Here is a 144,179-nt window from a genome sequence, read left to right on the forward strand (position 1 = left end):
TCTTCACATAAAAAGGAGACAGAAGCATTCTCCCAACATTCTTTGTGATATATGCATTCATCTCACAAAGCTGAACCTTACTTTTGATTGAGCAGTTTGGAGACCCCCTTTTTCTACTATCTGCAAGTGGACATTTGGAGTGCTTTGAGGCCTATGATGTAAAAGGAAATACCTTCCCTTAAGAAGTAGACAGAAGGATTCTGACAAATTTCTTTGTGATGTGTGCATTCATCTCACAGAGTTGAACCTTACTCTCGTTGAACAGTTTTGAAACACTGTTTTCGTAGAATCTGCAAGTGGACATTTTGAGCGCTTGGAGGGCTATGGTGGTAAAGGAAATATCTTCCCATAAGAACTAGACACAAGCATTCTGACAAGCTCCTTTGTGATGTGGGCATTCGCCTCACAGAGTTGAAACTATCTTTTGATTGAGCAGCTTTGAAACACTCTTTCTGTAGAATCTGCAGGTAGGCATTTGGAAGGTTTGGGGCCTATGGTGGAAAAGGAAATATCTTCACACAAAAATTAGAAGCATTCCGACAACCTTCTTTGTGATATGTGCATTTATCACACAGAGTGAAACCTTACTTTTTATTGGGCAGTTTTGAAACCCCCTTTTTGAATGGTCTGCTTGTGGACATTTGGAGTGCTTTGAGATCTATTGTGGCCAAGGAAATATCTTCACCTAAGAACTAGACAGAAGCATTCTGAGAAATTTCTTGTGATATGTGTATTCATCTCACAGAGTTGAACCTTACTTTGGATTGACTAGTTTCGAAACACTCTTTCTGGAGAATCTGAAAGTGGACGTTTGGAGTGCTTTGAGGCCTATGGTGGAAAAGGAAATATCTTCACATTAAAACTAGACAGAAGGATTTGGACAAACTACTTCGTGATGTGTACATTCATCTCACAGAGTTGAACCTTACTTTCCATTGAGCAGTTTTGAAACCTTCCTTTGGGGAATCTGCAAGTGGATTTTTGGAGCACTTTGGGGGCTTGGCTGGAAAGGAAATACATTCACAAAAAACCTAGACAGAAGCATTCTCACAAACTACTTTCTGATGCCTGCATTCATCTCACGGGGCTGAACCTTGATTTTCATTGAGCAGTTTTGAAACACTCTTTTGTAGCATCTGCAAGTGGACATTTAGAGTGCTCGGAGGCCTACGGTGGATAACGAAATATCTTCATATCATAGCTAGACAGAAGCTATCTGAGAAGCTTTCTATGTGTGATGTGTGCATTCATCTCACAGAGTTGAACCTTTCTTTTGATTGAGCAGCTTTGAAACCCTCTTTTTGTAGAATTTGCATGTGAACATTTGAAGCGCTTAGAGGCCTGTGGAGGAAAAGGAACTATCTTCACATAAAACCTAGACAGAAGCATTCTGACAAACTTCTTTGTGATGTGTGCATTCATCTCACAGAGTGGATCCTTACTTTTCATTGAGCAGTTTTGAAACACTCTTTTTGTAGAATCTGCAGGTGGATATTTGGAGGGCTTTGAGGCCTCTGGTGGATAACGAAATATCTCCACATAATAACTAGACAGAAGAATTCTCACAAACTTCTTTGTAATGTGAGCATTCATCTCACAGATTTGAACTGTTCTTTTGACTGAGCAGCTTTGAAACACTCTTTTTATGAAATCTGCAAGTGGACATTTGGATCGCTTTGAGGCCTCTGGTGGAAAAGGAAATATCTTCACAATAAAACTGGAGAGAAGCATTCTGACAAACTGCTTTGTGATGTGTACATTCATCTCACAGAGTTGAACCTTGCTTTACATTGAGCAGTTTGGAACACACTTTTTGTAGAATTTGAAAGTGGACCTTTTGGATTGCTTTGAGGCCTATGGTGGAAAAGGAAATATCTTCATATAAAGAGTAGACAGAAGCATTGTGACAAACTCCTTTGTGATGTGTGCATTCAACTCACAGAGTTGAACTTTTCTTTTGACTGAGCAACTTTGAAACACTCTATCTGTAGAATTTCCCAGTGGATATTTGCAGTGGTTTGAGGCCTCTGACGGAAAGGGAAGTATCTTCACATAACAACTAGACAGAAGCACTCTGACTAAATTTTTGTGATGTGTCATTCTTCTCACAGAGTTGAACCTTACTTTTCATTGAGGAATTTTTAAATACTTTTTTGTAGAATCTGCAAGGTGACATTTGCAGCGCTTCAAGGCCTATCGTGGATCACGAAACGTCTTCATGTAACAACTAGGCAGAAGCACTATGAGAAACTCCAATGAGTTGTGTGCTTTCGTATCACACAGAGTTGAACTTTTCTTTTGATTGAGCAGCTTTGAAACATTCTTTTTGTAGAATCTGAAAGTGGACATTTGGAGCTGTTTGAGGCCTATGGTGGATAAGGAAATATCTTCATATAGTAATAACTAGAGAGAAGCATACTGAGAAGCTTCTTTGTGACGTGAGAATTCATCTCACAGATTTGAACCTTCGTTTGATTGAGTAGCTTTGAAGCACTCTTTTTGTAGAATCTGCAAATGGACATTTGGAGGGGTTTGAGGCCTACAGTGGAAAAGGAAACGTCTTCACATAAAAAGGAGACAGAAGCATTCTCCCAACATTCTTTGTGATATATGCATTCATCTCACAAAGCTGAACCTTACTTTTGATTGAGCAGTTTGGAGACCCCCTTTTTCTACTATCTGCAAGTGGACATTTGGAGTGCTTTGAGGCCTATGATGTAAAAGGAAATACCTTCCCTTAAGAAGTAGACAGAAGGATTCTGACAAATTTCTTTGTGATGTGTGCATTCATCTCACAGAGTTGAACCTTACTCTCGTTGAACAGTTTTGAAACACTGTTTTCGTAGAATCTGCAAGTGGACATTTTGAGCGCTTGGAGGGCTATGGTGGTAAAGGAAATATCTTCCCATAAGAACTAGACACAAGCATTCTGACAAGCTCCTTTGTGATGTGGGCATTCGCCTCACAGAGTTGAAACTATCTTTTGATTGAGCAGCTTTGAAACACTCTTTCTGTAGAATCTGCAGGTAGGCATTTGGAAGGTTTGGGGCCTATGGTGGAAAAGGAAATATCTTCACACAAAAATTAGAAGCATTCCGACAACCTTCTTTGTGATATGTGCATTTATCACACAGAGTGAAACCTTACTTTTTATTGGGCAGTTTTGAAACACCCTTTTTGAATGGTCTGCTTGTGGACATTTGGAGTGCTTTGAGATCTATTGTGGCCAAGGAAATATCTTCACCTAAGAACTAGACAGAAGCCTTCTGAGAAATTTCTTGTGATATGTGTATTCATCTCACAGAGTTGAACCTTACTTTGGATTGACTAGTTTCGAAACACTCTTTCTGGAGAATCTGAAAGTGGACGTTTGGAGTGCTTTGAGGCCTATGGTGGAAAAGGAAATATCTTCACATTAAAACTAGACAGAAGGATTTGGACAAACTACTTCGTGATGTGTACATTCATCTCACAGAGTTGAACCTTACTTTCCATTGAGCAGTTTTGAAACCTTCCTTTGGGGAATCTGCAAGTGGATTTTTGGAGCACTTTGGGGGCTTGGCTGGAAAGGAAATACATTCACAAAAAACCTAGACAGAAGCATTCTCACAAACTACTTTCTGATGCCTGCATTCATCTCACGGGGCTGAACCTTGATTTTCATTGAGCAGTTTTGAAACACTCTTTTGTAGCATCTGCAAGTGGACATTTAGAGTGCTCGGAGGCCTACGGTGGATAACGAAATATCTTCATATCATAGCTAGACAGAAGCTATCTGAGAAGCTTTCTATGTGAGATGTGTGCATTCATCTCACAGAGTTGAACCTTTCTTTTGATTGAGCAGCTTTGAAACCCTCTTTTTGTAGAATTTGCATGTGAACATTTGAAGCGCTTAGAGGCCTGTGGAGGAATAGGAACTATCTTCACATAAAACCTAGACAGAAGCATTCTGACAAACTTCTTTGTGATGTGTGCATTCATCTCACAGAGTGGATCCTTACTTTTCATTGAGCAGTTTTGAAACACTCTTTTTGTAGAATCTGCAGGTGGATATTTGGAGGGCTTTGAGGCCTCTGGTGGATAACGAAATATCTCCACATAATAACTAGACAGAAGAATTCTCACAAACTTCTTTGTAATGTGAGCATTCATCTCACAGATTTGAACTGTTCTTTTGACTGAGCAGCTTTGAAACACTCTTTTTATGAAATCTGCAAGTGGACATTTGGATCGCTTTGAGGCCTCTGGTGGAAAAGGAAATATCTTCACAATAAAACTGGAGAGAAGCATTCTGACAAACTGCTTTGTGATGTGTACATTCATCTCACAGAGTTGAACCTTGCTTTACATTGAGCAGTTTGGAACACACTTTTTGTAGAATTTGAAAGTGGACCTTTTGGATTGCTTTGAGGCCTATGGTGGAAAAGGAAATATCTTCATATAAAGACTAGACAGAAGCATTGTGACAAACTCCTTTGTGATGTGTGCATTCAACTCACAGAGTTGAACTTTTCTTTTGACTGAGCAACTTTGAAACACTCTATCTGTAGAATTTCCCAGTGGATATTTGCAGTGGTTTGAGGCCTCTGACGGAAAGGGAAGTATCTTCACATAACAACTAGACAGAAGCACTCTGACTAAATTTTTGTGATGTGTCATTCTTCTCACAGAGTTGAACCTTACTTTTCATTCAGGAATTTTTAAATACTTTTTTGTAGAATCTGCAAGGTGACATTTGCAGCGCTTCAAGGCCTATCGTGGATCACGAAACGTCTTCATGTAACAACTAGGCAGAAGCACTATGAGAAACTCCAATGTGGTGTGTGCTTTCGTATCACACAGAGTTGAACTTTTCTTTTGATTGAGCAGCTTTGAAACATTCTTTTTGTAGAATCTGAAAGTGGACATTTGGAGCTGTTTGAGGCCTATGGTGGATAACGAAATATCTTCATATAATAATAACTAGAGAGAAGCATACTGAGAAGCTTCTTTGTGACGTGAGAATTCATCTCACAGATTTGAACCTTCGTTTGATTGAGTAGCTTTGAAGCACTCTTTTTGTAGAATCTGCAAATGGACATTTGGAAGGGTTTGAGGCCTACAGTGGAAAAGGAAACGTCTTCACATAAAAAGGAGACAGAAGCATTCTCCCAACATTCTTTGTGATATATGCATTCATCTCACAAAGTTGAACCTTACTTTTGATTGAGCAGTTTGGAGACCCCCTTTTTCTACTATCTGCAAGTGGACATTTGGAGTGCTTTGAGGCCTATGATGGAAAAGGAAATATCTTCCCTTAAGAAGTAGACAGAAGGATTCTGACAAATTTCTTTGTGATGTGTGCATTCATCTCACAGAGTTGAACCTTACTCTCGTTGAACAGTTTTGAAACACTGTTTTCGTAGAATCTGCAAGTGCACATTTTGAGCACTTGTAGGGCTATGGTGGTAAAGGAAATTTCTTCCCATAAGAACTAGACACAAGCATTCTGACAAGCTCCTTTGTGATGTGGGCATTCGCCTCACAGAGTTGAAACTATCTTTTGATTGAGCAGCTTTGAAACACTCTTTCTGTAGAATCTGCAGGTAGGCATTTGGAAGGTTTGGGGCCTATGGTGGAAAAGGAAATATCTTCACACAAAAATTAGACAGAAGCATTCTGACAACCTTCTTTGTGATATGTGCATTTATCACACAGAGTGAAACCTTACTTTTTATTGGGCAGCTTTGAAACACCCTTTTTGAATGATCTGCATGTGGACATTTGGAGTGCTTTGAGGTCTATTGTGGCCAAGGAAATATCTTCACCTAAGAACTAGACAGAACCGTTCTGAGAAATTTCTTGTGAGATGTGTATTCATCTCACAGAGTTGAATCTTACATTGGATTGACTTGTTTCGAAACACTCTTTCTGTAGAATCTGAAAGTGGACGTTTGGAGTGCTTTGAGGCCTATGGTCGAAAAGGAAATATCTTCACATTAAAACTAGACAGAAGGATTTGGACAAACTACTTTGTGATGTGCACATTCATCTCACAGAGTTGAACCTTTCTTTTGATTGAGCAGCTTTGAAACCCTCTTTTTGTAGAATTTGCATGTGAACATTTGAAGCGCTTAGAGGCCTGTGGAGGAAAAGGAACTATCTTCACATAAAACCTAGACAGAAGCATTCTGACAAACTTCTTTGTGATGTGTGCATTCATCTCACAGAGTGGATCCTTACTTTTCATTGAGCAGTTTTGAAACACTCTTTTTGTAGAATCTGCAGGTGGATATTTGGAGGGCTTTGAGGCCTCTGGTGGATAACGAAATATCTCCACATAATAAGTAGACAGAGGAATTCTCACAAACTTCGTTGTAATGTGAGCATTCATCTCACAGATTTGAACTGTTCTTTTGACTGAGCAGCTTTGAAACACTCTTTTTATGAAATCTGCAAGTGGACATTTGGATCGCTTTGAGGCCTCTGGTGGAAAAGGAAATATCTTCGCAATAAAACTGGAGAGAAGCATTCTGACAAACTGCTTTGTGATGTGTACATTCATCTCACAGAGTTGAACCTTGCTTTACATTGAGCAGTTTGGAACACACTTTTTGTAGAATTTGAAAGTGGACCTTTTGGATTGCTTTGAGGCCTATGGTGGAAAAGGAAATATCTTCATATAAAGAGTAGACAGAAGCATTGTGACAAACTCCTTTGTGATGTGTGCATTCAACTCACAGAGTTGAACTTTTCTTTTGACTGAGCAACTTTGAAACACTCTATCTGTAGAATTTCCCAGTGGATATTTGCAGTGGTTTGAGGCCTCTGACGGAAAGGGAAGTATCTTCACATAACAACTAGACAGAAGCACTCTGACTAAATTTTTGTGATGTGTCATTCTTCTCACAGAGTTGAACCTTACTTTTCATTGAGGAATTTTTAAATACTTTTTTGTAGAATCTGCAAGGTGACATTTGCAGCGCTTCAAGGCCTATCGTGGATCACGAAACGTCTTCATGTAACAACTAGGCAGAAGCACTATGAGAAACTCCAATGTGGTGTGTGCTTTCGTATCACACAGAGTTGAACTTTTCTTTTGATTGAGCAGCTTTGAAACATTCTTTTTGTAGAATCTGAAAGTGGACATTTGGAGCTGTTTGAGGCCTATGGTGGATAACGAAATATCTTCATATAGTAATAACTAGAGAGAAGCATACTGAGAAGCTTCTTTGTGACGTGAGAATTCATCTCACAGATTTGAACCTTCGTTTGATTGAGTAGCTTTGAAGCACTCTTTTTGTAGAATCTGCAAATGGACATTTGGAAGGGTTTGAGGCCTACAGTGGAAAAGGAAACGTCTTCACATAAAAAGGAGACAGAAGCATTCTCCCAACATTCTTTGTGATATATGCATTCATCTCACAAAGCTGAAACTTACTTTTGATTGAGCAGTTTGGAGACCCCCTTTTTCTACTATCTGCAAGTGGACATTTGGAGTGCTTTGAGGCCTATGATGGAAAAGGAAATATCTTCCCTTAAGAAGTAGACAGAAGTATTCTGACAAATTTCTTTGTGATGTGTGCATTCATCTCACAGAGTTGAACCTTACTCTCGTTGAACAGTTTTGAAACACTGTTTTCGTAGAATCTGCAAGTGGACATTTTGAGCGCTTGGAGGGCTATGGTGGTAAAGGAAATATCTTCCCATAAGAACTCGACACAAGCATTCTGACAAGCTCCTTTGTGATGTGGGCATTCGCCTCACAGAGTTGAAACTATCTTTTGATTGAGCAGCTTTGAAACACTCTTTCTGTAGAATCTGCAGGTAGGCATTTGGAAGGTTTGGGGCCTATGGTGGAAAAGGAAATATCTTCACACAAAAATTAGAAGCGTTCTGACAACCTTCTTTGTGATATGTGCATTTATCACACAGAGTGAAACCTTACTTTTTATTGGGCAGTTTTGAAACACCCTTTTTGAATGGTCTGCTTGTGGACATTTGGAGTGCTTTGAGGTCTATTGTGGCCAAGGAAATATCTTCACCTAAGAACTAGACAGAAGCATTCTGAGAAATTTCTTGTGATATGTGTATTCATCTCACAGAGTTGAACCTTACTTTGGATTGACTAGTTTTGAAACACTCTTTCTGGAGTATCTGAAAGTGGACGTTTGGAGTGCTTTGAGGCCTATGTTGGAAAAGGAAATATCTTCACATTAAAACTAGACAGAAGGATTTGGACAAACTGCTTTGTGATGTGTACATTCATCTCACAGAGTTGAACCTTACTTTCCATTGAGCAGTTTTGAAACCTTCCTTTGGGGAATCTGCAAGTGGATTTTTGGAGCACTTTTGGGCCTTGGCTGGAAAGGAAATACATTCACAAAAAACCTAGACAGAAGCATTCTCACAAACTACTTTGTGATGCCTGCATTCATCTCACGGGGCTGAACCTTGATTTTCATTGAGCAGTTTTGAAACACTCTTTTGTAGCATCTGCAAGTGGACATTTAGAGTGCTCGGAGGCCTACGGTGGATAACGAAATATCTTCATATCATAGCTAGACAGAAGCTACCTGAGAAGCTTTCTATGTGTGATGTGTGCATTCATCTCACAGAGTTGAGCCTTACTTTTGATTGAGCAGCTTTGAAACCCTCTTTTTGTAGAATTTGCATGTGAACATTTGAAGCGCTTAGAGGCCTGTGGAGGAAAAGGAACTATCTTCACATAAAACCTAGACAGAAGCATTCTGACAAACTTCTTTGTGATGTGTGCATTCATCTCACAGAGTGGATCCTTACTTTTCATTGAGCAGTTTTGAAACACTCTTTTTGTAGAATCTGCAGGTGGATATTTGGAGGGCTTTGAGGCCTCTGGTGGATAACGAAATATCTCCACATAATAACTAGACAGAAGAATTCTCACAAACTTCTTTGTAATGTGAGCATTCATCTCACAGATTTGAACTGTTCTTTTGACTGAGCAGCTTTGAAACACTCTTTTTATGAAATCTGCAAGTGGACATTTGGATCGCTTTGAGGCCTCTGGTGGAAAAGGAAATATCTTCACAATAAAACTGGAGAGAAGCATTCTGACAAACTGCTTTGTGATGTGTACATTCATCTCACAGAGTTGAACCTTGCTTTACATTGAGCAGTTTGGAACACACTTTTTGTAGAATTTGAAAGTGGACCTTTTGGATTGCTTTGAGGCCTATGGTGGAAAAGGAAATATCTTCATATAAAGAGTAGACAGAAGCATTGTGACAAACTCCATTGTGATGTGTGCATTCAACTCACAGAGTTGAACTTTTCTTTTGACTGAGCAACTTTGAGACACTCTATCTGTAGAATTTCCCAGTGGATATTTGCAGTGGTTTGAGGCCTCTGAAGGAGAGGGAAGTATCTTCACATAACAACTAGACAGAAGCACTCTGACTAAATTTTTGTGATGTGTCATTCTTCTCACAGAGTTGAACCTTACTTTTCATTGAGGAATTTTTAAATACTTTTTTGTAGAATCTGCAAGGTGACATTTGCAGCGATTCAAGGCCTATCGTGGATCACGAAACGTCTTCATGTAACAACTAGGCAGAAGCACTATGAGAAACTCCAATGAGGTGTGTGCTTTCGTATCACACAGAGTTGAACTTTTCTTTTGATTGAGCAGCTTTGAAACATTCTTTTTGTAGAATCTGAAAGTGGACATTTGGAGCTGTTTGAGGCCTATGGTGGATAACGAAATATCTTCATATAATAATAACTAGAGAGAAGCATACTGAGAAGCTTCTTTGTGACGTGAGAATTCATCTCACAGATTTGAACCTTCGTTTGATTGAGTAGCTTTGAAGCACTCTTTTTGTAGAATCTGCAAATGGAGATTTGGAGGGGTTCGAGGCCTACAGTGGAAAAGGAAACGTCTTCACATAAAAAGGAGACAGAAGTATTCTCCAAATATTCTTTGTGATATTTGCATTCATCTCACAAAGCTGAACCTTACTTTTGATTGAGCAGTTTGGAGACCCCCTTTTTCTACTATCTGCAAGTGGACATTTGGAGTGCTTTGAGGCCTATGATGGAAAAGGAAATACCTTCCCTTAAGAAGTAGACAGAAGGATTCTGACAAATTTCTTTGTGATGTGTGCATTCATCTCACAGAGTTGAACCTTACTCTCATTGAACAGTTTTGAAACACTGTTTTCGTAGAATCTGCAAGTGGACATTTTGAGCGCTTGGAGGGCTATGGTGGTAAAGGAAATATCTTCCCATAAGAACTAGACACAAGCATTCTGACAAGCTCCTTTGTGATGTGGGCATTCGCCTCACAGAGTTGAAACTATCTTTTGATTGAGCAGCTTTGAAACACTCTTTCTGTAGAATCTGCAGGTAGGCATTTGGAAGGTTTGGGGCCTATGGTGGAAAAGGAAATATGTTCACACAAAAATTAGAAGCATTCCGACAACCTTCTTTGTGATATGTGCATTTATCACACAGAGTGAAACCTTACTTTTTATTGGGCAGTTTTGAAGCACCCTTTTTGAATGGTCTGCTTGTGGACATTTGGAGTGCTTTGAGGTCTATTGTGGCCAAGGATATATCTTCACCTTAGAACTAGACAGAAGCATTCTGAGAAATTTCTTGTGATATGTGTATTCATCTCACAGAGTTGAACCTTACTTTGGATTGACTAGTTTCGAAACACTCTTTCTGGAGAATCTGAAAGTGGACGTTTGGAGTGCTTTGAGGCCTATGGTGGAAAAGGAAATATCTTCACATTAAAACTAGACAGAAGGATTTGGACAAACTACTTCGTGATGTGTACATTCATCTCAGAGAGTTGAACCTTACTTTCCATTGAGCAGTTTTGAAACCTTCCTTTGGGGAATCTGCAAGTGGATTTTTGGAGCACTTTGGGGGCTTGGCTGGAAAGGAAATACATTCACAAAAAACCTAGACAGAAGCATTCTCACAAACTACTTTGTGATGCCTGCATTCATCTCACGGGGCTGAACCTTGATTTTCATTGAGCAGTTTTGAAACACTCTTTTGTAGCATCTGCAAGTGGACATTTAGAGTGCTCGGAGCCCTACGGTGGATAACGAAATATCTTCATATCATAGCTAGACAGAAGCTATCTGAGAAGCTTTCTATGTGTGATGTGTGCATTCATCTCACAGAGTTGAACCTTACTTTTGATTGAGCAGCTTTGAAACCCTCTTTTTGTAGAATTTGCATGTGAACATTTGAAGCGCTTAGAGGCCTGTGGAGGAATAGGAACTATCTTCACATAAAACCTAGACAGAAGCATTCTGACAAACTTCTTTGTGATGTGTGCATTCATCTCACAGAGTGGATCCTTACTTTTCATTGAGCAGTTTTGAAACACTCTTTTTGTAGAATCTGCAGGTGGATATTTGGAGGGCTTTGAGGCTTCTGGTGGATAACGAAATATCTCCACATAATAACTAGACAGAAGAATTCTCACAAACTTCTTTGTAATGTGAGCATTCATCTCACAGATTTGAACTGTTCTTTTGACTGAGCAGCTTTGAAACACTCTTTTTATGAAATCTGCAAGTGGACATTTGGATCGCTTTGAGGCCTCTGGTGGAAAAGGAAATATCTTCACAATAAAACTGGAGAGAAGCATTCTGACAAACTGCTTTGTGATGTGTACATTCATCTCACAGAGTTGAACCTTGCTTTACATTGAGCAGTTTGGAACACACTTTTTGTAGAATTTGAAAGTGGACCTTTTGGATTGCTTTGAGGCCTATGGTGGAAAAGGAAATATCTTCATATAAAGACTAGACAGAAGCATTGTGACAAACTCCTTTGTGATGTGTGCATTCAACTCACAGAGTTGAACTTTTCTTTTGACTGAGCAACTTTGAAACACTCTATCTGTAGAATTTCCCAGTGGATATTTGCAGTGGTTTGAGGCCTCTGACGGAAAGGGAAGTATCTTCACAAAACAACTAGACAGAAGCACTCTGACTAAATTTTTGTGATGTGTCATTCTTCTCACAGAGTTGAACCTTACTTTTCATTGAGGAATTTTTAAATACTTTTTTGTAGAATCTGCAAGGTGACATTTGCAGCGCTTCAAGGCCTATCGTGGATCACGAAACGTCTTCATGTAACAACTAGGCAGAAGCACTATGAGAAACTCCAATGTGGTGTGTGCTTTCGTATCACACAGAGTTGAACTTTTCTTTTGATTGAGCAGCTTTGAAACATTCTTTTGGTAGAATCTGAAAGTGGACATTTGGAGCTGTTTGAGGCCTATGGTGGATAACGAAATATCTTCATATAATAATAACTAGAGAGAAGCATACTGAGAAGCTTCTTTGTGACGTGAGAATTCATCTCACAGATTTGAACCTTCGTTTGATTGAGTAGCTTTGAAGCACTCTTTTTGTAGAATCTGCAAATGGACATTTGGAGGGGTTTGAGGCCTACAGTGGAAAAGGAAACGTCTTCACATAAAAAGGAGACAGAAGCATTCTCCCAACATTCTTTGTGATATATGCATTCATCTCACAAAGCTGAACCTTACTTTTGATTGAGCAGTTTGGAGACCCCCTTTTTCTACTATCTGCAAGTGGACATTTGGAGTGCTTTGAGGCCTATGGTGGAAAAGGAAATATCTTCCCTTAAGAAGTAGACAGAAGGATTCTGACAAATTTCTTTGTGATGTCTGCATTCATCTCACAGAGTTGAACATTACTCTCGTTGAAGAGTTTTGAAACACTGTTTTCGTAGAATCTGCAAGTGCACATTTTGAGCACTTGTAGGGCTATGGTGGTAAAGGAAATATCTTCCCATAAGAACTAGACACAAGCATTCTGACAAGCTCCTTTGTGATGTGGGCATTCGCCTCACAGAGTTGAAACTATCTTTTGATTGAGCAGCTTTGAAACACTCTTTCTGTAGAATCTGCAGGTAGGCATTTGGAAGGTTTGGGGCTTATGGTGGAAAAGGAAATATCTTCACACAAAAATTAGACAGAAGCATTCTGACAACCTTCCTTGTGATATGTGCATTTATCACACAGAGTGAAACCTTACTTTTTATTGGGCAGCTTTGAAACACCCTTTTTGAATGATCTGCATGTGGACATTTGGAGTGCTTTGAGGTCTATTGTGGCCAAGGAAATATCTTCACCTAAGAACTAGACAGAAGCGTTCTGAGAAATTTCTTGTGATATGTGTATTCATCTCACAGAGTTGAATCTTACTTTGGATTGACTTGTTTCGAAACACTCTTTCTGTAGAATCTGAAAGTGGACGTTTGGAGTGCTTTGAGGCCTATGGTGGAAAAGGAAATATCTTCACATTAAAACTAGACAGAAGGATTTGGACAAACTACTTTGTGATGTGCACATTCATCTCACAGAGTTGAACCTTTCTTTTGATTGAGCAGCTTTGAAACCCTCTTTTTGTAGAATTTGCATGTGAACATTTGAAGCGCTTAGAGGCCTGTGGAGGAAAAGGAACTATCTTCACATAAAACCTAGACAGAAGCATTCTGACAAACTTCTTTGTGATGTGTGCATTCATCTCACAGAGTGGATCCTTACTTTTCATTGAGCAGTTTTGAAACACTCTTTTTGTAGAATCTGCAGGTGGATATTTGGAGGGCTTTGAGGCCTCTGGTGGATAACGAAATATCTCCACATAATAACTAGACAGAGGAATTCTCACAAACTTCTTTGTAATGTGAGCATTCATCTCACAGATTTGAACTGTTCTTTTGACTGAGCAGCTTTGAAACACTCTTTTTATGAAATCTGCAAGTGGACATTTGGATCGCTTTGAGGCCTCTGGTGGAAAAGGAAATATCTTCACAATAAAACTGGAGAGAAGCATTCTGACAAACTGCTTTGTGATGTGTACATTCATCTCACAGAGTTGAACCTTGCTTTACATTGAGCAGTTTGGAACACACTTTTTGTAGAATTTGAAAGTGGACCTTTTGGATTGCTTTGAGGCCTATGGTGGAAAAGGAAATATCTTCATATAAAGACTAGACAGAAGCATTGTGACAAACTCCTTTGTGATGTGTGCATTCAACTCACAGAGTTGAACTTTTCTTTTGACTGAGCAACTTTGAAACACTCTATCTGTAGAATTTCCCAGTGGATATTTGCAGTGGTTTGAGGCCTCTGACGGAAAGGGAAGTATCTTCACATAACAACTAGACAGAAGTACTCTGACTAAATTTTTGTGATGTGTCATTCTTCTCACAGAGTTGAACCTTACTTTTCATTGAGGAATTTTTAAATACTTTTTTGTAGAATCTGCAAGGTGACATTTGCAGCGCTTCAAGGCCTATCGTGGATCACGAAACGTCTTCATGTAACAACTAGGCAGAAGCACTATGAGAAACTCCAATGTGGTGTGTGCTTTCGTATCACACAGAGTTGAACTTTTCTTTTGATTGAGCAGCTTTGAAACATTCTTTTTGTAGAATCTGAAAGTGGACATTTGGAGCTGTTTGAGGCCTATGGTGGATAACGAAATATCTTCATATAATAATAACTAGAGAGAAGCATACTGAGAAGCTTCTTTGTGACGTGAGAATTCATCTCACAGATTTGAACCTTCGTTTGATTGAGTAGCTTTGAAGCACTCTTTTTGTAGAATCTGCAAATGGACATTTGGAGGGGTTCGAGGCCTACAGTGGAAAAGGAAACGTCTTCACATAAAAAGGAGACAGAAGCATTCTCCCAATATTCTTTATGATATTTGCATTCATCTCACAAAGCTGAACCTTACTTTTGATTGAGCAGTTTGGAGACCCCCTTTTTCTACTATCTGCAAGTGGACATTTGGAGTGCTTTGAGGCCTATGATGGAAAAGGAAATACCTTCCCTTAAGAAGTAGACAGAAGGATTCTTACAAATTTCTTTGTGATGTGTGCATTCATCTCACAGAGTTGAACCTTACTCTCGTTGAACAGTTTTGAAACACTGTTTTCGTAGAATCTGCAAGTGGACATTTTGAGTGCTTGGAGGGCTATGGTGGTAAAGGAAATATCTTCCCATAAGAACTAGACACAAGCTTTCTGACAAGCTCCTTTGTGATGTGGGCATTCGCCTCACAGAGTTGAAACTATCTTTTGATTGAGCAGCTTTGAAACACTCTTTCTGTAGAATCTGCAGGTAGGCATTTGGAAGGTTTGGGGCCTATGGTGGAAAAGGAAATATCTTCACACAAAAATTAGAAGCATTCCGACAACCTTATTTGTGATATGTGCATTTATCACACAGAGTGAAACCTTACTTTTTATTGGGCAGTTTTGAAACACCCTTTTTGAATGGTCTGCTTGTGGACATTTGGAGTGCTTTGAGGTGTATTGTGGCCAAGGAAATATCTTCACCTAAGAACTAGACAGAAGCATTCTGAGAAATTTCTTGTGATATGTGTATTCATCTCACAGAGTTGAACCTTACTTTGGATTGACTAGTTTTGAAACACTCTTTCTGGAGTATCTGAAAGTGGACGTTTGGAGTGCTTTGAGGCCTATGGTGGAAAAGGAAATATCTTCACATTAAAACTAGACAGAAGGATTTGGACAAACGGCTTTGTGATGTGTACATTCATCTCACAGAGTTGAACCTTACTTTCCATTGAGCAGTTTTGAAACCTTCCTTTGGGGAATCTGCAAGTGGATTTTTGGAGCACTTTGGGGCCTTGGCTGGAAAGGAAATACATTCACAAAAACCTAGACAGAAGCATTCTCACAAACTACTTTGTGATGACTGCATTCATCTCACGGGGCTGAACCTTGATTGTCATTGAGCAGTTTTGAAACACTCTTTTGTAGCATCTGCAAGTGGACATTTAGAGTGCTCGGAGGTATACGGTGGATAACGAAATATCTTCATATCATAGCTAGACAGAAGCTACATGAGAAGCTTTCTATGTGTGATGTGTGCATTCATCTCACAGAGTTGAACCTTACTTTTGATTGAGCAGCTTTGAAACACTCTTTTTGTAGAATTTGCATGTGAACATTTGAAGCGCTTAGAGGCCTGTGGAGGAAAAGGAACTATCTTCACATAAAACCTAGACAGAAGCATTCTGACAAACTTCTTTGTGATGTGTGCATTCATCTCACAGAGTGGATCCTTACTTTTCATTGAGCAGTTTTGAAACACTCTTTTTGTAGAATCTGCAGGTGGATATTTGGAGGGCTTTGAGGCCTCTGGTGGATAACGAAATATCTCCACATAATAACTAGACAGAGGAATTCTCACAAACTTCGTTGTAATGTGAGCATTCATCTCACAGATTTGAACTGTTCTTTTGACTGAGCAGCTTTGAAACACTCTTTTTATGAAATCTGCAAGTGGACATTTGGATCGCTTTGAGGCCTCTGGTGGAAAAGGAAATATCTTCACAATAAAACTGGAGAGAAGCATTCTGACAAACTGCTTTGTGATGTGTACATTCATCTCACAGAGTTGAACCTTGCTTTACATTGAGCAGTTTGGAACACACTTTTTGTAGAATTTGAAAGTGGACCTTTTGGATTGCTTTGAGGCCTATGGTGGAAAAGGAAATATCTTCATATAAAGACTAGACAGAAGCATTGTGACAAACTCCTTTGTGATGTGTGCATTCAACTCACAGAGTTGAACTTTTCTTTTGACTGAGCAACTTTGAAACACTCTATCTGTAGAATTTCCCAGTGGATATTTGCAGTGGTTTGAGGCCTCTGACGGAAAGGGAAGTATCTTCACATAACAACTAGACAGAAGCACTCTGACTAAATTTTTGTGATGTGTCATTCTTCTCACAGAGTTGAACCTTACTTTTCATTCAGGAATTTTTAAATACTTTTTTGTAGAATCTGCAAGGTGACATTTGCAGCGCTTCAAGGCCTATCGTGGATCACGAAACGTCTTCATGTAACAACTAGGCAGAAGCACTATGAGAAACTCCAATGTGGTGTGTGCTTTCGTATCACACAGAGTTGAACTTTTCTTTTGATTGAGCAGCTTTGAAACATTCTTTTTGTAGAATCTGAAAGTGGACATTTGGAGCTCTTTGAGGCCTATGGTGGATAACGAAATATCTTCATATAATAATAACTAGAGAGAAGCATACTGAGAAGCTTCTTTGTGACGTGAGAATTCATCTCACAGATTTGAACCTTCGTTTGATTGAGTAGCTTTGAAGCACTCTTTTTGTAGAATCTGCAAATGGACATTTGGAGGGGTTTGAGGCCTACAGTGGAAAAGGAAACGTCTTCACATAAAAAGGAGACAGAAGCATTCTCACAACATTCTTTGTGATATATGCATTCATCTCACAAAGCTGAACCTTACTTTTGATTGAGCAGTTTGGAGACCCCCTTTTTCTACTATCTGCAAGTGGACATTTGGAGTGCTTTGAGGCCTATGATGGAAAAGGAAATACCTTCCCTTAAGATGTAGACAGAAGGATTCTGACAAATTTCTTTGTGATGTGTGCATTCATCTCACAGAGTTGAACCTTACTCTCGTTGAACAGTTTTGAAACACTGTTTTCGTAGAATCTGCAAGTGGACATTTTGAGCGCTTGGAGGGCTATGGTGGTAAAGGAAATATCTTCCCATAAGAACTAGACACAAGCATTCTGACAAGCTCCTTTGTGATGTGGGCATTCGCCTCACAGAGTTGAAACTATCTTTTGATTGAGCAGCTTTGAAACACTCTTTCTGTAGAATCTGCAGGTAGGCATTTGGAAGGTTTGGGGCCTATGGTGGAAAAGGAAATATCTTCACACAAAAATTAGACAGAAGCATTCTGACAACCTTCTTTGTGATATGTGCATTTATCACACAGAGTGAAACCTTACTTTTTATTGGGCAGTTTTGAAACACCCTTTTTGAATGGTCTGCTTGTGGACATTTGGAGTGCTTTGAGGTCTATTGTGGCCAAGGAAATATCTTCACCTAAGAACTAGACAGAAGCATTCTGAGAAATTTCTTGTGATATGTGTATTCATCTCACAGAGTTGAACCTTACTTTGGATTGACTAGTTTTGAAACACTGTTTCTGGAGTATCTGAAAGTGAACGTTTGGAGTGCTTTGAGGCCTATGGTGGAAAAGGAAATATCTTCACATTAAAACTAGACAGAAGGATTTGGACAAACGGCTTTGTGATGTGTACATTCATCTCACAGAGTTGAACCTTACTTTCCATTGAGCAGTTTTGAAACCTTCCTTTGGGGAATCTGCAAGTGGATTTTTGGAGCACTTTTGGGCCTTGGCTGGAAAGGAAATACATTCACAAAAAACCTAGACAGAAGCATTCTCACAAACTACTTTGTGATGCCTGCATTCATCTCACGGGGCTGAACCTTGATTTTCATTGAGCAGTTTTGAAACACTCTTTTGTAGCATCTGCAAGTGGACATTTAGAGTGCTCGGAGGCCTACGGTGGATAACGAAATATCTTCATATCATAGCTAGACAGAAGCTACCTGAGAAGCTTTCTATGTGTGATGTGTGCATTCATCTCACAGAGTTGAACCTTACTTTTGATTGAGCAGCTTTGAAACCCTCTTTTTGTAGAATTTGCATGTGAACATTTGAAGCGCTTAGAGGCCTGTGGAGGAAAAGGAACTATCTTCACATAAAACCTAGACAGAAGCATTCTGACAAACTTCTTTGTGATGTGTGCATTCATCTCACAGAGTGGATCCTTACTTTTCATTGAGCAGTTTTGAAACACTCTTTTTGTAGAATCTGCAGGTGGATATTTGGAGGGCTTTGAGGCCTCTGGTGGATAACGAAATATCTCCACATAATAACTAGACAGAAGAATTCTCACAAACTTCTTTGTAATGTGAGCATTCATCTCACAGATTTGAACTGTTCTTTTGACTGAGCAGCTTTGAAACACTCTTTTTATGAAATCTGCAAGTGGACATTTGGATCGCTTTGAGGCCTCTGGTGGAAAAGGAAATATCTTCACAATAAAACTGGAGAGAAGCATTCTGACAAACTGCTTTGTGATGTGTACATTCATCTCACAGAGTTGAACCTTGCTTTACATTGAGCAGTTTGGAACACACTTTTTGTAGAATTTGAAAGTGGACCTTTTGGATTGCTTTGAGGCCTATGGTGGAAAAGGAAATATCTTCATATAAAGACTAGACAGAAGCATTGTGACAAACTCCTTTGTGATGTGTGCATTCAACTCACAGAGTTGAACTTTTCTTTTGACTGAGCAACTTTGAAACACTCTATCTGTAGAATTTCCCAGTGGATATTTGCAGTGGTTTGAGGCCTCTGACGGAAAGGGAAGTATCTTCACATAACAACTAGACAGAAGCACTCTGACTAAATTTTTGTGATGTGTCATTCTTCTCACAGAGTTGAACCTTACTTTTCATTGAGGAATTTTTAAATACTTTTTTGTAGAATCTGCAAGGTGACATTTGCAGCGCTTCAAGGCCTATCGTGGTTCACGAAACGTCTTCATGTATCAACTAGGCAGAAGCACTATGAGAAACTCCAATGTGGTGTGTGCTTTCGTATCACACAGAGTTGAACTTTTCTTTTGATTGAGCAGCTTTGAAACATTCTTTTTGTAGAATCTGAAAGTGGACATTTGGAGCTGTTTGAGGCCTATGGTGGATAACGAAATATCTTCATATAATAATAACTAGAGAGAAGCATACTGAGAAGCTTCTTTGTGACGTGAGAATTCATCTCACAGATTTGAACCTTCGTTTGATTGAGTAGCTTTGAAGCACTCTTTTTGTAGAATCTGCAAATGGACATTTGGAGGGGTTTGAGGCCTACAGTGGAAAAGGAAACGTCTTCACATAAAAAGGAGACAGAAGCATTCTCACAACATTCTTTGTGATATATGCATTCATCTCACAAAGCTGAACCTTACTTTTGATTGAGCAGTTTGGAGACCCCCTTTTTCTACTATCTGCAAGTGGACATTTGGAGTGCTTTGAGGCCTATGATGGAAAAGGAAATACCTTCCCCTAAGATGTAGACAGAAGGATTCTGACAAATTTCTTTGTGATGTGTGCATTCATCTCACAGAGTTGAACCTTACTCTCGTTGAACAGTTTTGAAACACTGTTTTCGTAGAATCTGCAAGTGGACATTTTGAGCGCTTGGAGGGCTATGGTGGTAAAGGAAATATCTTCCCATAAGAACTAGACACAAGCATTCTGACAAGCTCCTTTGTGATGTGGGCATTCGCCTCACAGAGTTGAAACTATCTTTTGATTGAGCAGCTTTGAAACACTCTTTCTGTAGAATCTGCAGGTAGGCATTTGGAAGGTTTGGGGCCTATGGTGGAAAAGGAAATTTCTTCACACAAAAATTAGAAGCGTTGTGACAACCTTCTTTGTGATATGTGCATTTATCACACAGAGTGAAACCTTACTTTTTATTGGGCAGTTTTGAAACACCCTTTTTGAATGGTCTGCTTGTGGACATTTGGAGTGATTTGAGGTCTATTGTGGCCAAGGAAATATCTTCACCTAAGAACTAGACAGAAGCATTCTGAGAAATTTCTTGTGATATGTGTATTCATCTCACAGAGTTGAACCTTACTTTGGATTGACTAGTTTTGAAACACTCTTTCTGGAGTATCTGAAAGTGGACGTTTGGAGTGCTTTGAGGCCTATGGTGGAAAAGGAAATATCTTCACATTAAAACTAGACAGAAGGATTTGGACAAACGGCTTTGTGATGTGTACATTCATCTCACAGAGTTGAACCTTACTTTCCATTGAGCAGTTTTGAAACCTTCCTTTGGGGAATCTGCAAGTGGATTTTTGGAGCACTTTTGGGCCTTGGCTGGAAAGGAAATACATTCACAAAAAACCTAGACAGAAGCATTCTCACAAACTACTTTGTGATGCCTGCATTCATCTCACGGGGCTGAACCTTGATTTTCATTGAGCAGTTTTGAAACACTCTTTTGTAGCATCTGCAAGTGGACATTTAGAGTGCTCGGAGGCCTACGGTGGATAACGAAATATCTTCATATCATAGCTAGACAGAAGCTACCTGAGAAGCTTTCTATGTGTGATGTGTGCATTCATCTCACAGAGTTGAACCTTACTTTTGATTGAGCAGCTTTGAAACCCTCTTTTTGTAGAATTTGCATGTGAACATTTGAAGCGCTTAGAGGCCTGTGGAGGAAAAGGAACTATCTTCACATAAAACCTAGACAGAAGCATTCTGACAAACTTCTTTGTGATGTGTGCATTCATCTCACAGAGTGGATCCTTACTTTTCATTGAGCAGTTTTGAAACACTCTTTTTGTAGAATCTGCAGGTGGATATTTGGAGGGCTTTGAGGCCTCTGGTGGATAACGAAATATCTCCACATAATAACTAGACAGAAGAATTCTCACAAACTTCTTTGTAATGTGAGCATTCATCTCACAGATTTGAACTGTTCTTTTGACTGAGCAGCTTTGAAACACTCTTTTTATGAAATCTGCAAGTGGACATTTGGATCGCTTTGAGGCCTCTGGTGGAAAAGGAAATATCTTCACAATAAAACTGGAGAGAAGCATTCTGACAAACTGCTTTGTGATGTGTACATTCATCTCACAGAGTTGAACCTTGCTTTACATTGAGCAGTTTGGAACACACTTTTTGTAGAATTTGAAAGTGGACCTTTTGGATTGCTTTGAGGCCTATGGTGGAAAAGGAAATATCTTCATATAAAGACTAGACAGAAGCATTGTGACAAACTCCTTTGTGATGTGTGCATTCAACTCACAGAGTTGAACTTTTCTTTTGACTGAGCAACTTTGAAACACTCTATCTGTAGAATTTCCCAGTGGATATTTGCAGTGGTTTGAGGCCTCTGACGGAAAGGGAAGTATCTTCACATAACAACTAGACAGAAGCACTCTGACTAAATTTTTGTGATGTGTCATTCTTCTCACAGAGTTGAACCTTACTTTTCATTGAGGAATTTTTAAATACTTTTTTGTAGAATCTGCAAGGTGACATTTGCAGCGCTTCAAGGCCTATCGTGGTTCACGAAACGTCTTCATGTAACAACTAGGCAGAAGCACTATGAGAAACTCCAATGTGGTGTGTGCTTTCGTATCACACAGAGTTGAACTTTTCTTTTGATTGAGCAGCTTTGAAACATTCTTTTTGTAGAATCTGAAAGTGGACATTTGGAGCTGTTTGAGGCCTATGGTGGATAACGAAATATCTTCATATAATAATAACTAGAGAGAAGCATACTGAGAAGCTTCTTTGTGACGTGAGAATTCATCTCACAGATTTGAACCTTCGTTTGATTGAGTAGCTTTGAAGCACTCTTTTTGTAGAATCTGCAAATGGACATTTGGAGGGGTTCGAGGCCTACAGTGGAAAAGGAAACGTCTTCACATAAAAGGAGACAGAAGCATTCTCCCAATATTCTTTGTGATATTTGCATTCATCTCACAAAGCTGAACCTTACTTTTGATTGAGCAGTTTGGAGACCCCCTTTTTCTACTATCTGCAAGTGGACATTTGGAGTGCTTTGAGGCCTATGATGGAAAAGGAAATACCTTCCCTTAAGCAGTAGACAGAAGGATTCTGACAAATTTCTTTGTGATGTGTGCATTCATCTCACAGAGTTGAACCTTACTCTCGTTGAACAGTTTTGAAACACTGTTTTCGTAGAATCTGCAAGTGGACATTTTGAGCGCTTGGAGGGCTATGGTGGTAAAGGAAATATCTTCCCATAAGAACTAGACACAAGCATTCTGACAAGCTCCTTTGTGATGTGGGCATTCGCCTCACAGAGTTGAAACTATCTTTTGATTGAGCAGCTTTGAAACACTCTTTCTGTAGAATCTGCAGGTAGGCATTTGGAAGGTTTGGGGCCTATGGTGGAAAAGGAAATATCTTCACACAAAAATTAGACAGAAGCATTCTGACAACCTTCTTTGTGATATGTGCATTTATCACACAGAGTGAAACCTTACTTTTTATTGGGCAGCTTTGAAACACCCTTTTTGAATGATCTGCATGTGGACATTTGGAGTGCTTTGAGGTCTATTGTGGCCAAGGAAATATCTTCACCTAAGAACTAGACAGAAGCGTTCTGAGAAATTTCTTGTGATATGTGTATTCATCTCACAGAGTTGAATCTTACTTTGGATTGACTAGTTTCGAAACACTCTTTCTGTAGAATCTGAAAGTGGACGTTTGGAGTGCTTTGAGGCCTATGGTGGAAAAGGAAATATCTTCACATTAAAACTAGACAGAAGGATTTGGACAAACTGCTTTGTGATGTGCACATTCATCTCACAGAGTTGAACCTTTCTTTTGATTGAGCAGCTTTGAAACCCTCTTTTTGTAGAATTTGCATGTGAACATTTGAAGCGCTTAGAGGCCTGTGGAGGAAAAGGAACTATCTTCACATAAAACCTAGACAGAAGCGTTCTGACAAACTTCTTTGTGATGTGTGCATTCATCTCACAGAGTGGATCCTTACTTTTCATTGAGCAGTTTTGAAACACTCTTTTTGTAGAATCTGCAGGTGGATATTTGGAGGGCTTTGAGGCCTCTGGTGGATAACGAAATATCTCCACATAATAACTAGACAGAGGAATTCTCACAAACTTCGTTGTAATGTGAGCATTCATCTCACAGATTTGAACTGTTCTTTTGACTGAGCAGCTTTGAAACACTCTTTTTATGAAATCTGCAAGTGGACATTTGGATCGCTTTGAGGCCTCTGGTGGAAAAGGAAATATCTTCACAATAAAACTGGAGAGAAGCATTCTGACAAACTGCTTTGTGATGTGTACATTCATCTCACAGAGTTGAACCTTGCTTTACATTGAGCAGTTTGGAACACACTTTTTGTAGAATTTGAAAGTGGACCTTTTGGATTGCTTTGAGGCCTATGGTGGAAAAGGAAATATCTTCATATAAAGACTAGACAGAAGCATTGTGACAAACTCCTTTGTGATGTGTGCATTCAACTCACAGAGTTGAACTTTTCTTTTGACTGAGCAACTTTGAAACACTCTATCTGTAGAATTTCCCAGTGGATATTTGCAGTGGTTTGAGGCCTCTGACGGAAAGGGAAGTATCTTCACATAACAACTAGACAGAAGCACTCTGACTAAATTTTTGTGATGTGTCATTCTTCTCACAGAGTTGAACCTTACTTTTCATTGAGGAATTTTTAAATACTTTTTTGTAGAATCTGCAAGGTGACATTTGCAGCGCTTCAAGGCCTATCGTGGATCACGAAACGTCTTCATGTAACAACTAGGCAGAAGCACTATGAGAAACTCCAATGTGGTGTGTGCTTTCGTATCACACAGAGTTGAACTTTTCTTTTGATTGAGCAGCTTTGAAACATTCTTTTTGTAGAATCTGAAAGTGGACATTTGGAGCTGTTTGAGGCCTATGGTGGATAACGAAATATCTTCATATAATAATAACTAGAGAGAAGCATACTGAGAAGCTTCTTTGTGACGTGAGAATTCATCTCACAGATTTGAACCTTCGTTTGATTGAGTAGCTTTGAAGCACTCTTTTTGTAGAATCTGCAAATGGACATTTGGAGGGGTTTGAGGCCTACAGTGGAAAAGGAAACGTCTTCACATAAAAAGGAGACAGAAGCATTCTCCCAACATTCTTTGTGATATATGCATTCATCTCACAAAGCTGAACCTTACTTTTGATTGAGCAGTTTGGAGACCCCCTTTTTCTACTATCTGCAAGTGGACATTTGGAGTGCTTTGAGGCCTATGATGGAAAAGGAAATATCTTCCCTTAAGAAGTAGACAGAAGGATTCTGACAAATTCCTTTGTGATGTGTGCATTCATCTCACAGAGTTGAACCTTACTCTCATTGAACAGTTTTGAAACACTGTTTTCGTAGAATCTGCAAGTGGACATTTTGAGCGCTTGGAGGGCTATGGTGGTAAAGGAAATATCTTCCCATAAGAACTAGACACAAGCATTCTGACAAGCTCCTTTGTGATGTGGGCATTCGCCTCACAGAGTTGAAACTATCTTTTGATTGAGCAGCTTTGAAACACTCTTTCTGTAGAATCTGCAGGTAGGCATTTGGAAGGTTTGGGGCCTATGGTGGAAAAGGAAATATCTTCACACAAAAATTAGACAGAAGCATTCTGACAACCTTCTTTGTGATATGTGCATTTATCACACAGAGTGAAACCTTACTTTTTATTGGGCAGTTTTGAAACACCCTTTTTGAATGGTCTGCATGTGGACATTTGGAGTGCTTTGAGGTCTATTGTGGCCTAGGAAATATCTTCACCTAAGAACTAGACAGAAGCATTCTGAGAAATTTCTTGTGATATGTGTATTCATCTCACAGAGTTGAACCTTACTTTGGATTGACTAGTTTTGAAACACTCTTTCTGGAGAATCTGAAAGTGGACGTTTGGAGTGCTTTGAGGCCTATGGTGGAAAAGGAAATATCTTCACATTAAAACTAGACAGAAGGATTTGGACAAACTGCTTTGTGATGTGTACATTCATCTCACAGAGTTGAACCTTACTTTCCATTGAGCAGTTTTGAAACCTTCCTTTGGGGAATCTGCAAGTGGATTTTTGAGCACTTTGGGGGCTTGTCTGGAAAGGAAATACATTCACAAAAAACCTAGACAGAAGCATTCTCACAAACTACTTTGTGATGCCTGCATTCATCTCACGGGGCTGAAACTTGATTTTCATTGAGCAGTTTTGAAACACTCTTTTGTAGCATCTGCAAGTGGACAATTAGAGTGCTCGGAGGCCTACGGTGGATAACGAAATATCTTCATATCATAGCTAGACAGAAGCTATCTGAGAAGCTTTCTATGTGTGATGTGTGCATTCATCTCACAGAGTTGAACCTTACTTTTGATTGAGCAGCTTTGAAACCCTCTTTTTGTAGAATTTGCATGTGTACATTTGAAGCGCTTAGAGGCCTGTGGAGTAAAAGGAACTATCTTCACATAAAACCTAGACAGAAGCATTCTGACAAACTTCTTTGTGATATGTGCATTCATCTCTCAGAGTGGATCCTTACTTTTCATTGAGCAGTTTTGAAACACTCTTTTTGTAGAATCTGCAGGTGGATATTTGGAGGGCTTTGAGGCCTCTGGTGGATAACGAAATATCTCCACATAATAACTAGACAGAAGAATTCTCACAAACTTCTTTGTAATGTGAGCATTCATCTCACAGATTTGAACTGTTCTTTTGACTGAGCAGCTTTGAAACACTCTTTTTATGAAATCTGCAAGTGGACATTTGGATCCCTTTGAGGCCTCTGGTGGAAAAGGAAATATCTTCACAATAAAACTGGAGAGAAGCATTCTGACAAACTGCTTTGTGATGTGTACATTCATCTCACAGAGTTGAACCTTGCTTTACATTCAGCAGCTTGGAACACACTTTTTGTAGAATTTGAAAGTGGACCTTTTGGATTGCTTTGAGGCCTATGGTGGAAAAGGAAATATCTTCATATAAAGACTAGACAGAAGCATTGTGACAAACTCCTTTGTGATGTGTGCATTCAACTCACAGAGTTGAACTTTTCTTTTGACTGAGCAACTTTGAAACACTCTATCTGTAGAATTTCCCAGTGGATATTTGCAGTGGTTTGAGGCCTCTGACGGAAAGGGAAGTATCTTCACATAAAAACTAGACAGAAGCACTCTGACTAAATTTTTGTGATGTGTCATTCTTCTCACAGAGTTGAACCTTACTTTTCATTGAGGAATTTTTAAATAGTTTTTTGTAGAATCTGCAAGGTGACATTTGCAGCGCTTCAAGGCCTATCGTGGATCACGAAACGTCTTCATGTAACAACTAGGCAGAAGCACTATGAGAAACTCCAATGTGGTGTGTGCTTTCGTATCACACAGAGTTGAACTTTTCTTTTGATTGAGCAGCTTTGAAACATTCTTTTTGTAGAATATGAAAGTGGACATTTGGAGCTCTTTGAGGCCTATGGTGGATAACGAAATATCTTCATATAATAATAACTAGAGAGAAGCATACTGAGAAGCTTCTTTGTGACGTGAGAATTCATCTCACAGATTTGAACCTTCGTTTGATTGAGTAGCTTTGAAGCACTCTTTTTGTAGAATCTGCAAATGGACATTTGGAGGGGTTTGAGGCCTACAGTGGAAAAGGAAACGTCTTCACATAAAAAGGAGACAGAAGCATTCTCCCAACATTCTTTGTGATATATGCATTCATCTCACAAAGCTGAACCTTACTTTTGATTGAGCAGTTTGGAGACCCCCTTTTTCTACTATCTGCAAGTGGACATTTGGAGTGCTTTGAGGCCTATGATGGAAAAGGAAATATCTTCCCTTAAGAAGTAGACAGAAGGATTCTGACAAATTTCTTTGTGATGTGTGCATTCATCTCACAGAGTTGAACCTTACTCTCGTTGAACAGTTTTGAAACACTGTTTTCGTAGAATCTGCAAGTGGACATTTTGAGCGCTTGGAGGGCTATGGTGGTAAAGGAAATATCTTCCCATAAGAACTAGACACAAGCATTCTGACAAGCTCCTTTGTGATGTGGGCATTCGCCTCACAGAGTTGAAACTATCTTTTGATTGAGCAGCTTTGAAACACTCTTTCTGTAGAATCTGCAGGTAGGCATTTGGAAGGTTGGGGCCTATGGTGGAAAAGGAAATATCTTCACACAAAAATTAGACAGAAGCATTCTGACAACCTTCTTTGTGATATGTGCATTTATCACACAGAGTGAAACCTTACTTTTTATTGGGCAGCTTTGAAACACCCTTTTTGAATGATCTGCATGTGGACATTTGGAGTGCTTTGAGGTCTATTGTGGCCAAGGAAATATCTTCACCTAAGAACTAGACAGAAGCGTTCTGAGAAATTTCTTGTGATATGTGTATTCATCTCACAGAGTTGAATCTTACTTTGGATTGACTAGTTTCGAAACACTCTTTCTGTAGAATCTGAAAGTGGACGTTTGGAGTGCTTTGAGGCCTATGGTGGAAAAGGAAATATCTTCACATTAAAACTAGACAGAAGGATTTGGACAAACTGCTTTGTGATGTGCACCTTTATCTCACAGAGTTGAACCTTTCTTTTGATTGAGCAGCTTTGAAACCCTCTTTTTGTAGAATTTGCATGTGAACATTTGAAGCGCTTAGAGGCCTGTGGAGGAAAAGGAACTATCTTCACATAAAACCTAGACAGAAGCATTCTGACAAACTTCTTTGTGATGTGTGCATTCATCTCACAGAGTGGATCCTTACTTTTCATTGAGCAGTTTTGAAACACTCTTTTTGTAGAATCTGCAGGTGGATATTTGGAGGGCTTTGAGGCCTCTGGTGGATAACGAAATATCTCCACATAATAACTAGACAGAGGAATTCTCACAAACTTCGTTGTAATGTGAGCATTCATCTCACAGATTTGAACTGTTCTTTTGACTGAGCAGCTTTGAAACACTCTTTTTATGAAATCTGCAAGTGGACATTTGGATCGCTTTGAGGCCTCTGGTGGAAAAGGAAATATCTTCACAATAAAACTGGAGAGAAGCATTCTGACAAACTGCTTTGTGATGTGTACATTCATCTCACAGAGTTGAACCTTGCTTTACATTGAGCAGTTTGGAACACACTTTTTGTAGAATTTGAAAGTGGACCTTTTGGATTGCTTTGAGGCCTATGGTGGAAAAGGAAATATCTTCATATAAAGACTAGACAGAAGCATTGTGACAAACTCCTTTGTGATGTGTGCATTCAACTCACAGAGTTGAACTTTTCTTTTGACTGAGCAACTTTGAAACACTCTATCTGTAGAATTTCCCAGTGGATATTTGCAGTGGTTTGAGGCCTCTGACGGAAAGGGAAGTATCTTCACATAACAACTAGACAGAAGCACTCTGACTAAATTTTTGTGATGTGTCATTCTTCTCACAGAGTTGAACCTTACTTTTCATTGAGGAATTTTTAAATACTTTTTTGTAGAATCTGCAAGGTGACATTTGCAGCGCTTCAAGGCCTATCGTGGATCACGAAACGTCTTCATGTAACAACTAGGCAGAAGCACTATGAGAAACTCCAATGTGGTGTGTGCTTTCGTATCACACAGAGTTGAACTTTTCTTTTGATTGAGCAGCTTTGAAACATTCTTTTTGTATAATCTGAAAGTGGACATTTGGAGCTGTTTGAGGCCTATGGTGGATAACGAAATATCTTCATATAATAATAACTAGAGAGAAGCATACTGAGAAGCTTCTTTGTGACGTGAGAATTCATCTCACAGATTTGAACCTTCGTTTGATTGAGTAGCTTTGAAGCACTCTTTTTGTAGAATCTGCAAATGGACATTTGGAGGGGTTTGAGGCCTACAGTGGAAAAGGAAACGTCTTCACATAAAAAGGAGACAGAAGCATTCTCCCAACATTCTTTGTGATATATGCATTCATCTCACAAAGCTGAACCTTACTTTTGATTGAGCAGTTTGGAGACCCCCTTTTTCTACTATCTGCAAGTGGACATTTGGAGTGCTTTGAGGCCTATGATGGAAAAGGAAATATCTTCCCTTAAGAAGTAGACAGAAGGATTCTGACAAATTCCTTTGTGATGTGTGCATTCATCTCACAGAGTTGAACCTTACTCTCATTGAACAGTTTTGAAACACTGTTTTCGTAGAATCTGCAAGTGGACATTTTGAGCGCTTGGAGGGCTATGGTGGTAAAGGAAATATCTTCCCATAAGAACTAGACACAAGCATTCTGACAAGCTCCTTTGTGATGTGGGCATTCGCCTCACAGAGTTGAAACTATCTTTTGATTGAGCAGCTTTGAAACACTCTTTCTGTAGAATCTGCAGGTAGGCATTTGGAAGGTTTGGGGCCTATGGTGGAAAAGGAAATATCTTCACACAAAAATTAGACAGAAGCATTCTGACAACCTTCTTTGTGATATGTGCATTTATCACACAGAGTGAAACCTTACTTTTTATTGGGCAGTTTTGAAACACCCTTTTTGAATGGTCTGCATGTGGACATTTGGAGTGCTTTGAGGTCTATTGTGGCCTAGGAAATATCTTCACCTAAGAACTAGACAGAAGCATTCTGAGAAATTTCTTGTGATATGTGTATTCATCTCACAGAGTTGAACCTTACTTTGGATTGACTAGTTTTGAAACACTCTTTCTGGAGAATCTGAAAGTGGACGTTTGGAGTGCTTTGAGGCCTATGGTGGAAAAGGAAATATCTTCACATTAAAACTAGACAGAAGGATTTGGACAAACTGCTTTGTGATGTGTACATTCATCTCACAGAGTTGAAACTTACTTTCCATTGAGCAGTTTTGAAACCTTCCTTTGGGGAATCTGCAAGTGGATTTTTGAGCACTTTGGGGGCTTGTCTGGAAAGGAAATACATTCACAAAAAACCTAGACAGAAGCATTCTCACAAACTACTTTGTGATGCCTGCATTCATCTCACGGGGCTGAAACTTGATTTTCATTGAGCAGTTTTGAAACACTCTTTTGTAGCATCTGCAAGTGGACAATTAGAGTGCTCGGAGGCCTACGGTGGATAACGAAATATCTTCATATCATAGCTAGACAGAAGCTATCTGAGAAGCTTTCTATGTGTGATGTGTGCATTCATCTCACAGAGTTGAACCTTACTTTTGATTGAGCAGCTTTGAAACCCTCTTTTTGTAGAATTTGCATGTGTACATTTGAAGCGCTTAGAGGCCTGTGGAGTAAAAGGAACTATCTTCACATAAAACCTAGACAGAAGCATTCTGACAAACTTCTTTGTGATATGTGCATTCATCTCACAGAGTGGATCCTTACTTTTCATTGAGCAGTTTTGAAACACTCTTTTTGTAGAATCTGCAGGTGGATATTTGGAGGGCTTTGAGGCCTCTGGTGGATAACGAAATATCTCCACATAATAACTAGACAGAAGAATTCTCACAAACTTCTTTGTAATGTGAGCATTCATCTCACAGATTTGAACTGTTCTTTTGACTGAGCAGCTTTGAAACACTCTTTTTATGAAATCTGCAAGTGGACATTTGGATCCCTTTGAGGCCTCTGGTGGAAAAGGAAATATCTTCACAATAAAACTGGAGAGAAGCATTCTGACAAACTGCTTTGTGATGTGTACATTCATCTCACAGAGTTGAACCTTGCTTTACATTCAGCAGCTTGGAACACACTTTTTGTAGAATTTGAAAGTGGACCTTTTGGATTGCTTTGAGGCCTATGGTGGAAAAGGAAATATCTTCATATAAAGACTAGACAGAAGCATTGTGACAAACTCCTTTGTGATGTGTGCATTCAACTCACAGAGTTGAACTTTTCTTTTGACTGAGCAACTTTGAAACACTCTATCTGTAGAATTTCCCAGTGGATATTTGCAGTGGTTTGAGGCCTCTGACGGAAAGGGAAGTATCTTCACATAAAAACTAGACAGAAGCACTCTGACTAAATTTTTGTGATGTGTCATTCTTCTCACAGAGTTGAACCTTACTTTTCATTGAGGAATTTTTAAATAGTTTTTTGTAGAATCTGCAAGGTGACATTTGCAGCGCTTCAAGGCCTATCGTGGATCACGAAACGTCTTCATGTAACAACTAGGCAGAAGCACTATGAGAAACTCCAATGTGGTGTGTGCTTTCGTATCACACAGAGTTGAACTTTTCTTTTGATTGAGCAGCTTTGAAACATTCTTTTTGTAGAATCTGAAAGTGGACATTTGGAGCTCTTTGAGGCCTATGGTGGATAACGAAATATCTTCATATAATAATAACTAGAGAGAAGCATACTGAGAAGCTTCTTTGTGACGTGAGAATTCATCTCACAGATTTGAACCTTCGTTTGATTGAGTAGCTTTGAAGCACTCTTTTTGTAGAATCTGCAAATGGACATTTGGAGGGGTTTGAGGCCTACAGTGGAAAAGGAAACGTCTTCACATAAAAAGGAGACAGAAGCATTCTCCCAACATTCTTTGTGATATATGCATTCATCTCACAAAGCTGAACCTTACTTTTGATTGAGCAGTTTGGAGACCCCCTTTTTCTACTATCTGCAAGTGGACATTTGGAGTGCTTTGAGGCCTATGATGGAAAAGGAAATATCTTCCCTTAAGAAGTAGACAGAAGGATTCTGACAAATTTCTTTGTGATGTGTGCATTCATCTCACAGAGTTGAACCTTACTCTCGTTGAACAGTTTTGAAACACTGTTTTCGTAGAATCTGCAAGTGGACATTTTGAGCGCTTGGAGGGCTATGGTGGTAAAGGAAATATCTTCCCATAAGAACTAGACACAAGCATTCTGACAAGCTCCTTTGTGATGTGGGCATTCGCCTCACAGAGTTGAAACTATCTTTTGATTGAGCAGCTTTGAAACACTCTTTCTGTAGAATCTGCAGGTAGGCATTTGGAAGGTTGGGGCCTATGGTGGAAAAGGAAATATCTTCACACAAAAATTAGACAGAAGCATTCTGACAACCTTCTTTGTGATATGTGCATTTATCACACAGAGTGAAACCTTACTTTTTATTGGGCAGCTTTGAAACACCCTTTTTGAATGATCTGCATGTGGACATTTGGAGTGCTTTGAGGTCTATTGTGGCCAAGGAAATATCTTCACCTAAGAACTAGACAGAAGCGTTCTGAGAAATTTCTTGTGATATGTGTATTCATCTCACAGAGTTGAATCTTACTTTGGATTGACTAGTTTCGAAACACTCTTTCTGTAGAATCTGAAAGTGGACGTTTGGAGTGCTTTGAGGCCTATGGTGGAAAAGGAAATATCTTCACATTAAAACTAGACAGAAGGATTTGGACAAACTGCTTTGTGATGTGCACATTCATCTCACAGAGTTGAACCTTTCTTTTGATTGAGCAGCTTTGAAACCCTCTTTTTGTAGAATTTGCATGTGAACATTTGAAGCGCTTAGAGGCCTGTGGAGGAAAAGGAACTATCTTCACATAAAACCTAGACAGAAGCATTCTGACAAACTTCTTTGTGATGTGTGCATTCATCTCACAGAGTGGATCCTTACTTTTCATTGAGCAGTTTTGAAACACTCTTTTTGTAGAATCTGCAGGTGGATATTTGGAGGGCTTTGAGGCCTCTGGTGGATAACGAAATATCTCCACATAATAACTAGACAGAGGAATTCTCACAAACTTCGTTGTAATGTGAGCATTCATCTCACAGATTTGAACTGTTCTTTTGACTGAGCAGCTTTGAAACACTCTTTTTATGAAATCTGCAAGTGGACATTTGGATCGCTTTGAGGCCTCTGGTGGAAAAGGAAATATCTTCACAATAAAACTGGAGAGAAGCATTCTGACAAACTGCTTTGTGATGTGTACATTCATCTCACAGAGTTGAACCTTGCTTTACATTGAGCAGTTTGGAACACACTTTTTGTAGAATTTGAAAGTGGACCTTTTGGATTGCTTTGAGGCCTATGGTGGAAAAGGAAATATCTTCATATAAAGACTAGACAGAAGCATTGTGACAAACTCCTTTGTGATGTGTGCATTCAACTCACAGAGTTGAACTTTTCTTTTGACTGAGCAACTTTGAAACACTCTATCTGTAGAATTTCCCAGTGGATATTTGCAGTGGTTTGAGGCCTCTGACGGAAAGGGAAGTATCTTCACATAACAACTAGACAGAAGCACTCTGACTAAATTTTTGTGATGTGTCATTCTTCTCACAGAGTTGAACCTTACTTTTCATTCAGGAATATTTAAATACTTTTTTGTAGAATCTGCAAGGTGACATTTGCAGCGCTTCAAGGCCTATCGTGGATCACGAAACGTCTTCATGTAACAACTAGGCAGAAGCACTATGAGAAACTCCAATGTGGTGTGTGCTTTCGTATCACACAGAGTTGAACTTTTCTTTTGATTGAGCAGCTTTGAAACATTCTTTTTGTAGAATCTGAAAGTGGACATTTGGAGCTGTTTGAGGCCTATGGTGGATAACGAAATATCTTCATATAATAATAACTAGAGAGAAGCATACTGAGAAGCTTCTTTGTGACGTGAGAATTCATCTCACAGATTTGAACCTTCGTTTGATTGAGTAGCTTTGAAGCACTCTTTTTGTAGAATCTGCAAATGGACATTTGGAGGGGTTTGAGGCCTACAGTGGAAAAGGAAACGTCTTCACATAAAAAGGAGACAGAAGCATTCTCCCAACATTCTTTGTGATATATGCATTCATCTCACAAAGCTGAACCTTACTTTTGATTGAGCAGTTTGGAGACCCCCTTTTTCTACTATCTGCAAGTGGACATTTGGAGTGCTTTGAGGCCTATGATGGAAAAGGAAATATCTTCCCTTAAGAAGTAGACAGAAGGATTCTGACAAATTCCTTTGTGATGAGTGCATTCATCTCACAGAGTTGAACCTTACTCTCGTTGAACAGTTTTGAAACACTGTTTTCGTAGAATCTGCAAGTGGACATTTTGAGCGCTTGGAGGGCTATGGTGGTAAAGGAAATATCTTCCCATAAGAACTAGACACAAGCATTCTGACAAGCTCCTTTGTGATGTGGGCATTCGCCTCACAGAGTTGAAACTATCTTTTGATTGAGCAGCTTTGAAACACTCTTTCTGTAGAATCTGCAGGTAGGCATTTGGAAGGTTTGGGGCCTATGGTGGAAAAGGAAATATCTTCACACAAAAATTAGACAGAAGCATTCTGACAACCTTCTTTGTGATATGTGCATTTATCACACAGAGTGAAACCTTACTTTTTATTGGGCAGTTTTGAAACACCCTTTTTGAATGGTCTGCTTGTGGACATTTGGAGTGCTTTGAGGTCTATTGTGGCCTAGGAAATATCTTCACCTAAGAACTAGACAGAAGCATTCTGAGAAATTTCTTGTGATATGTGTATTCATCTCACAGAGTTGAACCTTACTTTGGATTGACTAGTTTTGAAACACTCTTTCTGGAGAATCTGAAAGTGGACGTTTGGAGTGCTTTGAGGCCTATGGTGGAAAAGGAAATATCTTCACATTAAAACTAGACAGAAGGATTTGGACAAACTGCTTTGTGATGTGTACATTCATCTCACAGAGTTGAACCTTACTTTCCATTGAGCAGTTTTGAAACCTTCCTTTGGGGAATCTGCAAGTGGATTTTTGAGCACTTTGGGGGCTTGGCTGGAAAGGAAATACATTCACAAAAAACCTAGACAGAAGCATTCTCACAAACTACTTTGTGATGCCTGCATTCATCTCACGGGGCTGAACCTTGATTTTCATTGAGCAGTTTTGAAACACTCTTTTGTAGCATCTGCAAGTGGACAATTAGAGTGCTCGGAGGCCTACGGTGGATAACGAAATATCTTCATATCATAGCTAGACAGAAGCTATCTGAGAAGCTTTCTATGTGTGATGTGTGCATTCATCTCACAGAGTTGAACCTTACTTTTGATTGAGCAGCTTTGAAACCCTCTTTTTGTAGAATTTGCATGTGTACATTTGAAGCGCTTAGAGGCCTGTGGAGGAAAAGGAACTATCTTCACATAAAACCTAGACAGAAGCATTCTGACAAACTTCTTTGTGATGTGTGCATTCATCTCACAGAGTGGATCCTTACTTTTCATTGAGCAGTTTTGAAACACTCTTTTTGTAGAATCTGCAGGTGGATATTTGGAGGGCTTTGAGGCCTCTGGTGGATAACGAAATATCTCCACATAATAACTAGACAGAAGAATTCTCACAAACTTCTTTGTAATGTGAGCATTCATCTCACAGATTTGAACTGTTCTTTTGACTGAGCAGCTTTGAAACACTCTTTTTATGAAATCTGCAAGTGGACATTTGGATCCCTTTGAGGCCTCTGGTGGAAAAGGAAATATCTTCACAATAAAACTGGAGAGAAGCATTCTGACAAACTGCTTTGTGATGTGTACATTCATCTCACAGAGTTGAACCTTGCTTTACATTCAGCAGTTTGGAACACACTTTTTGTAGAATTTGAAAGTGGACCTTTTGGATTGCTTTGAGGCCTATGGTGGAAAAGGAAATATCTTCATATAAAGACTAGACAGAAGCATTGTGACAAACTCCTTTGTGATGTGAGCATTCAACTCACACAGTTGAACTTTTCTTTTGACTGAGCAACTTTGAAACACTCTATCTGTAGAATTTCCCAGTGGATATTTGCAGTGGTTTGAGGCCTCTGACGGAAAGGGAAGTATCTTCACATAACAACTAGACAGAAGCACTCTGACTAAATTTTTGTGATGCGTCATTCTTCTCACAGAGTTGAACCTTACTTTTCATTGAGGAATTTTTAAATACTTTTTTGTAGAATCTGCAAGGTGACATTTGCAGCGCTTCAAGGCCTATCGTGGATCACGAAACGTCTTCATGTAACAACTAGGCAGAAGCACTATGAGAAACTCCAATGTGGTGTGTGCTTTCGTATCACACAGAGTTGAACTTTTCTTTTGATTGAGCAGCTTTGAAACATTCTTTTTGTAGAATCTGAAAGTGGACATTTGGAGCTCTTTGAGGCCTATGGTGGATAACGAAATATCTTCATATAATAATAACTAGAGAGAAGCATACTGAGAAGCTTCTTTGTGACGTGAGAATTCATCTCACAGATTTGAACCTTCGTTTGATTGAGTAGCTTTGAAGCACTCTTTTTGTAGAATCTGCAAATGGACATTTGGAGGGGTTTGAGGCCTACAGTGGAAAAGGAAACGTCTTCACATAAAAAGGAGACAGAAGCATTCTCCCAACATTCTTTGTGATATATGCATTCATCTCACAAAGCTGAACCTTACTTTTGATTGAGCAGTTTGGAGACCCCCTTTTTCTACTATCTGCAAGTGGACATTTGGAGTGCTTTGAGGCCTATGATGGAAAAGGAAATATCTTCCCTTAAGAAGTAGACAGAAGGATTCTGACAAATTTCTTTGTGATGTGTGCATTCATCTCACAGAGTTGAACCTTACTCTCGTTGAACAGTTTTGAAACACTGTTTTCGTAGAATCTGCAAGTGGACATTTTGAGCGCTTGGAGGGCTATGGTGGTAAAGGAAATATCTTCCCATAAGAACTAGACACAAGCATTCTGACAAGCTCCTTTGTGATGTGGGCATTCGCCTCACAGAGTTGAAACTATCTTTTGACTGAGCAGCTTTGAAACACTCTTTCTGTAGAATCTGCAGGTAGGCATTTGGAAGGTGTGGGGCCTATGGTGGAAAAGGAAATATCTTCACACAAAAATTAGACAGAAGCATTCTGACAACCTTCTTTGTGATATGTGCATTTATCACACAGATTGAAACCTTACTTTTTATTGGGCAGCTTTGAAACACCCTTTTTGAATGATCTGCATGTGGACATTTGGAGTGCTTTGAGGTCTATTGTGGCCAAGGAAATATCTTCACCTAAGAACTAGACAGAAGCGTTCTGAGAAATTTCTTGTGATATGTGTATTCATCTCACAGAGTTGAATCTTACTTTGGATTGACTAGTTTCGAAACACTCTTTCTGTAGAATCTGAAAGTGGACGTTTTGAGTGCTTTGAGGCCTATGGTGGAAAAGGAAATATCTTCACATTAAAACTAGACAGAAGGATTTGGACAAACTACTTTGTGATGTGCACATTCATCTCACAGAGTTGAACCTTTCTTTTGATTGAGCAGCTTTGAAACCCTCTTTTTGTAGAATTTGCATGTGAACATTTGAAGCGCTTAGAGGCCTGTGGAGGAAAAGGAACTATCTTCACATAAAACCTAGACAGAAGCATTCTGACAAACTTCTTTGTGATGTGTGCATTCATCTCACAGAGTGGATCCTTACTTTTCATTGAGCAGTTTTGAAACACTCTTTTTGTAGAATCTGCAGGTGGATATTTGGAGGGCTTTGAGGCCTCTGGTGGATAAAGAAATATCTCCACATAATAACTAGACAGAGGAATTCTCACAAACTTCTTTGTAATGTGAGCATTCATCTCACAGATTTGAACTGTTCTTTTGACTGAGCAGCTTTGAAACACTCTTTTTATGAAATCTGCAAGTGGACATTTGGATCGCTTTGAGGCCTCTGGTGGAAAAGGAAATATCTTCACAATAAAACTGGAGAGAAGCATTCTGACAAACTGCTTTGTGATGTGTACATTCATCTCACAGAGTTGAACCTTGCTTTACATTGAGCAGTTTGGAACACACTTTTTGTAGAATTTGAAAGTGGACCTTTTGGATTGCTTTGAGGCCTATGGTGGAAAAGGAAATATCTTCATATAAAGACTAGACAGAAGCATTGTGACAAACTCCTTTGTGATGTGTGCATTCAACTCACAGAGTTGAACTTTTCTTTTGACTGAGCAACTTTGAAACACTCTATCTGTAGAATTTCCCAGTGGATATTTGCAGTGGTTTGAGGCCTCTGACGGAAAGGGAAGTATCTTCACATAACAACTAGACAGAAGCACTCTGACTAAATTTTTGTGATGTGTCATTCTTCTCACAGAGTTGAACCTTACTTTTCATTCAGGAATTTTTAAATACTTTTTTGTAGAATCTGCAAGGTGACATTTGCAGCGCTTCAAGGCCTATCGTGGATCACGAAACGTCTTCATGTAACAACTAGGCAGAAGCACTATGAGAAACTCCAATGTGGTGTGTGCTTTCGTATCACACAGAGTTGAACTTTTCTTTTGATTGAGCAGCTTTGAAACATTCTTTTTGTAGAATCTGAAAGTGGACATTTGGAGCTCTTTGAGGCCTATGGTGGATAACGAAATATCTTCATATAATAATAACTAGAGAGAAGCATACTGAGAAGCTTCTTTGTGACGTGAGAATTCATCTCACAGATTTGAACCTTCGTTTGATTGAGTAGCTTTGAAGCACTCTTTTTGTAGAATCTGCAAATGGACATTTGGAGGGGTTTGAGGCCTACAGTGGAAAAGGAAACGTCTTCACATAAAAAGGAGACAGAAGCATTCTCACAACATTCTTTGTGATATATGCATTCATCTCACAAAGCTGAACCTTACTTTTGATTGAGCAGTTTGGAGACCCCCTTTTTCTACTATCTGCAAGTGGACATTTGGAGTGCTTTGAGGCCTATGATGGAAAAGGAAATATCTTCCCTTAAGAAGTAGACAGAAGGATTCTGACAAATTTCTTTGTGATGTGTGCATTCATCTCACAGAGTTGAACCTTACTCTCGTTGAACAGTTTTGAAACACTGTTTTCGTAGAATCTGCAAGTGGACATTTTGAGCGCTTGGAGGGCTATGGTGGTAAAGGAAATATCTTCCCATAAGAACTAGACACAAGCATTCTGACAAGCTCCTTTGTGATGTGGGCATTCGCCTCACAGAGTTGAAACTATCTTTTGACTGAGCAGCTTTGAAACACTCTTTCTGTAGAATCTGCAGGTAGGCATTTGGAAGGTGTGGGGCCTATGGTGGAAAAGGAAATATCTTCACACAAAAATTAGACAGAAGCATTCTGACAACCTTCTTTGTGATATGTGCATTTATCACACAGATTGAAACCTTACTTTTTATTGGGCAGCTTTGAAACACCCTTTTTGAATGATCTGCATGTGGACATTTGGAGTGCTTTGAGGTCTATTGTGGCCAAGGAAATATCTTCACCTAAGAACTAGACAGAAGCGTTCTGAGAAATTTCTTGTGATATGTGTATTCATCTCACAGAGTTGAATCTTACTTTGGATTGACTAGTTTCGAAACACTCTTTCTGTAGAATCTGAAAGTGGACGTTTGGAGTGCTTTGAGGCCTATGGTGGAAAAGGAAATATCTTCACATTAAAACTAGACAGAAGGATTTGGACAAACTACTTTGTGATGTGCACATTCATCTCACAGAGTTGAACCTTTCTTTTGATTGAGCAGCTTTGAAACCCTCTTTTTGTAGAATTTGCATGTGAACATTTGAAGCGCTTAGAGGCCTGTGGAGGAAAAGGAACTATCTTCACATAAAACCTAGACAGAAGCATTCTGACAAACTTCTTTGTGATGTGTGCATTCATCTCACAGAGTGGATCCTTACTTTTCATTGAGCAGTTTTGAAACACTCTTTTTGTAGAATCTGCAGGTGGATATTTGGAGGGCTTTGAGGCCTCTGGTGGATAAAGAAATATCTCCACATAATAACTAGACAGAGGAATTCTCACAAACTTCTTTGTAATGTGAGCATTCATCTCACAGATTTGAACTGTTCTTTTGACTGAGCAGCTTTGAAACACTCTTTTTATGAAATCTGCAAGTGGACATTTGGATCGCTTTGAGGCCTCTGGTGGAAAAGGAAATATCTTCACAATAAAACTGGAGAGAAGCATTCTGACAAACTGCTTTGTGATGTGTACATTCATCTCACAGAGTTGAACCTTGCTTTACATTGAGCAGTTTGGAACACACTTTTTGTAGAATTTGAAAGTGGACCTTTTGGATTGCTTTGAGGCCTATGGTGGAACAGGAAATATCTTCATATAAAGACTAGACAGAAGCATTGTGACAAACTCCTTTGTGATGTGTGCATTCAACTCACAGAGTTGAACTTTTCTTTTGACTGAGCAACTTTGAAACACTCTATCTGTAGAATTTCCCAGTGGATATTTGCAGTGGTTTGAGGCCTCTGACGGAAAGGGAAGTATCTTCACATAACAACTAGACAGAAGCACTCTGACTAAATTTTTGTGATGTGTCATTCTTCTCACAGAGTTGAACCTTACTTTTCATTGAGGAATTTTTAAATACTTTTTTGTAGAATCTGCAAGGTGACATTTGCAGCGCTTCAAGGCCTATCGTGGATCACGAAACGTCTTCATGTAACAACTAGGCAGAAGCACTATGAGAAACTCCAATGTGGTGTGTGCTTTCGTATCACACAGAGTTGAACTTTTCTTTTGATTGAGCAGCTTTGAAACATTCTTTTTGTAGAATCTGAAAGTGGACATTTGGAGCTCTTTGAGGCCTATGGTGGATAACGAAATATCTTCATATAATAATAACTAGAGAGAAGCATACTGAGAAGCTTCTTTGTGACGTGAGAATTCATCTCACAGATTTGAACCTTCGTTTGATTGAGTAGCTTTGAAGCACTCTTTTTGTAGAATCTGCAAATGGACATTTGGAGGGGTTTGAGGCCTACAGTGGAAAAGGAAACGTCTTCACATAAAAAGGAGACAGAAGCATTCTCACAACATTCTTTGTGATATATGCATTCATCTCACAAAGCTGAACCTTACTTTTGATTGAGCAGTTTGGAGACCCCCTTTTTCTACTATCTGCAAGTGGACATTTGGAGTGCTTTGAGGCCTATGATGGAAAAGGAAATATCTTCCCTTAAGAAGTAGACAGAAGGATTCTGACAAATATCTTTGTGATGTGTGCATTCATCTCACAGAGTTGAACCTTACTCTCGTTGAACAGTTTTGAAACACTGTTTTCGTAGAATCTGCAAGTGGACATTTTGAGCGCTTGGAGGGCTATGGTGGTAAAGGAAATATCTTCCCATAAGAACTAGACACAAGCATTCTGACAAGCTCCTTTGTGATGTGGGCATTCGCCTCACAGAGTTGAAACTATCTTTTGACTGAGCAGCTTTGAAACACTGTTTCTGTAGAATCTGCAGGTAGGCATTTGGAAGGTGTGGGGCCTATGGTGGAAAAGGAAATATCTTCACACAAAAATTAGACAGAAGCATTCTGACAACCTTCTTTGTGATATGTGCATTTATCACACAGATTGAAACCTTACTTTTTATTGGGCAGCTTTGAAACACCCTTTTTGAATGATCTGCATGTGGACATTTGGAGTGCTTTGAGGTCTATTGTGGCCAAGGAAATATCTTCACCTAAGAACTAGACAGAAGCGTTCTGAGAAATTTCTTGTGATATGTGTATTCATCTCACAGAGTTGAATCTTACTTTGGATTGACTAGTTTCGAAACACTCTTTCTGTAGAATCTGAAAGTGGACGTTTTGAGTGCTTTGAGGCCTATGGTGGAAAAGGAAATATCTTCACATTAAAACTAGACAGAAGGATTTGGACAAACTACTTTGTGATGTGCACATTCATCTCACAGAGTTGAACCTTTCTTTTGATTGAGCAGCTTTGAAACCCTCTTTTTGTAGAATTTGCATGTGAACATTTGAAGCGCTTAGAGGCCTGTGGAGGAAAAGGAACTATCTTCACATAAAACCTAGACAGAAGCATTCTGACAAACTTCTTTGTGATGTGTGCATTCATCTCACAGAGTGGATCCTTACTTTTCATTGAGCAGTTTTGAAACACTCTTTTTGTAGAATCTGCAGGTGGATATTTGGAGGGCTTTGAGGCCTCTGGTGGATAAAGAAATATCTCCACATAATAAATAGACAGAGGAATTCTCACAAACTTCTTTGTAATGTGAGCATTCATCTCACAGATTTGAACTGTTCTTTTGACTGAGCAGCTTTGAAACACTCTTTTTATGAAATCTGCAAGTGGACATTTGGATCGCTTTGAGGCCTCTGGTGGAAAAGGAAATATCTTCACAATAAAACTGGAGAGAAGCATTCTGACAAACTGCTTTGTGATGTGTACATTCATCTCACAGAGTTGAACCTTGCTTTACATTGAGCAGTTTGGAACACACTTTTTGTAGAATTTGAAAGTGGACCTTTTGGATTGCTTTGAGGCCTATGGTGGAACAGGAAATATCTTCATATAAAGACTAGACAGAAGCATTGTGACAAACTCCTTTGTGATGTGTGCATTCAACTCACAGAGTTGAACTTTTCTTTTGACTGAGCAACTTTGAAACACTCTATCTGTAGAATTTCCCAGTGGATATTTGCAGTGGTTTGAGGCCTCTGACGGAAAGGGAAGTATCTTCACATAACAACTAGACAGAAGCACTCTGACTAAATTTTTGTGATGTGTCATTCTTCTCACAGAGTTGAACCTTACTTTTCATTGAGGAATTTTTAAATACTTTTTTGTAGAATCTGCAAGGTGACATTTGCAGCGCTTCAAGGCCTATCGTGGATCACGAAACGTCTTCATGTAACAACTAGGCAGAAGCACTATGAGAAACTCCAATGTGGTGTGTGCTTTCGTATCACACAGAGTTGAACTTTTCTTTTGATTGAGCAGCTTTGAAACATTCTTTTTGTAGAATCTGAAAGTGGACATTTGGAGCTCTTTGAGGCCTATGGTGGATAACGAAATATCTTCATATAATAATAACTAGAGAGAAGCATACTGAGAAGCTTCTTTGTGACGTGAGAATTCATCTCACAGATTTGAACCTTCGTTTGATTGAGTAGCTTTGAAGCACTCTTTTTGTAGAATCTGCAAATGGACATTTGGAGGGGTTTGAGGCCTACAGTGGAAAAGGAAACGTCTTCACATAAAAAGGAGACAGAAGCATTCTCACAACATTCTTTGTGATATATGCATTCATCTCACAAAGCTGAACCTTACTTTTGATTGAGCAGTTTGGAGACCCCCTTTTTCTACTATCTGCAAGTGGACATTTGGAGTGCTTTGAGGCCTATGATGGAAAAGGAAATATCTTCCCTTAAGAAGTAGACAGAAGGATTCTGACAAATTTCTTTGTGATGTGTGCATTCATCTCACAGAGTTGAACCTTACTCTCGTTGAACAGTTTTGAAACACTGTTTTCGTAGAATCTGCAAGTGGACATTTTGAGCGCTTGGAGGGCTATGGTGGTAAAGGAAATATCTTCCCATAAGAACTAGACACAAGCATTCTGACAAGCTCCTTTGTGATGTGGGCATTCGCCTCACAGAGTTGAAACTATCTTTTGATTGAGCAGCTTTGAAACACTCTTTCTGTAGAATCTGCAGGTAGGCATTTGGAAGGTTTGGGGCCTATGGTGGAAAAGGAAATATCTTCACACAAAAATTAGACAGAAGCATTCTGACAACCTTCTTTGTGATATGTGCATTTATCACACAGAGTGAAACCTTACTTTTTATTGGGCAGCTTTGAAACACCCTTTTTGAATGATCTGCATGTGGACATTTGGAGTGCTTTGAGGTCTATTGTGGTCAAGGAAATATCTTCACCTAAGAACTAGACAGAAGCGTTCTGAGAAATTTCTTGTGATATGTGTATTCATCTCACAGAGTTGAATCTTACTTTGGAATGACTAGTTTCGAAACACTCTTTCTGTAGAATCTGAAAGTGGACGTTTGGAGTGCTTTGAGGCCTATGGTGGAAAAGGAAATATATTCACATTAAAACTAGACAGAAGGATTTGGGCAAACTACTTTGTGATGTGCACATTCATCTCACAGAGTTGAACCTTTCTTTTGATTGAGCAGCTTTGAAACCCTCTTTTTGTAGAATTTGCATGTGAACATTTGAAGCGCTTAGAGGCCTGTGGAGGAAAAGGAACTATCTTCACATAAAACCTAGACAGAAGCATTCTGACAAACTTCTTTGTGATGTGTGCATTCATCTCACAGAGTGGATCCTTACTTTTCATTGAGCAGTTTTGAAACACTCGTTTTGTAGAATCTGCAGGTGGATATTTGGAGGGCTTTGAGGCCTCTGGTGGATAACGAAATATCTCCACATAATAACTAGACAGAAGAATTCTCACAAACTTCTTTGTAATGTGAGCATTCATCTCACAGATTTGAACTGTTCTTTTGACTGAGCAGCTTTGAAACACTCTTTTTATGAAATCTGCAAGTGGACATTTGGATCGCTTTGAGGCCTCTGGTGGAAAAGGAAATATCTTCACAATAAAACTGGAGAGAAGCATTCTGACAAACTGCTTTGTGATGTGTACATTCATCTCACAGAGTTGAACCTTGCTTTACATTGAGCAGTTTGGAACACACTTTTTGTAGAATTTGAAAGTGGACCTTTTGGATTGCTTTGAGGCCTATGGTGGAAAAGGAAATATCTTCATATAAAGACTAGACAGAAGCATTGTGACGAACTCCTTTGTGATGTGTGCATTCAACTCACAGAGTTGAACTTTTCCTTTGACTGAGCAACTTTGAAACACTCTATCTGTAGAATTTCCCAGTGGATATTTGCAGTGGTTTGAGGCCTCTGACGGAAAGGGAAGTATCTTCACATAACAACTAGACAGAAGCACTCTGACTAAATTTTTGTGATGTGTCATTCTTCTCACAGAGTTGAACCTTACTTTTCATTGAGGAATTTTTAAATACTTTTTTGTAGAATCTGCAAGGTGACATTTGCAGCGCTTCAAGGCCTATCGTGGATCACGAAACGTCTTCATGTAACAACTAGGCAGAAGCACTATGAGAAACTCCAATGTGGTGTGTGCTTTCGTATCACACAGAGTTGAACTTTTCTTTTGATTGAGCAGCTTTGAAACATTCTTTTTGTAGAATCTGAAAGTGGACATTTGGAGCTCTTTGAGGCCTATGGTGGATAACGAAATATCTTCATATAATAATAACTAGAGAGAAGCATACTGAGAAGCTTCTTTGTGACGTGAGAATTCATCTCACAGATTTGAACCTTCGTTTGATTGAGTAGCTTTGAAGCACTCTTTTTGTAGAATCTGCAAATGGACATTTGGAGGGGTTTGAGGCCTACAGTGGAAAAGGAAACGTCTTCACATAAAAAGGAGACAGAAGCATTCTCACAACATTCTTTGTGATATATGCATTCATCTCACAAAGCTGAACCTTACTTTTGATTGAGCAGTTTGGAGACCCCCTTTTTCTACTATCTGCAAGTGGACATTTGGAGTGCTTTGAGGCCTATGATGGAAAAGGAAATATCTTCCCTTAAGAAGTAGACAGAAGGATTCTGACAAATTTCTTTGTGATGTGTGCATTCATCTCACAGAGTTGAACCTTACTCTCGTTGAACAGTTTTGAAACACTGTTTTCGTAGAATCTGCAAGTGGACATTTTGAGCACTTGGAGGGCTATGGTGGTAAAGGAAATATCTTCCCATAAGAACTAGACACAAGCATTCTGACAAGCTCCTTTGTGATGTGGGCATTTGCCTCACAGAGTTGAAACTATCTTTTGATTGAGCAGCTTTGAAACACTCTTTCTGTAGAATCTGCAGGTAGGCATTTGGAAGGTTTGGGGCCTATGGTGGAAAAGGAAATATCTTCACACAAAAATTAGACAGAAGCATTCTGACAACCTTCTTTGTGATATGTGCATTTATCACACAGAGTGAAACCTTACTTTTTATTGGGCAGTTTTGAAACACCCTTTTTGAATGATCTGCATGTGGACATTTGGAGTGCTTTGAGGTCTATTGTGGCCAAGGAAATATCTTCACCTAAGAACTAGACAGAAGCATTCTGAGAAATTTCTTGTGATATGTGTATTCATCTCACAGAGTTGAACCTTACTTTGGATTGACTAGTTTCGAAACACTCTTTCTGGAGAATCTGAAAGTGGACGTTTGGAGTGCTTTGAGGCCTATGGTGGAAAAGGAAATATCTTCACATTAAAACTAGACAGAAGGATTTGGACAAACTACTTTGTGATGTGTACATTCATCTCACAGAGTTGAACCTTACTTTCCATTGAGCAGTTTTGAAACCTTCCTTTGGGGAATGTGCAAGTGGATTTTTGGAGCAGTTTGGGGCCTTGGCTGGAAAGGAAATACATTCACAAAAAACCTAGACAGAAGCATTCTCACAAACTACTTTGTGATGCCTGCATTGATCTCACGGGGCTGAACCTTGATTTTCATTGAGCAGATTTGAGACACTCTTTTGTAGCATCTGCAAGTGGACATTTAGTGTGCTCGGGGGCCTACGGTGGATAACGAAATATCTTCATATCATAGCTAGACAGAAGCTATCTGAGAAGCTTTCTATGTGTGATGTGTGCATTCATCTCACAGAGTTGAACCTTACTTTTGATTGAGCAGCTTTGAAACCCTCTTTTTGTAGAACTTGCATGTGAACACTTGAAGCGCTTAGAGGCCTGTGGAGGAAAAGGAACTATCTTCACATAAAACCTAGACAGAAGCATTCTGACAAACTTCTTTGTGATGTGTGCATTCATCTCACAGAGTGGATGCTTACTTTTCATTGAGCAGTTTTGAAACACTCTTTTTGTAGAATCTGCAGGTGGATATTTGGAGGGCTTTGAGGCCTCCGGTGGATAACGAAATATCTCCACATAATAACTAGACAGAGGAATTCTCACAAACTTCTTTGTAATGTGAGCATTCATCTCACAGATTTGAACTGTTCTTTTGACTGAGCAGCTTTGAAACACTCTTTTTATGAAATCTGCAAGTGGACATTTGGATCGCTTTGAGGCCTCTGGTGGAAAAGGAAATATCTTCACAATAAAACTGGAGAGAAGCATTCTGACAAACTGCTTTGTGATGTGTACATTCATCTCACAGAGTTGAACCTTGCTTTACATTGAGCAGTTTGGAACACACTTTTTGTAGAATTTGAAAGTGGACCTTTTGGATTGCTTTGAGGCCTATGGTGGAAAAGGAAATATCTTCATATAAAGACTAGACAGAAGCATTGTGACAAACCCCTTTGTGATGTGTACATTCAACTCACAGAGTTGAACTTTTCTTTTGTCTGAGCAACTTTGAAACACTCTATCTGTAGAATTTCCCAGTGGATATTTGCAGTGGTTTGAGGCCTCTGACGGAAAGGGAAGTATCTTCACATAACAACTAGACAGAAGCACTCTGACTAAATTTTTGTGATGCGTCATTCTTCTCACAGAGTTGAACGTTACTTTTCATTGAGGAATTTTTAAATACTTTTTTGTAGAATCTGCAAGGTGACATTTGCAGCGCTTCAAGGCCTATCGTGGATCACGAAACGTCTTCATGTAACAACTAGGCAGAAGCACTATGAGAAACTCCAATGTGGTGTGTGCTTTCGTATCACACAGAGTTGAACTTTTCTTTTGATTGAGCAGCTTTGAAACATTCTTTTTGTAGAATCTGAAAGTGGACATTTGGAGCTGTTTGAGGCCTATGGTGGATAAGGAAATATCTTCATATAGTAATAACTAGAGAGAAGCATACTGAGAAGCTTCTTTGTGACGTGAGAATTCATCTCACAGATTTGAACCTTCGTTTGATTGAGTAGCTTTGAAGCACTCTTTTTGTAGAATCTGCAAATGGACATTTGGAGGGGTTTGAGGCCTACAGTGGAAAAGGAAACGTCTTCACATAAAAAGGAGACAGAAGCATTCTCCCAACATTCTTTGTGATATATGCATTCATCTCACAAAGCTGAACCTTACTTTTGATTGAGCAGTTTGGAGACCCCCTTTTTCTACTATCTGCAAGTGGACATTTGGAGTGCTTTGAGGCCTATGGTGGAAAAGGAAATATCTTCCCTTAAGAAGTAGACAGAAGGATTCTGACAAATTTCTTTGTGATGTGTGCATTCATCTCACAGAGTTGAACCTTACTCTCGTTGAGCAGTTTTGAAACACTGTTTTCGTAGAATCTGCAAGTGGACATTTTGAGCGCTTGGAGGGCTATGGTGGTAAAGGAAATATCTTCCCATAAGAACTAGACACAAGCATTCTGACAAGCTCCTTTGTGATGTGGGCATTCGTCTCACGGAGTTGAAACTATCTTTTGATTGAGCAGCTTTGAAACACTGTTTCTGTAGAATCTGCAGGTAGGCATTTGGAAGGTTTGGGCCTATGGTGGAAAAGGAAATATCTTCACACAAAAATTAGACAGAAGCATTCTGACAACCTGCTTTGTGATATGTGCATTTATCACACAGAGTGAAACCTTACTTTTTATTGGGCAGCTTTGAAACACCCTTTTTGAATGATCTGCATGAGGACATTTGGAGTGCTTTGAGGTCTATTGTGGTCAAGGAAATATCTTCACCTAAGAACTAGACAGAAGCGTTCTGAGAAATTTCTTGTGATATGTGTATTCATCTCAGAGAGTTGAATCTTACTTTGGATTGACTAGTTTCGAAACACTCTTTCTGTAGAATCTGAAAGTGGACGTTTGGAGTGCTTTGAGGCCTATGGTGGAAAAGGAAATATCTTCACATTAAAACTAGACAGAAGGATTTGGACAAACTACTTTGTGATGTGCACATTCATCTCACAGAGTTGAACCTTTCTTTTGATTGAGCAGCTTTGAAACCCTCTTTTTGTAGAATTTGCATGTGAACATTTGAAGCGCTTAGAGGCCTGTGGAGGAAAAGGAACTATCTTCACATAAAACCTAGACAGAAGCATTCTGACAAACTTCTTTGTGATGTGTGCATTCATCTCACAGAGTGGATCCTTACTTTTCATTGAGCAGTTTTGAAACACTCTTTTTGTAGAATCTGCAGGTGGATATTTGGAGGGCTTTGAGGCCTCTGGTGGATAACGAAATATCTCCACATAATAACTAGACAGAGGAATTCTCACAAACTTCTTTGTAATGTGAGCATTCATCTCACAGATTTGAACTGTTCTTTTGACTGAGCAGCTTTGAAACACTCTTTTTATGAAATCTGCAAGTGGACATTTGGATCGCTTTGAGGCCTCTGGTGGAAAAGGAAATATCTTCACAATAAAACTGGAGAGAAGCATTCTGACAAACTGCTTTGTGATGTGTACATTCATCTCACAGAGTTGAACCTTGCTTTACATTGAGCAGTTTGGAACACACTTTTTGTAGAATTTGAAAGTGGACCTTTTGGATTGCTTTGAGGCCTATGGTGGAAAAGGAAATATCTTCATATAAAGAATAGACAGAAGCATTGTGACAAACCCCTTTGTGATGTGTACATTCAACTCACAGAGTTGAACTTTTCTTTTGTCTGAGCAACTTTGAAACACTCTATCTGTAGAATTTCCCAGTGGATATTTGCAGTGGTTTGAGGCCTCTGACGGAAAGGGAAGTATCTTCACATAACAACTAGACAGAAGCACTCTGACTAAATTTTTGTGATGCGTCATTCTTCTCACAGAGTTGAACGTTACTTTTCATTGAGGAATTTTTAAATACTTTTTTGTAGAATCTGCAAGGTGACATTTGCAGCGCTTCAAGGCCTATCGTGGATCACGAAACGTCTTCATGTAACAACTAGGCAGAAGCACTATGAGAAACTCCAATGTGGTGTGTGCTTTCGTATCACACAGAGTTGAACTTTTCTTTTGATTGAGCAGCTTTGAAACATTCTTTTTGTAGAATCTGAAAGTGGACATTTGGAGCTCTTTGAGGCCTATGGTGGATAACGAAATATCTTCATATAATAATAACTAGAGAGAAGCATACTGAGAAGCTTCTTTGTGACGTGAGAATTCATCTCACAGATTTGAACCTTCGTTTGATTGAGTAGCTTTGAAGCACTCTTTTTGTAGAATCTGCAAATGGACATTTGGAGGGGTTTGAGGCCTACAGTGGAAAAGGAAACGTCTTCACATAAAAAGGAGACAGAAGCATTCTCCCAACATTCTTTGTGATATATGCATTCATCTCACAAAGCTGAACCTTACTTTTGATTGAGCAGTTTGGAGACCCCCTTTTTCTACTATCTGCAAGTGGACATTTGGAGTGCTTTGAGGCCTATGGTGGAAAAGGAAATATCTTCCCTTAAGAAGTAGACAGAAGGATTCTGACAAATTTCTTTGTGATGTGTGCATTCATCTCACAGAGTTGAACCTTACTCTCGTTGAACAGTTTTGAAACACTGTTTTCGTAGAATCTGCAAGTGGACATTTTGAGCGCTTGGAGGGCTATGGTGGTAAAGGAAATATCTTCCCATAAGAACTAGACACAAGCATTCTGACAAGCTCCTTTGTGATGTGGGCATTCGTCTCACGGAGTTGAAACTATCTTTTGATTGAGCAGCTTTGAAACACTGTTTCTGTAGAATCTGCAGGTAGGCATTTGGAAGGTTTGGGCCTATGGTGGAAAAGGAAATATCTTCACACAAAAATTAGACAGAAGCATTCTGACAACCTTCTTTGTGATATGTGCATTTATCACACAGAGTGAAACCTTACTTTTTATTGGGCAGCTTTGAAACACCCTTTTTGAATGATCTGCATGAGGACATTTGGAGTGCTTTGAGGTCTATTGTGGTCAAGGAAATATCTTCACCTAAGAACTAGACAGAAGCGTTCTGAGAAATTTCTTGTGATATGTGTATTCATCTCAGAGAGTTGAATCTTACTTTGGATTGACTAGTTTCGAAACACTCTTTCTGTAGAATCTGAAAGTGGACGTTTGGAGTGCTTTGAGGCCTATGGTGGAAAAGGAAATATCTTCACATTAAAACTAGACAGAAGGATTTGGACAAACTACTTTGTGATGTGCACATTCATCTCACAGAGTTGAACCTTTCTTTTGATTGAGCAGCTTTGAAACCCTCTTTTTGTAGAATTTGCATGTGAACATTTGAAGCGCTTAGAGGCCTGTGGAGGAAAAGGAACTATCTTCACATAAAACCTAGACAGAAGCATTCTGACAAACTTCTTTGTGATGTGTGCATTCATCTCACAGAGTGGATCCTTACTTTTCATTGAGCAGTTTTGAAACACTCTTTTTGTAGAATCTGCAGGTGGATATTTGGAGGGCTTTGAGGCCTCTGGTGGATAACGAAATATCTCCACATAATAACTAGACAGAGGAATTCTCACAAACTTCTTTGTAATGTGAGCATTCATCTCACAGATTTGAACTGTTCTTTTGACTGAGCAGCTTTGAAACACTCTTTTTATGAAATCTGCAAGTGGACATTTGGATCGCTTTGAGGCCTCTGGTGGAAAAGGAAATATCTTCACAATAAAACTGGAGAGAAGCATTCTGACAAACTGCTTTGTGATGTGTACATTCATCTCACAGAGTTGAACCTTGCTTTACATTGAGCAGTTTGGAACACACTTTTTGTAGAATTTGAAAGTGGACCTTTTGGATTGCTTTGAGGCCTATGGTGGAAAAGGAAATATCTTCATATAAAGACTAGACAGAAGCATTGTGACAAACTCCTTTGTGATGTGTGCATTCAACTCACAGAGTTGAACTTTTCTTTTGACTGAGCAACTTTGAAACACTCTATCTGTAGAATTTCCCAGTGGATATTTGCAGTGGTTTGAGGCCTCTGACGGAAAGGGAAGTATCTTCACATAACAACTAGACAGAAGCACTCTGACTAAATTTTTGTGATGTGTCATTCTTCTCACAGAGTTGAACCTTACTTTTCATTGAGGAATTTTTAAATACTTTTTTGTAGAATCTGCAAGGTGACATTTGCAGCGCTTCAAGGCCTATCGTGGATCACGAAACGTCTTCATGTAACAACTAGGCAGAAGCACTATGAGAAACTCCAATGTGGTGTGTGCTTTCGTATCACACAGAGTTGAACTTTTCTTTTGATTGAGCAGCTTTGAAACATTCTTTTTGTAGAATCTGAAAGTGGACATTTGGAGCTGTTTGAGGCCTATGGTGGATAACGAAATATCTTCATATAATAATAACTAGAGAGAAGCATACTGAGAAGCTTCTTTGTGACGTGAGAATTCATCTCACAGATTTGAACCTTCGTTTGATTGAGTAGCTTTGAAGCACTCTTTTTGTAGAATCTGCAAATGGACATTTGGAGGGGTTTGAGGCCTACAGTGAAAAGGAAACGTCTTCACATAAAAAGGAGACAGAAGCATTCTCCCAACATTCTTTGTGATATATGCATTCATCTCACAAAGCTGAACCTTACTTTTGATTGAGCAGTTTGGAGACCCCCTTTTTCTACTATCTGCAAGTGGACATTTGGAGTGCTTTGAGGCCTATGATGGAAAAGGAAATATCTTCCCTTAAGAAGTAGACAGAAGGATTCTGACAAATTTCTTTGTGATGTGTGCATTCATCTCACAGAGTTGAACCTTACTCTCGTTGAAAAGTTTTGAAACACTGTTTTCGTAGAATCTGCAAGTGGACATTTTGAGCACTTGGAGGGCTATGGTGGTAAAGGAAATATCTTCCCATAAGAACTAGACACAAGCATTCTGACAAGCTCCTTTGTGATGTGGGCATTCGCCTCACAGAGTTGAAACTATCTTTTGATTGAGCAGCTTTGAAACACTCTTTCTGTAGAATCTGCAGGTAGGCATTTGGAAGGTTTGGGGCCTATGGTGGAAAAGGAAATATCTTCACACAAAAATTAGACAGAAGCATTCTGACAACCTTCTTTGTGATATGTGCATTTATCACACAGAGTGAAACCTTACTTTTTATTGGGCAGCTTTGAAACACCCTTTTTGAATGATCTGCATGAGGACATTTGGAGTGCTTTGAGGTCTATTGTGGCCAAGGAAATATCTTCACCTAAGAACTAGACAGAAGCGTTCTGAGAAATTTCTTGTGATATGTGTATTCATCTCAGAGAGTTGAATCTTACTTTGGATTGACTAGTTTCGAAACACTCTTTCTGTAGAATCTGAAAGTGGACGTTTGGAGTGCTTTGAGGCCTATGGTGGAAAAGGAAATATCTTCACATTAAAACTAGACAGAAGGATTTGGACAAACTACTTTGTGATGTGCACATTCATCTCACAGAGTTGAACCTTTCTTTTGATTGAGCAGCTTTGAAACCCTCTTTTTGTAGAATTTGCATGTGAACATTTGAAGCGCTTAGAGGCCTTTGGCGGAAAAGGAACTATCTTCACATAAAACCTAGACAGAAGCATTCTGACAAACTTCTTTGTGATGTGTGCATTCATCTCACAGAGTGGATCCTTACTTTTCATTGAGCAGTTTTGAAACACTCTTTTTGTAGAATCTGCAGGTGGATATTTGGAGGGCTTTGAGGCCTCTGGTGGATAACGAAATATCTCCACATAATAACTAGACAGAGGAATTCTCACAAACTTCTTTGTAATGTGAGCATTCATCTCACAGATTTGAACTGTTCTTTTGACTGAGCAGCTTTGAAACACTCTTTTTATGAAATCTGCAAGTGGACATTTGGATCGCTTTGAGGCCTCTGGTGGAAAAGGAAATATCTTCACAATAAAACTGGAGAGAAGCATTCTGACAAACTGCTTTGTGATGTGTACATTCATCTCACAGAGTTGAACCTTGCTTTACATTGAGCAGTTTGGAACACACTTTTTGTAGAATTTGAAAGTGGACCTTTTGGATTGCTTTGAGGCCTATGGTGGAAAAGGAAATATCTTCATATAAAGACTAGACAGAAGCATTGTGACAAACTCCTTTGTGATGTGTGCATTCAACTCACAGAGTTGAACTTTTCTTTTGACTGAGCAACTTTGAAACACTCTATCTGTAGAATTTCCCAGTGGATATTTGCAGTGGTTTGAGGCCTCTGACGGAAAGGGAAGTATCTTCACATAACAACTAGACAGAAGCACTCTGACTAAATTTTTGTGATGTGTCATTCTTCTCACAGAGTTGAACCTTACTTTTCATTGAGGAATTTTTAAATACTTTTTTGTAGAATCTGCAAGGTGACATTTGCAGCGCTTCAAGGCCTATCGTGGATCACGAAACGTCTTCATGTAACAACTAGGCAGAAGCACTATGAGAAACTCCAATGTGGTGTGTGCTTTCGTATCACACAGAGTTGAACTTCTCTTTTGATTGAGCAGCTTTGAAACATTCTTTTTGTAGAATCTGAAAGTGGACATTTGGAGCTCTTTGAGGCCTATGGTGGATAACGAAATATCTTCATATAATAATAACTAGAGAGAAGCATACTGAGAAGCTTCTTTGTGACGTGAGAATTCATCTCACAGATTTGAACCTTCGTTTGATTGAGTAGCTTTGAAGCACTCTTTTTGTAGAATCTGCAAATGGACATTTGGAGGGGTTTGAGGCCTACAGTGGAAAAGGAAACGTCTTCACATAAAAAGGAGACAGAAGCATTCTCCCAACATTCTTTGTGATATATGCATTCATCTCACAAAGCTGAACCTTACTTTTGATTGAGCAGTTTGGAGACCCCCTTTTTCTACTATCTGCAAGTGGACATTTGGAGTGCTTTGAGGCCTATGATGGAAAAGGAAATATCTTCCCTTAAGAAGTAGACAGAAGGATTCTGACAAATTTCTTTGTGATGTGTGCATTCATCTCACAGAGTTGAACCTTACTCTCGTTGAACAGTTTTGAAACACTGTTTTCGTAGAATCTGCAAGTGGACAATTTGAGCACTTGGAGGGCTATGGTGGTAAAGGAAATATCTACCCATAAGAACTAGACACAAGCATTCTGACAAGCTCCTTTGTGATGTGGGCATTTGCCTCACAGAGTTGAAACTATCTTTTGATTGAGCAGCTTTGAAACACTCTTTCTGTAGAATCTGCAGGTAGGCATTTGGAAGGTTTGGGGCCTATGGTGGAAAAGGAAATATCTTCACACAAAAATTAGACAGAAGCATTCTGACAACCTTCCTTGTGATATGTGCATTTATCACACAGAGTGAAACCTTACTTTTTATTGGGCAGCTTTGAAACACCCTTTTTGAATGATCTGCATGTGGACATTTGGAGTGCTTTGAGGTCTATTGTGGCCAAGGAAGTATCTTCACCTAAGAACTAGACAGAAGCGTTCTGAGAAATTTCTTGTGATATGTGTATTCATCTCAGAGAGTTGAATCTTACTTGGGATTGACTAGTTTCGAAACACTCTTTCTGTAGAATCTGAAAGTGGACGTTTGGAGTGCTTTGAGGCCTATGGTGGAAAAGGAAATATCTTCACATTAAAACTAGACAGAAGGATTTGGACAAACTACTTTGTGATGTGCACATTCATCTCACAGAGTTGAACCTTTCTTTTGATTGAGCAGCTTTGAAACCCTCTTTTTGTAGAATTTGCATGTGAACATTTGAAGCGCTTAGAGGCCTGTGGAGGAAGAGGAACTATCTTCACATAAAACCTAGACAGAAGCATTCTGACAAACTTCTTTGTGATGTGTGCATTCATCTCACAGAGTGGATCCTTACTTTTCATTGAGCAGTTTTGAAACACTCTTTTTGTAGAATCTGCAGGTGGATATTTGGAGGGCTTTGAGGCTTCTGGTGGATAACGAAATATCTCCACATAATAACTAGACAGAGGAATTCTCACAAACTTCTTTGTAATGTGAGCATTCATCTCACAGATTTGAACTGTTCTTTTGACTGAGCAGCTTTGAAACACTCTTTTTATGAAATCTGCAAGTGGACATTTGGATCGCTTTGAGGCCTCTGGTGGAAAAGGAAATATCTTCACAATAAAACTGGAGAGAAGCATTCTGACAAACTGCTTTGTGATGTGTACATTCATCTCACAGAGTTGAACCTTGCTTTACATTGAGCAGTTTGGAACACACTTTTTGTAGAATTTGAAAGTGGACCTTTTGGATTGCTTTGAGGCCTATGGTGGAAAAGGAAATATCTTCATATAAAGACTAGACAGAAGCATTGTGACAAACTCCTTTGTGATGTGTGCATTCAACTCACAGAGTTGAACTTTTCTTTTGACTGAGCAACTTTGAAACACTCTATCTGTAGAATTTCCCAGTGGATATTTGCAGTGGTTTGAGGCCTCTGATGGAAAGGGAAGTATCTTCACATAACAACTAGACAGAAGCACTCTGACTAAATTTTTGTGATGTGTCATTCTTCTCACAGAGTTGAACCTTACTTTTCATTGAGGAATTTTTAAATACTTTTTTTAGAATCTGCAAGGTGACATTTGTAGCGCTTCAAGGCCTATCGTGGATCACGAAACGTCTTCATGTAACAACTAGGCAGAAGCACTATGAGAAACTCCAATGTGGTGTGTGCTTTCGTATCACACAGAGTTGAACTTTTCTTTTGATTGAGCAGCTTTGAAACATTCTTTTTGTAGAATCTGAAAGTGGACATTTGGAGCTCTTTGAGGCCTATGGTGGATAACGAAATATCTTCATATAATAATAACTAGAGAGAAGCATACTGAGAAACTTCTTTGTGACGTGAGAATTCATCTCACAGATTTGAACCTTCGTTTGATTGAGTAGCTTTGAAGCACTCTTTTTGTAGAATCTGCAAATGGACATTTGGAGGGGTTTGAGGCCTACAGTGGAAAAGGAAACGTCTTCACATAAAAAGGAGACAGAAGCATTCTCCCAACATTCTTTGTGATATATGCATTCATCTCACAAAGCTGAACCTTACTTTTGATTGAGCAGTTTGGAGACCCCCTTTTTCTACTATCTGCAAGTGGACATTTGGAGTGCTTTGAGGCCTATGGTGGAAAAGGAAATATCTTCCCTTAAGAAGTAGACAGAAGGATTCTGACAAATTTCTTTGTGATGTGTGCATTCATCTCACAGAGTTGAACCTTACTCTCGTTGAACAGTTTTGAAACACTGTTTTCGTAGAATCTGCAAGTGGATATTTTGAGCTCTTGGAGGGCTATGGTGGTAAAGGAAATATCTTCCCATAAGAACTAGACACAAGCATTCTGACAAGCTCCTTTGTGATGTGGGCATTCGCCTCACAGAGTTGAAACTATCTTTTGATTGAGCAGCTTTGAAACACTGTTTCTGTAGAATCTGCAGGTAGGCATTTGGAAGGTTTGGGGCCTATGGTGGAAAAGGAAATATCTTCACACAAAAATTAGACAGAAGCATTCTGACAACCTTCTTTGTGATATGTGCATTTATCACACAGAGTGAAACCTTACTTTTAATTGGGCAGCTTTGAAACACCCTTTTTGAATGATCTGCATGTGGACATTTGGAGTGCTTTGAGGTCTATTGTGGCCAAGGAAGTATCTTCACCTAAGAACTAGACAGAAGCGTTCTGAGAAATTTCTTGTGATATGTGTATTCATCTCAGAGAGTTGAATCTTACTTGGGATTGACTAGTTTCGAAACACTCTTTCTGTAGAATCTGAAAGTGGACGTTTGGAGTGCTTTGAGGCCTATGGTGGAAAAGGAAATATCTTCACATTAAAACTAGACAGAAGGATTTGGACAAACTACTTTGTGATGTGCACATTCATCTCACAGAGTTGAACCTTTCTTTTGATTGAGCAGCTTTGAAACCCTCTTTTTGTAGAATTTGCATGTGAACATTTGAAGCGCCTAGAGGCCTGTGGAGGAAGAGGAACTATCTTCACATAAAACCTAGACAGAAGCATTCTGACAAACTTCTTTGTGATGTGTGCATTCATCTCACAGAGTGGATCCTTACTTTTCATTGAGCAGTTTTGAAACACTCTTTTTGTAGAATCTGCAGGTGGATATTTGGAGGGCTTTGAGGCCTCTGGTGGATAACGAAATATCTCCACATAATAACTAGACAGAGGAATTCTCACAAACTTCTTTGTAATGTGAGCATTCATCTCACAGATTTGAACTGTTCTTTTGACTGAGCAGCTTTGAAACACTCTTTTTATGAAATCTGCAAGTGGACATTTGGATCGCTTTGAGGCCTCTGGTGGAAAAGGAAATATCTTCACAATAAAACTGGAGAGAAGCATTCTGACAAACTGCTTTGTGATGTGTACATTCATCTCACAGAGTTGAACCTTGCTTTACATTGAGCAGTTTGGAACACACTTTTTGTAGAATTTGAAAGTGGACCTTTTGGATTGCTTTGAGGCCTATGGTGGAAAAGGAAATATCTTCATATAAAGACTAGACAGAAGCATTGTGACAAACTCCTTTGTGATGTGTGCATTCAACTCACAGAGTTGAACTTTTCTTTTGACTGAGCAACTTTGAAACACTCTATCTGTAGAATTTCCCAGTGGATATTTGCAGTGGTTTGAGGCCTCTGACGGAAAGGGAAGTATCTTCACATAACAACTAGACAGAAGCACTCTGACTAAATTTTTGTGATGTGTCATTCTTCTCACAGAGTTGAACCTTACTTTTCATTGAGGAATTTTTAAATACTTTTTTGTAGAATCTGCAAGGTGACATTTGCAGCGCTTCAAGGCCTATCGTGGATCACGAAACGTCTTCATGTAACAACTAGGCAGAAGCACTATGAGAAACTCCAATGTGGTGTGTGCTTTCGTATCACACAGAGTTGAACTTTTCTTTTGATTGAGCAGCTTTGAAACATTCTTTTTGTAGAATCTGAAAGTGGACATTTGGAGCTCTTTGAGGCCTATGGTGGATAACGAAATATCTTCATATAATAATAACTAGAGAGAAGCATACTGAGAAGCTTCTTTGTGACGTGAGAATTCATCTCACAGATTTGAACCTTCGTTTGATTGAGTAGCTTTGAAGCACTCTTTTTGTAGAATCTGCAAATGGACATTTGGAGGGGTTAGAGGCCTACAGTGGAAAAGGAAACGTCTTCACATAAAAAGGAGACAGAAGCATTCTCACAACATTCTTTGTGATATATGCATTCATCTCCCAAAGCTGAACCTTACTTTTGATTGAGCAGTTTGGAGACCCCCTTTTTCTACTATCTGCAAGTGGACATTTGGAGTGCTTTGAGGCCTATGGTGGAAAAGGAAATATCTTCCCTTAAGAAGTAGACAGAAGGATTCTGACAAATTTCTTTGTGATGTGTGCATTCATCTCACAGAGTTGAACCTTACTCTCGTTGAACAGTTTTGAAACACTGTTTTCGTAGAATCTGCAAGTGGACATTTTGAGCACTTGGAGGGCTATGGTGGTAAAGGAAATATCTTCCCATAAGAACTAGACACAAGCATTCTGACAAGCTCCTTTGTGATGTGGGCATTCGCCTCACAGAGTTGAAACTATCTTTTGATTGAGCAGTTTTGAAACACTCTTTCTGTAGAATCTGCAGGTAGGCATTTGGAAGGTTTGGGGCCTATGGTGGAAAAGGAAATATCTTCACACAAAAATTAGACAGAAGCATTCTGACAACCTTCTTTGTGATATGTGCATTTATCACACAGAGTGAAACCTTACTTTTTATTGGGCAGTTTTGAAACACCCTTTTTGAATGATCTGCATGTGGACATTTGGAGTGCTTTGAGGTCTATTGTGGCCAAGGAAATATCTTCACCTAAGAACTAGACAGAAGCATTCTGAGAAATTTCTTGTGATATGTGTATTCATCTCACAGAGTTGAACCTTACTTTGGATTGACTAGTTTCGAAACACTCTTTCTGGAGAATCTGAAAGTGGACGTTTGGAGTGCTTTGAGGCCTATGGTGGAAAAGGAAATATCTTCACATTAAAACTAGACAGAAGGATTTGGACAAACTACTTTGTGATGTGTACATTCATCTCACAGAGTTGAACCTTACTTTCCATTGAGCAGTTTTGAAACCTTCCTTTGGGGAATCTGCAAGTGGATTTTTGGAGCACTTTGGGGCCTTGGCTGGAAAGGAAATACATTCACAAAAAACCTAGACAGAAGCATTCTCACAAACTACTTTGTGATGCCTGCATTCATCTCACGGGGCTGAACCTTGATTTTCATTGAGCAGTTTTGAAACACTCTTTTGTAGCATCTGCAAGTGGACATTTAGAGTGCTCGGAGGCCTACGGTGGATAACGAAATATCTTCATATCATAGCTAGACAGAAGCTATCTGAGAAGCTTTCTATGTGTGATGTGTGCATTCATCTCACAGAGTTGAACCTTTCTTTTGATTGAGCAGCTTTGAAACCCTCTTTTTGTAGAATTTGCATGTGAACATTTGAAGCGCTTAGAGGCCTGTGGAGGAAAAGGAACTATCTTCACATAAAACCTAGACAGAAGCATTCTGACAAACTTCTTTGTGATGTGTGCATTCATCTCACAGAGTGGATCCTTACTTTTCATTGAGCAGTTTTGAAACACTCTTTTTGTAGAATCTGCAGGTGGATATTTGGAGGGCTTTGAGGCCTCCGGTGGATAACGAAATATCTCCACATAATAACTAGACAGAGGAATTCTCACAAACTTCTTTGTAATGTGAGCATTCATCTCACAGATTTGAACTGTTCTTTTGACTGAGCAGCTTTGAAACACTCTTTTTATGAAATCTGCAAGTGGACATTTGGATCGCTTTGAGGCCTCTGGTTGAAAAGGAAATATCTTCACAATAAAACTGGAGAGAAGCATTCTGACAAACTGCTTTGTGATGTGTACATTCATCTCACAGAGTTGAACCTTGCTTTACATTGAGCAGTTTGGAACACACTTTTTGTAGAATTTGAAAGTGGACCTTTTGGATTGCTTTGAGGCCTATGGTGGAAAAGGAAATATCTTCATATAAAGACTAGACAGAAGCATTGTGACAAACCCCTTTGTGATGTGTACATTCAACTCACAGAGTTGAACTTTTCTTTTGACTGAGCAACTTTGAAACACTCTATCTGTAGAATTTCCCAGTGGATATTTGCAGTGGTTTGAGGCCTCTGACGGAAAGGGAAGTATCTTCACATAACAACTAGACAGAAGCACTCTGACTAAATTTTTGTGATGCGTCATTCTTCTCACAGAGTTGAACCTTACTTTTCATTGAGGAATTTTTAAATACTTTTTTGTAGAATCTGCAAGGTGACATTTGTAGCGCTTCAAGGCCTATCGTGGATCACGAAACGTCTTCATGTAACAACTAGGCAGAAGCACTATGAGAAACTCCAATGTGGTGTGTGCTTTCGTATCACACAGAGTTGAACTTTTCTTTTGATTGAGCAGCTTTGAAACATTCTTTTTGTAGAATCTGAAAGTGGACATTTGGAGCTCTTTGAGGCCTATGGTGGATAACGAAATATCTTCATATAATAATAACTAGAGAGAAGCATACTGAGAAGCTTCTTTGTGACGTGAGAATTCATCTCACAGATTTGAACCTTCGTTTGATTGAGTAGCTTTGAAGCACTCTTTTTGTAGAATCTGCAAATGGACATTTGGAGGGGTTTGAGGCCTACAGTGGAAAAGGAAACGTCTTCACATAAAAAGGAGACAGAAGCATTCTCCCAACATTCTTTGTGATATATGCATTCATCTCACAAAGCTGAACCTTACTTTTGATTGAGCAGTTTGGAGACCCCCTTTTTCTACTATCTGCAAGTGGACATTTGGAGTGCTTTGAGGCCTATGATGGAAAAGGAAATATCTTCCCTTAAGAAGTAGACAGAAGGATTCTGACAAATTTCTTTGTGATGTGTGCATTCATCTCACAGAGTTGAACCTTACTCTCGTTGAACAGTTTTGAAACACTGTTTTCGTAGAATCTGCAAGTGGACATTTTGAGCACTTGGAGGGCTATGGTGGTAAAGGAAATATCTTCCCATAAGAACTAGACACAAGCATTCTGACAAGCTCCTTTGTGATGTGGGCATTCGCCTCACAGAGTTGAAACTATCTTTTGATTGAGCAGCTTTGAAACACTCTTTCTGTAGAATCTGCAGGTAGGCATTTGGAAGGTTTGGGGCCTATGGTGGAAAAGGAAATATCTTCACACAAAAATTAGACAGAAGCATTCTGACAACCTTCTTTGTGATATGTGCATTTATCACACAGAGTGAAACCTTACTTTTTATTGGGCAGCTTTGAAACACCCTTTTTGAATGATCTGCATGAGGACATTTGGAGTGCTTTGAGGTCTATTGTGGCCAAGGAAATATCTTCACCTAAGAACTAGACAGAAGCGTTCTGAGAAATTTCTTGTGATATGTGTATTCATCTCAGAGAGTTGAATCTTACTTTGGATTGACTAGTTTCGAAACACTCTTTCTGTAGAATCTGAAAGTGGACGTTTGGAGTGCTTTGAGGCCTATGGTGGAAAAGGAAATATCTTCACATTAAAACTAGACAGAAGGATTTGGACAAACTACTTTGTGATGTGCACATTCATCTCACAGAGTTGAACCTTTCTTTTGATTGAGCAGCTTTGAAACCCTCTTTTTGTAGAATTTGCATGTGAACATTTGAAGCGCTTAGAGGCCTTTGGCGGAAAAGGAACTATCTTCACATAAAACCTAGACAGAAGCATTCTGACAAACTTCTTTGTGATGTGTGCATTCATCTCACAGAGTGGATCCTTACTTTTCATTGAGCAGTTTTGAAACACTCTTTTTGTAGAATCTGCAGGTGGATATTTGGAGGGCTTTGAGGCCTCTGGTGGATAACGAAATATCTCCACATAATAACTAGACAGAGGAATTCTCACAAACTTCTTTGTAATGTGAGCATTCATCTCACAGATTTGAACTGTTCTTTTGACTGAGCAGCTTTGAAACACTCTTTTTATGAAATCTGCAAGTGGACATTTGGATCGCTTTGAGGCCTCTGGTGGAAAAGGAAATATCTTCACAATAAAACTGGAGAGAAGCATTCTGACAAACTGCTTTGTGATGTGTACATTCATCTCACAGAGTTGAACCTTGCTTTACATTGAGCAGTTTGGAACACACTTTTTGTAGAATTTGAAAGTGGACCTTTTGGATTGCTTTGAGGCCTATGGTGGAAAAGGAAATATCTTCATATAAAGACTAGACAGAAGCATTGTGACAAACTCCTTTGTGATGTGTGCATTCAACTCACAGAGTTGAACTTTTCTTTTGACTGAGCAACTTTGAAACACTCTATCTGTAGAATTTCCCAGTGGATATTTGCAGTGGTTTGAGGCCTCTGACGGAAAGGGAAGTATCTTCACATAACAACTAGACAGAAGCACTCTGACTAAATTTTTGTGATGTGTCATTCTTCTCACAGAGTTGAACCTTACTTTTCATTGAGGAATTTTTAAATACTTTTTTGTAGAATCTGCAAGGTGACATTTGTAGCGCTTCAAGGCCTATCGTGGATCACGAAACGTCTTCATGTAACAACTAGGCAGAAGCACTATGAGAAACTCCAATGTGGTGTGTGCTTTCGTATCACACAGAGTTGAACTTTTCTTTTGATTGAGCAGCTTTGAAACATTCTTTTTGTAGAATCTGAAAGTGGACATTTGGAGCTCTTTGAGGCCTATGGTGGATAACGAAATATCTTCATATAATAATAACTAGAGAGAAGCATACTGAGAAACTTCTTTGTGACGTGAGAATTCATCTCACAGATTTGAACCTTCGTTTGATTGAGTAGCTTTGAAGCACTCTTTTTGTAGAATCTGCAAATGGACATTTGGAGGGGTTTGAGGCCTACAGTGGAAAAGGAAACGTCTTCACATAAAAAGGAGACAGAAGCATTCTCCCAACATTCTTTGTGATATATGCATTCATCTCACAAAGCTGAACCTTACTTTTGATTGAGCAGTTTGGAGACCCCCTTTTTCTACTATCTGCAAGTGGACATTTGGAGTGCTTTGAGGCCTATGGTGGAAAAGGAAATATCTTCCCTTAAGAAGTAGACAGAAGGATTCTGACAAATTTCTTTGTGATGTGTGCATTCATCTCACAGAGTTGAACCTTACTCTCGTTGAACAGTTTTGAAACACTGTTTTCGTAGAATCTGCAAGTGGATATTTTGAGCTCTTGGAGGGCTATGGTGGTAAAGGAAATATCTTCCCATAAGAACTAGACACAAGCATTCTGACAAGCTCCTTTGTGATGTGGGCATTCGCCTCACAGAGTTGAAACTATCTTTTGATTGAGCAGCTTTGAAACACTCTTTCTGTAGAATCTGCAGGTAGGCATTTGGAAGGTTTGGGGCCTATGGTGGAAAAGGAAATATCTTCACACAAAAATTAGACAGAAGCATTCTGACAACCTTCTTTGTGATATGTGCATTTATCACACAGAGTGAAACCTTACTTTTAATTGGGCAGCTTTGAAACACCCTTTTTGAATGATCTGCATGTGGACATTTGGAGTGCTTTGAGGTCTATTGTGGCCAAGGAAGTATCTTCACCTAAGAACTAGACAGAAGCGTTCTGAGAAATTTCTTGTGATATGTGTATTCATCTCAGAGAGTTGAATCTTACTTGGGATTGACTAGTTTCGAAACACTCTTTCTGTAGAATCTGAAAGTGGACGTTTGGAGTGCTTTGAGGCCTATGGTGGAAAAGGAAATATCTTCACATTAAAACTAGACAGAAGGATTTGGACAAACTACTTTGTGATGTGCACATTCATCTCACAGAGTTGAACCTTTCTTTTGATTGAGCAGCTTTGAAACCCTCTTTTTGTAGAATTTGCATGTGAACATTTGAAGCGCTTAGAGGCCTGTGGAGGAAGAGGAACTATCTTCACATAAAACCTAGACAGAAGCATTCTGACAAACTTCTTTGTGATGTGTGCATTCATCTCACAGAGTGGATCCTTACTTTTCATTGAGCAGTTTTGAAACACTCTTTTTGTAGAATCTGCAGGTGGATATTTGGAGGGCTTTGAGGCCTCTGGTGGATAACGAAATATCTCCACATAATAACTAGACAGAGGAATTCTCACAAACTTCTTTGTAATGTGAGCATTCATCTCACAGATTTGAACTGTTCTTTTGACTGAGCAGCTTTGAAACACTCTTTTTATGAAATCTGCAAGTGGACATTTGGATCGCTTTGAGGCCTCTGGTGGAAAAGGAAATATCTTCACAATAAAACTGGAGAGAAGCATTCTGACAAACTGCTTTGTGATGTGTACATTCATCTCACAGAGTTGAACCTTGCTTTACATTGAGCAGTTTGGAACACACTTTTTGTAGAATTTGAAAGTGGACCTTTTGGATTGCTTTGAGGCCTATGGTGGAAAAGGAAATATCTTCATATAAAGACTAGACAGAAGCATTGTGACAAACTCCTTTGTGATGTGTGCATTCAACTCACAGAGTTGAACTTTTCTTTTGACTGAGCAACTTTGAAACAATCTATCTGTAGAATTTCCCAGTGGATATTTGCAGTGGTTTGAGGCCTCTGACTGAAAGGGAAGTATCTTCACATAACAACTAGACAGAAGCACTCTGACTAAATTTTTGTGATGTGTCATTCTTCTCACAGAGTTGAACCTTACTTTTCATTGAGGAATTTTTAAATACTTTTTTGTAGAATCTGCAAGGTGACATTTGCAGCGCTTCAAGGCCTATCGTGGATCACGAAACGTCTTCATGTAACAACTAGGCAGAAGCACTATGAGAAACTCCAATGTGGTGTGTGCTTTCGTATCACACAGAGTTGAACTTTTCTTTTGATTGAGCAGCTTTGAAACATTCTTTTTGTAGAATCTGAAAGTGGACATTTGGAGCTCTTTGAGGCCTATGGTGGATAACGAAATATCTTCATATAATAATAACTAGAGAGAAGCATACTGAGAAGCTTCTTTGTGACGTGAGAATTCATCTCACAGATTTGAACCTTCGTTTGATTGAGTAGCTTTGAAGCACTCTTTTTGTAGAATCTGCAAATGGACATTTGGAGGGGTTTGAGGCCTACAGTGGAAAAGGAAACGTCTTCACATAAAAAGGAGACAGAAGCATTCTCCCAACATTCTTTGTGATATATGCATTCATCTCACAAAGCTGAACCTTACTTTTGATTGAGCAGTTTGGAGACCCCCTTTTTCTACTATCTGCAAGTGGACATTTGGAGTGCTTTGAGGCCTATGATGGAAAAGGAAATATCTTCCCTTAAGAAGTAGACAGAAGGATTCTGACAAATTTCTTTGTGATGTGTGCATTCATCCCACAGAGTTGAACCTTACTCTCGTTGAACAGTTTTGAAACACTGTTTTCGTAGAATCTGCAAGTGGACATTTTGAGCACTTGGAGGGCTATGGTGGTAAAGGAAATATCTTCCCATAAGAACTAGACACAAGCATTCTGACAAGCTCCTTTGTGATTTGGGCATTCGCCTCACACAGTTGAAACTATCTTTTGAGTGAGCAGCTTTGAAACACTGTTTCTGTAGAATCTGCAGGTAGGCATTTGGAAGGTTTGGGGCCTATGGTGGAAAAGGAAATATCTTCACACAAAAATTAGACAGAAGCATTCTGACAACCTTCTTTGTGATATGTGCATTTATCACACAGAGTGAAACCTTACTTTTTATTGGGCAGCTTTGAAACACCCTTTTTGAATGATCTGCATGTGGACATTTGGAGTGCTTTGAGGTCTATTGTGGCCAAGGAAATATCTTCACCTAAGAACTAGACAGAAGCGTTCTGAGAAATTTCTTGTGATATGTGTATTCATCTCACAGAGTTGAACCTTACTTTGGATTGACTAGTTTCGAAACACTCTTTCTGTAGAATCTGAAAGTGGACGTTTGGAGTGCTTTGAGGCCTACGGTGGAAAAGGAAATATCTTCACATTAAAACTAGACAGAAGGATTTGGACAAACTACTTTGTGATGTGCACATTCATCTCACAGAGTTGAACCTTTCTTTTGATTGAGCAGCTTTGAAACCCTCTTTTTGTAGAATTTGCATGTGAACATTTGAAGCGCTTAGAGGCCTGTGGAGGAAAAGGAACTATCTTCACATAAAACCTAGACAGAAGCATTCTGACAAACTTCATTGTGATGTGTGCATTCATCTCACAGAGTGGATCCTTACTTTTCATTGAGCAGTTTTGAAACACTCTTTTTGTAGAATCTGCAGGTGGATATTTGGAGGGCTTTGAGGCCTCTGGTGGATAACGAAATATCTCCACATAATAACTAGACAGAGGAATTCTCACAAACTTCTTTGTAATGTGAGCATTCATCTCACAGATTTGAACTGTTCTTTTGACTGAGCAGCTTTGAAACACTCTTTTTATGAAATCTGCAAGTGGACATTTGGATCGCTTTGAGGCCTCTGGTGGAAAAGGAAATATCTTCACAATAAAACTGGAGAGAAGCATTCTGACAAACTGCTTTGTGATGTGTACATTCATCTCACAGAGTTGAACCTTGCTTTACATTGAGCAGTTTGGAACACACTTTTTGTAGAATTTGAAAGTGGACCTTTTGGATTGCTTTGAGGCCTATGGTGGAAAAGGAAATATCTTCATATAAAGAGTAGACAGAAGCATTCTGACAAACTCCTTTGTGATGTGTGCATTCAACTCACACAGTTGAACTTTTCTTTTGACTGAGCAACTTTGAAACACTCTATCTGTAGAATTTCCCAGTGGATATTTGCAGTGGTTTGAGGCCTCTGACGGAAAGGGAAGTATCTTCACATAACAACTAGACAGAAGCACTCTGACTAAATTTTTGTGATATGTCATTCTTCTCACAGAGTTGAACCTTACTTTTCATTGAGGAATTTTTAAATACTTTTTTGTAGAATCTGCAAGGTGACATTTGCAGCGCTTCAAGGCCTATCGTGGATCACGAAACGTCTTCATGTAACAACTAGGCAGAAGCACTATGAGAAACTCCAATGTGGTGTGTGCTTTCGTATCACACAGAGTTGAACTTTTCTTTTGATTGAGCAGCTTTGAAACATTCTTTTTGTAGAATCTGAAAGTGGACATTTGGAGCTGTTTGAGGCCTATGGTGGATAACGAAATATCTTCATATAATAATAACTAGAGAGAAGCATACTGAGAAGCTTCTTTGTGACGTGAGAATTCATCTCACAGATTTGAACCTTCGTTTGATTGAGTAGCTTTGAAGCACTCTTTTTGTAGAATCTGCAAATGGACATTTGGAGGGGTTTGAGGCCTACAGTGGAAAAGGAAACGTCTTCACATAAAAAGGAGACAGAAGCATTCTCACAACATTCTTTGTGATATATGCATTCATCTCACAAAGCTGAACCTTACTTTTGATTGAGCAGTTTGGAGACCCCCTTTTTCTACTATCTGCAAGTGGACATTTGGAGTGTTTGAGGCCTATGATGGAAAAGGAAATATCTTCCCTGAAGAAGTAGACAGAAGGATTCTGACAAATTTCTTTGTGATGTGTGCATTCATCTCACAGAGCTGAACCTTATTCTCGTTGAACAGTTTTGAAACACTGTTTTCGTAGAATCTGCAAGTGGACATTTTGAGCACTTGGAGGGCTATGGTGGTAAAGGAAATATCTTCCCATAAGAACTAGACACAAGCATTCTGACAAGCTCCTTTGTGATGTGGGCATTCGCCTCACAGAGTTGAAACTATCTTTTGATTGAGCAGTTTTGAAACACTCTTTCTGTAGAATCTGCAGGTAGGCATTTGGAAGGTTTGGGGCCTATGGTGGAAAAGGAAATATCTTCACACAAAAATTAGACAGAAGCATTCTGACAACCTTCTTTGTGATATGTGCATTTATCACACAGAGTGAAACCTTACTTTTTATTGGGCAGTTTTGAAACACCCTTTTTGAATGATCTGCATGTGGACATTTGGAGTGCTTTGAGGTCTATTGTGGCCAAGGAAATATCTTCACCTAAGAACTAGACAGAAGCATTCTGAGAAATTTCTTGTGATATGTGTATTCATCTCACAGAGTTGAACCTTACTTTGGATTGACTAGTTTCGAAACACTCTTTCTGTAGAATCTGAAAGTGGACGTTTGGAGTGCTTTGAGGCCTATGGTGGAAAAGGAAATATCTTCACATTAAAACTAGACAGAAGGATTTGGACAAACTACTTTGTGATGTGTACATTCATCTCACAGAGTTGAACCTTACTTTCCATTGAGCAGTTTTGAAACCTTCCTTTGGGGAATCTGCAAGTGGATTTTTGGAGCACTTTGGGGCCTTGGCTGGAAAGGAAATACATTCACAAAAAACCTAGACAGAAGCATTCTCACAAACTACTTTGTGATGCCTGCATTCATCTCACGGGGCTGAACCTTGATTTTCATTGAGCAGTTTTGAAACACTCTTTTGTAGCATCTGCAAGTGGACATTTAGAGTGCTCGGAGGCCTACGGTGGATAACGAAATATCTTCATATCATAGCTAGACAGAAGCTATCTGAGAAGCTTTCTATGTGTGATGTGTGCATTCATCTCACAGAGTTGAACCTTTCTTTTGATTGAGCAGCTTTGAAACCCTCTTTTTGTAGAATTTGCATGTGAACATTTGAAGCGCTTAGAGGCCTGTGGAGGAAAAGGAACTATCTTCACATAAAACCTAGACAGAAGCATTCTGACAAACTTCTTTGTGATGTGTGCATTCATCTCACAGAGTGGATCCTTACTTTTCATTGAGCAGTTTTGAAACACTCTTTTTGTAGAATCTGCAGGTGGATATTTGGAGGGCTTTGAGGCCTCCGGTGGATAACGAAATATCTCCACATAATAACTAGACAGAGGAATTCTCACAAACTTCTTTGTAATGTGAGCATTCATCTCACAGATTTGAACTGTTCTTTTGACTGAGCAGCTTTGAAACACTCTTTTTATGAAATCTGCAAGTGGACATTTGGATCGCTTTGAGGCCTCTGGTTGAAAAGGAAATATCTTCACAATAAAACTGGAGAGAAGCATTCTGACAAACTGCTTTGTGATGTGTACATTCATCTCACAGAGTTGAACCTTGCTTTACATTGAGCAGTTTGGAACACACTTTTTGTAGAATTTGAAAGTGGACCTTTTGGATTGCTTTGAGGCCTATGGTGGAAAAGGAAATATCTTCATATAAAGACTAGACAGAAGCATTGTGACAAACCCCTTTGTGATGTGTACATTCAACTCACAGAGTTGAACTTTTCTTTTGACTGAGCAACTTTGAAACACTCTATCTGTAGAATTTCCCAGTGGATATTTGCAGTGGTTTGAGGCCTCTGACGGAAAGGGAAGTATCTTCACATAACAACTAGACAGAAGCACTCTGACTAAATTTTTGTGATGCGTCATTCTTCTCACAGAGTTGAACCTTACTTTTCATTGAGGAATTTTTAAATACTTTTTTGTAGAATCTGCAAGGTGACATTTGTAGCGCTTCAAGGCCTATCGTGGATCACGAAACGTCTTCATGTAACAACTAGGCAGAAGCACTATGAGAAACTCCAATGTGGTGTGTGCTTTCGTATCACACAGAGTTGAACTTTTCTTTTGATTGAGCAGCTTTGAAACATTCTTTTTGTAGAATCTGAAAGTGGACATTTGGAGCTCTTTGAGGCCTATGGTGGATAACGAAATATCTTCATATAATAATAACTAGAGAGAAGCATACTGAGAAGCTTCTTTGTGACGTGAGAATTCATCTCACAGATTTGAACCTTCGTTTGATTGAGTAGCTTTGAAGCACTCTTTTTGTAGAATCTGCAAATGGACATTTGGAGGGGTTTGAGGCCTACAGTGGAAAAGGAAACGTCTTCACATAAAAAGGAGACAGAAGCATTCTCCCAACATTCTTTGTGATATATGCATTCATCTCACAAAGCTGAACCTTACTTTTGATTGAGCAGTTTGGAGACCCCCTTTTTCTACTATCTGCAAGTGGACATTTGGAGTGCTTTGAGGCCTATGATGGAAAAGGAAATATCTTCCCTTAAGAAGTAGACAGAAGGATTCTGACAAATTTCTTTGTGATGTGTGCATTCATCTCACAGAGTTGAACCTTACTCTCGTTGAACAGTTTTGAAACACTGTTTTCGTAGAATCTGCAAGTGGACATTTTGAGCACTTGGAGGGCTATGGTGGTAAAGGAAATATCTTCCCATAAGAACTAGACACAAGCATTCTGACAAGCTCCTTTGTGATGTGGGCATTCGCCTCACAGAGTTGAAACTATCTTTTGATTGAGCAGCTTTGAAACACTCTTTCTGTAGAATCTGCAGGTAGGCATTTGGAAGGTTTGGGGCCTATGGTGGAAAAGGAAATATCTTCACACAAAAATTAGACAGAAGCATTCTGACAACCTTCTTTGTGATATGTGCATTTATCACACAGAGTGAAACCTTACTTTTTATTGGGCAGCTTTGAAACACCCTTTTTGAATGATCTGCATGAGGACATTTGGAGTGCTTTGAGGTCTATTGTGGCCAAGGAAATATCTTCACCTAAGAACTAGACAGAAGCGTTCTGAGAAATTTCTTGTGATATGTGTATTCATCTCAGAGAGTTGAATCTTACTTTGGATTGACTAGTTTCGAAACACTCTTTCTGTAGAATCTGAAAGTGGACGTTTGGAGTGCTTTGAGGCCTATGGTGGAAAAGGAAATATCTTCACATTAAAACTAGACAGAAGGATTTGGACAAACTACTTTGTGATGTGCACATTCATCTCACAGAGTTGAACCTTTCTTTTGATTGAGCAGCTTTGAAACCCTCTTTTTGTAGAATTTGCATGTGAACATTTGAAGCGCTTAGAGGCCTTTGGCGGAAAAGGAACTATCTTCACATAAAACCTAGACAGAAGCATTCTGACAAACTTCTTTGTGATGTGTGCATTCATCTCACAGAGTGGATCCTTACTTTTCATTGAGCAGTTTTGAAACACTCTTTTTGTAGAATCTGCAGGTGGATATTTGGAGGGCTTTGAGGCCTCTGGTGGATAACGAAATATCTCCACATAATAACTAGACAGAGGAATTCTCACAAACTTCTTTGTAATGTGAGCATTCATCTCACAGATTTGAACTGTTCTTTTGACTGAGCAGCTTTGAAACACTCTTTTTATGAAATCTGCAAGTGGACATTTGGATCGCTTTGAGGCCTCTGGTGGAAAAGGAAATATCTTCACAATAAAACTGGAGAGAAGCATTCTGACAAACTGCTTTGTGATGTGTACATTCATCTCACAGAGTTGAACCTTGCTTTACATTGAGCAGTTTGGAACACACTTTTTGTAGAATTTGAAAGTGGACCTTTTGGATTGCTTTGAGGCCTATGGTGGAAAAGGAAATATCTTCATATAAAGACTAGACAGAAGCATTGTGACAAACTCCTTTGTGATGTGTGCATTCAACTCACAGAGTTGAACTTTTCTTTTGACTGAGCAACTTTGAAACACTCTATCTGTAGAATTTCCCAGTGGATATTTGCAGTGGTTTGAGGCCTCTGACGGAAAGGGAAGTATCTTCACATAACAACTAGACAGAAGCACTCTGACTAAATTTTTGTGATGTGTCATTCTTCTCACAGAGTTGAACCTTACTTTTCATTGAGGAATTTTTAAATACTTTTTTGTAGAATCTGCAAGGTGACATTTGTAGCGCTTCAAGGCCTATCGTGGATCACGAAACGTCTTCATGTAACAACTAGGCAGAAGCACTATGAGAAACTCCAATGTGGTGTGTGCTTTCGTATCACACAGAGTTGAACTTTTCTTTTGATTGAGCAGCTTTGAAACATTCTTTTTGTAGAATCTGAAAGTGGACATTTGGAGCTCTTTGAGGCCTATGGTGGATAACGAAATATCTTCATATAATAATAACTAGAGAGAAGCATACTGAGAAACTTCTTTGTGACGTGAGAATTCATCTCACAGATTTGAACCTTCGTTTGATTGAGTAGCTTTGAAGCACTCTTTTTGTAGAATCTGCAAATGGACATTTGGAGGGGTTTGAGGCCTACAGTGGAAAAGGAAACGTCTTCACATAAAAAGGAGACAGAAGCATTCTCCCAACATTCTTTGTGATATATGCATTCATCTCACAAAGCTGAACCTTACTTTTGATTGAGCAGTTTGGAGACCCCCTTTTTCTACTATCTGCAAGTGGACATTTGGAGTGCTTTGAGGCCTATGGTGGAAAAGGAAATATCTTCCCTTAAGAAGTAGACAGAAGGATTCTGACAAATTTCTTTGTGATGTGTGCATTCATCTCACAGAGTTGAACCTTACTCTCGTTGAACAGTTTTGAAACACTGTTTTCGTAGAATCTGCAAGTGGATATTTTGAGCTCTTGGAGGGCTATGGTGGTAAAGGAAATATCTTCCCATAAGAACTAGACACAAGCATTCTGACAAGCTCCTTTGTGATGTGGGCATTCGCCTCACAGAGTTGAAACTATCTTTTGATTGAGCAGCTTTGAAACACTCTTTCTGTAGAATCTGCAGGTAGGCATTTGGAAGGTTTGGGGCCTATGGTGGAAAAGGAAATATCTTCACACAAAAATTAGACAGAAGCATTCTGACAACCTTCTTTGTGATATGTGCATTTATCACACAGAGTGAAACCTTACTTTTAATTGGGCAGCTTTGAAACACCCTTTTTGAATGATCTGCATGTGGACATTTGGAGTGCTTTGAGGTCTATTGTGGCCAAGGAAGTATCTTCACCTAAGAACTAGACAGAAGCGTTCTGAGAAATTTCTTGTGATATGTGTATTCATCTCAGAGAGTTGAATCTTACTTGGGATTGACTAGTTTCGAAACACTCTTTCTGTAGAATCTGAAAGTGGACGTTTGGAGTGCTTTGAGGCCTATGGTGGAAAAGGAAATATCTTCACATTAAAACTAGACAGAAGGATTTGGACAAACTACTTTGTGATGTGCACATTCATCTCACAGAGTTGAACCTTTCTTTTGATTGAGCAGCTTTGAAACCCTCTTTTTGTAGAATTTGCATGTGAACATTTGAAGCGCTTAGAGGCCTGTGGAGGAAGAGGAACTATCTTCACATAAAACCTAGACAGAAGCATTCTGACAAACTTCTTTGTGATGTGTGCATTCATCTCACAGAGTGGATCCTTACTTTTCATTGAGCAGTTTTGAAACACTCTTTTTGTAGAATCTGCAGGTGGATATTTGGAGGGCTTTGAGGCCTCTGGTGGATAACGAAATATCTCCACATAATAACTAGACAGAGGAATTCTCACAAACTTCTTTGTAATGTGAGCATTCATCTCACAGATTTGAACTGTTCTTTTGACTGAGCAGCTTTGAAACACTCTTTTTATGAAATCTGCAAGTGGACATTTGGATCGCTTTGAGGCCTCTGGTGGAAAAGGAAATATCTTCACAATAAAACTGGAGAGAAGCATTCTGACAAACTGCTTTGTGATGTGTACATTCATCTCACAGAGTTGAACCTTGCTTTACATTGAGCAGTTTGGAACACACTTTTTGTAGAATTTGAAAGTGGACCTTTTGGATTGCTTTGAGGCCTATGGTGGAAAAGGAAATATCTTCATATAAAGACTAGACAGAAGCATTGTGACAAACTCCTTTGTGATGTGTGCATTCAACTCACAGAGTTGAACTTTTCTTTTGACTGAGCAACTTTGAAACAATCTATCTGTAGAATTTCCCAGTGGATATTTGCAGTGGTTTGAGGCCTCTGACTGAAAGGGAAGTATCTTCACATAACAACTAGACAGAAGCACTCTGACTAAATTTTTGTGATGTGTCATTCTTCTCACAGAGTTGAACCTTACTTTTCATTGAGGAATTTTTAAATACTTTTTTGTAGAATCTGCAAGGTGACATTTGCAGCGCTTCAAGGCCTATCGTGGATCACGAAACGTCTTCATGTAACAACTAGGCAGAAGCACTATGAGAAACTCCAATGTGGTGTGTGCTTTCGTATCACACAGAGTTGAACTTTTCTTTTGATTGAGCAGCTTTGAAACATTCTTTTTGTAGAATCTGAAAGTGGACATTTGGAGCTCTTTGAGGCCTATGGTGGATAACGAAATATCTTCATATAATAATAACTAGAGAGAAGCATACTGAGAAGCTTCTTTGTGACGTGAGAATTCATCTCACAGATTTGAACCTTCGTTTGATTGAGTAGCTTTGAAGCACTCTTTTTGTAGAATCTGCAAATGGACATTTGGAGGGGTTTGAGGCCTACAGTGGAAAAGGAAACGTCTTCACATAAAAAGGAGACAGAAGCATTCTCCCAACATTCTTTGTGATATATGCATTCATCTCACAAAGCTGAACCTTACTTTTGATTGAGCAGTTTGGAGACCCCCTTTTTCTACTATCTGCAAGTGGACATTTGGAGTGCTTTGAGGCCTATGATGGAAAAGGAAATATCTTCCCTTAAGAAGTAGACAGAAGGATTCTGACAAATTTCTTTGTGATGTGTGCATTCATCCCACAGAGTTGAACCTTACTCTCGTTGAACAGTTTTGAAACACTGTTTTCGTAGAATCTGCAAGTGGACATTTTGAGCACTTGGAGGGCTATGGTGGTAAAGGAAATATCTTCCCATAAGAACTAGACACAAGCATTCTGACAAGCTCCTTTGTGATTTGGGCATTCGCCTCACACAGTTGAAACTATCTTTTGAGTGAGCAGCTTTGAAACACTGTTTCTGTAGAATCTGCAGGTAGGCATTTGGAAGGTTTGGGGCCTATGGTGGAAAAGGAAATATCTTCACACAAAAATTAGACAGAAGCATTCTGACAACCTTCTTTGTGATATGTGCATTTATCACACAGAGTGAAACCTTACTTTTTATTGGGCAGCTTTGAAACACCCTTTTTGAATGATCTGCATGTGGACATTTGGAGTGCTTTGAGGTCTATTGTGGCCAAGGAAATATCTTCACCTAAGAACTAGACAGAAGCGTTCTGAGAAATTTCTTGTGATATGTGTATTCATCTCACAGAGTTGAACCTTACTTTGGATTGACTAGTTTCGAAACACTCTTTCTGTAGAATCTGAAAGTGGACGTTTGGAGTGCTTTGAGGCCTACGGTGGAAAAGGAAATATCTTCACATTAAAACTAGACAGAAGGATTTGGACAAACTACTTTGTGATGTGCACATTCATCTCACAGAGTTGAACCTTTCTTTTGATTGAGCAGCTTTGAAACCCTCTTTTTGTAGAATTTGCATGTGAACATTTGAAGCGCTTAGAGGCCTGTGGAGGAAAAGGAACTATCTTCACATAAAACCTAGACAGAAGCATTCTGACAAACTTCATTGTGATGTGTGCATTCATCTCACAGAGTGGATCCTTACTTTTCATTGAGCAGTTTTGAAACACTCTTTTTGTAGAATCTGCAGGTGGATATTTGGAGGGCTTTGAGGCCTCTGGTGGATAACGAAATATCTCCACATAATAACTAGACAGAGGAATTCTCACAAACTTCTTTGTAATGTGAGCATTCATCTCACAGATTTGAACTGTTCTTTTGACTGAGCAGCTTTGAAACACTCTTTTTATGAAATCTGCAAGTGGACATTTGGATCGCTTTGAGGCCTCTGGTGGAAAAGGAAATATCTTCACAATAAAACTGGAGAGAAGCATTCTGACAAACTGCTTTGTGATGTGTACATTCATCTCACAGAGTTGAACCTTGCTTTACATTGAGCAGTTTGGAACACACTTTTTGTAGAATTTGAAAGTGGACCTTTTGGATTGCTTTGAGGCCTATGGTGGAAAAGGAAATATCTTCATATAAAGAGTAGACAGAAGCATTCTGACAAACTCCTTTGTGATGTGTGCATTCAACTCACACAGTTGAACTTTTCTTTTGACTGAGCAACTTTGAAACACTCTATCTGTAGAATTTCCCAGTGGATATTTGCAGTGGTTTGAGGCCTCTGACGGAAAGGGAAGTATCTTCACATAACAACTAGACAGAAGCACTCTGACTAAATTTTTGTGATATGTCATTCTTCTCACAGAGTTGAACCTTACTTTTCATTGAGGAATTTTTAAATACTTTTTTGTAGAATCTGCAAGGTGACATTTGCAGCGCTTCAAGGCCTATCGTGGATCACGAAACGTCTTCATGTAACAACTAGGCAGAAGCACTATGAGAAACTCCAATGTGGTGTGTGCTTTCGTATCACACAGAGTTGAACTTTTCTTTTGATTGAGCAGCTTTGAAACATTCTTTTTGTAGAATCTGAAAGTGGACATTTGGAGCTGTTTGAGGCCTATGGTGGATAACGAAATATCTTCATATAATAATAACTAGAGAGAAGCATACTGAGAAGCTTCTTTGTGACGTGAGAATTCATCTCACAGATTTGAACCTTCGTTTGATTGAGTAGCTTTGAAGCACTCTTTTTGTAGAATCTGCAAATGGACATTTGGAGGGGTTTGAGGCCTACAGTGGAAAAGGAAACGTCTTCACATAAAAAGGAGACAGAAGCATTCTCACAACATTCTTTGTGATATATGCATTCATCTCACAAAGCTGAACCTTACTTTTGATTGAGCAGTTTGGAGACCCCCTTTTTCTACTATCTGCAAGTGGACATTTGGAGTGTTTGAGGCCTATGATGGAAAAGGAAATATCTTCCCTGAAGAAGTAGACAGAAGGATTCTGACAAATTTCTTTGTGATGTGTGCATTCATCTCACAGAGCTGAACCTTATTCTCGTTGAACAGTTTTGAAACACTGTTTTCGTAGAATCTGCAAGTGGACATTTTGAGCGCTTGGAGGGCTATGGTGGTAAAGGAAATATCTTCCCATAAGAACTAGACACAAGCATTCTGACAAGCTCCTTTGTGATGTGGGCATTCGCCTCACAGAGTTGAAACTATCTTTTGATTGAGCAGCTTTGAAACACTGTTTCTGTAGAATCTGCAGGTAGGCATTTGGAAGGTTTGGGGCCTATGGTGGAAAAGGAAATATCTTCACACAAAAATTAGACAGAAGCATTCTGACAACCTTCTTTGTGATATGTGCATTTATCACACAGAGTGAAACCTTACTTTTTATTGGGCAGTTTTGAAACACCCTTTTTGAATGATCTGCATTTGGACATTTGGAGTGCTTTGAGGTCTATTGTGGCCAAGGAAATATCTTCACCTAAGAACTAGACAGAAGCATTCTGAGAAATTTCTTGTGATATGTGTATTCATCTCACAGAGTTGAACCTTACTTTGGATTGACTAGTTTCGAAACACTCTTTCTGTAGAATCTGAAAGTGGACGTTTGGAGTGCTTTGAGGCCTATGGTGGAAAAGGAAATATCTTCACATTAAAACTAGACAGAAGGATTTGGACAAACTACTTTGTGATGTGTACATTCATCTCACAGAGTTGAACCTTACTTTCCATTGAGCAGTTTTGAAACCTTCCTTTGGGGAATCTGCAAGTGGATTTTTGGAGCACTTTGGGGCCTTGGCTGGAAAGGAAATACATTCACAAAAAACCTAGACAGAAGCATTCTCACAAACTACTTTGTGATGCCTGCATTCATCTCACGGGGCTGAACCTTGATTTTCATTGAGCAGATTTGAGACACTCTTTTGTAGCATCTGCAAGTGGACATTTAGTGTGCTCGGAGGCCTACGGTGGATAACGAAATATCTCCATATCATAGCTAGACAGAAGCTATCTGAGAAGCTTTCTATGTGTGATGTGTGCATTCATCTCACAGAGTTGAGCCTTACTTTTGATTGAGCAGCTTTGAAACCCTCTTTTTGTAGAACTTGCATGTGAACACTTGAAGCGCTTAGAGGCCTGTGGAGGAAAAGGAACTATCTTCACATAAAACCTAGACAGAAGCATTCTGACAAACTTCTTTGTGATGTGTGCATTCATCTCACAGAGTGGATGCTTACTTTTCATTGAGCAGTTTTGAAACACTCTTTTTGTAGAATCTGCAGGTGGATATTTGGAGGGCTTTGAGGCCTCCGGTGGATAACGAAATATCTCCACATAATAACTAGACAGAGGAATTCTCACAAACTTCTTTGTAATGTGAGCATTCATCTCACAGATTTGAACTGTTCTTTTGACTGAGCAGCTTTGAAACACTCTTTTTATGAAATCTGCAAGTGGACATTTGGATCGCTTTGAGGCCTCTGGTGGAAAAGGAAATATCTTCACAATAAAACTGGAGAGAAGCATTCTGACAAACTGCTTTGTGATGTGTACATTCATCTCACAGAGTTGAACCTTGCTTTACATTGAGCAGTTTGGAACACACTTTTTGTAGAATTTGAAAGTGGACCTTTTGGATTGCTTTGAGGCCTATGGTGGAAAAGGAAATATCTTCATATAAAGACTAGACAGAAGCATTGTGACAAACCCCTTTGTGATGTGTGCATTCAACTCACAGAGTTGAACTTTTCTTTTGACTGAGCAACTTTGAAACACTCTATCTGTAGAATTTCCCAGTGGATATTTGCAGTGGTTTGAGGCCTCTGACGGAAAGGGAAGTATCTTCACATAACAACTAGACAGAAGCACTCTGACTAAATTTTTGTGATGCGTCATTCTTCTCACAGAGTTGAACCTTACTTTTCATTGAGGAATTTTTAAATACTTTTTTGTAGAATCTGCAAGGTGACATTTGTAGCGCTTCAAGGCCTATCGTGGATCACGAAACGTCTTCATGTAACAACTAGGCAGAAGCACTATGAGAAACTCCAATGTGGTGTGTGCTTTCGTATCACACAGAGTTGAACTTTTCTTTTGATTGAGCAGCTTTGAAACATTCTTTTTGTAGAATCTGAAAGTGGACATTTGGAGCTGTTTGAGGCCTATGGTGGATAACGAAATATCTTCATATAATAATAACTAGAGAGAAGCATACTGAGAAGCTTCTTTGTGACGTGAGAATTCATCTCACAGATTTGAACCTTCGTTTGATTGAGTAGCTTTGAAGCACTCTTTTTGTAGAATCTGCAAATGGACATTTGGAGGGGTTTGAGGCCTACAGTGGAAAAGGAAACGTCTTCACATAAAAAGGAGACAGAAGCATTCTCCCAACATTCTTTGTGATATATGCATTCATCTCACAAAGCTGAACCTTACTTTTGATTGAGCAGTTTGGAGACCCCCTTTTTCTACTATCTGCAAGTGGACATTTGGAGTGTTTGAGGCCTATGATGGAAAAGGAAATATCTTCCCTTAAGAAGTAGACAGAAGGATTCTGACAAATTTCTTTGTGATGTGTGCATTCATCTCACAGAGCTGAACCTTATTCTCGTTGAACAGTTTTGAAACACTGTTTTCGTAGAATCTGCAAGTGGACATTTTGAGCGCTTGGAGGGCTATGGTGGTAAAGGAAATATCTTCCCATAAGAACTAGACACAAGCATTCTGACAAGCTCCTTTGTGATGTGGGCATTCGCCTCACAGAGTTGAAACTATCTTTTGATTGAGCAGCTTTGAAACACTGTTTCTGTAGAATCTGCAGGTAGGCATTTGGAAGGTTTGGGGCCTTTGGTGGAAAGGAAATATCTTCACACAAAAATTAGACAGAAGCATTCTGACAACCTTCTTTGTGATATGTGCATTTATCACACAGAGTGAAACCTTACTTTTTATTGGGCAGTTTTGAAACACCCTTTTTGAATGATCTGCATTTGGACATTTGGAGTGCTTTGAGGTCTATTGTGGCCAAGGAAATATCTTCACCTAAGAACTAGACAGAAGCATTCTGAGAAATTTCTTGTGATATGTGTATTCATCTCACAGAGTTGAACCTTACTTTGGATTGACTAGTTTCGAAACACTCTTTGTGTAGAATCTGAAAGTGGACGTTTGGAGTGCTTTGAGGCCTATGGTGGAAAAGGAAATATCTTCACATTAAAACTAGACAGAAGGATTTGGACAAACTACTTTGTGATGTGTACATTCATCTCACAGAGTTGAACCTTACTTTCCATTGAGCAGTTTTGAAACCTTCCTTTGGGGAATCTGCAAGTGGATTTTTGGAGCACTTTGGGGCCTTGGCTGGAAAGGAAATACATTCACAAAAAACCTAGACAGAAGCATTCTCACAAACTACTTTGTGATGCCTGCATTCATCTCACGGGGCTGAACCTTGATTTTCATTGAGCAGATTTGAGACACTCTTTTGTAGCATCTGCAAGTGGACATTTAGTGTGCTCGGAGGCCTACGGTGGATAACGAAATATCTCCATATCATAGCTAGACAGAAGCTATCTGAGAAGCTTTCTATGTGTGATGTGTGCATTCATCTCACAGAGTTGAACCTTACTTTTGATTGAGCAGCTTTGAAACCCTCTTTTTGTAGAACTTGCATGTGAACACTTGAAGCGCTTAGAGGCCTGTGGAGGAAAAGGAACTATCTTCACATAAAACCTAGACAGAAGCATTCTGACAAACTTCTTTGTGATGTGTGCATTCATCTCACAGAGTGGATGCTTACTTTTCATTGAGCAGTTTTGAAACACTCTTTTTGTAGAATCTGCAGGTGGATATTTGGAGGGCTTTGAGGCCTCCGGTGGATAACGAAATATCTCCACATAATAACTAGACAGAGGAATTCTCACAAACTTCTTTGTAATGTGAGCATTCATCTCACAGATTTGAACTGTTCTTTTGACTGAGCAGCTTTGAAACACTCTTTTTATGAAATCTGCAAGTGGACATTTGGATCGCTTTGAGGCCTCTGGTGGAAAAGGAAATATCTTCACAATAAAACTGGAGAGAAGCATTCTGACAAACTGCTTTGTGATGTGTACATTCATCTCACAGAGTTGAACCTTGCTTTACATTGAGCAGTTTGGAACACACTTTTTGTAGAATTTGAAAGTGGACCTTTTGGATTGCTTTGAGGCCTATGGTGGAAAAGGAAATATCTTCATATAAAGACTAGACAGAAGCATTGTGACAAACCCCTTTGTGATGTGTGCATTCAACTCACAGAGTTGAACTTTTCTTTTGACTGAGCAACTTTGAAACACTCTATCTGTAGAATTTCCCAGTGGATATTTGCAGTGGTTTGAGGCCTCTGACGGAAAGGGAAGTATCTTCACATAACAACTAGACAGAAGCACTCTGACTAAATTTTTGTGATGCGTCATTCTTCTCACAGAGTTGAACCTTACTTTTCATTGAGGAATTTTTAAATACTTTTTTGTAGAATCTGCAAGGTGACATTTGTAGCGCTTCAAGGCCTATCGTGGATCACGAAACGTCTTCATGTAACAACTAGGCAGAAGCACTATGAGAAACTCCAATGTGGTGTGTGCTTTCGTATCACACAGAGTTGAACTTTTCTTTTGATTGAGCAGCTTTGAAACATTCTTTTTGTAGAATCTGAAAGTGGACATTTGGAGCTCTTTGAGGCCTATGGTGGATAACGAAATATCTTCATATAATAATAACTAGAGAGAAGCATACTGAGAAGCTTCTTTGTGACGTGAGAATTCATCTCACAGATTTGAACCTTCGTTTGATTGAGTAGCTTTGAAGCACTCTTTTTGTAGAATCTGCAAATGGACATTTGGAGGGGTTTGAGGCCTACAGTGGAAAAGGAAACGTCTTCACATAAAAAGGAGACAGAAGCATTCTCCCAACATTCTTTGTGATATATGCATTCATCTCACAAAGCTGAACCTTACTTTTGATTGAGCAGTTTGGAGACCCCCTTTTTCTACTATCTGCAAGTGGACATTTGGAGTGCTTTGAGGCCTATGATGGAAAAGGAAATATCTTCCCTTAAGAAGTAGACAGAAGGATTCTGACAAATTTCTTTGTGATGTGTTCATTCATCTCACAGAGTTGAACCTTGCTTTACATTGAGCAGTTTGGAACACACTTTTTGTAGAATTTGAAAGTGGACCTTTTGGATTGCTTTGAGGCCTATGGTGGAAAAGGAAATATCTTCATATAAAGAGTAGACAGAAGCATTCTGACAAACTCCTTTGTGATGTGTGCATTCAACTCACACAGTTGAACTTTTCTTTTGACTGAGCAACTTTGAAACACTCTATCTGTAGAATTTCCCAGTGGATATTTGCAGTGGTTTGAGGCCTCTGACGGAAAGGGAAGTATCTTCACATAACAACTAGACAGAAGCACTCTGACTAAATTTTTGTGATATGTCATTCTTCTCACAGAGTTGAACCTTACTTTTCATTGAGGAATTTTTAAATACTTTTTTGTAGAATCTGCAAGGTGACATTTGCAGCGCTTCAAGGCCTATCGTGGATCACGAAACGTCTTCATGTAACAACTAGGCAGAAGCACTATGAGAAACTCCAATGTGGTGTGTGCTTTCGTATCACACAGAGTTGAACTTTTCTTTTGATTGAGCAGCTTTGAAACATTCTTTTTGTAGAATCTGAAAGTGGACATTTGGAGCTGTTTGAGGCCTATGGTGGATAACGAAATATCTTCATATAATAATAACTAGAGAGAAGCATACTGAGAAGCTTCTTTGTGACGTGAGAATTCATCTCACAGATTTGAACCTTCGTTTGATTGAGTAGCTTTGAAGCACTCTTTTTGTAGAATCTGCAAATGGACATTTGGAGGGGTTTGAGGCCTACAGTGGAAAAGGAAACGTCTTCACATAAAAAGGAGACAGAAGCATTCTCCCAACATTCTTTGTGATATATGCATTCATCTCACAAAGCTGAACCTTACTTTTGATTGAGCAGTTTGGAGACCCCCTTTTTCTACTATCTGCAAGTGGACATTTGGAGTGTTTGAGGCCTATGATGGAAAAGGAAATATCTTCCCTTAAGAAGTAGACAGAAGGATTCTGACAAATTTCTTTGTGATGTGTGCATTCATCTCACAGAGCTGAACCTTATTCTCGTTGAACAGTTTTGAAACACTGTTTTCGTAGAATCTGCAAGTGGACATTTTGAGCGCTTGGAGGGCTATGGTGGTAAAGGAAATATCTTCCCATAAGAACTAGACACAAGCATTCTGACAAGCTCCTTTGTGATGTGGGCATTCGCCTCACAGAGTTGAAACTATCTTTTGATTGAGCAGCTTTGAAACACTGTTTCTGTAGAATCTGCAGGTAGGCATTTGGAAGGTTTGGGGCCTTTGGTGGAAAAGGAAATATCTTCACACAAAAATTAGACAGAAGCATTCTGACAACCTTCTTTGTGATATGTGCATTTATCACACAGAGTGAAACCTTACTTTTTATTGGGCAGTTTTGAAACACCCTTTTTGAATGATCTGCATTTGGACATTTGGAGTGCTTTGAGGTCTATTGTGGCCAAGGAAATATCTTCACCTAAAAACTAGACAGAAGCATTCTGAGAAATTTCTTGTGATATGTGTATTCATCTCACAGAGTTGAACCTTACTTTGGATTGACTAGTTTCGAAACACTCTTTGTGTAGAATCTGAAAGTGGACGTTTGGAGTGCTTTGAGGCCTATGGTGGAAAAGGAAATATCTTCACATTAAAACTAGACAGAAGGATTTGGACAAACTACTTTGTGATGTGTACATTCATCTCACAGAGTTGAACCTTACTTTCCATTGAGCAGTTTTGAAACCTTCCTTTGGGGAATCTGCAAGTGGATTTTTGGAGCACTTTGGGGCCTTGGCTGGAAAGGAAATACATTCACAAAAAACCTAGACAGAAGCATTCTCACAAACTACTTTGTGATGCCTGCATTCATCTCACGGGGCTGAACCTTGATTTTCATTGAGCAGATTTGAGACACTCTTTTGTAGCATCTGCAAGTGGACATTTAGTGTGCTCGGAGGCCTACGGTGGATAACGAAATATCTCCATATCATAGCTAGACAGAAGCTATCTGAGAAGCTTTCTATGTGTGATGTGTGCATTCATCTCACAGAGTTGAACCTTACTTTTGATTGAGCAGCTTTGAAACCCTCTTTTTGTAGAACTTGCATGTGAACACTTGAAGCGCTTAGAGGCCTGTGGAGGAAAAGGAACTATCTTCACATAAAACCTAGACAGAAGCATTCTGACAAACTTCTTTGTGATGTGTGCATTCATCTCACAGAGTGGATGCTTACTTTTCATTGAGCAGTTTTGAAACACTCTTTTTGTAGAATCTGCAGGTGGATATTTGGAGGGCTTTGAGGCCTCCGGTGGATAACGAAATATCTCCACATAATAACTAGACAGAGGAATTCTCACAAACTTCTTTGTAATGTGAGCATTCATCTCACAGATTTGAACTGTTCTTTTGACTGAGCAGCTTTGAAACACTCTTTTTATGAAATCTGCAAGTGGACATTTGGATCGCTTTGAGGCCTCTGGTGGAAAAGGAAATATCTTCACAATAAAACTGGAGAGAAGCATTCTGACAAACTGCTTTGTGATGTGTACATTCATCTCACAGAGTTGAACCTTGCTTTACATTGAGCAGTTTGGAACACACTTTTTGTAGAATTTGAAAGTGGACCTTTTGGATTGCTTTGAGGCCTATGGTGGAAAAGGAAATATCTTCATATAAAGACTAGACAGAAGCATTGTGACAAACCCCTTTGTGATGTGTGCATTCAACTCACAGAGTTGAACTTTTCTTTTGACTGAGCAACTTTGAAACACTCTATCTGTAGAATTTCCCAGTGGATATTTGCAGTGGTTTGAGGCCTCTGACGGAAAGGGAAGTATCTTCACATAACAACTAGACAGAAGCACTCTGACTAAATTTTTGTGATGCGTCATTCTTCTCACAGAGTTGAACCTTACTTTTCATTGAGGAATTTTTAAATACTTTTTTGTAGAATCTGCAAGGTGACATTTGTAGCGCTTCAAGGCCTATCGTGGATCACGAAACGTCTTCATGTAACAACTAGGCAGAAGCACTATGAGAAACTCCAATGTGGTGTGTGCTTTCGTATCACACAGAGTTGAACTTTTCTTTTGATTGAGCAGCTTTGAAACATTCTTTTTGTAGAATCTGAAAGTGGACATTTGGAGCTCTTTGAGGCCTATGGTGGATAACGAAATATCTTCATATAATAATAACTAGAGAGAAGCATACTGAGAAGCTTCTTTGTGACGTGAGAATTCATCTCACAGATTTGAACCTTCGTTTGATTGAGTAGCTTTGAAGCACTCTTTTTGTAGAATCTGCAAATGGACATTTGGAGGGGTTTGAGGCCTACAGTGGAAAAGGAAACGTCTTCACATAAAAAGGAGACAGAAGCATTCTCCCAACATTCTTTGTGATATATGCATTCATCTCACAAAGCTGAACCTTACTTTTGATTGAGCAGTTTGGAGACCCCCTTTTTCTACTATCTGCAAGTGGATATTTGGAGTGCTTTGAGGCCTATGATGGAAAAGGAAATATCTTCCCTTAAGAAGTAGACAGAAGGATTCTGACAAATTTCTTTGTGATGTGTGCATTCATCTCACAGAGTTGAACCTTGCTTTACATTGAGCAGTTTGGAACACACTTTTTGTAGAATTTGAAAGTGGACCTTTTGGATTGCTTTGAGGCCTATGGTGGAAAAGGAAATATCTTCATATAAAGAGTAGACAGAAGCATTCTGACAAACTCCTTTGTGATGTGTGCATTCAACTCACACAGTTGAACTTTTCTTTTGACTGAGCAACTTTGAAACACTCTATCTGTAGAATTTCCCAGTGGATATTTGCAGTGGTTTGAGGCCTCTGACGGAAAGGGAAGTATCTTCACATAACAACTAGACAGAAGCACTCTGACTAAATTTTTGTGATGTGTCATTCTTCTCACAGAGTTGAACCTTACTTTTCATTGAGGAATTTTTAAATACTTTTTTGTAGAATCTGCAAGGTGACATTTGCAGCGCTTCAAGGCCTATCGTGGATCACGAAACGTCTTCATGTAACAACTAGGCAGAAGCACTATGAGAAACTCCAATGTGGTGTGTGCTTTCGTATCACACAGAGTTGAACTTTTCTTTTGATTGAGCAGCTTTGAAACATTCTTTTTGTAGAATCTGAAAGTGGACATTTGGAGCTGTTTGAGGCCTATGGTGGATAACGAAATATCTTCATATAATAATAACTAGAGAGAAGCATACTGAGAAGCTTCTTTGTGACGTGAGAATTCATCTCACAGATTTGAACCTTCGTTTGATTGAGTAGCTTTGAAGCACTCTTTTTGTAGAATCTGCAAATGGACATTTGGAGGGGTTTGAGGCCTACAGTGGAAAAGGAAACGTCTTCACATAAAAAGGAGACAGAAGCATTCTCCCAACATTCTTTGTGATATATGCATTCATCTCACAAAGCTGAACCTTACTTTTGATTGAGCAGTTTGGAGACCCCCTTTTTCTACTATCTGCAAGTGGACATTTGGAGTGTTTGAGGCCTATGATGGAAAAGGAAATATCTTCCCTTAAGAAGTAGACAGAAGGATTCTGACAAATTTCTTTGTGATGTGTGCATTCATCTCACAGAGCTGAACCTTATTCTCGTTGAACAGTTTTGAAACACTGTTTTCGTAGAATCTGCAAGTGGACATTTTGAGCGCTTGGAGGGCTATGGTGGTAAAGGAAATATCTTCCCATAAGAACTAGACACAAGCATTCTGACAAGCTCCTTTGTGATGTGGGCATTCGCCTCACAGAGTTGAAACTATCTTTTGATTGAGCACTTTTGATTGAAACACTATTTCTGTAGAATCTGCAGGTAGGCATTTGGAAGGTTTGGGGCCTTTGGTGGAAAAGGAAATATCTTCACACTAAAATTAGACAGAAGCATTCTGACAACCTTCTTTGTGATATGTGCATTTATCACACAGAGTGAAACCTTACTTTTTATTGGGCAGTTTTGAAACACCCTTTTTGAATGATCTGCATTTGGACATTTGGAGTGCTTTGAGGTCTATTGTGGCCAAGGAAATATCTTCACCTAAAAACTAGACAGAAGCATTCTGAGAAATTTCTTGTGATATGTGTATTCATCTCACAGAGTTGAACCTTACTTTGGATTGACTAGTTTCGAAACACTCTTTGTGTAGAATCTGAAAGTGGACGTTTGGAGTGCTTTGAGGCCTATGGTGGAAAAGGAAATATCTTCACATTAAAACTAGACAGAAGGATTTGGACAAACTACTTTGTGATGTGTACATTCATCTCACAGAGTTGAACCTTACTTTCCATTGAGCAGTTTTGAAACCTTCCTTTGGGGAATCTGCAAGTGGATTTTTGGAGCACTTTGGGGCCTTGGCTGGAAAGGAAATACATTCACAAAAAACCTAGACAGAAGCATTCTCACAAACTACTTTGTGATGCCTGCATTCATCTCACGGGGCTGAACCTTGATTTTCATTGAGCAGATTTGAGACACTCTTTTGTAGCATCTGCAAGTGGACATTTAGTGTGCTCGGAGGCCTACGGTGGATAACGAAATATCTCCATATCATAGCTAGACAGAAGCTATCTGAGAAGCTTTCTATGTGTGATGTGTGCATTCATCTCACAGAGTTGAACCTTACTTTTGATTGAGCAGCTTTGAAACCCTCTTTTTGTAGAACTTGCATGTGAACACTTGAAGCGCTTAGAGGCCTGTGGAGGAAAAGGAACTATCTTCACATAAAACCTAGACAGAAGCATTCTGACAAACTTCTTTGTGATGTGTGCATTCATCTCACAGAGTGGATGCTTACTTTTCATTGAGCAGTTTTGAAACACTCTTTTTGTAGAATCTGCAGGTGGATATTTGGAGGGCTTTGAGGCCTCCGGTGGATAACGAAATATCTCCACATAATAACTAGACAGAGGAATTCTCACAAACTTCTTTGTAATGTGAGCATTCATCTCACAGATTTGAACTGTTCTTTTGACTGAGCAGCTTTGAAACACTCTTTTTATGAAATCTGCAAGTGGACATTTGGATCGCTTTGAGGCCTCTGGTGGAAAAGGAAATATCTTCACAATAAAACTGGAGAGAAGCATTCTGACAAACTGCTTTGTGATGTGTACATTCATCTCACAGAGTTGAACCTTGCTTTACATTGAGCAGTTTGGAACACACTTTTTGTAGAATTTGAAAGTGGACCTTTTGGATTGCTTTGAGGCCTATGGTGGAAAAGGAAATATCTTCATATAAAGACTAGACAGAAGCATTGTGACAAACCCCTTTGTGATGTGTGCATTCAACTCACAGAGTTGAACTTTTCTTTTGACTGAGCAACTTTGAAACACTCTATCTGTAGAATTTCCCAGTGGATATTTGCAGTGGTTTGAGGCCTCTGACGGAAAGGGAAGTATCTTCACATAACAACTAGACAGAAGCACTCTGACTAAATTTTTGTGATGCGTCATTCTTCTCACAGAGTTGAACCTTACTTTTCATTGAGGAATTTTTAAATACTTTTTTGTAGAATCTGCAAGGTGACATTTGTAGCGCTTCAAGGCCTATCGTGGATCACGAAACGTCTTCATGTAACAACTACGCAGAAGCACTATGAGAAACTCCAATGTGGTGTGTGCTTTCGTATCACACAGAGTTGAACTTTTCTTTTGATTGAGCAGCTTTGAAACATTCTTTTTGTAGAATCTGAAAGTGGACATTTGGAGCTCTTTGAGGCCTATGGTGGATAACGAAATATCTTCATATAATAATAACTAGAGAGAAGCATACTGAGAAGCTTCTTTGTGACGTGAGAATTCATCTCACAGATTTGAACCTTCGTTTGATTGAGTAGCTTTGAAGCACTCTTTTTGTAGAATCTGCAAATGGACATTTGGAGGGGTTTGAGGCCTACAGTGGAAAAGGAAACGTCTTCACATAAAAAGGAGACAGAAGCATTCTCCCAACATTCTTTGTGATATATGCATTCATCTCACAAAGCTGAACCTTACTTTTGATTGAGCAGTTTGGAGACCCCCTTTTTCTACTATCTGCAAGTGGACATTTGGAGTGCTTTGAGGCCTATGATGGAAAAGGAAATATCTTCCCTTAAGAAGTAGACAGAAGGATTCTGACAAATTTCTTTGTGATGTGTGCATTCATCTCACAGAGTTGAACCTTGCTTTACATTGAGCAGTTTGGAACACACTTTTTGTAGAATTTGAAAGTGGACCTTTTGGATTGCTTTGAGGCCTATGGTGGAAAAGGAAATATCTTCATATAAAGAGTAGACAGAAGCATTCTGACAAACTCCTTTGTGATGTGTGCATTCAACTCACACAGTTGATCTTTTCTTTTGACTGAGCAACTTTGAAACACTCTATCTGTAGAATTTCCCAGTGGATATTTGCAGTGGTTTGAGGCCTCTGACGGAAAGGGAAGTATCTTCACATAACAACTAGACAGAAGCACTCTGACTAAATTTTTGTGATATGTCATTCTTCTCACAGAGTTGAACCTTACTTTTCATTGAGGAATTTTTAAATACTTTTTTGTAGAATCTGCAAGGTGACATTTGCAGCGCTTCAAGGCCTATCGTGGATCACGAAACGTCTTCAGGTAACAACTAGGCAGAAGCACTATGAGAAACTCCAATGTGGTGTGTGCTTTCGTATCACACAGAGTTGAACTTTTCTTTTGATTGAGCAGCTTTGAAACATTCTTTTTGTAGAATCTGAAAGTGGACATTTGGAGCTGTTTGAGGCCTATGGTGGATAACGAAATATCTTCATATAATAATAACTAGAGAGAAGCATACTGAGAAGCTTCTTTGTGACGTGAGAATTCATCTCACAGATTTGAACCTTCGTTTGATTGAGTAGCTTTGAAGCACTCTTTTTGTAGAATCTGCAAATGGACATTTGGAGGGGTTTGAGGCCTACAGTGGAAAAGGAAACGTCTTCACATAAAAAGGAGACAGAAGCATTCTCCCAACATTCTTTGTGATATATGCATTCATCTCACAAAGCTGAACCTTACTTTTGATTGAGCAGTTTGGAGACCCCCTTTTTCTACTATCTGCAAGTGGACATTTGGAGTGTTTGAGGCCTATGATGGAAAAGGAAATATCTTCCCTTAAGAAGTAGACAGAAGGATTCTGACAAATTTCTTTGTGATGTGTGCATTCATCTCACAGAGCTGAACCTTATTCTCGTTGAACAGTTTTGAAACACTGTTTTCGTAGAATCTGCAAGTGGACATTTTGAGCGCTTGGAGGGCTATGGTGGTAAAGGAAATATCTTCCCATAAGAACTAGACACAAGCATTCTGACAAGCTCCTTTGTGATGTGGGCATTCGCCTCACAGAGTTGAAACTATCTTTTGATTGAGCAGCTTTGAAACACTGTTTCTGTAGAATCTGCAGTTAGGCATTTGGAAGGTTTGGGGCCTTTGGTGGAAAAGGAAATATCTTCACACAAAAATTAGACAGAAGCATTCTGACAACCTTCTTTGTGATATGTACATTTATCACACAGAGTGAAACCTTACTTTTTATTGGGCAGTTTTGAAACACCCTTTTTGAATGATCTGCATTTGGACATTTGGAGTGCTTTGAGGTCTATTGTGGCCAAGGAAATATCTTCACCTAAGAACTAGACAGAAGCATTCTGAGAAATTTCTTGTGATATGTGTATTCATCTCACAGAGTTGAACCTTACTTTGGATTGACTAGTTTCGAAACACTCTTTGTGTAGAATCTGAAAGTGGACGTTTGGAGTGCTTTGAGGCCTATGGTGGAAAAGGAAATATCTTCACATTAAAACTAGACAGAAGGATTTGGACAAACTACTTTGTGATGTGTACATTCATCTCACAGAGTTGAACCTTACTTTCCATTGAGCAGTTTTGAAACCTTCCTTTGGGGAATCTGCAAGTGGATTTTTGGAGCACTTTGGGGCCTTGGCTGGAAAGGAAATACATTCACAAAAAACCTAGACAGAAGCATTCTCACAAACTACTTTGTGATGCCTGCATTTATCTCACGGGGCTGAACCTTGATTTTCATTGAGCAGATTTGAGACACTCTTTTGTAGCATCTGCAAGTGGACATTTAGTGTGCTCGGAGGCCTACGGTGGATAACGAAATATCTCCATATCATAGCTAGACAGAAGCTATCTGAGAAGCTTCCTATGTGTGGTGTGTGCATTCATCTCACAGAGTTGAACCTTACTTTTGATTGAGCAGCTTTGAAACCCTCTTTTTGTAGAACTTGCATGTGAACACTTGAAGCGCTTAGAGGCCTGTGGAGGAAAAGGAACTATCTTCACATAAAACCTAGACAGAAGCATTCTGACAAACTTCTTTGTGATGTGTGCATTCATCTCACAGAGTGGATGCTTACTTTTCATTGAGCAGTTTTGAAACACTCTTTTTGTAGAATCTGCAGGTGGATATTTGGAGGGCTTTGAGGCCTCCGGTGGATAACGAAATATCTCCACATAATAACTAGACAGAGGAATTCTCACAAACTTCTTTGTAATGTGAGCATTCATCTCACAGATTTGAACTGTTCTTTTGACTGAGCAGCTTTGAAACACTCTTTTTATGAAATCTGCAAGTGGACATTTGGATCGCTTTGAGGCCTCTGGTGGAAAAGGAAATATCTTCACAATAAAACTGGAGAGAAGCATTCTGACAAACTGCTTTGTGATGTGTACATTCATCTCACAGAGTTGAACCTTGCTTTACATTGAGCAGTTTGGAACACACTTTTTGTAGAATTTGAAAGTGGACCTTTTGGATTGCTTTGAGGCCTATGGTGGAAAAGGAAATATCTTCATATAAAGACTAGACAGAAGCATTGTGACAAACTCCTTTGTGATGTGTGCATTCAACTCACAGAGTTGAACTTTTCTTTTGACTGAGCAACTTTGAAACACTCTATCTGTAGAATTTCCCAGTGGATATTTGCAGTGGTTTGAGGCCTCTGACGGAAAGGGAAGTATCTTCACATAACAACTAGACAGAAGCACTCTGACTAAATTTTTGTGATGCGTCATTCTTCTCACAGAGTTGAACCTTACTTTTCATTGAGGAATTTTTAAATACTTTTTTGTAGAATCTGCAAGGTGACATTTGCAGCGCTTCAAGGCCTATCGTGGATCACGAAACGTCTTCATGTAACAACTAGGCAGAAGCACTATGAGAAACTCCAATGTGGTGTGTGCTTTCGTATCACACAGAGTTGAACTTTTCTTTTGATTGAGCAGCTTTGAAACATTCTTTTTGTAGAATCTGAAAGTGGACATTTGGAGCTCTTTGAGGCCTATGGTGGATAACGAAATATCTTCATATAATAATAACTAGAGAGAAGCATACTGAGAAGCTTCTTTGTGACGTGAGAATTCATCTCACAGATTTGAACCTTCGTTTGATTGAGTAGCTTTGAAGCACTCTTTTTGTAGAATCTGCAAATGGACATTTGGAGGGGTTTGAGGCCTACAGTGGAAAAGGAAACGTCTTCACATAAAAAGGAGACAGAAGCATTCTCCCAACATTCTTTGTGATATATGCATTCATCTCACAAAGCTGAACCTTACTTTTGATTGAGCAGTTTGGAGACCCCCTTTTTCTACTATCTGCAAGTGGACATTTGGAGTGCTTTGAGGCCTATGATGGAAAAGGAAATATCTTCCCTTAAGAAGTAGACAGAAGGATTCTGACAAATTTCTTTGTGATGTGTGCATTCATCTCACAGAGTTGAACCTTGCTTTACATTGAGCAGTTTGGAACACACTTTTTGTAGAATTTGAAAGTGGACCTTTTGGATTGCTTTGAGGCCTATGGTGGAAAAGGAAATATCTTCATATAAAGAGTAGACAGAAGCATTCTGACAAACTCCTTTGTGATGTGTGCATTCAACTCACACAGTTGAACTTTTCTTTTGACTGAGCAACTTTGAAACACTCTATCTGTAGAATTTCCCAGTGGATATTTGCAGTGGTTTGAGGCCTCTGACGGAAAGGGAAGTATCTTCACATAACAACTAGACAGAAGCACTCTGACTAAATTTTTGTGATATGTCATTCTTCTCACAGAGTTGAACCTTACTTTTCATTGAGGAATTTTTAAATACTTTTTTGTAGAATCTGCAAGGTGACATTTGCAGCGCTTCAAGGCGTATCGTGGATCACGAAACGTCTTCATGTAACAACTAGGCAGAAGCACTATGAGAAACTCCAATGTGGTGTGTGCTTTCGTATCACACAGAGTTGAACTTTTCTTTTGATTGAGCAGCTTTGAAACATTCTTTTTGTAGAATCTGAAAGTGGACATTTGGAGCTGTTTGAGGCCTATGGTGGATAACGAAATATCTTCATATAATAATAACTAGAGAGAAGCATACTGAGAAGCTTCTTTGTGACGTGAGAATTCATCTCACAGATTTGAACCTTCGTTTGATTGAGTAGCTTTGAAGCACTCTTTTTGTAGAATCTGCAAATGGACATTTGGAGGGGTTTGAGGCCTACAGTGGAAAAGGAAACGTCTTCACATAAAAAGGAGACAGAAGCATTCTCCCAACATTCTTTGTGATATATGCATTCATCTCACAAAGCTGAACCTTAGTTTTGATTGAGCAGTTTGGAGACCCCCTTTTTCTACTATCTGCAAGTGGACATTTGGAGTGCTTTGAGGCCTATGATGGAAAAGGAAATATCTTCCCTTAAGAAGTAGACAGAAGGATTCTGACAAATTTCTTTGTGATGTGTGCATTCATCTCACAGAGCTGAACCTTACTCTCGTTGAACAGTTTTGAAACACTGTTTTCGTAGAATCTGCAAGTGGACATTTTGAGCGCTTGGAGGGCTATGGTGGTAAAGGAAATATCTTCCCATAAGAACTAGACACAAGCATTCTGACAAGCTCCTTTGTGATGTGGGCATTCGCCTCACAGAGTTGAAACTATCTTTTGATTGAGCAGCTTTGAAACACTGTTTCTGTAGAATCTGCAGGTAGGCATTTGGAAGGTTTGGGGCCTATGGTGGAAAAGGAAATATCTTCACACAAAAATTAGACAGAAGCATTCTGACAACCTTCTTTGTGATATGTGCATTTATCACACAGAGTGAAACCTTACTTTTTATTGGGGAGTTTTGAAACACCCTTTTTGAATGATCTGCATGTGGACATTTGGAGTGCTTTGAGGTCTATTGTGGCCAAGGAAATATCTTCACCTAAGAACTAGACAGAAGCATTCTGAGAAATTTCTTGTGATATGTGTATTCATCTCACAGAGTTGAACCTTACTTTGGATTGACTAGTTTCGAAACACTCTTTCTGTAGAATCTGAAAGTGGACGTTTGGAGTGCTTTGAGGCCTATGGTGGAAAAGGAAATATCTTCACATTAAAACTAGACAGAAGGATTTGGACAAACTACTTTGTGATGTGTACATTCATCTCACAGAGTTGAACCTTACTTTCCATTGAGCAGTTTTGAAACCTTCCTTTGGGGAATCTGCAAGTGGATTTTTGGAGCACTTTGGGGCCTTGGCTGGAAAGGAAATACATTCACAAAAAACCTAGACAGAAGCATTCTCACAAACTACTTTGTGATGCCTGCATTCATCTCACGGGGCTGAACCTTGATTTTCATTGAGCAGATTTGAGACACTCTTTTGTAGCATCTGCAAGTGGACATTTAGTGTGCTCGGAGGCCTACGGTGGATAACGAAATATCTTCATATCATAGCTAGACAGAAGCTATCTGAGAAGCTTTCTATGTGTGATGTGTGCATTCATCTCACAGAGTTGAACCTTACTTTTGATTGAGCAGCTTTGAAACCCTCTTTTTGTAGAACTTGCATGTGAACACTTGAAGCGCTTAGAGGCCTGTGGAGGAAAAGGAACTATCTTCACATAAAACCTAGACAGAAGCATTCTGACAAACTTCTTTGTGATGTGTGCATTCATCTCACAGAGTGGATGCTTACTTTTCATTGAGCAGTTTTGAAACACTCTTTTTGTAGAATCTGCAGGTGGATATTTGGAGAGCTTTGAGGCCTCCGGTGGATAACGAAATATCTCCACATAATAACTAGACAGAGGAATTCTCACAAACTTCTTTGTAATGTGAGCATTCATCTCACAGATTTGAACTGTTCTTTTGACTGAGCAGCTTTGAAACACTCTTTTTATGAAATCTGCAAGTGGACATTTGGATCGCTTTGAGGCCTCTGGTGGAAAAGGAAATATCTTCACAATAAAACTGGAGAGAAGCATTCTGACAAACTGCTTTGTGATGTGTACATTCATCTCACAGAGTTGAACCTTGCTTTACATTGAGCAGTTTGGAACACACTTTTTGTAGAATTTGAAAGTGGACCTTTTGGATTGCTTTGAGGCCTATGGTGGAAAAGGAAATATCTTCATATAAAGACTAGACAGAAGCATTGTGACAAACTCCTTTGTGATGTGTGCATTCAACTCACAGAGTTGAACTTTTCTTTTGACTGAGCAACTTTGAAACACTCTATCTGTAGAATTTCCCAGTGGATATTTGCAGTGGTTTGAGGCCTCTGACGGAAAGGGAAGTATCTTCACATAACAACTAGACAGAAGCACTCTGACTAAATTTTTGTGATGCGTCATTCTTCTCACAGAGTTGAACCTTACTTTTCATTGAGGAATTTTTAAATACTTCTTTGTAGAATCTGCAAGGTGACATTTGCAGCGCTTCAAGGCCTATCGTGGATCACGAAACGTCTTCATGTAACAACTAGGCAGAAGCACTATGAGAAACTCCAATGTGGTGTGTGCTTTCGTATCACACAGAGTTGAACTTTTCTTTTGATTGAGCAGCTTTGAAACATTCTTTTTGTAGAATCTGAAAGTGGACATTTGGAGCTCTTTGAGGCCTATGGTGGATAACGAAATATCTTCATATAATAATAACTAGAGAGAAGCATACTGAGAAGCTTCTTTGTGACGTGAGAATTCATCTCACAGATTTGAACCTTCGTTTGATTGAGTAGCTTTGAAGCACTCTTTTTGTAGAATCTGCAAATGGACATTTGGAGGGGTTTGAGGCCTACAGTGGAAAAGGAAACGTCTTCACATAAAAAGGAGACAGAAGCATTCTCCCAACATTCTTTGTGATATATGCATTCATCTCACAAAGCTGAACCTTACTTTTGATTGAGCAGTTTGGAGACCCCCTTTTTCTACTATCTGCAAGTGGACATTTGGAGTGCTTTGAGGCCTATGATGGAAAAGGAAATATCTTCCCTTAAGAAGTAGACAGAAGGATTCTGACAAATTTCTTTGTGATGTGTGCATTCATCTCACAGAGCTGAACCTTACTCTCGTTGAACAGTTTTGAAACACTGTTTTCGTAGAATCTGCAAGTGGACATTTTGAGCGCTTGGAGGGCTATGGTGGTAAAGGAAATATCTTCCCATAAGAACTAGACACAAGCATTCTGACAAGCTCCTTTGTGATGTGGGCATTCGCCTCACAGAGTTGAAACTATCTTTTGATTGAGCAGCTTTGAAACACTGTTTCTGTAGAATCTGCAGGTAGGCATTTGGAAGGTTTGGGGCCTATGGTGGAAAAAGAAATATCTTCACACAAAAATTAGACAGAAGCATTCTGACAAACTTCTTTGTGATATGTGCATTTATCACACAGAGTGAAACCTTACTTTTTATTGGGCAGTTTTGAAACACCCTTTTTGAATGATCTGCATGTGGACATTTGGAGTGCTTTGAGGTCTATTGTGGCCAAGGAAATATCTTCACCTAAGAACTAGACAGAAGCATTCTGAGAAATTTCTTGTGATATGTGTATTCATCTCACAGAGTTGAACCTTACTTTGGATTGACTAGTTTCGAAACACTCTTTCTGTAGAATCTGAAAGTGGACGTTTGGAGTGCTTTGAGGCCTATGGTGGAAAAGGAAATATCTTCACATTAAAACTAGACAGAAGGATTTGGACAAACTACTTTGTGATGTGTACATTCATCTCACAGAGTTGAACCTTACTTTCCATTGAGCAGTTTTGAAACCTTCCTTTGGGGAATCTGCAAGTGGATTTTTGGAGCACTTTGGGGCCTTGGCTGGAAAGGAAATACATTCACAAAAAACCTAGACAGAAGCATTCTCACAAACTACTTTGTGATGCCTGCATTCATCTCACGGGGCTGAACCTTGATTTTCATTGAGCAGATTTGAGACACTCTTTTGTAGCATCTGCAAGTGGACATTTAGTGTGCTCGGAGGCCTACGGTGGATAACGAAATATCTTCATATCATAGCTAGACAGAAGCTATCTGAGAAGCTTTCTATGTGTGATGTGTGCATTCATCTCACAGAGTTGAACCTTACTTTTGATTGAGCAGCTTTGAAACCCTCTTTTTGTAGAACTTGCATGTGAACACTTGAAGCGCTTAGAGGCCTGTGGAGGAAAAGGAACTATCTTCACATAAAACCTAGACAGAAGCATTCTGACAAACTCCTTTGTGATGTGTGCATTCATCTCACAGAGTGGATGCTTACTTTTCATTGAGCAGTTTTGAAACACTCTTTTTGTAGAATCTGCAGGTGGATATTTGGAGGGCTTTGAGGCCTCCGGTGGATAACGAAATATCTCCACAAAGTAACTAGACAGAGGAATTCTCACAAACTTCTTTGTAATGTGAGCATTCATCTCACAGATTTGAACTGTTCTTTTGACTGAGCAGCTTTGAAACACTCTTTTTATGAAATCTGCAAGTGGACATTTGGATCGCTTTGAGGCCTCTGGTGGAAAAGGAAATATCTTCACAATAAAACTGGAGAGAAGCATTCTGACAAACTGCTTTGTGATGTGTACATTCATCTCACAGAGTTGAACCTTGCTTTACATTGAGCAGTTTGGAACACACTTTTTGTAGAATTTGAAAGTGGACATTTGGATTGCTTTGAGGCCTATGGTGGAAAAGGAAATATCTTCATATAAAGACTAGACAGAAGCATTGTGACAAACCCCTTTGTGATGTGTGCATTCAACTCACAGAGTTGAACTTTTCTTTTGACTGAGCAACTTTGAAACACTCTATCTGTAGAATTTCCCAGTGGATATTTGCAGTGGTTTGAGGCCTCTGACGGAAAGGGAAGTATCTTCACATAACAACTAGACAGAAGCACTCTGACTAAATTTTTGTGATGCGTCATTCTTCTCACAGAGTTGAACCTTACTTTTCATTGAGGAATTTTTAAATACTTTTTTGTAGAATCTGCAAGGTGACATTTGTAGCGCTTCAAGGCCTATCGTGGATCACGAAACGTCTTCATGTAACAACTAGGCAGAAGCACTATGAGAAACTCCAATGTGGTGTGTGCTTTCGTATCACACAGAGTTGAACTTTTCTTTTGATTGAGCAGCTTTGAAACATTCTTTTTGTAGAATCTGAAAGTGGACATTTGGAGCTCTTTGAGGCCTATGGTGGATAACGAAATATCTTCATATAATAATAACTAGAGAGAAGCATACTGAGAAGCTTCTTTGTGACGTGAGAATTCATCTCACAGATTTGAACCTTCGTTTAATTGAGTAGCTTTGAAGCACTCTTTTTGTAGAATCTGCAAATGGACATTTGGAGGGGTTTGAGGCCTACAGTGGAAAAGGAAACGTCTTCACATAAAAAGGAGACAGAAGCATTCTCCCAACATTCTTTGTGATATATGCATTCATCTCACAAAGCTGAACCTTACTTTTGATTGAGCAGTTTGGAGACCCCCTTTTTCTACTATCTGCAAGTGGACATTTGGAGTGCTTTGAGGCCTATGATGGAAAAGGAAATATCTTCCCTTAAGAAGTAGACAGAAGGATTCTGACAAATTTCTTTGTGATGTGTGCATTCATCTCACAGAGCTGAACCTTACTCTCGTTGAACAGTTTTGAAACACTGTTTTCGTAGAATCTGCAAGTGGACATTTTGAGCGCTTGGAGGGCTATGGTGGTAAAGGAAATATCTTCCCATAAGAACTAGACACAAGCATTCTGACAAGCTCCTTTGTGATGTGGGCATTCGCCTCACAGAGTTGAAACTATCTTTTGATTGAGCAGCTTTGAAACACTGTTTCTGTAGAATCTGCAGGTAGGCATTTGGAAGGTTTGGGGCCTATGGTGGAAAAAGAAATATCTTCACACAAAAATTAGACAGAAGCATTCTGACAAACTTCTTTGTGATATGTGCATTTATCACACAGAGTGAAACCTTACTTTTTATTGGGCAGTTTTGAAACACCCTTTTTGAATGATCTGCATTTGGACATTTGGAGTGCTTTGAGGTCTATTGTGGCCAAGGAAATATCTTCACCTAAGAACTAGACAGAAGCATTCTGAGAAATTTCTTGTGATATGTGTATTCATCTCACAGAGTTGAACCTTACTTTGGATTGACTAGTTTCGAAACACTCTTTCTGTAGAATCTGAAAGTGGGCGTTTGGAGTGCTTTGAGGCCTATGGTGGAAAAGGAAATATCTTCACATTAAAACTAGACAGAAGGATTTGGACAAACTACTTTGTGATGTGTACATTCATCTCACAGAGTTGAACCTTACTTTCCATTGAGCAGTTTTGAAACCTTCCTTTGGGGAATCTGCAAGTGGATTTTTGGAGCACTTTGGGGCCTTGGCTGGAAAGGAAATACATTCACAAAAAACCTAGACAGAAGCATTCTCACAAACTACTTTGTGATGCCTGCATTCATCTCACGGGGCTGAACCTTGATTTTCATTGAGCAGATTTGAGACACTCTTTTGTAGCATCTGCAAGTGGACATTTAGTGTGCTCGGAGGCCTACGGTGGATAACGAAATATCTTCATATCATAGCTAGACAGAAGCTATCTGAGAAGCTTTCTATGTGTGATGTGTGCATTCATCTCACAGAGTTGAACCTTACTTTTGATTGAGCAGCTTTGAAACCCTCTTTTTGTAGAACTTGCATGTGAACACTTGAAGCGCTTAGAGGCCTGTGGAGGAAAAGGAACTATCTTCACATAAAACCTAGACAGAAGCATTCTGACAAACTCCTTTGTGATGTGTGCATTCATCTCACAGAGTGGATGCTTACTTTTCATTGAGCAGTTTTGAAACACTCTTTTTGTAGAATCTGCAGGTGGATATTTGGAGGGCTTTGAGGCCTCCGGTGGATAACGAAATATCTCCACAAAGTAACTAGACAGAGGAATTCTCACAAACTTCTTTGAAATGTGAGCATTCATCTCACAGATTTGAACTGTTCTTTTGACTGAGCAGCTTTGAAACACTCTTTTTATGAAATCTGCAAGTGGACATTTGGATCGCTTTGAGGCCTCTGGTGGAAAAGGAAATATCTTCACAATAAAACTGGAGAGAAGCATTCTGACAAACTGCTTTGTGATGTGTACATTCATCTCACAGAGTTGAACCTTGCTTTACATTGAGCAGTTTGGAACACACTTTTTGTAGAATTTGAAAGTGGACATTTGGATTGCTTTGAGGCCTATGGTGGAAAAGGAAATATCTTCATATAAAGACTAGACAGAAGCATTGTGACAAACCCCTTTGTGATGTGTGCATTCAACTCACAGAGTTGAACTTTTCTTTTGACTGAGCAACTTTGAAACACTCTATCTGTAGAATTTCCCAGTGGATATTTGCAGTGGTTTGAGGCCTCTGACGGAAAGGGAAGTATCTTCACATAACAACTAGACAGAAGCACTCTGACTAAATTTTTGTGATGCGTCATTCTTCTCACAGAGTTGAACCTTACTTTTCATTGAGGAATTTTTAAATACTTCTTTGTAGAATCTGCAAGGTGACATTTGCAGCGCTTCAAGGCCTATCGTGGATCACGAAACGTCTTCATGTAACAACTAGGCAGAAGCACTATGAGAAACTCCAATGTGGTGTGTGCTTTCGTATCACACAGAGTTGAACTTTTCTTTTGATTGAGCAGCTTTGAAACATTCTTTTTGTAGAATCTGAAAGTGGACATTTGGAGCTCTTTGAGGCCTATGGTGGATAACGAAATATCTTCATATAATAATAACTAGAGAGAAGCATACTGAGAAGCTTCTTTGTGACGTGAGAATTCATCTCACAGATTTGAACCTTCGTTTGATTGAGTAGCTTTGAAGCACTCTTTTTGTAGAATCTGCAAATGGACATTTGGAGGGGTTTGAGGCCTACAGTGGAAAAGGAAACGTCTTCACATAAAAAGGAGACAGAAGCATTCTCCCAACATTCTTTGTGATATATGCATTCATCTCACAAAGCTGAACCTTACTTTTGATTGAGCAGTTTGGAGACCCCCTTTTTCTACTATCTGCAAGTGGACATTTGGAGTGCTTTGAGGCCTATGATGGAAAAGGAAATATCTTCCCTTAAGAAGTAGACAGAAGGATTCTGACAAATTTCTTTGTGATGTGTGCATTCATCTCACAGAGCTGAACCTTACTCTCGTTGAACAGTTTTGAAACACTGTTTTCGTAGAATCTGCAAGTGGACATTTTGAGCGCTTGGAGGGCTATGGTGGTAAAGGAAATATCTTCCCATAAGAACTAGACACAAGCATTCTGACAAGCTCCTTTGTGATGTGGGCATTCGCCTCACAGAGTTGAAACTATCTTTTGATTGAGCAGCTTTGAAACACTGTTTCTGTAGAATCTGCAGGTAGGCATTTGGAAGGTTTGGGGCCTATGGTGGAAAAAGAAATATCTTCACACAAAAATTAGACAGAAGCATTCTGACAAACTTCTTTGTGATATGTGCATTTATCACACAGAGTGAAACCTTACTTTTTATTGGGCAGTTTTGAAACACCCTTTTTGAATGATCTGCATGTGGACATTTGGAGTGCTTTGAGGTCTATTGTGGCCAAGGAAATATCTTCACCTAAGAACTAGACAGAAGCATTCTGAGAAATTTCTTGTGATATGTGTATTCATCTCACAGAGTTGAACCTTACTTTGGATTGACTAGTTTCGAAACACTCTTTCTGTAGAATCTGAAAGTGGACGTTTGGAGTGCTTTGAGGCCTATGGTGGAAAAGGAAATATCTTCACATTAAAACTAGACAGAAGGATTTGGACAAACTACTTTGTGATGTGTACATTCATCTCACAGAGTTGAACCTTACTTTCCATTGAGCAGTTTTGAAACCTTCCTTTGGGGAATCTGCAAGTGGATTTTTGGAGCACTTTGGGGCCTTGGCTGGAAAGGAAATACATTCACAAAAAACCTAGACAGAAGCATTCTCACAAACTACTTTGTGATGCCTGCATTCATCTCACGGGGCTGAACCTTGATTTTCATTGAGCAGATTTGAGACACTCTTTTGTAGCATCTGCAAGTGGACATTTAGTGTGCTCGGAGGCCTACGGTGGATAACGAAATATCTTCATATCATAGCTAGACAGAAGCTATCTGAGAAGCTTTCTATGTGTGATGTGTGCATTCATCTCACAGAGTTGAACCTTACTTTTGATTGAGCAGCTTTGAAACCCTCTTTTTGTAGAACTTGCATGTGAACACTTGAAGCGCTTAGAGGCCTGTGGAGGAAAAGGAACTATCTTCACATAAAACCTAGACAGAAGCATTCTGACAAACTCCTTTGTGATGTGTGCATTCATCTCACAGAGTGGATGCTTACTTTTCATTGAGCAGTTTTGAAACACTCTTTTTGTAGAATCTGCAGGTGGATATTTGGAGGGCTTTGAGGCCTCCGGTGGATAACGAAATATCTCCACAAAGTAACTAGACAGAGGAATTCTCACAAACTTCTTTGTAATGTGAGCATTCATCTCACAGATTTGAACTGTTCTTTTGACTGAGCAGCTTTGAAACACTCTTTTTATGAAATCTGCAAGTGGACATTTGGATCGCTTTGAGGCCTCTGGTGGAAAAGGAAATATCTTCACAATAAAACTGGAGAGAAGCATTCTGACAAACTGCTTTGTGATGTGTACATTCATCTCACAGAGTTGAACCTTGCTTTACATTGAGCAGTTTGGAACACACTTTTTGTAGAATTTGAAAGTGGACATTTGGATTGCTTTGAGGCCTATGGTGGAAAAGGAAATATCTTCATATAAAGACTAGACAGAAGCATTGTGACAAACCCCTTTGTGATGTGTGCATTCAACTCACAGAGTTGAACTTTTCTTTTGACTGAGCAACTTTGAAACACTCTATCTGTAGAATTTCCCAGTGGATATTTGCAGTGGTTTGAGGCCTCTGACGGAAAGGGAAGTATCTTCACATAACAACTAGACAGAAGCACTCTGACTAAATTTTTGTGATGCGTCATTCTTCTCACAGAGTTGAACCTTACTTTTCATTGAGGAATTTTTAAATACTTTTTTGTAGAATCTGCAAGGTGACATTTGTAGCGCTTCAAGGCCTATCGTGGATCACGAAACGTCTTCATGTAACAACTAGGCAGAAGCACTATGAGAAACTCCAATGTGGTGTGTGCTTTCGTATCACACAGAGTTGAACTTTTCTTTTGATTGAGCAGCTTTGAAACATTCTTTTTGTAGAATCTGAAAGTGGACATTTGGAGCTCTTTGAGGCCTATGGTGGATAACGAAATATCTTCATATAATAATAACTAGAGAGAAGCATACTGAGAAGCTTCTTTGTGACGTGAGAATTCATCTCACAGATTTGAACCTTCGTTTAATTGAGTAGCTTTGAAGCACTCTTTTTGTAGAATCTGCAAATGGACATTTGGAGGGGTTTGAGGCCTACAGTGGAAAAGGAAACGTCTTCACATAAAAAGGAGACAGAAGCATTCTCCCAACATTCTTTGTGATATATGCATTCATCTCACAAAGCTGAACCTTACTTTTGATTGAGCAGTTTGGAGACCCCCTTTTTCTACTATCTGCAAGTGGACATTTGGAGTGCTTTGAGGCCTATGATGGAAAAGGAAATATCTTCCCTTAAGAAGTAGACAGAAGGATTCTGACAAATTTCTTTGTGATGTGTGCATTCATCTCACAGAGCTGAACCTTACTCTCGTTGAACAGTTTTGAAACACTGTTTTCGTAGAATCTGCAAGTGGACATTTTGAGCGCTTGGAGGGCTATGGTGGTAAAGGAAATATCTTCCCATAAGAACTAGACACAAGCATTCTGACAAGCTCCTTTGTGATGTGGGCATTCGCCTCACAGAGTTGAAACTATCTTTTGATTGAGCAGCTTTGAAACACTGTTTCTGTAGAATCTGCAGGTAGGCATTTGGAAGGTTTGGGGCCTATGGTGGAAAAAGAAATATCTTCACACAAAAATTAGACAGAAGCATTCTGACAAACTTCTTTGTGATATGTGCATTTATCACACAGAGTGAAACCTTACTTTTTATTGGGCAGTTTTGAAACACCCTTTTTGAATGATCTGCATTTGGACATTTGGAGTGCTTTGAGGTCTATTGTGGCCAAGGAAATATCTTCACCTAAGAACTAGACAGAAGCATTCTGAGAAATTTCTTGTGATATGTGTATTCATCTCACAGAGTTGAACCTTACTTTGGATTGACTAGTTTCGAAACACTCTTTCTGTAGAATCTGAAAGTGGGCGTTTGGAGTGCTTTGAGGCCTATGGTGGAAAAGGAAATATCTTCACATTAAAACTAGACAGAAGGATTTGGACAAACTACTTTGTGATGTGTACATTCATCTCACAGAGTTGAACCTTACTTTCCATTGAGCAGTTTTGAAACCTTCCTTTGGGGAATCTGCAAGTGGATTTTTGGAGCACTTTGGGGCCTTGGCTGGAAAGGAAATACATTCACAAAAAACCTAGACAGAAGCATTCTCACAAACTACTTTGTGATGCCTGCATTCATCTCACGGGGCTGAACCTTGATTTTCATTGAGCAGATTTGAGACACTCTTTTGTAGCATCTGCAAGTGGACATTTAGTGTGCTCGGAGGCCTACGGTGGATAACGAAATATCTTCATATCATAGCTAGACAGAAGCTATCTGAGAAGCTTTCTATGTGTGATGTGTGCATTCATCTCACAGAGTTGAACCTTACTTTTGATTGAGCAGCTTTGAAACCCTCTTTTTGTAGAACTTGCATGTGAACACTTGAAGCGCTTAGAGGCCTGTGGAGGAAAAGGAACTATCTTCACATAAAACCTAGACAGAAGCATTCTGACAAACTCCTTTGTGATGTGTGCATTCATCTCACAGAGTGGATGCTTACTTTTCATTGAGCAGTTTTGAAACACTCTTTTTGTAGAATCTGCAGGTGGATATTTGGAGGGCTTTGAGGCCTCCGGTGGATAACGAAATATCTCCACAAAGTAACTAGACAGAGGAATTCTCACAAACTTCTTTGAAATGTGAGCATTCATCTCACAGATTTGAACTGTTCTTTTGACTGAGCAGCTTTGAAACACTCTTTTTATGAAATCTGCAAGTGGACATTTGGATCGCTTTGAGGCCTCTGGTGGAAAAGGAAATATCTTCACAATAAAACTGGAGAGAAGCATTCTGACAAACTGCTTTGTGATGTGTACATTCATCTCACAGAGTTGAACCTTGCTTTACATTGAGCAGTTTGGAACACACTTTTTGTAGAATTTGAAAGTGGACATTTGGATTGCTTTGAGGCCTATGGTGGAAAAGGAAATATCTTCATATAAAGACTAGACAGAAGCATTGTGACAAACCCCTTTGTGATGTGTGCATTCAACTCACAGAGTTGAACTTTTCTTTTGACTGAGCAACTTTGAAACACTCTATCTGTAGAATTTCCCAGTGGATATTTGCAGTGGTTTGAGGCCTCTGACGGAAAGGGAAGTATCTTCACATAACAACTAGACAGAAGCACTCTGACTAAATTTTTGTGATGCGTCATTCTTCTCACAGAGTTGAACCTTACTTTTCATTGAGGAATTTTTAAATACTTTTTTGTAGAATCTGCAAGGTGACATTTGTAGCGCTTCAAGGCCTATCGTGGATCACGAAACGTCTTCATGTAACAACTAGGCAGAAGCACTATGAGAAACTCCAATGTGGTGTGTGCTTTCGTATCACACAGAGTTGAACTTTTCTTTTGATTGAGCAGCTTTGAAACATTCTTTTTGTAGAATCTGAAAGTGGACATTTGGAGCTCTTTGAGGCCTATGGTGGATAACGAAATATCTTCATATAATAATAACTAGAGAGAAGCATACTGAGAAGCTTCTTTGTGACGTGAGAATTCATCTCACAGATTTGAACCTTCGTTTAATTGAGTAGCTTTGAAGCACTCTTTTTGTAGAATCTGCAAATGGACATTTGGAGGGGTTTGAGGCCTACAGTGGAAAAGGAAACGTCTTCACATAAAAAGGAGACAGAAGCATTCTCCCAACATTCTTTGTGATATATGCATTCATCTCACAAAGCTGAACCTTACTTTTGATTGAGCAGTTTGGAGACCCCCTTTTTCTACTATCTGCAAGTGGACATTTGGAGTGCTTTGAGGCCTATGATGGAAAAGGAAATATCTTCCCTTAAGAAGTAGACAGAAGGATTCTGACAAATTTCTTTGTGATGTGTGCATTCATCTCACAGAGTTGAACCTTACTCTCGTTGAACAGTTTTGAAACACTGTTTTCGTAGAATCTGCAAGTGGACATTTTGAGCGCTTGGAGGGCTATGGTGGTAAAGGAAATATCTTCCCATAAGAACTAGACACAAGCATTCTGACAAGCTCCTTTGTGATGTGGGCATTCGCCTCACAGAGTTGAAACTATCTTTTGATTGAGCAGCTTTGAAACACTCTTTCTGTAGAATCTGCAGGTAGGCATTTGGAAGGTTTGGGGCCTATGGTGGAAAAGGAAATATCTTCACACAAAAATTAGACAGAAGCATTCTGACAACCTTCTTTGTGATATGTGCATTTATCACACAGAGTGAAACCTTACTTTTTATTGGGCAGTTTTGAAACACCCTTTTTGAATGATCTGCATGTGGACATTTGGAGTGCTTTGAGGTCTATTGTGGCCAAGGAAATATCTTCACCTAAGAACTAGACAGAAGCATTCTGAGAAATTTCTTGTGATATGTGTATTCATCTCACAGAGTTGAACCTTACTTTGGATTGACTAGTTTCGAAACACTCTTTCTGGAGAATCTGAAAGTGGACGTTTGGAGTGCTTTGAGGCCTATGGTGGAAAAGGAAATATCTTCACATTAAAACTAGACAGAAGGATTTGGACAAACTACTTTGTGATGTGTACATTCATCTCACAGAGTTGAACCTTACTTTCCATTGAGCAGTTTTGAAACCTTCCTTTGGGGAATCTGCAAGTGGATTTTTGGAGCACTTTGGGGCCTTGGCTGGAAAGGAAATACATTCACAAAAAACCTAGACAGAAGCATTCTCACAAACTACTTTGTGATGCCTGCATTCATCTCACGGGGCTGAACCTTGATTTTCATTGAGCAGTTTTGAAACACTCTTTTGTAGCATCTGCAAGTGGACATTTAGAGTGCTCGGAGGCCTACGGTGGATAACGAAATATCTTCATATCATAGCTAGACAGAAGCTATCTGAGAAGCTTTCTATGTGTGATGTGTGCATTCATCTCACAGAGTTGAACCTTACTTTTGATTGAGCAGCTTTGAAACCCTCTTTTTGTAGAATTTGCATGTGAACATTTGAAGCGCTTTGAGGCCTGTGGAGGAAAAGGAACTATCTTCACATAAAACCTAGACAGAAGCATTCTGACAAACTTCTTTGTGATGTGTGCATTCATCTCACAGAGTGGATCCTTACTTTTCATTGAGCAGTTTTGAAACACTCTTTTTGTAGAATCTGCAGGTGGATATTTGGAGGGCTTTGAGGCCTCTGGTGGATAACGAAATATCTCCACATAATAACTAGACAGAAGAATTCTCACAAACTTCTTTGTAATGTGAGCATTCATCTCACAGATTTGAACTGTTCTTTTGACTGAGCAGCTTTGAAACACTCTTTTTATGAAATCTGCAAGTGGACATTTGGATCGCTTTGAGGCCTCTGGTGGAAAAGGAAATATCTTCACAATAAAACTGGAGAGAAGCATTCTGACAAACTGCTTTGTGATGTGTACATTCATCTCACAGAGTTGAACCTTGCTTTACATTGAGCAGTTTGGAACACAGTTTTTGTAGAATTTGAAAGTGGACCTTTTGGATTGCTTTGAGGCCTATGGTGGAAAAGGAAATATCTTCATATAAAGACTAGACAGAAGCATTGTGACAAACTCCTTTGTGATGTGTGCATTCAACTCACAGAGTTGAACTTTTCTTTTGACTGAGCAACTTTGAAACACTCTATCTGTAGAATTTCCCAGTGGATATTTGCAGTGGTTTGAGGCCTCTGACGGAAAGGGAAGTATCTTCACATAACAACTAGACAGAAGCACTCTGACTAAATTTTTGTGATGTGTCATTCTTCTCACAGAGTTGAACCTTACTTTTCATTGAGGAATTTTTAAATACTTTTTTGTAGAATCTGCAAGGTGACATTTGCAGCGCTTCAAGGCCTATCGTGGATCACGAAACGTCTTCATGTAACAACTAGGCAGAAGCACTATGAGAAACTCCAATGTGGTGTGTGCTTTCGTATCACACAGAGTTGAACTTTTCTTTTGATTGAGCAGCTTTGAAACATTCTTTTTGTAGAATCTGAAAGTGGACATTTGGAGCTGTTTGAGGCCTATGGTGGATAACGAAATATCTTCATATAATAATAACTAGAGAGAAGCATACTGAGAAGCTTCTTTGTGACGTGAGAATTCATCTCACAGATTTGAACCTTCGTTTGATTGAGTAGCTTTGAAGCACTCTTTTTGTAGAATCTGCAAATGGACATTTGGAGGGGTTTGAGGCCTACAGTGGAAAAGGAAACGTCTTCACATAAAAAGGAGACAGAAGCATTCTCCCAACATTCTTTGTGATATATGCATTCATCTCACAAAGCTGAACCTTACTTTTGATTGAGCAGTTTGGAGACCCCCTTTTTCTACTATCTGCAAGTGGACATTTGGAGTGCTTTGAGGCCTATGGTGGAAAAGGAAATATCTTCCCTTAAGAAGTAGACAGAAGGATTCTGACAAATTTCTTTGTGATGTGTGCATTCATCTCACAGAGTTGAACCTTACTCTCGTTGAACAGTTTTGAAACACTGTTTTCGTAGAATCTGCAAGTGGACATTTTGAGCGCTTGGAGGGCTATGGTGGTAAAGGAAATATCTTCCCATAAGAACTAGACACAAGCATTCTGACAAGCTCCTTTGTGATGTGGGCATTCGTCTCACAGAGTTGAAACTATCTTTTGATTGAGCATCTTTGAAACACTGTTTCTGTAGAATCTGCAGGTAGGCATTTGGAAGGTTTGGGCCTATGGTGGAAAAGGAAATATCTTCACACAAAAATTAGACAGAAGCATTCTGACAACGTTCTTTGTGATATGTGCATTTATCACACAGAGTGAAACCTTACTTTTTATTGGGCAGCTTTGAAACACCCTTTTTGAATGATCTGCATGTGGACATTTGGAGTGCTTTGAGGTCTATTGTGGCCAAGGAAATATCTTCACCTAAGAACTAGACAGAAGCGTTCTGAGAAATTTCTTGTGATATGTGTATTCATCTCAGAGAGTTGAATCTTACTTTGGATTGACTAGTTTCGAAACACTCTTTCTGTAGAATCTGAAAGTGGACGTTTGGAGTGCTTTGAGGCCTATGGTGGAAAAGGAAATATCTTCACATTAAAACTAGACAGAAGGATTTGGACAAACTACTTTGTGATGTGCACATTCATCTCACAGAGTTGAACCTTTCTTTTGATTGAGCAGCTTTGAAACCCTCTTTTTGTAGAATTTGCAGGTGAACATTTGAAGCGCTTAGAGGCCTGTGGAGGAAAAGGAACTATCTTCACATAAAACCTAGACAGAAGCATTCTGACAAACTTCTTTGTGATGTGTGCATTCATCTCACAGAGTGGATCCTTACTTTTCATTGAGCAGTTTTGAAACACTCTTTTTGTAGAATCTGCAGGTGGATATTTGGAGGGCTTTGAGGCCTCTGGTGGATAACGAAATATCTCCACATAATAACTAGACAGAAGAATTCTCACAAACTTCTTTGTAATGTGAGCATTCATCTCACAGATTTGAACTGTTCTTTTGACTGAGCAGCTTTGAAACACTCTTTTTATGAAATCTGCAAGTGGACATTTGGATCGCTTTGAGGCCTCTGGTGGAAAAGGAAATATCTTCACAATAAAACTGGAGAGAAGCATTCTGACAAACTGCTTTGTGATGTGTACATTCATCTCACAGAGTTGAACCTTGCTTTACATTGAGCAGTTTGGAACACACTTTTTGTAGAATTTGAAAGTGGACCTTTTGGATGGCTTTGAGGCCTATGGTGGAAAAGGAAGTATCTTCATACAAAGACTAGACAGAAGCATTGTGACAAACTCCTTTGTGATGTGTGCATTCAACTCACAGAGTTGAACTTTTCTTTTGACTGAGCAACTTTGAAACACTCTATCTGTAGAATTTCCCAGTGGATATTTGCAGTGGTTTGAGGCCTCTGACGGAAAGGGAAGTATCTTCACATAACAACTAGACAGAAGCACTCTGACTAAATTTTTGTGATGCGTCATTCTACTCACAGAGTTGAACCTTACTTTTCATTGAGGAATATTAAATACTTTTTTGTAGAATCTGCAAGGTGACATTTGTAGCGCTTCAAGGCCTATCGTGGATCACGAAACGTCTTCATGTAACAACTAGGCAGAAGCACTATGAGAAACTCCAATGTGGTGTGTGCTTTCGTATCACACAGAGTTGAACTTTTCTTTTGATTGAGCAGCTTTGAAACATTCTTTTTGTAGAATCTGAAAGTGGACATTTGGAGCTGTTTGAGGCCTATGGTGGATAACGAAATATCTTCATATAATAATAACTAGAGAGAAGCATACTGAGAAGCTTCTTTGTGACGTGAGAATTCATCTCACAGATTTGAACCTTCGTTTGATTGAGTAGCTTTGAAGCACTCTTTTTGTAGAATCTGCAAATGGACATTTGGAGGGGTTTGAGGCCTACAGTGGAAAAGGAAACGTCTTCACATAAAAAGGAGACAGAAGCATTCTCCCAACATTCTTTGTGATATATGCATTCATCTCACAAAGCTGAACCTTACTTTTGATTGAGCAGTTTGGAGACCCCCTTTTTCTACTATCTGCAAGTGGACATTTGGAGTGCTTTGAGGCCTATGGTGGAAAAGGAAATATCTTCCCTTAAGAAGTAGACAGAAGGATTCTGACAAATTTCTTTGTGATGTGTGCATTCATCTCACAGAGTTGAACCTTACTCTCGTTGAACAGTTTTGAAACACTGTTTTCGTAGAATCTGCAAGTGGACATTTTGAGCGCTTGGAGGGCTATGGTGGTAAAGGAAATATCTTCCCATAAGAACTAGACACAAGCATTCTGACAAGCTCCTTTGTGATGTGGGCATTCGTCTCACGGAGTTGAAACTATCTTTTGATTGAGCAGCTTTGAAACACTGTTTCTGTAGAATCTGCAGGTAGGCATTTGGAAGGTTTGGGCCTATGGTGGAAAAGGAAATATCTTCACACAAAAATTAGACAGAAGCATTCTGACAACCTTCTTTGTGATATGTGCATTTATCACACAGAGTGAAACCTTACTTTTTATTGGGCAGCTTTGAAACACCCTTTTTGAATGATCTGCATGAGGACATTTGGAGTGCTTTGAGGTCTATTGTGGTCAAGGAAATATCTTCACCTAAGAACTAGACAGAAGCGTTCTGAGAAATTTCTTGTGATATGTGTATTCACCTCAGAGAGTTGAATCTTACTTTGGATTGACTAGTTTCGAAACACTCTTTCTGTAGAATCTGAAAGTGGACGTTTGGAGTGCTTTGAGGCCTATGGTGGAAAAGGAAATATCTTCACATTAAAACTAGACAGAAGGATTTGGACAAACTACTTTGTGATGTGCACATTCATCTCACAGAGTTGAACCTTACTTTTGATTGAGCAGCTTTGAAACCCTCTTTTTGTAGAATTTGCATGTGAACATTTGAAGCGCTTAGAGGCCTGTGGAGGAAAAGGAACTATCTTCACATAAAACCTAGACAGAAGCATTCTGACAAACTTCTTTGTGATGTGTGCATTCATCTCACAGAGTGGATCCTTACTTTTCATTGAGCAGTTTTGAAACACTCTTTTTGTAGAATCTGCAGGTGGATATTTGGAGGGCTTTGAGGCCTCTGGTGGATAACGAAATATCTCCACATAATAACTAGACAGAGGAATTCTCACAAACTTCTTTGTAATGTGAGCATTCATCTCACAGATTTGAACTGTTCTTTTGACTGAGCAGCTTTGAAACACTCTTTTTATGAAATCTGCAAGTGGACATTTGGATCGCTTTGAGGCCTCTGGTGGAAAAGGAAATATCTTCACAATAAAACTGGAGAGAAGCATTCTGACAAACTGCTTTGTGATGTGTACATTCATCTCACAGAGTTGAACCTTGCTTTACATTGAGCAGTTTGGAACACACTTTTTGTAGAATTTGAAAGTGGACCTTTTGGATTGCTTTGAGGCCTATGGTGGAAAAGGAAATATCTTCATATAAAGACTAGACAGAAGCATTGTGACAAACTCCTTTGTGATGTGTGCATTCAACTCACAGAGTTGAACTTTTCTTTTGACTGAGCAACTTTGAAACACTCTATCTGTAGAATTTCCCAGTGGATATTTGCAGTGGTTTGAGGCCTCTGACGGAAAGGGAAGTATCTTCACACAACAACTAGACAGAAGCACTCTGACTAAATTTTTGTGATGTGTCATTCTTCTCACAGAGTTGAACCTTACTTTTCATTGAGGAATTTTTAAATACTTTTTTGTAGAATCTGCAAGGTGACATTTGCAGCGCTTCAAGGCCTATCGTGGATCACGAAACGTCTTCATGTAACAACTAGGCAGAAGCACTATGAGAAACTCCAATGTGGTGTGTGCTTTCGTATCACACAGAGTTGAACTTTTCTTTTGATTGAGCAGCTTTGAAACATTCTTTTTGTAGAATCTGAAAGTGGACATTTGGAGCTGTTTGAGGCCTATGGTGGATAACGAAATATCTTCATATAATAATAACTAGAGAGAAGCATACTGAGAAGCTTCTTTGTGACGTGAGAATTCATCTCACAGATTTGAACCTTCGTTTGATTGAGTAGCTTTGAAGCACTCTTTTTGTAGAATCTGCAAATGGACATTTGGAGGGGTTTGAGGCCTACAGTGGAAAAGGAAACGTCTTCACATAAAAAGGAGACAGAAGCATTCTCCCAACATTCTTTGTGATATATGCATTCATCTCACAAAGCTGAACCTTACTTTTGATTGAGCAGTTTGGAGACCCCCTTTTTCTACTATCTGCAAGTGGACATTTGGAGTGCTTTGAGGCCTATGATGGAAAAGGAAATATCTTCCCTTAAGAAGTAGACAGAAGGATTCTGACAAATTTCTTTGTGATGTGTGCATTCATCTCACAGAGTTGAACCTTACTCTCGTTGAAAAGTTTTGAAACACTGTTTTCGTAGAATCTGCAAGTGGACATTTTGAGCACTTGGAGGGCTATGGTGGTAAAGGAAATATCTTCCCATAAGAACTAGACACAAGCATTCTGACAAGCTCCTTTGTGATGTGGGCATTCGCCTCACAGAGTTGAAACTATCTTTTGATTGAGCAGCTTTGAAACACTCTTTCTGTAGAATCTGCAGGTAGGCATTTGGAAGGTTTGGGGCCTATGGTGGAAAAGGAAATATCTTCACACAAAAATTAGACAGAAGCATTCTGACAACCTTCTTTGTGATATGTGCATTTATCACACAGAGTGAAACCTTACTTTTTATTGGGCAGCTTTGAAACACCCTTTTTGAATGATCTGCATGAGGACATTTGGAGTGCTTTGAGGTCTATTGTGGCCAAGGAAATATCTTCACCTAAGAACTAGACAGAAGCGTTCTGAGAAATTTCTTGTGATATGTGTATTCATCTCAGAGAGTTGAATCTTACTTTGGATTGACTAGTTTCGAAACACTCTTTCTGTAGAATCTGAAAGTGGACGTTTGGAGTGCTTTGAGGCCTATGGTGGAAAAGGAAATATCTTCACATTAAAACTAGACAGAAGGATTTGGACAAACTACTTTGTGATGTGCACATTCATCTCACAGAGTTGAACCTTTCTTTTGATTGAGCAGCTTTGAAACCCTCTTTTTGTAGAATTTGCATGTGAACATTTGAAGCGCTTAGAGGTCTTTGGCGGAAAAGGAACTATCTTCACATAAAAACTAGACAGAAGCATTCTGACAAACTTCTTTGTGATGTGTGCATTCATCTCACAGAGTGGATCCTTACTTTTCATTGAGCAGTTTTGAAACACTCTTTTTGTAGAATCTGCAGGTGGATATTTGGAGGGCTTTGAGGCCTCTGGTGGATAACGAAATATCTCCACATAATAACTAGACAGAGGAATTCTCACAAACTTCTTTGTAATGTGAGCATTCATCTCACAGATTTGAACTGTTCTTTTGACTGAGCAGCTTTGAAACACTCTTTTTATGAAATCTGCAAGTGGACATTTGGATCGCTTTGAGGCCTCTGGTGGAAAAGGAAATATCTTCACAATAAAACTGGAGAGAAGCATTCTGACAAACTGCTTTGTGATGTGTACATTCATCTCACAGAGTTGAACCTTGCTTTACATTGAGCAGTTTGGAACACACTTTTTGTAGAATTTGAAAGTGGACCTTTTGGATTGCTTTGAGGCCTATGGTGGAAAAGGAAGTATCTTCATATAAAGACTAGACAGAAGCATTGTGACAAACTCCTTTGTGATGTGTGCATTCAACTCACAGAGTTGAACTTTTCTTTTGACTGAGCAACTTTGAAACACTCTATCTGTAGAATTTCCCAGTGGATATTTGCAGTGGTTTGAGGCCTCTGACGGAAAGGGAAGTATCTTCACATAACAACTAGACAGAAGCACTCTGACTAAATTTTTGTGATGTGTCATTCTTCTCCCAGAGTTGAACCTTACTTTTCTTTGAGGAATTTTTAAATACTTTTTTGTAGAATCTGCAAGGTGACATTTGTAGCGCTTCAAGGCCTATCGTGGATCACGAAACGTCTTCATGTAACAACTAGGCAGAAGCACTATGAGAAACTCCAATGTGGTGTGTGCTTTCGTATCACACAGAGTTGAACTTTTCTTTTGATTGAGCAGCTTTGAAACATTCTTTTTGTAGAATCTGAAAGTGGACATTTGGAGCTGTTTGAGGCCTATGGTGGATAACGAAATATCTTCATATAATAATAACTAGAGAGAAGCATACTGAGAAACTTCTTTGTGACGTGAGAATTCATCTCACAGATTTGAACCTTCGTTTGATTGAGTAGCTTTGAAGCACTCTTTTTGTAGAATCTGCAAATGGACATTTGGAGGGGTTTGAGGCCTACAGTGGAAAAGGAAACGTCTTCACATAAAAAGGAGACAGAAGCATTCTCCCAACATTCTTTGTGATATATGCATTCATCTCACAAAGCTGAACCTTACTTTTGATTGAGCAGTTTGGAGACCCCCTTTTTCTACTATCTGCAAGTGGACATTTGGAGTGCTTTGAGGCCTATGGTGGAAAAGGAAATATCTTCCCTTAAGAAGTAGACAGAAGGATTCTGACAAATTTCTTTGTGATGTGTGCATTCATCTCACAGAGTTGAACCTTACTCTCGTTGAACAGTTTTGAAACACTGTTTTCGTAGAATCTGCAAGTGGATATTTTGAGCTCTTGGAGGGCTATGGTGGTAAAGGAAATATCTTCCCATAAGAACTAGACACAAGCATTCTGACAAGCTCCTTTGTGATGTGGGCATTCGCCTCACAGAATTGAAACTATCTTTTGATTGAGCAGCTTTGAAACACTGTTTCTGTAGAATCTGCAGGTAGGCATTTGGAAGGTTTGGGGCCTATGGTGGAAAAGGAAATATCTTCACACAAAAATTAGACAGAAGCATTCTGACAACCATCTTTGTGATATGTGCATTTATCACACAGAGTGAAAACTTACTTTTAATTGGGCAGCTTTGAAACACCCTTTTTGAATGATCTGCATGTGGACATTTGGAGTGCTTTGAGGTCTATTGTGGCCAAGGAAGTATCTTCACCTAAGAACTAGACAGAAGCGTTCTGAGAAATTTCTTGTGATATGTGTATTCATCTCAGAGAGTTGAATCTTACTTTGGATTGACTAGTTTCGAAACACTCTTTCTGTAGAATCTGAAAGTGGACGTTTGGAGTGCTTTGAGGCCTATGGTGGAAAAGGAAATATCTTCACATTAAAACTAGACAGAAGGATTTGGACAAACTACTTTGTGATGTGCACATTCATCTCACAGAGTTGAACCTTTCTTTTGATTGAGCAGCTTTGAAACCCTCTTTTTGTAGAATTTGCATGTGAACATTTGAAGCGCTTAGAGGCCTGTGGAGGAAGAGGAACTATCTTCACATAAAACCTAGACAGAAGCATTCTGACAAACTTCTTTGTGATGTGTGCATTCATCTCACAGAGTGGATCCTTACTTTTCATTGAGCAGTTTTGAAACACTCTTTTTGTAGAATCTGCAGGTGGATATTTGGAGGGCTTTGAGGCCTCTGGTGGATAACGAAGTATCTCCACATAATAACTAGACAGAGGAATTCTCACAAACTTCTTTGTAATGTGAGCATTCATCTCACAGATTTGAACTGTTCTTTTGACTGAGCAGCTTTGAAACACTCTTTTTATGAAATCTGCAAGTGGACATTTGGATCGCTTTGAGGCCTCTGGTGGAAAAGGAAATATCTTCACAATAAAACTGGAGAGAAGCATTCTGACAAACTGCTTTGTGATGTGTACATTCATCTCACAGAGTTGAACCTTGCTTTACATTGAGCAGTTTGGAACACACTTTTTGTAGAATTTGAAAGTGGACCTTTTGGATTGCTTTGAGGCCTATGGTGGAAAAGGAAATATCTTCATATAAAGACTAGACAGAAGCATTGTGACAAACTCCTTTGTGATGTGTGCATTCAACTCACAGAGTTGAACTTTTCTTTTGACTGAGCAACTTTGAAACACTCTATCTGTAGAATTTCCCAGTGGATATTTGCAGTGGTTTGAGGCCTCTGACGGAAAGGGAAGTATCTTCACATAACAACTAGACAGAAGCACTCTGACTAAATTTTTGTGATGTGTCATTCTTCTCACAGAGTTGAACCTTACTTTTCATTGAGGAATTTTTAAATACTTTTTTGTAGAATCTGCAAGGTGACATTTGCAGCGCTTCAAGGCCTATCGTGGATCACGAAACGTCTTCATGTAACAACTAGGCAGAAGCACTATGAGAAACTCCAATGTGGTGTGTGCTTTCGTATCACACAGAGTTGAACTTTTCTTTTGATTGAGCAGCTTTGAAACATTCTTTTTGTAGAATCTGAAAGTGGACATTTGGAGCTGTTTGAGGCCTATGGTGGATAACGAAATATCTTCATATAATAATAACTAGAGAGAAGCATACTGAGAAGCTTCTTTGTGACGTGAGAATTCATCTCACGGATTTGAACCTTCGTTTGATTGAGTAGCTTTGAAGCACTCTTTTTGTAGAATCTGCAAATGGACATTTGGAGGGGTTTGAGGCCTACAGTGGAAAAGGAAACGTCTTCACATAAAAAGGAGACAGAAGCATTCTCCCAACATTCTTTGTGATATATGCATTCATCTCACAAAGCTGAACCTTACTTTTGATTGAGCAGTTTGGAGACCCCCTTTTTCTACTATCTGCAAGTGGACATTTGGAGTGCTTTGAGGCCTATGATGGAAAAGGAAATATCTTCCCTTAAGAAGTAGACAGAAGGATTCTGACAAATTTCTTTGTGATGTGTGCATTCATCTCACAGCGTTGAACCTTACTCTCGTTGAACAGTTTTGAAACACTGTTTTCGTAGAATCTGCAAGTGGACATTTTGAGCACTTGGAGGGCTATGGTGGTAAAGGAAATATCTTCCCATAAGAACTAGACACAAGCATTCTGACAAGCTCCTTTGTGATGTGGGCATTTGCCTCACAGAGTTGAAACTATCTTTTGATTGAGCAGCTTTGAAACACTCTTTCTGTAGAATCTGCAGGTAGGCATTTGGAAGGTTTGGGGCCTATGGTGGAAAAGGAAATATCTTCACACAAAAATTAGACAGAAGCATTCTGACAACCTTCTTTGTGATATGTGCATTTATCACACAGAGTGAAACCTTACTTTTTATTGGGCAGTTTTGAAACACCCTTTTTGAATGATCTGCATGTGGACATTTGGAGTGCTTTGAGGTCTATTGTGGCCAAGGAAATATCTTCACCTAAGAACTAGACAGAAGCATTCTGAGAAATTTCTTGTGATATGTGTATTCATCTCACAGAGTTGAACCTTACTTTGGATTGACTAGTTTCGAAACACTCTTTCTGTAGAATCTGAAAGTGGACGTTTGGAGTGCTTTGAGGCCTATGGTGGAAAAGGAAATATCTTCACATTAAAACTAGACAGAAGGATTTGGACAAACTACTTTGTGATGTGTACATTCATCTCACAGAGTTGAACCTTACTTTCCATTGAGCAGTTTTGAAACCTTCCTTTGGGGAATCTGCAAGTGGATTTTTGGAGCACTTTGGGGCCTTGGCTGGAAAGGAAATACATTCACAAAAAACCTAGACAGAAGCATTCTCACAAACTACTTTGTGATGCCTGCATTCATCTCACGGGGCTGAACCTTGATTTTCATTGAGCAGTTTTGAAACACTCTTTTGTAGCATCTGCAAGTGGACATTTAGAGTGCTCGGAGGCCTACGGTGGATAACGAAATATCTTCATATCATAGCTAGACAGAAGCTATCTGAGAAGCTTTCTATGTGTGATGTGTGCATTCATCTCACAGAGTTGAACCTTACTTTTGATTGAGCAGCTTTGAAACCCTCTTTTTGTAGAATTTGCATGTGAACATTTGAAGCGCTTAGAGGCCTGTGGAGGAAAAGGAACTATCTTCACATAAAACCTAGACAGAAGCATTCTGACAAACTTCTTTGTGATGTGTGCATTCATCTCACAGAGTGGATCCTTACTTTTCATTGAGCAGTTTTGAAACACTCTTTTTGTAGAATCTGCAGGTGGATATTTGGAGGGTTTTGAGGCCTCTGGTGGATAACGAAATATCTCCACATAATAACTAGACAGAAGAATTCTCACAAACTTCTTTGTAATGTGAGCATTCATCTCACAGATTTGAACTGTTCTTTTGACTGAGCAGCTTTGAAACACTCTTTTTATGAAATCTGCAAGTGGACATTTGGATCGCTTTGAGGCCTCTGGTGGAAAAGGAAATATCTTCACAATAAAACTGGAGAGAAGCATTCTGACAAACTGCTTTGTGATGTGTACATTCATCTCACAGAGTTGAACCTTGCTTTACATTGAGCAGTTTGGAACACACTTTTTGTAGAATTTGAAAGTGGACCTTTTGGATTGCTTTGAGGCCTATGGTGGAAAAGGAAATATCTTCATATAAAGACTAGACAGAAGCATTGTGACAAACTCCTTTGTGATGTGTGCATTCAACTCACAGAGTTGAACTTTTCTTTTGACTGAGCAACTTTGAAACACTCTATCTGTAGAATTTCCCAGTGGATATTTGCAGTGGTTTGAGGCCTCTGACGGAAAGGGAAGTATCTTCACATAACAACTAGACAGAAGCACTCTGACTAAATTTTTGTGATGTGTCATTCTTCTCACAGAATTGAACCTTACTTTTCATTGAGGAATTTTTAAATACTTTTTTGTAGAATCTGCAAGGTGACATTTGCAGCGCTTCAAGGCCTATCGTGGATCACGAAACGTCTTCATGTAACAACTAGGCAGAAGCACTATGAGAAACTCCAATGTGGTGTGTGCTTTCGTATCACACAGAGTTGAACTTTTCTTTTGATTGAGCAGCTTTGAAACATTCTTTTTGTAGAATCTGAAAGTGGACATTTGGAGCTCTTTGAGGCCTATGGTGGATAACGAAATATCTTCATATAATAATAACTAGAGAGAAGCATACTGAGAAGCTTCTTTGTGACGTGAGAATTCATCTCACAGATTTGAACCTTCGTTTGATTGAGTAGCTTTGAAGCACTCTTTTTGTAGAATCTGCAAATGGACATTTGGAGGGGTTTGAGGCCTACAGTGGAAAAGGAAACGTCTTCACATAAAAAGGAGACAGAAGCATTCTCCCAACATTCTTTGTGATATATGCATTCATCTCACAAAGCTGAACCTTACTTTTGATTGAGCAGTTTGGAGACCCCCTTTTTCTACTATCTGCAAGTGGACATTTGGAGTGTTTTGAGGCCTATGATGGAAAAGGAAATATCTTCCCTAAAGAAGTAGACAGAAGGATTCTGACAAATTTCTTTGTGATGTGTGCATTCATCTCACAGAGTTGAACCTTACTCTCGTTGAACAGTTTTGAAACACTGTTTTCGTAGAATCTGCAAGTGGACATTTTGAGCGCTTGGAGGGCTATGGTGGTAAAGGAAATATCTTCCCATAAGAACTAGACACAAGCATTCTGACAAGCTCCTTTGTGATGTGGGCATTCGCCTCACAGAGTTGAAACTATCTTTTGATTGAGCAGCTTTGAAACACTCTTTCTGTAGAATCTGCAGGTAGGCATTTGGAAGGTTTGGGGCCTATGGTGGAAAAGGAAATATCTTCACACAAAAATTAGACAGAAGCATTCTGACAACCTTCTTTGTGATATGTGCATTTATCACACAGAGTGAAACCTTACTTTTTATTGGGCAGTTTTGAAACACCCTTTTTGAATGATCTGCATGTGGACATTTGGAGTGCTTTGAGGTCTATTGTGGCCAAGGAAATATCTTCACCTAAGAACTAGACAGAAGCGTTCTGAGAAATTTCTTGTGATATGTGTATTCATCTCACAGAGTTGAATCTTACTTTGGATTGACTAGTTTCGAAACACTCTTTCTGGAGAATCTGAAAGTGGACGTTTGGAGTGCTTTGAGGCCTATGGTGGAAAAGGAAATATCTTCACATTAAAACTAGACAGAAGTATTTGGACAAACTACTTTGTGATGTGCACATTCATCTCACAGAGTTGAACCTTTCTTTTGATTGAGCAGCTTTGAAACCCTCTTTTTGTAGAATTTGCATGTGAACATTTGAAGCGCTTAGAGGCCTGTGGAGGAAAAGGAACTATCTTCACATAAAACCTAGACAGAAGCATTCTGACAAACTTCTTTGTGATGTGTGCATTCATCTCACAGAGTGGATCCCTACTTTTCATTGAGCAGTTTTGAAACACTCTTTTTGTGGAATCTGCAGGTGGATATTTGGAGGGCTTTGAGGCCTCTGGTGGATAACGAAATATCTCCACATAATAACTAGACAGAAGAATTCTCACAAACTTCTTTGTAATGTGAGCATTCATCTCACAGATTTGAACTGTTCTTTTGACTGAGCAGCTTTGAAACACTCTTTTTATGAAATCTGCAAGTGGACATTTGGATCGCTTTGAGGCATCTGGTGGAAAAGGAAATATCTTCATATAAAGACTAGACAGAAGCATTGTGACAAACTTCTTTGTGATGTGTGCATTCAACTCACACAGTTGAACTTTTCTTTTGACTGAGCAACTTTGAAACACTCTATCTGTAGAATTTCCCAGTGGATATTTGCAGTGGTTTGAGGCCTCTGACGGAAAGGGATGTATCTTCACATAACAACTAGACAGAAGCACTCTGACTAAAGTTTTGTGATGTGTCATTCTTCTCACAGAGTTGAAACTTACTTTTCATTGAGGAATTTTTAAATACTTTTTTGTAGAATCTGCAAGGTGACATTTGCAGCGCTTCAAGGCCTATCGTGGATCACGAAACGTCTTCATGTAACTACTAGGCAGAAGCACTATGGGAAACTCCAATATGTTGTGTGCTTTCGTATCACACAGAGTTGAACTTTTCTTTTGATTGAGCAGCTTTGAAACATTCTTTTTGTAGAATCTGAAAGTGGACATTTGGAGCTCTTTGAGGCCTATGGTGGATAACGAAATATCTTCATATAATAATAACTAGAGAGAAGCATACTGAGAAGCTTCTTTGTGACGTGAGAATTCATCTCACAGATTTGAACCTTCGTTTGATTGAGTAGCTTTGAAGCACTCTTTTTGTAGAATCTGCAAATGGACATTTGGAGGGGTTTGAGGCCTACAGTGGAAAAGGAAACGTCTTCACATAAAAAGGAGACAGAAGCATTCTCCCAACATTCTTTGTGATATATGCATTCATCTCACAAAGCTGAACCTTACTTTTGATTGAGCAGTTTGGAGACCCCCTTTTTCTACTATCTGCAAGTGGACATTTGGAGTGCTTTGAGGCCTATGGTGGAAAAGGAAATATCTTCCCTTAAGAAGTAGACAGAAGGATTCTGACAAATTTCTTTGTGATGTGTGCATTCATCTCACAGATTTGAAACTTACTCTCGTTGAACAGTTTTGAAACACTGTTTTCGTAGAATCTGCAAGTGGACATTTTGAGCGCTTGGAGGGCTATGGTGTTAAAGGAAATATCTTCCCATGAGAACTAGACACAAGCATTCTGACAAGCTCCTTTGTGATGTGGGCATTCGCCTCACAGAGTTGAAACTATCTTTTGATTGAGCAGCTTTGAAACACTGTTTCTGTAGAATCTGCAGGTAGGCTTTTGGAAGGTTTGGGGCCTATGGTGGAAAAGGAAATATCTTCACACAAAAATTAGACAGAAGCATTCTGACAACCTTCTTTGAGTCATGTGCATTTATCACACAGAGTGAAACCTTACTTTTTACTGGGCAGTTTTGAAACACCCTTTTTGAATGATCTGCATGTGGACATTTGGAGTGCTTTGAGGTCTACTGTGGCCAAGGAAATATCTTCACCTAAGAACTAGACAGAAGCATTCTGAGAAATTTCTTGTGATATGTGTATTCATCTCACAGAGTTGAACCTTACTTTGGATTGACTAGTTTTGAAACACTCTTTCTGGAGGATCTGAAAGTGGACGTTTGGAGTGCTTTGAGGCCTATGGTGGAAAAGGAAATATCTTCACATAACAACTAGACAGAAGCACTCTGACTAAATTTTTGTGATGTGTCATTCTTCTCCCAGAGTTGAACCTTACTTTTCATTGAGGAATTTTGAAATACTTTTTTTTAGAATCTGGAAGGTGAGATTTTCAGCGCTTCAAGGCCTATCGTGGATCACGAAACGTCTTCATGTAACAACTAGGCAGAAGCACTATGAGAAACTCCAATGTGGTGTGTGCTTTCGTATCACACAGAGTTGAACTTTTCTTTTGATTGAGCAGCTTTGAAACATTCTTTTTGTAGAATCTGAAAGTGGACATTTGGAGCTGTTTGAGGCCTATGGTGGATAACGAAATATGTTCATATAATAATAACTAGAGAGAAGCATACTGAGAAGCTTCCTTGTGACGTGAGAATTCATCTCACAGATTTGAACCTTCGTTTGATTGAGTAGCTTTGAAGCACTCTTTTTGTAGAATCTGCAAATGGACATTTGGAGGGGTTTGAGGCCTACAGTGGAAAAGGAAACGTCTTCACATAAAAAGGAGACAGAAGCATTCTCCCAACATTCTTTGTGATATATGCATTCATCTCACAAAGCTGAACCTTACTTTTGATTGAGCAGTTTGGAGACCCCCTTTTTCTACTATCTGCAAGTGGACATTTGGAGTGCTTTGAGGCCTATGATGGAAAAGGAAATATCTTCCCTTAAGAAGTAGACAGAAGGATTCTGACAAATTTCTTTGTGATGTGTGCATTCATCTCACAGAGTTGAACCTTACTCTCGTTGAACAGTTTTGAAACACTGTTTTCGTAGAATCTGCAAGTGGACATTTTGAGCGCTTGGAGGGCTATGGTGGTAAAGGAAATATCTTCCCATAAGAACTAGACACAAGCATTCTGACAAGCTCCTTTGTGATGTGGGCATTCGCCTCACAGAGTTGAAACTATCTTTTGATTGAGCAGCTTTGAATCACTCTTTCTGTAGAATCTGCAGGTAGGCATTTGGAAGGTTTGTGGCCTATGGTGGAAAAGGAAATATCTTCACACAAAAATTAGACAGAAGCATTCTGACAACCTTCTTTGTGATATGTGCATTTATCACACAGAGTGAAACCTTACTTTTTATTGGGCAGCTTTGAAACACCCTTTTTGAATGATCTGCATGTGGACATTTGGAGTGCTTTGAGGTCTATTGTGGCCAAGGAAATATCTTCACCTAAGAACTAGACAGAAGCGTTCTGAGAAATTTCTTGTGATATGTGTATTCATCTCACAGAGTTGAATCTTACTTTGGATTGACTAGTTTCGAAACACTCTTTCTGTAGAATCTGAAAGTGGACGTTTGGAGTGCTTTGAGGCCTATGGTGGAAAAGGAAATATCTTCACATTAAAACTAGACAGAAGGATTTGGACAAACAACTTTGTGATGTGCACATTCATCTCACAGAGTTGAACCTTTCTTTTGATTGAGCAGCTTTGAAACCCTCTTTTTGTAGAATTTGCATGTGAACATTTGAAGCGCTTAGAGGCCTGTGGAGGAAAAGGAACTATCTTCACATAAAACCTAGACAGAAGCATTCTGACAAACTTCTTTGTGATGTGTGCATTCATCTCACAGAGTGGATCCTTACTTTTCATTGAGCAGTTTTGAATCACTCTTTTTGTAGAATCTGCAGGTGGATATTTGGAGGGCTTTGAGGCCTCTGGTGGATAACGAAATATCCACATAATAACTAGACAGAAGAATTCTCACAAACTTCTTTGTAATGTGAGCATTCATCTCACAGATTTGAACTGTTCTTTTGACTGAGCAGCTTTGAAACACTCTTTTTATGAAATCTGCAAGTGGACATTTGGATCGCTTTGAGGCCTCTGGTGGAAAAGGAAATATCTTCACAATAAAACTGGAGAGAAGCATTCTGACAAACTGCTTTGTGACGTGTACATTCATCTCACAGAGTTGAACCTTGCTTTACATTGAGCAGTTTGGAACACACTTTTTGTAGAATTTGAAAGTGGACCTTTTGGATTGCTTTGAGGCCTATGGTGGAAAAGGAAATATCTTCATATAAAGACTAGACAGAAGCATTGTGACAAACTCCTTTGTGATGTGTGCATTCAACTCACAGAGTTGAACTTTTCTTTTGACTGAGCAACTTTGAAACACTCTATCTGTAGAATTTCCCAGTGGATATTTGCAGTGGTTTGAGGCCTCTGACGGAAAGGGAAGTATCTTCACATAACAACTAGACAGAAGCACTCTGACTAAATTTTTGTGATGTGTCATTCTTCTCACAGAGTTGAACCTTACTTTTCATTGAGGAATTTTTAAATACTTTTTTGTAGAATCTGCAAGGTGACATTTGCAGCGCTTCAAGGCCTATCGTGGATCACGAAACGTCTTCATGTAACAACTAGGCAGAAGCACTATGAGAAACTCCAATGTGGTGTGTGCTTTCGTATCACACAGAGTTGAACTTTTCTTTTGATTGAGCAGCTTTGAAACATTCTTTTTGTAGAATCTGAAAGTGGACATTTGGAGCTCTTTGAGGCCTATGGTGGATAACGAAATATCTTCATATAATAATAACTAGAGAGAAGCATACTGAGAAGCTTCTTTGTGACGTGAGAATTCATCTCACAGATTTGAACCTTCGTTTGATTGAGTAGCTTTGAAGCACTCTTTTTGTAGAATCTGCAAATGGACATTTGGAGGGGTTTGAGGCCTACAGTGGAAAAGGAAACGTCTTCACATAAAAAGGAGACAGAAGCATTCTCCCAACATTCTTTGTGATATATGCATTCATCTCACAAAGCTGAACCTTACTTTTGATTGAGCAGTTTGGAGACCCCCTTTTTCTACTATCTGCAAGTGGACATTTGGAGTGCTTTGAGGCCTATGATGGAAAAGGAAATATCTTCCCTTAAGAAGTAGACAGAAGGATTCTGACAAATTTCTTTGTGATGTGTGCATTCATCTCACAGAGTTGAACCTTACTCTCGTTGAACAGTTTTGAAACACTGTTTTCGTAGAATCTGCAAGTGGACATTTTGAGCGCTTGGAGGGCTATGGTGGTAAAGGAAATATCTTCCCATAAGAACTAGACACAAGCATTCTGACAAGCTCCTTTGTGATGTAGGCATTCGCCTCACAGAGTTGAAACTATCTTTTGATTGAGCAGCTTTGAAACACTCTTTCTGTAGAATCTGCAGGTAGGCATTTGGAAGGTTTGGGGCCTATGGTGGAAAAGGAAATATCTTCACACAAAAATTAGACAGAAGCATTCTGACAACCTTCTTTGTGATATGTGCATTTATCACACAGAGTGAAACCTTACTTTTTATTGGGCAGCTTTGAAACACCCTTTTTGAATGATCTGCATGTGGACATTTGGAGTGCTTTGAGGTCTATTGTGGCCAAGGAAATATCTTCACCTAAGAACTAGACAGAAGCGTTCTGAGAAATTTCTTGTGATATGTGTATTCATCTCACAGAGTTGAATCTTACTTTGGATTGACTAGTTTCGAAACACTCTTTCTGTAGAATCTGAAAGTGGACGTTTGGAGTGCTTTGAGGCCTATGGTGGAAAAGGAAATATCTTCACATTAAAACTAGACAGAAGGATTTGGACAAACAACTTTGTGATATGCACATTCATCTCACAGAGTTGAACCTTTCTTTTGATTGAGCAGCTTTGAAACCCTCTTTTTGTAGAATTTGCATGTGAACATTTGAAGCGCTTAGAGGCCTGTGGAGTAAAAGGAACTATCTTCACATAAAACCTAGACAGAAGCATTCTGACAAACTTCTTTGTGATGTGTGCATTCATCTCACAGAGTGGATCCTTACTTTTCATTGAGCAGTTTTGAAACACTCTTTTTGTAGAATCTGCAGGTGGATATTTGGAGGGCTTTGAGGCCTCTGGTGGATAAAGAAATATCTCCACATAATAACTAGACAGAGGAATTCTCACAAACTTCTTTGTAATGTGAGCATTCATCTCACAGATTTGAACTGTTCTTTTGACTGAGCAGCTTTGAAACACTCTTTTTATGAAATCTGCAAGTGGACATTTGGATCGCTTTGAGGCCTCTGGTGGAAAAGGAAATATCTTCACAATAAAACTGGAGAGAAGCATTCTGACAAACTGCTTGGTGATGTGTACATTCATCTCACAGAGTTGAACCTTGCTTTACATTGAGCAGTTTGGAACACACTTTTTGTAGAATTTGAAAGTGGACCTTTGGGATTGCTTTGAGGCCTATGGTGGAAAAGGAAATATCTTCATATAAAGACTAGACAGAAGCATTGTGACAAACTCCTTTGTGATGTGTGCATTCAACTCACACAGATGAACTTTTCTTTTGACTGAGCAACTTTGAAACACTCTATCTGTAGAATTTCCCAGTGGATATTTGCAGTGGTTTGAGGCCTCTGACGGAAAGGGAAGTATCTTCACATAACAACTAGACAGAAGCACTCTGACTAAATTTTTGTGATGTGTCATTCTTCTCACAGAGTTGAACCTTACTTTTCATTGAGGAATTTTTAAATACTTTTTTGTAGAATCTGCAAGGTGACATTTGCAGCGCTTCAAGGCCTATCGTGGATCACAAAACGTCTTCATGTAACAACTAGGCAGAAGCACTATGAGAAACTCCAATGTGGTGTGTGCTTTCGTATCACACAGAGTTGAACTTTTCTTTTGATTGAGCAGCTTTGAAACATTCTTTTTGTAGAATCTGAAAGTGGACATTTGGAGCTCTTTGAGGCCTATGGTGGATAACGAAATATCTTCATATAATAATAACTAGAGAGAAGCATACTGAGAAGCTTCTTTGTGACGTGAGAATTCATCTCACAGATTTGAACCTTCGTTTGATTGAGTAGCTTTGAAGCACTCTTTTTGTAGAATCTGCAAATGGACATTTGGAGGGGTTTGAGGCCTACAGTGGAAAAGGAAACGTCTTCACATAAAAAGGAGACAGAAGCATTCTCCCAACATTCTTTGTGATATATGCATTCATCTCACAAAGCTGAACCTTACTTTTGATTGAGCAGTTTGGAGACCCCCTTTTTCTACTATCTGCAAGTGGACATTTGGAGTGTTTTGAGGCCTATGATGGAAAAGGAAATATCTTCCCTTAAGAAGTAGACAGAAGGATTCTGACAAATTTCTTTGTGATGTGTGCATTCATCTCACAGAGTTGAACCTTACTCTCGTTGAACAGTTTTGAAACACTGTTTTCGTAGAATCTGCAAGTGGACATTTTGAGCGCTTGGAGGGCTATGGTGGTAAAGGAAATATCTTCCCATAAGAACTAGACACAAGCATTCTGACAAGCTCCTTTGCGATGTGGGCATTCGCCTCACAGAGTTGAAACTATCTTTTGATTGAGCAGCTTTGAAACACTCTTTCTGTAGAATCTGCATGTAGGCATTTGGAAGGTTTGGGGCCTATGGTGGAAAAGGAAATATCTTCACACAAAAATTAGACAGAAGCATTCTGACAACCTTCTTTGTGATATGTGCATTTATCACACAGAGTGAAACCTTACTTTTTATTGGGCAGCTTTGAAACACCCTTTTTGAATGATCTGCATGTGGACATTTGGAGTGCTTTGAGGTCTATTGTGGCCAAGGAAATATCTTCACCTAAGAACTAGACAGAAGCGTTCTGAGAAATTTCTTGTGATATGTGTATTCATCTCACAGAGTCGAATCTTACTTTGGATTGACTAGTTTCGAAACACTCTGTCTGTAGAATCTGAAAGTGGACGTTTGGAGTGCTTTGAGGCCTATGGTGGAAAAGGAAATATCTTCACATTAAAACTAGACAGAAGGATTTGGACAAACAACTTTGTGATGTGCACATTCATCTCACAGAGTTGAACCTTTCTTTTGATTGAGCAGCTTTGAAACCCTCTTTTTGTAGAATTTGCATGTGAACATTTGAAGCGCTTAGAGGCCTGTGGAGGAAAAGGAACTATCTTCACATAAAACCTAGACAGAAGCATTCTGACAAACTTCTTTGTGATGTGTGCATTCATCTCACAGAGTGGATCCTTACTTTTCATTGAGCAGTTTTGAAACACTCTTTTTGTAGAATCTGCAGGTGGATATTTGGAGGGCTTTGAGGCCTCTGGTGGATAACGAAATATCTCCACATAATAACTAGACAGAAGAATTCTCACAAACTTCTTTGTAATGTGAGGATTCATCTCACAGATTTGAACTGTTCTTTTGACTGAGCAGCTTTGAAACACTCTTTTTATGAAATCTGCAAGTGGACATTTGGATCGCTTTGAGGCCTCTGGTGGAAAAGGAAATATCTTCACAATAAAACTGGAGAGAAGCATTCTGACAAACTGCTTTGTGATGTGTACATTCATCTCACAGAGTTGAACCTTGCTTTACATTGAGCAGTTTGGAACACACTTTTTGTAGAATTTGAAAGTGGACCTTTGGGATTGCTTTGAGGCCTATGGTGGAAAAGGAAATATCTTCATATAAAGACTAGACAGAAGCATTGTGACAAACTCCTTTGTGATGTGTGCATTCAACTCACACAGTTGAACTTTTCTTTTGACTGAGCAACTTTGAAACACTCTATCTGTAGAATTTCCCAGTGGATATTTGCAGTGGTTTGAGGCCTCTGACGGAAAGGGAAGTATCTTCACATAACAACTAGACAGAAGCACTCTGACTAAATTTTTGTGATGTGTCATTCTTCTCACAGAGTTGAACCTTACTTTTCATTGAGGAATTTTTAAATACTTTTTTGTAGAATCTGCAAGGTGACATTTGCAGCGCTTCAAGGCCTATCGTGGATCACGAAACGTCTTCATGTAACAACTAGGCAGAAGCACTATGAGAAACTCCAATGTGGTGTGTGCTTTCGTATCACACAGAGTTGAACTTTTCTTTTGATTGAGCAGCTTTGAAACATTCTTTTTGTAGAATCTGAAAGTGGACATTTGGAGCTCTTTGAGGCCTATGGTGGATAACGAAATATCTTCATATAATAATAACTAGAGAGAAGCATACTGAGAAGCTTCTTTGTGACGTGAGAATTCATCTCACAGATTTGAACCTTCGTTTGATTGAGTAGCTTTGAAGCACTCTTTTTGTAGAATCTGCAAATGGACATTTGGAGGGGTTTGAGGCCTACAGTGGAAAAGGAAACGTCTTCACATAAAAAGGAGACAGAAGCATTCTCCCAACATTCTTTGTGATATATGCATTCATCTCACAAAGCTGAACCTTACTTTTGATTGAGCAGTTTGGAGACCCCCTTTTTCTACTATCTGCAAGTGGACATTTGGAGTGCTTTGAGGCCTATGATGGAAAAGGAAATATCTTCCCTTAAGAAGTAGACAGAAGGATTCTGACAAATTTCTTTGTGATGTGTGCATTCATCTCACAGAGTTGAACCTTACTCTCGTTGAACAGTTTTGAAACACTGTTTTCGTAGAATCTGCAAGTGGACATTTTGAGCGCTTGGAGGGCTATGGTGGTAAAGGAAATATCTTCCCATAAGAACTAGACACAAGCATTCTGACAAGCTCCTTTGTGATGTAGGCATTCGCCTCACAGAGTTGAAACTATCTTTTGATTGAGCAGCTTTGAAACACTCTTTCTGTAGAATCTGCAGGTAGGCATTTGGAAGGTTTGGGGCCTATGGTGGAAAAGGAAATATCTTCACACAAAAATTAGACAGAAGCATTCTGACAACCTTCTTTGTGATATGTGCATTTATCACACAGAGTGAAACCTTACTTTTTATTGGGCAGCTTTGAAACACCCTTTTTGAATGATCTGCATGTGGACATTTGGAGTGCTTTGAGGTCTATTGTGGCCAAGGAAATATCTTCACCTAAGAACTAGACAGAAGCGTTCTGAGAAATTTCTTGTGATATGTGTATTCATCTCACAGAGTTGAATCTTACTTTGGATTGACTAGTTTCGAAACACTCTTTCTGTAGAATCTGAAAGTGGACGTTTGGAGTGCTTTGAGGCCTATGGTGGAAAAGGAAATATCTTCACATTAAAACTAGACAGAAGGATTTGGACAAACAACTTTGTGATATGCACATTCATCTCACAGAGTTGAACCTTTCTTTTGATTGAGCAGCTTTGAAACCCTCTTTTTGTAGAATTTGCATGTGAACATTTGAAGCGCTTAGAGGCCTGTGGAGGAAAAGGAACTATCTTCACATAAAACCTAGACAGAAGCATTCTGACAAACTTCTTTGTGATGTGTGCATTCATCTCACAGAGTGGATCCTTACTTTTCATTGAGCAGTTTTGAAACACTCTTTTTGTAGAATCTGCAGGTGGATATTTGGAGGGCTTTGAGGCCTCTGGTGGATAACGAAATATCTCCACATAATAACTAGACAGAAGAATTCTCAAAAACTTCTTTGTAATGTGAGCATTCATCTCACAGATTTGAACTGTTCTTTTGACTGAGCAGCTTTGAAACACTCTTTTTATGAAATCTGCAAGTGGACATTTGGATCGCTTTGAGGCCTCTGGTGGAAAAGGAAATATCTTCACAATAAAACTGGAGAGAAGCATTCTGACAAACTGCTTTGTGATGTGTACATTCATCTCACAGAGTTGAACCTTGCTTTACATTGAGCAGTTTGGAACACACTTTTTGTAGAATTTGAAAGTGGACCTTTGGGATTGCTTTGAGGCCTATGGTGGAAAAGGAAATATCTTCATATAAAGACTAGACAGAATCATTGTGACAAACTCCTTTGTGATGTGTGCATTCAACTCACAGAGTTGAACTTTTCTTTTGACTGAGCAACTTTGAAACACTCTATCTGTAGAATTTCCCAGTGGATATTTGCAGTGGTTTGAGGCCTCTGACGGAAAGGGAAGTATCTTCACATAACAACTAGACAGAAGCACTCTGACTAAATTTTTGTGATGTGTCATTCTTCTCACAGAGTTGAACCTTACTTTTCATTGAGGAATTTTTAAATACTTTTTTGTAGAATCTGCAAGGTGACATTTGCAGCGCTTCAAGGCCTATCGTGGATCACAAAACGTCTTCATGTAACAACTAGGCAGAAGCACTATGAGAAACTCCAATGTGGTGTGTGCTTTCGTATCACACAGAGTTGAACTTTTCTTTTGATTGAGCAGCTTTGAAACATTCTTTTTGTAGAATCTGAAAGTGGACATTTGGAGCTCTTTGAGGCCTATGGTGGATAACGAAATATCTTCATATAATAATAACTAGAGAGAAGCATACTGAGAAGCTTCTTTGTGACGTGAGAATTCATCTCACAGATTTGAACCTTCGTTTGATTGAGTAGCTTTGAAGCACTCTTTTTGTAGAATCTGCAAATGGACATTTGGAGGGGTTTGAGGCCTACAGTGGAAAAGGAAACGTCTTCACATAAAAAGGAGACAGAAGCATTCTCCCAACATTCTTTGTGATATATGCATTCATCTCACAAAGCTGAACCTTACTTTTGATTGAGCAGTTTGGAGACCCCCTTTTTCTACTATCTGCAAGTGGACATTTGGAGTGCTTTGAGGCCTATGATGGAAAAGGAAATATCTTCCCTTAAGAAGTAGACAGAAGGATTCTGACAAATTTCTTTGTGATGTGTGCATTCATCTCACAGAGTTGAACCTTACTCTCGTTGAACAGTTTTGAAACACTGTTTTCGTAGAATCTGCAAGTGGACATTTTGAGCGCTTGGAGGGCTATGGTGGTAAAGGAAATATCTTCCCATAAGAACTAGACACAAGCATTCTGACAAGCTCCTTTGTGATGTGGGCATTCGCCTCACAGAGTTGAAACTATCTTTTGATTGAGCAGCTTTGAAACACTCTTGCTGTAGAATCTGCAGGTAGGCATTTGGAAGGTTTGGGGCCTATGGTGGAAAAGGAAATATCTTCACACAAAAATTAGACAGAAGCATTCTGACAACCTTCTTTGTGATATGTGCATTTATCACACAGAGTGAAACCTTACTTTTTATTGGGCAGCTTTGAAACACCCTTTTTGAATGATCTGCATGTGGACATTTGGAGTGCTTTGAGGTCTATTGTGGCCAAGGAAATATCTTCACCTAAGAACTAGACAGAAGCGTTCTGAGAAATTTCTTGTGATATGTGTATTCATCTCACAGAGTTGAATCTTACTTTGGATTGACTAGTTTCGAAACACTCTGTCTGTAGAATCTGAAAGTGGACGGTTGGAGTGCTTTGAGGCCTATGGTGGAAAAGGAAATATCTTCACATTAAAACTAGACAGAAGGATTTGGACAAACAACTTTGTGATATGCACATTCATCTCACAGAGTTGAACCTTACTTTTGATTGAGCAGCTTTGAAACCCTCTTTTTGTAGAATTTACATGTGAACATTTGAAGCGCTTAGAGGCCTGTGGAGGAAAAGGAACTATCTTCACATAAAACCTAGACAGAAGCATTCTGACAAACTTCTTTGTGATGTGTGCATTCATCTCACAGAGTGGATCCTTACTTTTCATTGGGCAGTTTTGAAACACTCTTTTTGTAGAATCTGCAGGTGGATATTTGGAGGGCTTTGAGGCCTCTGGTGGATAACGAAATATCTCCACATAATAACTAGACAGAGGAATTCTCACAAACTTCTTTGTAATGTGAGCATTCATCTCACAGATTTGAACTGTTCTTTTGACTGAGCAGCTTTGAAACACTCTTTTTATGAAATCTGCAAGTGGACATTTGGATCGCTTTGAGGCCTCTGGTGGAAAAGGAAATATCTTCACAATAAAACTGGAGAGAAGCATTCTGACGAACTGCTTTGTGATGTGTACATTCATCTCACAGAGTTGAACCTTGCTTTACATTGAGCAGTTTGGAACACACTTTTTGTAGGATTTGAAAGTGGACTTTTTGGATTGCTTTGAGGCCTATGGTGGAAAAGGAAATATCTTCATATAAAGACTAGACAGAAGCATTGTGACAAACTCCTTTGTGATGTGTGCATTCAACTCACAGAGTTGAACTTTTCTTTTGACTGAGCAACTTTGAAACACTCTATCTGTAGAATTTCCCAGTGGATATTTGCAGTGGTTTGAGGCCTCTGACGGAAAGGGAAGTATCTTCACATAACAACTAGACAGAAGCACTCTGACTAAATTTTTGTGATGCGTCATTCTTCTCACAGAGTTGAACCTTACTTTTCATTGAGGAATTTTTAAATACTTTTTTGTAGAATCTGCAAGGTGACATTTGCAGCGCTTCAAGGCCTATCGTGGATCACGAAACGTCTTCATGTAACAACTAGGCAGAAGCACTATGAGAAACTCCAATGTGGTGTGTGCTTTCGTATCACACAGAGTTGAACTTTTCTTTTGATTGAGCAGCTTTGAAACATTCTTTTTGTAGAATCTGAAAGTGGACATTTGGAGCTGTTTGAGGCCTATGGTGGATAACGAAATATCTTCATATAATAATAACTAGAGAGAAGCATACTGAGAAGCTTCTTTGTGACGTGAGAATTCATCTCACAGATTTGAACCTTCGTTTGATTGAGTAGCTTTGAAGCACTCTTTTTGTAGAATCTGCAAATGGACATTTGGAGGGGTTTGAGGCCTACAGTGGAAAAGGAAACGTCTTCACATAAAAAGGAGACAGAAGCATTCTCCCAACATTCTTTGTGATATATGCATTCATCTCACAAAGCTGAACCTTACTTTTGATTGAGCAGTTTGGAGAGCCCATTTTTCTACTATCTGCAAGTGGACATTTGGAGTGCTTTGAGGCCTATGATGGAAAAGGAAATATCTTCCCTTAAGAAGTAGACAGAAGGATTCTGACAAATTTCTTTGTGATGTGTGCATTCATCTCACAGAGTTGAACCTTACTCTCGTTGAACAGTTTTGAAACACTGTTTTCGTAGAATCTGCAAGTGAACATTTTGAGCGCTTGGAGGGCTATGGTGGTAAAGGAAATATCTTCCCATAAGAACTAGACACAAGCATTCTGACAAGCTCCTTTGTGATGTGGGCATTCGCCTCACAGAGTTGAAACTATCTTTTGATTGAGCAGCTTTGAAACACTCTTTCTGTAGAATCTGCAGGTAGGCATTTGGAAGGTTTGGGGCCTATGGTGGAAAAGGAAATATCTTCACACAAAAATTAGACAGAAGCATTCTGACAACCTTCTTTGTGATATGTGCATTTATCACACAGAGTGAAACCTTACTTTTTATTGGGCAGTTTTGAAACACCCTTTTTGAATGATCTGCATGTGGACATTTGGAGTGCTTTGAGGTCTATTGTGGCCAAGGAAATATCTTCACCTAAGAACTAGACAGAAGCGTTCTGAGAAATTTCTTGTGATATGTGTATTCATCTCACAGAGTTGAACCTTACTTTGGATTGACTAGTTTCAAAACACTCTTTCTGTAGAATCTGAAAGTGGACGTTTGGAGTGCTTTGAGGCCTATGGTGGAAAAGGAAATATCTTCACATTAAAACTAGACAGAAGGATTTGGACAAACTACTTTGTGATGTGTACATTCATCTCACAGAGTTGAACCTTACTTTCCATTGAGCAGTTTTGGAACCTTCCTTTGGGGAATCTGCAAGTGGATTTTTGGAGCACTTTGGGGCCTTGGCTGGAAAGGAAATACATTCACAAAAAACCTAGACAGAAGCATTCTCACAAACTACTTTGTGATGCCTTCATTCATCTCACGGGGCTGAACCTTGATTTTCATTGAGCAGTTTTGAAACACTCTTTTGTAGCATCTGCAAGTGGACATTTAGAGTGCTCGGAGGCCTACGGTGGATAACGAAATATCTTCATATCATAGCTAGACAGAAGCTATCTGAGAAGCTTTCTATGTGTGATGTGTGCATTCATCTCACAGAGTTGAACCTTACTTTTGATTGAGCAGCTTTGAAACCCTCTTTTTGTAGAATTTACATGTGAACATTTGAAGCGCTTAGAGGCCTGTGGAGGAAAAGGAACTATCTTCACATAAAACCTAGACAGAAGCATTCTGACAAACTTCTTTGTGATGTGTGCATTCATCTCACAGAGTGGATCCTTACTTTTCATTGAGCAGTTTTGAAACACTCTTTTTGTAGAATCTGCAGGTGGATATTTGGAGGGCTTTGAGGCCTCTGGTGGATAACGAAATATCTCCACATAATAACAAGACAGAGGAATTCTCACAAACTTCTTTGTAATGTGAGCATTCATCTCACAGATTTGAACTGTTCTTTTGACTGAGCAGCTTTGAAACACTCTTTTTATGAAATCTGCAAGTGGACATTTGGATCGCTTTGAGGCCTCTGGTGGAAAAGGAAATATCTTCACAATAAAACTGGAGAGAAGCATTCTGACGAACTGCTTTGTGATGTGTACATTCATCTCACAGAGTTGAACCTTGCTTTACATTGAGCAGTTTGGAACACACTTTTTGTAGAATTTGAAAGTGGACCTTTTGGATTGCTTTGAGGCCTATGGTGGAAAAGGAAATATCTTCATATAAAGACTAGACAGAAGCATTGTGACAAACTCCTTTGTGATGTGTGCATTCAACTCACAGAGTTGAACTTTTCTTTTGACTGAGCAACTTTGAAACACTCTATCTGTAGAATTTCCCAGTGGATATTTGCAGTGGTTTGAGGCCTCTGACGGAAAGGGAAGTATCTTCACATAACAACTAGACAGAAGCACTCTGACTAAATTTTTGTGATGCGTCATTCTTCTCACAGAGTTGAACCTTACTTTTCATTGAGGAATTTTTAAATACTTTTTTGTAGAATCTGCAAGGTGACATTTGCAGCGCTTCAAGGCCTATCGTGGATCACGAAACGTCTTCATGTAACAACTAGGCAGAAGCACTATGAGAAACTCCAATGTGGTGTGTGCTTTCGTATCACACAGAGTTGAACTTTTCTTTTGATTGAGCAGCTTTGAAACATTCTTTTTGTAGAATCTGAAAGTGGACATTTGGAGCTCTTTGAGGCCTATGGTGGATAACGAAATATCTTCATATAATAATAACTAGAGAGAAGCATACTGAGAAGCTTCTTTGTGACGTGAGAATTCATCTCACAGATTTGAACCTTCGTTTGATTGAGTAGCTTTGAAGCACTCTTTTTGTAGAATCTGCAAATGGACATTTGGAGGGGTTTGAGGCCTACAGTGGAAAAGGAAACGTCTTCACATAAAAAGGAGACAGAAGCATTCTCCCAACAATCTTTGTGATATATGCATTCATCTCACAAAGCTGAACCTTACTTTTGATTGAGCAGTTTGGAGAGCCCATTTTTCTACTATCTGCAAGTGGACATTTGGAGTGCTTTGAGGCCTATGATGGAAAAGGAAATATCTTCCCTTAAGAAGTAGACAGAAGGATTCTGACAAATTTCTTTGTGATGTGTGCATTCATCTCACAGAGTTGAACCTTACTCTCGTTGAACAGTTTTGAAACACTGTTTTCGTAGAATCTGCAAGTGAACATTTTGAGCGCTTGGAGGGCTATGGTGGTAAAGGAAATATCTTCCCATAAGAACTAGACACAAGCATTCTGACAAGCTCCTTTGTGATGTGGGCATTCGCCTCACAGAGTTGAAACTATCTTTTGATTGAGCAGCTTTGAAACACTCTTTCTGTAGAATATGCAGGTAGGCATTTGGAAGGTTTGGGGCCTATGGTGGAAAAGGAAATATCTTCACACAAAAATTAGACAGAAGCATTCTGACAACCTTCTTTGTGATATGTGCATTTATCACACAGAGTGAAACCTTACTTTTTATTGGGCAGTTTTGAAACACCCTTTTTGAATGATCTGCATGTGGACATTTGGAGTGCTTTGAGGTCTATTGTGGCCAAGGAAATATCTTCACCTAAGAACTAGACAGAAGCATTCTGAGAAATTTCTTGTGATATGTGTATTCATCTCACAGAGTTGAACCTTACTTTGGATTGACTAGTTTCAAAACACTCTTTCTGTAGAATCTGAAAGTGGACGTTTGGAGTGCTTTGAGGCCTATGGTGGAAAAGGAAATATCTTCACATTAAAACTAGACAGAAGGATTTGGACAAACTACTTTGTGATGTGTACATTCATCTCACAGAGTTGAACCTTACTTTCCATTGAGCAGTTTTGAAACCTTCCTTTGGGGAATCTGCAAGTGGATTTTTGGAGCACTTTGGGGCCTTGGCTGGAAAGGAAATACATTCACAAAAAACCTAGACAGAAGCATTCTCACAAACTACTTTGTGATGCCTTCATTCATCTCACGGGGCTGAACCTTGATTTTCATTGAGCAGTTTTGAAACACTCTTTTGTAGCATCTGCAAGTGGACATTTAGAGTGCTCGGAGGCCTACGGTGGATAACGAAATATCTTCATATCATAGCTAGACAGAAGCTATCTGAGAAGCTTTCTATGTGTGATGTGTGCATTCATCTCACAGAGTTGAACCTTACTTTTGATTGAGCAGCTTTGAAACCCTCTTTTTGTAGAATTTACATGTGAACATTTGAAGCGCTTAGAGGCCTGTGGAGGAAAAGGAACTATCTTCACATAAAACCTAGACAGAAGCATTCTGACAAACTTCTTTGTGATGTGTGCATTCATCTCACAGAGTGGATCCTTACTTTTCATTGAGCAGTTTTGAAACACTCTTTTTGTAGAATCTGCAGGTGGATATTTGGAGGGCTTTGAGGCCTCTGGTGGATAACGAAATATCTCCACATAATAACAAGACAGAGGAATTCTCACAAACTTCTTTGTAATGTGAGCATTCATCTCACAGATTTGAACTGTTCTTTTGACTGAGCAGCTTTGAAACACTCTTTTTATGAAATCTGCAAGTGGACATTTGGATCGCTTTGAGGCCTCTGGTGGAAAAGGAAATATCTTCACAATAAAACTGGAGAGAAGCATTCTGACGAACTGCTTTGTGATGTGTACATTCATCTCACAGAGTTGAACCTTGCTTTACATTGAGCAGTTTGGAACACACTTTTTGTAGAATTTGAAAGTGGACCTTTTGGATTGCTTTGAGGCCTATGGTGGAAAAGGAAATATCTTCATATAAAGACTAGACAGAAGCATTGTGACAAACTCCTTTGTGATGTGTGCATTCAACTCACAGAGTTGAACTTTTCTTTTGACTGAGCAACTTTGAAACACTCTATCTGTAGAATTTCCCAGTGGATATTTGCAGTGGTTTGAGGCCTCTGACGGAAAGGGAAGTATCTTCACATAACAACTAGACAGAAGCACTCTGACTAAATTTTTGTGATGCGTCATTCTTCTCACAGAGTTGAACCTTACTTTTCATTGAGGAATTTTTAAATACTTTTTTGTAGAATCTGCAAGGTGACATTTGCAGCGCTTCAAGGCCTATCGTGGATCACGAAACGTCTTCATGTAACAACTAGGCAGAAGCACTATGAGAAACTCCAATGTGGTGTGTGCTTTCGTATCACACAGAGTTGAACTTTTCTTTTGATTGAGCAGCTTTGAAACATTCTTTTTGTAGAATCTGAAAGTGGACATTTGGAGCTCTTTGAGGCCTATGGTGGATAACGAAATATCTTCATATAATAATAACTAGAGAGAAGCATACTGAGAAGCTTCTTTGTGACGTGAGAATTCATCTCACAGATTTGAAACTTCGTTTGATTGAGCAGCTTTGAAGCACTCTTTTTGTAGAATCTGCAAATGGACATTTGGAGGGGTTTGAGGCCTACAGTGGAAAAGGAAACGTCTTCACATAAAAAGGAGACAGAAGCATTCTCCCAACAATCTTTGTGATATATGCATTCATCTCACAAAGCTGAACCTTACTTTTGATTGAGCAGTTTGGAGAGCCCATTTTTCTACTATCTGCAAGTGGACATTTGGAGTGCTTTGAGGCCTATGATGGAAAAGGAAATATCTTCCCTTAAGAAGTAGACAGAAGGATTCTGACAAATTTCTTTGTGATGTGTGCATTCATCTCACAGAGTTGAACCTTACTCTCGTTGAACAGTTTTGAAACACTGTTTTCGTAGAATCTGCAAGTGAACATTTTGAGCGCTTGGAGGGCTATGGTGGTAAAGGAAATATCTTCCCATAAGAACTAGACACAAGCATTCTGACAAGCTCCTTTGTGATGTGGGCATTCGCCTCACAGAGTTGAAACTATCTTTTGATTGAGCAGCTTTGAAACACTCTTTCTGTAGAATCTGCAGGTAGGCATTTGGAAGGTTTGGGGCCTATGGTGGAAAAGGAAATATCTTCACACAAAAATTAGACAGAAGCATTCTGACAACCTTCTTTGTGATATGTGCATTTATCACACAGAGTGAAACCTTACTTTTTATTGGGCAGTTTTGAAACACCCTTTTTGAATGATCTGCATGTGGACATTTGGAGTGCTTTGAGGTCTATTGTGGCCAAGGAAATATCTTCACCTAAGAACTAGACAGAAGCATTCTGAGAAATTTCTTGTGATATGTGTATTCATCTCACAGAGTTGAACCTTACTTTGGATTGACTAGTTTCAAAACACTCTTTCTGTAGAATCTGAAAGTGGACGTTTGGAGTGCTTTGAGGCCTATGGTGGAAAAGGAAATATCTTCACATTAAAACTAGACAGAAGGATTTGGACAAACTACTTTGTGATGTGTACATTCATCTCACAGAGTTGAACCTTACTTTCCATTGAGCAGTTTTGAAACCTTCCTTTGGGGAATCTGCAAGTGGATTTTTGGAGCACTTTGTGGCCTTGGCTGGAAAGGAAATTCATTCACAAAAAACCTAGACAGAAGCATTCTCACAAACTACTTTGTGATGCCTTCATTCATCACACGGGGCTGAACCTTGATTTTCATTGAGCAGTTTTGAAACACTCTTTTGTAGCATCTGCAAGTGGACATTTAGAGTGCTCGGAGGCCTACGGTGGATAACGAAATATCTTCATATCATAGCTAGACAGAAGCTATCTGAGAAGCTTTCTATGTGTGATGTGTGCATTCATCTCACAGAGTTGAACCTTACTTTTGATTGAGCAGCTTTGAAACCCTCTTTTTGTAGAATTTACATGTGAACATTTGAAGCGCTTAGAGGCCTGTGGAGGAAAAGGAACTATCTTCACATAAAACCTAGACAGAAGCATTCTGACAAACTTCTTTGTGATGTGTGCATTCATCTCACAGAGTGGATCCTTACTTTTCATTGAGCAGTTTTGAAACACTCTTTTTGTAGAATCTGCAGGTGGATATTTGGAGGGCTTTGAGGCCTCTGGTGGATAACGAAATATCTCCACATAATAACTAGACAGAGGAATTCTCACAAACTTCTTTGTAATGTGAGCATTCATCTCACAGATTTGAACTGTTCTTTTGACTGAGCAGCTTTGAAACACTCTTTTTATGAAATCTGCAAGTGGACATTTGGATCGCTTTGAGGCCTGTGGTGGAAAAGGAAATATCTTCACAATAAAACTGGAGAGAAGCATTCTGACGAACTGCTTTGTGATGTGTACATTCATCTCACAGAGTTGAACCTTGCTTTACATTGAGCAGTTTGGAACACACTTTTTGTAGAATTTGAAAGTGGACCTTTTGGATTGCTTTGAGGCCTATGTTGGAAAAGGAAATATCTTCATATAAAGACTAGACAGAAGCATTGTGACAAACTCCTTTGTGATGTGTGCATTCAACTCACAGAGTTGAAATTTTCTTTTGACTGAGCAACTTTGAAACACTCTATCTGTAGAATTTCCCAGTGGATATTTGCAGTGGTTTGAGGCCTCTGACGGAAAGGGAAGTATCTTCACATAACAACTAGACAGAAGCACTCTGGCTAAATTTTTGTGATGCGTCATTCTTCTCACAGAGTTGAACCTTACTTTTCATTGAGGAATTTTTAAATACTTTTTTGTAGAATCTGCAAGGTGACATTTGCAGCGCTTCAAGGCCTATCGTGGATCACGAAACGTCTTCATGTAACAACTAGGCAGAAGCACTATGAGAAACTCCAATGTGGTGTGTGCTTTCGTATCACACAGAGTTGAACTTTTCTTTTGATTGAGCAGCTTTGAAACATTCTTTTTGTAGAATCTGAAAGTGGACATTTGGAGCTCTTTGAGGCCTATGGTGGATAACGAAATATCTTCATATAATAATAACTAGAGAGAAGCATACTGAGAAGCTTCTTTGTGACGTGAGAATTCATCTCACAGATTTGAACCTTCGTTTGATTGAGTAGCTTTGAAGCACTCTTTTTGTAGAATCTGCAAATGGACATTTGGAGGAGTTTGAGGCCTACAGTGGAAAAGGAAACGTCTTCACATAAAAAGGAGACAGAAGCATTCTCCCAACATTCTTTGTGATATATGCATTCATCTCACAAAGCTGAACCTTACTTTTGATTGAGCAGTTTGGAGACCCCCTTTTTCTACTATCTGCAAGTGGACATTTGGAGTGCTTTGAGGCCTATGATGGAAAAGGAATTATCTTCCCTTAAGAAGTAGACAGAAGGATTCTGACAAATTTCTTTGTGATGTGTGCATTCATCTCACAGAGTTGAACCTTACTCTCGTTGAACAGTTTTGAAACACTGTTTTCGTAGAATCTGCAAGTGAACATTTTGAGCGCTTGGAGGGCTATGGTGGTAAAGGAAATATCTTCCCATAAGAACTAGACACAAGCATTCTGACAAGCTCCTTTGTGATGTGGGCATTCGCCTCACAGAGTTGAAACTATCTTTTGATTGAGCAGCTTTGAAACACTCTTTCTGTAGAATCTGCAGGTAGGCATTTGGAAGGTTTGGGGCCTATGGTGGAAAAGGAAATATCTTCACACAAAAATTAG

The sequence above is a fragment of the Pan paniscus genome, chromosome Y (genome assembly GCF_029289425.2).
Source record: "Pan paniscus chromosome Y, NHGRI_mPanPan1-v2.0_pri, whole genome shotgun sequence".
NCBI classification, from domain to species: domain Eukaryota; kingdom Metazoa; phylum Chordata; class Mammalia; order Primates; family Hominidae; genus Pan; species Pan paniscus.